This window comes from Zeus faber (genome assembly GCF_960531495.2).
Source record: "Zeus faber genome assembly, chromosome: 11".
NCBI lineage: Eukaryota > Metazoa > Chordata > Actinopteri > Zeiformes > Zeidae > Zeus > Zeus faber.
Window position 1 is genome coordinate 17890404 of NC_137205.1, and position 144179 is coordinate 18034582.

General features: G+C 45.5%; 4 protein-coding genes across 4 annotated transcripts; 1 reads left to right on the forward strand and 3 right to left on the reverse strand.

The window, feature by feature from the left end:
• The first annotated feature begins 4302 nt into the window (after window positions 1-4302).
• On the forward strand, window positions 4303-13808 carry aatka (apoptosis-associated tyrosine kinase a). Its single transcript, XM_080010174.1, has 11 exons — window positions 4303-4538; window positions 5005-5123; window positions 5438-5525; window positions 5693-5826; window positions 6664-6748; window positions 6860-6981; window positions 7118-7267; window positions 7929-11355; window positions 11460-11643; window positions 11754-11960; window positions 12110-13808. The coding sequence occupies exons 1-11, from the start codon at window positions 4434-4436 to the stop codon at window positions 12136-12138; spliced, it is 4650 nt and encodes a 1549-aa protein (XP_079866300.1). The 5' UTR covers window positions 4303-4433; the 3' UTR covers window positions 12139-13808.
• Window positions 13809-15361: 1553 nt separating this feature from the next.
• LOC307237508 (BAR/IMD domain-containing adapter protein 2-like) lies at window positions 15362-66004 on the reverse strand. Its single transcript, XM_080010230.1, has 15 exons — window positions 65799-66004; window positions 51378-51453; window positions 48611-48697; window positions 35134-35195; window positions 34696-34767; window positions 31600-31737; window positions 23958-24110; window positions 22370-22606; window positions 21236-21461; window positions 20940-21141; window positions 20736-20804; window positions 20077-20230; window positions 19831-19868; window positions 16041-16083; window positions 15362-15467 (listed from the first exon to the last, which is right to left on the reverse strand). Exons 1-14 carry the CDS (start codon window positions 65868-65870, stop codon window positions 16056-16058), a joined length of 1614 nt encoding a protein of 537 aa, XP_079866356.1. The 5' UTR covers window positions 65871-66004; the 3' UTR covers window positions 15362-15467; window positions 16041-16055.
• Window positions 66005-67129: 1125 nt separating this feature from the next.
• On the reverse strand, window positions 67130-71462 carry LOC307236621 (charged multivesicular body protein 6-like). The gene is made up of 8 exons (XM_080009093.1): window positions 71283-71462; window positions 70932-71041; window positions 70256-70343; window positions 69798-69884; window positions 69229-69294; window positions 68649-68729; window positions 67956-68031; window positions 67130-67403 (listed from the first exon to the last, which is right to left on the reverse strand). The coding sequence occupies exons 1-8, from the start codon at window positions 71346-71348 to the stop codon at window positions 67354-67356; spliced, it is 624 nt and encodes a 207-aa protein (XP_079865219.1). The 5' UTR covers window positions 71349-71462; the 3' UTR covers window positions 67130-67353.
• A 404-nt stretch (window positions 71463-71866) lies between these two features.
• On the reverse strand, window positions 71867-103383 carry LOC307237153 (protein tweety homolog 2-like; the record flags this gene model as incomplete). Its single annotated transcript, XM_080009804.1, has 14 exons — window positions 71867-72816; window positions 74443-74521; window positions 75176-75361; window positions 75505-75647; window positions 76274-76366; window positions 76468-76560; window positions 77209-77264; window positions 77682-77751; window positions 80127-80199; window positions 82719-82814; window positions 86620-86840; window positions 90839-90950; window positions 98408-98580; window positions 103255-103383. 14 exons carry the CDS (start codon window positions 103381-103383, stop codon window positions 72736-72738), a joined length of 1605 nt encoding a protein of 534 aa, XP_079865930.1. The 3' UTR covers window positions 71867-72735.
• Window positions 103384-144179: the final 40796 nt, after the last annotated feature.

Sequence of the window (144179 nt, forward strand, 5' to 3'; positions counted from 1 at the left end):
AGTGTGCTCTTGTTTATGTGTGCGTGTGTGTGTGTGTGTGTTTTTCCGTGGTGTACATTACACGCTTTACATTTGGGAGACATTTGTTTTCTGAATGTGCGCAGCATGTGCACGTGGGCGCGCCTCCTACGCGTCGTCGGGAAAGCCCGTTTTTTGGTTTTTTTTTTTCGGGCGCAAGGCACCACCTGCTTCCCGACATGTACAGTACTGTGTGCGCGGCTGTGTGGGCTCGCAGCCGCGCATTTGAATGTCCCAACAGTCGAGCTTTTGTCTCGGCCCCGACGCTCTCCCGGGCAGCGGGATGGCGGGGCTCGCGGACGGGATGACTGACCCCACTGTGTGTCTGTGTGGAACCCACCAGGAGTTTGAAAACACGGAGGGAGAGGAGTACCAGGCGGATCTATCCACCCTGGCTTCGCCCTCCTCCCAGAACGGCCCCGAGGTCTACATCCTCCCCCTCACCGAGGTCTCCCTGCCCGTCTCCAAGCAGCCCGGCAGATCCAGTAAGACACCACCTCGCACCTCTTCCGCTCCCCCACCTCTCTTTTTGAATTTCTTCTTCTTTTTTTTTTTTTTCCCCAAATCTGTCTGCTTTCATCTCGTCCCCCATGCTTTCGTATCTCACCCCCCCTTTCTCTTACCTCCTCTTCTCCTCTCCTTTCCTCTCTTCAGTGTTGGAATGTTAATCGCATTAATCACCAATAATAACCCTATCTATGGACGGGGTTAATCTGTCTTTACTATCAATTCGGCTACCAAATGGATGTTAAGTTTCCTGGAGAAATTAGCAGGCAAAAAGGGGGTGCGGCCCCGAATATTGGGCAAACGTTCATCTCAATTTGGACACGTTTTCCATCCATTTCTATTTTCTCTTGTTTGACACTCAGTAAATGCATTTCTTTTCGTGTGAAAGACAGAAAAGGCATGTCTGCTGTGTTACATTTTAAGAAATCAACCGACTGCGAGGCTGCTGCTGCTGCTGCATGTGTGTGTGTGTGTGTGTGTGTGTGTGTGATCTGTAGTCCTACATAAGACAGTCTCCCAGTTTGGGCTTTCTCTCATTTTCACATTGCGTTCTATTTGTATACTATATTTGCAACGCATCTATGGGCTGCGGCTCTCAAATCCGGCCTGTTAAAATGTATATAATCATACATGTCAGCGTGAGTCAGATGGTGAATGGTCTCACGATGCCTCCCTGAGTCACTGGGATTCTATGCCGTGCGTCGCTGGCCTCGACATCCCAGGATGCAAGCGCCGCCTCCGACTGGGCCATGCAGCCCGGGGCTCGCAGCCAATCGCGGGCCTTCCTCTGGTCCAGTCATGGCTGCTGCTGTGCGATTGGTCCAGGTGTTGCAAGGCGAGGAATAGAGGAACGAGAGAGATGGAGGAAGTGTTAAAGGAGAGAGAGAGAGACGGAGAGAATGAGCGACGATGCAACGCGGGACTGTGCCCTGCACCAGAGCCATGCCAACCTGCACATAATATCAACGCCAAGAGATTTATTTATTGTTCCTGGGATGTAAATACATTTATTCTGTGCACATACTGTAATTTCATTTTGTATGTAGACTATAATTATATAATATAAATAAAATTATATATTGAATATAATACTTGCATTGAAGTTGAACCAATACCTTTCCTGATATGAATTTTACATTTTTATGTCCCAATGTAGCAAGTGAAATTGTTTTTTTGTCAAATTTTGTTTTCTTATTCTATATGTATAAAAATCTATTTAACACACCTACTGTTGCGTTGTTGAACTGTACGGCGAAGAATGCAAAATGGTCATTTTTTTACATGTACAGTATAGAACCCCTTTTAACTACGTGCATATAGATGCAGCCGCCTAGAATGGCCGGCTGGTACGTGACAGGCTAGTGACAGGTCTGTGCTTATCTGAATGGAATGAATGGATATATCTGGCTGGCAGCTGGCTGGAGGCGGCCATTCTGAGTGGGTGGCACTGTACAATATTTTTGTACAAATTGTCATTTGCCCACGGGAAATGAGAACTCAAAGGTTAATGTATTCCAATCAAGGCAGCACAAGTCTTCTTTCACTGAAGTCAATGGAAGAAAAAAAAAAAAGGCATTTATCTTATTTGATGTTTATGTTAATGTGTATTAAGTTGCGTCAATGATACCTCCTCCATCCATTCATACGATGCGGTCCAATTTGATTATTTAAATTCCCACACGGACAAACGCGTACGTACAGAAGCATATACTGTACTGTATAATCCATGGACAATGCCTCAAGTTAGTGTTCCCCTCACTGAAATCTTTAATTCCAAAGGTCACATAAAGATATGGAAACTCATCCCGGGCGCTTGTTTGACTTGTTGTGAGAGTATGTATGTACGTATTATTCTTCCACCACCGCCATCATCTCCCTGCTCGGCCGCCTCACCAGGTTCTGGTCGGAATGCCGCGAGTGGGACGGGAATGCACACTCACACATTGAGACGCAGAATAATAGAGTCTCTTTTTCCAGTCTCTCTCTCGCTCTCTCTCTCTCTCTCTCTCTCTCTCGCACTCTTTCGTTATCTCTACGCCAGCATAAAATGGTGGAGGACGCAGGGTGTACAAAAGTGTGGGTTTATTATCCCCAACCTCTGCCTGCCGTTCTAGTTGTGCGGCGAACTGGCCGTGTGTGTGTGTGTGTGTGTGTGTTAGTGGATTTGTGTCAATGTGTTTGTATTTGTAAATGGGCATCCACAAGGTACGAGGAGACAAAGTGTGTGTGTGTGTGTATGCGAGTATGTGTGTGTGTGCATGTACAGCATGTGTGGAAATGTATGTAAAGATATGGGCATCCACAAGTGATGAGAAGACAAAATGTGTGTGTTTGAGTGTGCGTGCTTGTGTGCGTGCATGTCCTGTGCGTGTGTGTGAGCGACAAACAATGGCCCTGATTTAGCCAGGCCGGGCAGTGGGTGAACATAAGGACGGGGTTTTTAAAACGTCCAAGGAACGCAACAGCAGAGGATTGTCATCATGGAATGGGTGGAATACAGTGAGGGGTCTGTGTCCGAACGGCACGGAGACGGGGCCGGGTGGTGGCATGCATGACCCAAGAGCAGGGATGGGTGGAGGGAGATGGAGAGGGGTGGAGGGGGGGTGGACGGGGGGAGGGTGGTGGTGGTGGTGGTGAAAGAAGCTGTGACAGAGGGCTTTTCTGCATCTTGACAGAGCGAGGTTTGTGTCGTTGAAAGGCCGAGGAATGCTGCTGTTCTGGGTGACGGAGCGGGGGGAGGCGGGGGGGGGGGGGGGGTGAGGTGGGGTGGGGTGGGGTGAGGGGCTTTATGTTGGGATCCAGGCGGCGTGTCACGGCCGCTTGTCTTGAAGCAGCGCAGAGGGAGCGAGGATCGCGTCAGGCGGCGCACTGGCGACATGCGTGACGGACGCGGCGAGAGGCAGTTGGAGGTGGGGAGGTGTGACCAGGGGTATAAAAGCCCGGGACACCAGGCCAAAGTCTTCTTCCAACTTCGGCTGAGTTTACATCAAGTCGGCGTGAGAAAGCGACCGTCCCGTGTCCACGTGTGTGTGTTTGCAACAGCTGGAGTGCTTTCAACAGAGACAGTGTGTGTGTGTGTGTGTGTGTTTACGCTCGTCCCAGATGGAGGACTTACCTCGTCCGGACGGGCTTGTTCAGCTGCGCGAGGGCTCCCGGGGTTAAATCCCGCCGCAGTTCTCTCACACACACACTGCGACCGGACGCTTTCTCCTGCACTCACAATGCGACGGAGCCGGCGGGGGTTGGGGCTGGGGCTGGGGCTGGGGATGGGGTTGGGGATGGGGTTGGGGATGGGGGCCGCGGGCGCTCGGTTCTCACATTCTGGAGTGGCCCCGTCTCCGTGGGACGGGGGCCTCAGTCTCGGTGCTGCAGAGTGGCCGGCCGCTCCATCGTCACCCTCACCATCATCATCATCACAAGCACTGCTGGGACATGAGGATCTGTGGAGGTATTTGATTTAGGGGGACATTTTTTTTTTTTTTTTCGCGGCTGTACGAGAGGGCTCTGCTGTGGTTTATGTTGAACGTTGAAACCGTTGCCGTGCACCTCCTTGTCATGTGTGCTAAGTGTTACTGGATCCAGCTGTTTTGTACTTTCCCTTGTGTGTGTGTCGACTGTGGTCAGTTCATCTGACATTCTTGAGTTTGTATGAACTTTTGCCCACATTTTTATTCTTTATCGGGAACTTTTCGACCCCCCAAGAAAAGTTTCTCCTTTTGTCTCTCGAATTACTTTTTTGTTTTGTGTTCTAACCGCAATTCAAATTTGTATTTATTTATTTAAATATCCTCATATTGACCTGCTAACTTTGAGCGTCTAATGAACAATGCAACCCCAGTTTTTTTTTTCAGATATCTTCTGTTCTTACTCTGTTTCGCTGTAAAATATTTATAAAGACACTTAATGTGATGTCTCTTTCGGCTTCTTCTCCAGTCCAACTGCTGAAATCATCAGACCTCGGCCGTCATAGTCTCCTGTATTTGAAGGAGATTGGCCATGGCTGGTTTGGCAAGGTAAGGTCAATTCCCTGCATTCTTCTGTAAACACAAACAAACGTACATGCCGTTGAATTGCAGTGCAATTCTTTCGGCAGAATATATATAACTGAACGCCTTAACTGATTCATTGGACAGTAAATACAGCATGTGAACTGCCCGATACCCTATACTGCCCTAATCGGCGTTTCACTCTGTGGAATGCGTGGGTAATGTAATGATGATCTCATTTTAGCCACTACGATCTTTGGCCCAAAGTGTGAAGGGGGGTTTATTCGCTGCTATAAGTGATGGAATTAATGGTCACGGTGAATTCCTTAACATTTTTCGTGCACGGACAACATTCCATGAGTTTTGCAGCTTCCCGCCCAACATTCGTTCCAGTCCTTTCTCAGCCGGGCTTTGCATGCTTGAATGCGGTTTTTTTTCTTCCCGCAAATTTAAAATAATGGTCTGCAACCTAGTGTACTTTTATTCTTCCCAGGTTCTGCTGGGGGAGGTGAATGCGGGTCTCAGCACCACCCAGGTGGTGGTGAAAGAGCTGAAGGCCAGCGCCAGTGTGCAGGACCAGATGCAGTTCCTGGAGGAGGTCCAGCCATACCGGTCCGAACATATACTGTGATTATAGCATATTTTAAAGGGAAATATTTAGCCTGCCTGAGTGAATCGATGGAAAATCCGGGTTCAGAAAGTAAAATTCCACTTTGGGATTTTGAGTCAACCATGTGGATTTGCTGAGCAACATCCAAACAGAGCTCCAACTGATGAGTGCAATCAGCTTGATCAGTGCGTGGGTGGAGGAAAAAAAAACCCCCAAAAAAACATGGCATGACTTTTTCCTTTCCGAACCTGGAATTCGACACCTCTGGTCTGAGTCGGTGTATTCATACATCTTCTTAATCTGTCACTCCTGCCAGGACTCTCCAGCACCCCGCCCTGCTGCAATGCCTGGCACAGTGCTCAGAGGTGACACCGTATCTGCTGGTCATGGAACACTGCCCTCTGGTGAGACACCTTGTTGTAGTGCTTTTCAAGATTCACTCTATTGTTTGGATGTTCGACAATCAAGTTCTGCTCATGTGGTTCTCGAAAACATGTGACTGGTCAGAGCGGCTGAACATCTTCATGGTTTTGAAGGCGGTTGTTTTCTTTTTTCTTTTGTTTTTATCCAGGGTGATTTGAAGAGCTACCTCCGCAGTTGCCATGCAGCCGATTCGGAGACGCCTGACCCCTTCATCCTCCAGCGGATGGTGTGTGAGATTGCTTCGGGTCTGCTGCACCTCCACAAATACAACTTCATACACAGGTTGGTCGGGTTCTGTTTGCAGTAGGCAATGCGACTGTTGTTCTCCTTGAAAGGAAGCGTCCATCCAAATGACACGTGGGCCCCCTGCTGGTCCCTCCCTGCAACAACATCCTGGTGCTGACTGAGTAGTGTTGATAGACTCCAGCATCAGTGATTTTGTTGCCGGGGGTGAGCCCCTCTCTCTCGCTCCTTCTCTGCCTCCAGCTGTTTGCCCTGTTTGCCCTGTTTGACTCCATGTAGGGAGTCATTAGCGGTTTCCGGGCTGAGGAGTTCACTGTGGGTGGCGGAGTTGAGATCCAACAATTAGGTTTATGGACCGCTCTTTGTCTTTGTGCGATTGGGTCAAGAAAACCAATACCAATTTTTGCAAGGCAGTCAAGAGAGTAAAGCTATTAGGAAGTATGCTGTCACTTGTGTGCCATTTAAATGAAATGGTAACTCCTAAGACTATTTTGTTAAAAAAAAAAAGTCATATTTATGCCGTATTTATTTAGCTGACACTTGTATGAAACAGTTATTTAATATATTTACATTATGCATGTGATGCTCTATATCCTGTTTCCATTGTACATGGCAGGGTCTGCCTTTCCTACCAAAAATGCACTGAATGTTTGAAAATGTATGGAGTTCTGGGACTTTTAGTCTGGTAGTTTATTCCACCCAACACAGAGGATCTTATGAATTTCTACTTTAAAGTTTCTCTCATACATTTCATTCTGATTAAGTGAAGGAATTGTATAAAAAACATTAGCCACTGAAAGCACAAGAAGGGTCTGAGGGATACATTAATTTCTACACAATGAGCTTGTGTTCACACTGTTTCTGTATCACTGACAGTGACCTGGCCCTCCGAAACTGCCTCCTAACTTCAGAAATGTCCGTTAAAATAGGAGACTACGGCCTTTCCCACAGCAGATACAAGGTACCTGAGCAAACCCTGTCTGGAAAATATTGTATGAATTTTTTTTAATTTTACTTTGTCACCCTCTATATGCATTTGTCCTGAGTATTGTATCTCTTCTCTTTTCGGTAGGAGGACTACTTTGTGACACCAGACCAGATTTGGGTGCCCTTGCGCTGGATTGCCCCAGAGCTTATAGATGAAGTCCATGGAAACCTGCTAATAGTTGACCATACCAAGACCAGCAATGTCTGGTAAGATTCCCACCCACCTGTCAAGACGGATGGATACAGGAATACCTGATAGAACGAAATGAAAATGTTCACAAACAGCTTGACCAGAACGTGCCTGTAGAGGTGTATAAGCATGTGCGCATATTTATCGTTCCAGGTCCTTGGGGGTAACTATGTGGGAGCTGTTTGAGCTGGGAAACCAGCCGTACCACCACTACTCTGACAGACAGGTGTTGACTTATGCCGTGAAGGAACAGCAGCTCAAGCTGCCCAAACCACAACACCATGTTCCCTTGGGAGAACGCTGGTGAGACACGCCACAAAGGAGACACACATGAAGTACAACCGCAACATACGTGCATAAACGTGAACACATTTATGATCTCACACCCACACACACACACACACACACACACACACACACACCTTTAAATGCTTACGACACACATTGGGAATTTAGACATGACAATTGATGACTAAATCCTGTCGTCTTACCGATTAAAGTAATTTATGCCAGTATAGGTTGTCTGGATAGTTTTTCCAAATCGCCGTATTTTTTGTGGGTTCACCAGTCTACTGTTGCAATGTTTCTATTTCCTGACAAGAACAAATGATCAATTCTCATTTAACTTATCTTTTAAGTCATCATCCCATAGCGCACTGAATAGTGCTCTTGTTTAAATATAATTTGTCTCTTAATGAGATATGTGTATTGTGCATATAAAAGTGAATTACTCACACACACACACACACACACACACACACACACACACACACACACACACACACACACACACACACACACACACACACACACACACACACACACACACACACACACACACACCAGCAGGTAAAAACATATGCCCACTATGAATCAGTACACAGCCTAAATAATTTAACAGCCTGTGGTTTCTACAGTCCTCCCCGCCTCTCTTTTTACTTCTCTCTTCCAAATCTCTCACTAGGTATGAGGTGATGCAGTTCTGCTGGCTACAGCCAGAGCTTCGACCTAATACTGAAGAGGTGCACCTCCTGGTGACATACCTGTGTGCCAAAGGCTCATGTGAGGCTGAAGAGGACTTTGAGCAGAGATGGAACGCCTTGAAACCCAACCTACTTAGCAGCAATTCCCACACAGATGAATCTGCAGCCCTCGCCCTGACCCCGACCTCTGGCGGAACCACAGACCCAGGAGCAGCACAAACTCAGGAGGTGGAGCTGGCCTCCTCTGCTTCATCCTCCTTCCCCCTCCTCGAGCAGTTCTCTGATAGCTACCACTCTGACACTGGTGACGACCTGCTGACTGTTACAGAGACCAGCCACGGCCTCAACTTTGAGTACAAGTGGGAACAGCCCCGAGCTGAACAGCCATACTGCTCCTCGTCCACCAGTGGGCCGCTGGGCCAGGGCAACCCTCACTATCAGGACATCTACTATCCCATCACAGGAGGTACCTCAGGAGGCTGCAAAGCCAACAGCCTCGCCTCAGACACCTCCCCATCCTATTACGAGCCTGATCACCCCGGGGTGGTCCCAGTGCTGAGCGCCAACAGTCCTTCAGTAAGCAGCGAGTACTACATTCGGATCGAAGAGCCGCTGGAGTGTAACGTCAATCTGGATGACAGTGTTGTGGACTTCAGCCCAGGACTGGAGGCAAGCAACAGTAGGTTGTCCTCTCAAAGTCGGACCGGTTCATCCGTAGCGCGGCCCAGTGCTTACTGGTCAGCTGCTGAAAACAGCAAGTCAACCTATGACTCAGATGTAAGCCCCACTGTCTCTCTAACAATGGAGCCACTGTTGAGAGAGGCCACCAGTCCTGTGCAGTTAGGCCCCTCCCAAAGCTGTGACTGTTCAAGTAAGAAAGGCAGTATCCACGGTGAACATCTGCCCACTAAAAGGACAGGCCACAAGACCTGCACATCTGAAGACGATATGCCATCAGACTCCAGACAGACGCTTATTCCTCCAATGGGGAGATCAGATAACATTGGAGGTGTGTGTCAAGTGATCAGCAGCCCTAGTCTTGGAATCTGTGATCCCTACTTAGAAGATAGCACTGGAAACAGTATGGTCACGGATGGCTACTGTGACACGATGGGCCTCCTCAGAAAGACCATCCCAATTGCTGATCAAATAGCCATCGATGTAGAGACAGAGGATGGCCTGCTGGTGGGTCGGAGAAGGGGTGATGACTCTGATGATGCTGGAGACCTTTACTCTGATGCAGATATTACCAACTGGACCTCCAACCATTCGGCCAATAATAACAGCCTGAGCTTTGACTGTAGGCAGGGAGACAGTGAGCAGGAAAGTTGTCTTGACCTTCTGTACACCACATCCTATACAAACACATCATATGTTCGGCCTGAAACTAAGACCAGCTCCAGCATGTTCCACAACTCAAGGTCTTTTGGCTATTTAGAGCCTGCAGGCAGAGAAAACACTTTTGCAGTTGGTAGCAAAACTCTCGAATTAGGCTTTAACATTAACTTAGGTCATAAAGAAAGACCAGAGAGTATCTCTCAAGTGGAATCCATCTCAAGTACAGATAATCTAACTAGTATTGATTCTCTCTCTCCCAATGTGAATATCAGGGAAACACAAGATAAAATGGAGAAAAACCTTAAAAGGCTACCAGTTCACAGTGGAGATAGATTGTACTCTGAGATTATGCCTGAGGCAAGCTATATTAAATCTCCCTCCACTTATATTCAGCCTCACACAGGCCAAATGGGAGTCTTGTCTGACAAGAAAACAGTGAATATCTGGGATATGTCACCCTCTATGAAAGACATGCAGGTATCAGTAGGGATCACAAGTGGTCTGGTTGATAAAATATTGAGTCACCCAGATGTGTCAGAGTCTAGCGGCATCATGGACAGTGGACTGGGGGTCAGGGACTCAAGCATGAGCCTGGTTGAGCTTGGTGACTGCAGTGAGGATGATGATGACATAACAGATATAACATCAGGGATCTTTGCTGACTTCAACTTGGACTATGCTGATGTTGAGGAGGAAGACTTAAGTCCCTCAAAGAACCTCGTTGGAACTCCAGACACAGTGGATGCTCTTCACCTCTCATCGGCAGCAAGCCCTTGCGACCAGGCCTTCAGCCCTGATGCCTTCAACACTCCAATTTTGCCTAAATCCCTTGACAGTGGATATGACACAGAGAATAATCAGTCACCAGAGTTCATCTTCAAAGAGCTTGCAGATTCACTGGTTGGGGAGTCGAGTATTGGACTGAGAGAGGAAACAGAATTAGTCATCCAAGTGGATTTGGGCCAGAGAGTCTGCACCTCGTCTGGCAGCACAGACATGCATCTAAAGAGACTCAATAACAAAAACCCTTACAGGGACTCTGCCTACTTTTCTGACTACGATGCTGAGAATGACAGGAGTCCTCGAGAAGAGAGCAGCAACTTCTTTGCTGGTCCAGGCGACCATGACTTGAATGCCGGGATATCGTCTTCAGCTGTAGATGACGATCCTATTCAACCCCAGATTAATACAGAGAAGCATCCAGCATATGTGAAACAAAACAAAAGCAGCACTTTGGTATGCCTCTCACAACCTTACCCGAGCTCACAATGTCCCTCTCCCAGCCCTGGGCTCTCCATGCTGTCGCCATTCCCTCCTGAGCTGGGCGGTTGCTTGACTAAGGAATCTGCGCCCGCTGAAGACAACCTGGGGTTGGACACTCAGCACTCAGAGGAGGATCCTTCCTCAGAGTATAGCTCCTCCAACATCTCTGAGCCCTCCTCCACAGTCCAGGAAGCCTCAGAAAATCACGATCACGGGAACAGGGGATCCGGGAATTATTCCCCCATAAGATTATTGAGTTGCGACTCCATCATAACTGACTGCAGAGACGAGGACTCCAAGGAGAAAGACAACGCCGAGGCCTCCACGGAAGAAGAGGAGATCCCCGACTTTAACGACGCGAAAGAGGACAAAGGACAACCACAAGAGGCGGCGAGAATCGACGAGGAAGACTTTGAAGATATCGATGCGGGGGAGTGCGACTCACAGGAAAGCTTGAGCGAGGAGTCCAACGGTCCGACTGACCTCTCCTCGTCCTCGTCATTTTTTGAGCTCTGCGGCGAGGACATCAGAGCTCCACTAGAGGAGGCGGAGGACGAAGACGACTCGGACGACAGCGAGTCCGACGAGGAGCTGAGGACCTACAACATCCAGGAGGAAGAGAGCGACGACAGCGAGGAGGACTTCACTCCAGTGCCGGTGGTAGTGAGCGACTGCAGCAACGCGAGTCACCTCCGCAGCCTCCTGAAGATGCCCACGCTCCTCACCCAGTCCTTCTGCGACGAGCTGGAGAGGAAGAAAAAAGCGGTGTCCTTCTTCGACGATGTCACGGTGTTCCTCTTCGACCAGGTCAGCGTACGCACATGTCAAACGGAACAAATGTATGTTCACAACAGCATGATGAATGCATTATTTTGCTTTTTATATTTAAGGAGTGTGTTTCTTACCACCAGGAAAGCCCTACGGGGGAGCTGTCTGACTACACCTTCTCCACGGGAGAAGCGTCAAGTGTGCAAGAGTCTCTGCAGGGGGAAACCTCTAACCACCAGCTCACACAAGACCCCGATCTTGAGGCTCACAGCCCGAGTGAACCATGCTGCGCTCCTGGCGACATAGACTGCAACAGCTCTGAAGAGGGTACGATTAAAAGGAAGCCGTTGTATGAGTCATGCCAGCGGATGCGCTCTCGCAGCTTGACGTCAGTAATGACAACTGTGTTTATGTGTTTCGCTTTGCTGTGTGGCCAGGCGGAGGCTACCAATGGGAAGAAGACCTCCCCTTTAAACACAACCCCTCCTTACCGGAAACCATCTCCGCGGACCAGCTCGCCTCCACATCAACCCCCAGCAACAGTCTGGACGCACCGAAACCTGTAGCCGCACCGTTTAACCGTTTCAGCATATCCCGATTCTCCATCACTCAAGTTTCCGACCATCAAGTTGGCTCAACGACGGGTCTGTACTGAAGTATATAAAAGAGAAATGTAAATTGTTTCATACCAAACATGCAATCGTTTAGGGTAAATACTTCCTAAACTGTTAAAACAACAGCAGTACCCTTCTCGTTGGCTCTCGTTGATTCCTTGATCTATTTATTTCGACAGGGAACAGCGACGATGGAGAGAGGGAGTGAAAGCGTCACATGAAGCGGAGCGGAGAAGATTGAATTCCAGTACTTTTCTTCACGGAGCAACTGGTTCTCCACAGCATAGTATCTAGATGTTCTATAGAGTTTTATTTTGAACCAACGCTGGGGTCATGTGACCCACAGTGACCCTCATGAGACAGTGCCTCATATCGTAGTGAAATGTTTGCACACTATAGTCTTATTTCTCCCCAAAGAGACGAGAACGAGAGAGAGAGAGAGAGCTGTAGAATAAAAGTTTAATTATGATGACTGGGGCATTTGGCAAAAGTATATTATATAGTGTGATCAAAAAAAAACCACATCAATATATTATAGTTTCAACACAATGTATTCAAATTATAACTTATTTGCTCATTGGTGACAATGCAGCGTCCACACCCGCTAGTAACTCAAAAGGCCATAGTTTTGTGCAATAGAAACCATAAAGGGAAAAAAGAAAGTGAAGTTGCTGCTTTTCTCATCGGCTGCCTTGACCCATCTGCGTACTCATCAGATGGACCGTTGAAGCTCTTCCCGCTGGAGCGAAACAAAGCATGATGATAGATACCAAGGATCCTTTTGCTGCTACCCAAAAACAACACTCGCTTCCCCTTTGAGAAATAGCGGGCGGGGGTGCTGTTTTTGAGAGATTTTGGTAGATTGCTGAAATGAACAGTGCCCGTCAAACCATGTGTTAGACCGGGCCAAAGCTACATTACATTAATAAAGTGGAAAAAAAAAACAAAAAACAAAAAATGTTAAACGATGAGCGGTGGGGGGGGGCCTTTCAGAGGACAGCATTCAGGGGTTCAGTGTGTTTTAATTCATCTACGTCACAAGGTTTTTCCTCACTTCCTTGCTTGCCCAGGTTCATAAATTGAAACCCAGGAATATGTTTGTGATATGTCGGTGATTTGCTGCTGTGGACCCCATCCCCCACATGTGAACACTAGTGGATGGAAATTTGCGCCCACAATGTCATTCACTTCACAAAGTGGCACATGGTCTTTACTCGTATCACATTTGACTCAATATAACATCATTAACGAGAAGGAGGGGCGGAGCAAAAAAGCCCAAAAATGTTTTTTTTTTTTTTGCAACTTTTAAACTCATCCTTCGATATTTCAGCGCCAAATCATCAGAATGTCTGTGACCTACTGTACCTGTATTCATGACTCCTCACTGAATCTGCCTATTGTCCATGGTCTGACCCATAATGTATTGAAATACACCGTATTATAATAAATGCCTGGTGCTTGAGGTAGGAAAAAAAAAACAAAAAAAAAACAAAAACTTGTTCTAAATTACAATCATATCACTCACATATTTTATGGATGTTATCAAAATGTAGCAGGTAGCTCGACTCAAATTTACTACTGTTGTATCGACGGCTTCCTCCCCTTCTCCGTCTCCGCTTGCTTAAGAGTGCCAATTCCGTTCCCTCGCAGTCCGCCTTTTGAGTTCTGCAAGACGAGAACTGATATTTTTGTACGAACACTTCATCCAAACGCAATCCAGAGAAGACGGTTAAGTCTGGAGTTTGCCAGAGAGAATATGACAAAGCCCATTCGCTTCCACGGAAGACGTGTTGAGAGGGTGAGGGTCGGCTGTTCCATGCACCAATAGTAACACCATCGCCATGTCTCCATCTCTCCCTCACTCATGGCTCTTGTGCTATCCCAAACCAATAAATGAAAATACATTTTTTTTTTTTTTTAATCTTGTTTGTCAGTTTTTTTTAGGTGGGATTTGGGGTATTATATTAAGGGGGGCGGGGGGAATAACATACACAGACAATCACAAGACACATAGAAATATGAATGTTGTCCACGCTTACATTTAATTTGCAGTGATAACTCGAACACACTTGCTGTACAGCACGCATATATATTACAAACAAGGACTAAAAGTGAGAATGGGGGAAAAAAAGCGAGAACATTTATAAAACTGTAAAAAAAAGAAGCATACAGTATATTGCAATTTCATTATTATTATTTCAACTATTTGCTTTTGTAAATAAATTGCGCTTCCGATTATAATGTTAGTGGTGATCCGCTGAAGGGACAGTAAAATAGTGAAATACTGAGATTGAAGGATTGGAAAAATTATAAATACATCCTATCTGATGATTGCTCAGTTAAAGAGACACCTCACTGACCCATTATTTACATGCATTTCATTTTGTGGATGCTTAGATTTCACTGGAAACACAGTAACCTATGGTGGTTTATTTGTATTCCTACTTAAAAAAAAAAGAAAAAGAAAAATACTGTAAGTTACTAAGATCACAAGGAGACAAAACAATTAGTAAAATAAACATTTTAAGAGATTAAAACACAGTAAAATATAAGTGAGAGTGGCGATGCATATTCCTGTTGTTTATGACTGTGTATAGGATATTGATAATCTCGTGGCTGCAGACCCCGGTTTAAAGAATAGTAGAAGGCACAGTTCCCAAATTTAACATTTTGGTGTACTGTCTCATAACTTGAACATATTAAGTGGTCTATTCCGAGCTATAGACTACCAATAATAAAAATCCATTCCAACAAAATACAGCAGTATCAATGGCACCTCTTGAGGCGCATATTCCAAAAAAAATTAAGAATAAAAAAAAATAATAATAAAAAAAATAAATCAGGGTACCGGAGGTTTTGCACCAAAAAATATAATGAGTCTATGTCGACCGTCTATTCACTTTAAATAAACTGATGAAATAGAATGGTGAGCACCATCACTGCTTACTCTACTTTAGATTTATACAATCTCCAAGTGAAATTTATAGTTAGCAAAAGGAACAGTAACAGAACTGCAGAGAAATATATTAAATATCTAGATGACGCCACATGCTAATAATCCACGTTGTCATGGCGACTGACAACATCGGCATATCGTATCCACAGTGAGCGCAATCTAAACTAAATGTAAATCTAAAGCCTGGCTTTTTGCAATTTAATGTTCAGGCGCGAGACGCTACGTCTACCTTGTCTTTATGTGCAATGTCATGAGGATTAAACACAAAATCGGAGCAAAAGAAAACAAAAAAGAACAAAAAACGCTAGATACCAAGCAGTGTAAAATATTTTCAGATTTGGAGGGGGACCCCCACCCCCCCTCCAACCTTGACACCATAGTTGCGTCCATAAAGAGACCGGTGTCATTTCCACAACATCAACTAGGCAACGGGAGGAGGGGCGGGGCATTTCTCTTTCTCAACGTGCAGAAGAAAGGCCCAAAAGCCGACAGTGTAAGGCGGCACATGCTGCTAGTAGAAGATCGGGGCCGATCTGTCGTCCATAAAGGTCGGCCGGAGGTAGACCTCCACAGAGCGGTCACTGTGGGGGAGGGGGGAAGGAACAGCCACCGTTAGGACACATGCCATACACAACAATGCACAACAAGGTCATCAACACCCCCCCCGAAAATCGATATCTAGTCGGTACCAATATCCGCAGCATCTAGTGATTTTTAGCACAGTATCTAGTGGTTTGTAGCAAGCATGCAGTGACGTGACCCTCAAAGTTACTCATCTGGACAGGAGCAATGTGTAAATAGACATTCCATGCAAGGTTAGTTCAGGTCCTCCCTGGGCGATGATGCCATGTCACAAGAAAATAAAATAAGGGATACACCGTCTTTTACAGCCCGGGGGCCTCCTGGACGGGCAGGGCTTTCAACGCTGCGTCCTCCACGGAGGCCAAAGGACAGAAAAGAGGACAGAAGTGTTTTTTTTTTTTGTTTTGTTTTTTCCTTTCTGTCTTGCCTCCCCCCAACTGCAGCCAGACAGCCAATGAGAGCAGAGAGAATAAGATGTATTAGAGAGAAGAGAGGGAGAAGGGGAGAAAAGAGAGAGAGAGAGAGAGAGAGAGAGCGGTTTGGCCGAGCGGCGATGGAAGCTGGTGACTTACGGAGGTCCTGTTCCCTCAGAACCGGGACAATTCTGGACCCAAACTGGAAGGTAAAGAGAACCCTTGGGTTTGAATTGTTCTTCAATCGTTGTCATTGAGATCATGCATGAGATCACAGTTCTTAAAACTGGTTAGTCCGGTGGCAGGACGACAAACACACGGCTGGGGGTGTCGATCGTACGAACCGACCGTCATTGGAATGAGGGATGATGGGGTTATTTTTTTGTTTTGTTGTTTTTACGAGTACACTTCATGCTCATCATGCCTTTGCTACAGGAACCTGAGGAACCCCCAGGTTTAAGGTTTCATCAAAGGAACCGATAGGTTGTCCGGACGCGTCCGTGACTCCAACAGAGGAATATCATTTGCTCTCAACGTTTTCATAAAACACAGATCCAACACACAAACGACGCCACGATCGTTCCGCAAAGTGCAAAGTGGGAAAGCAGGCGAAAATAAAGGAAAAGAGGAAACACAGCGCACGGAGGATGGAAGCGACACGGGGCCACGTGGGAAGGGAATGGACGGGTGGTGACGATGCGAAGGCCAAGCAGGGGTATGGACGGTCATACGGAGACCCCCAAAAAATACTGTGGGGCTCACAAAGCCCCAAAAAGAAGAAAAAAAATTTTTTTTTAAATTTATTATAACTTATAGAAAAAGGGATCAAAAAAATTTGAATAAAATAAAAAGTCATATCACCGACAGAACAGATTTCTCGTCAGACCAAACTGTTTATTAATATATAGATATATGTTTTATTTAGAATACCTTTGTAAAAAGTCACCATACATTCAAGGTCAATTCTTTTTTTTTCTTTTCCCTTCCTTTTTTAAAATTACATTTCTGATATTCCCTCCATAGCATGCATAAGATTAACACTTTCAACCGATCAGGTTTATTTATCCCCCCGCTCTTCGTTTCCGGAAATATTTAGCTTTTGTTTTACAAGGACAATTAACAACTCGTTCAAATAAAAGACTAAAAACTACAGAGCCACTTGGGGTTATACAATTGTAAACGCTGCCGCCTCCAAACTGACTCCATTCTCACACCTCGACCCGTAAAAAAACAAAAAAAAAAAAAAAAAAAAACATGCTCATCACCGGCAGGATCATGAAACCAACCAATTCAAACTCCGTTTTCACAGTCAATGCTTCAAATCAAAAATCACTCCCCCATGTTTTAATCCAGTAGCAGCAATAACAAATAAATAAATACATAAATAAAAGAGAGCTCAAAACCCGGTAGTTTTATTTTAAAAGCAACTCTTAATTCACATCCGTTATGCAGAATACTCAAGGCTGATAGGAACGACTCCCCCCAATGAATAAAGGACAAAATTTAGATACAGGAGAGAGAGAAAAAAAAAAAAAAAAAAAAAAAAAAAAGCCGTTTGTTGTTTTTTTAAAATCATTGATTTACTGTTTCTAACCAGCGCTCACATGGTTGAAGAGAGAAAGGGAAATGGGGGGATTATCCGTTTAAAGATTTTTTTTTTTGTCCTCGCCTATGAAAGATGATCCTATTGGAGGGGGTGGCAATATTGAAGATCAACGTAAAAAGGACGTAAATTTTGTTTTAGATTGCACATGATGCGTTTTTATCGTTTTGTAAAAACGTGAAGTAAGGCAGATATGACACACACACACACACACACACACACACACACACACACACACACAAACATGCAACCCGCTCCCTCCGCCCGGATAGTTAAATCAGTATCAGCGTCAACACAAGGGAAGCACAGCACGACCATGGGGACCCTCTCGGAACGAGAGCAACGGAATCTGCCGAGGCGGCTGAGAGACGAGGCTCCTGGCGCGCCGTGGGCGGGGAGAGCGTTCGCCCCCGACATGTGCTTTAAAAAAAAAAAAAAAAAAAAAGGCCATTCAGCCATTCGGGCGGTGGCTTTAGTACGACGACATTTAAGTCTTCTGGCACTTGTACAGTACGTGAAAATGTCCTTTTCAGTGTTTGACAAAAAAAATGACGCGACCATGTACATGCATGAAGGACAAGCAGGTAGCGAAGGCAAAAGTCTCTCCTCGGGAGGGGGGGGTGGGGGGGGGGTGGGGGGTTTCGAGAGGTTTCAGAGTCCGTATCGCTGCATGCCGAGCAGGTAGGCCCCGCTCTGGCTCTCCCTCTCAGCGCAATCCTCCACCCACCAACCGCTACCGTCCACACCGACGCCACCGTCACGCCAGCCGCCACCCGGGGATGGACGGAGAAGGGAGGAGGCCAGAAGGGACCCGGGGAGGAAGAAGAGGACAGAAAGGAGGGATGAAACTTGGCCTCTTCCACTGGAGGAGTGTGTGTGCGCGTGGAGGTCAGAGCAGGTGAGGAGGAGGAGGAGGACAGGAGGATAAGCAAGGGGGTGAAAATTAGGGTTTTTTGTTTTTTTTTTGTTTTGGGTTTTTTTTGGGGGGGGTGGGGGGGTGGAAGAGGCCCCTGTGCTATCCGGAGCTGTCTGTGTCTGTCTGTATGCGTGTTCTCACACAGTCGAAATCAATTTGCCATCAGGACTGTCGCTGTGGGACAAAGAGAGAAGGAAGCTTGCCAGGTCGGACACATTCAGAGAGAAATGGAAGAAAGACAAAGACAGGTACACAGGTAGGAAACGGGCTGAGGAGACAACGCGTACGCGTACACCCCACCCCCCGCCCCCCGCCCCCTCCGGCTTCAAACACAAAAACAATAAAACAAAACACCCCTTCATTCCCAACATCAACGCAACCCTTTTCGGGCATCAACGGCAAGAAACGCCCCCCCCCCCCCCCCCATTTCTGGCCGTTGATCGTTAATGTTCTCCTGCGGACCGGAGCGATAGGCAAGCGTTGATGAGGTAATGACGGCCATCTTCCCGGCGGGGGGGCGGGGATCTCGCGTTTGATTAACTCCCGAGGGGGATTGACTACACCCCGGAGAACGGCGCCGATTGAAACACCCTGACAAAAATACACATTGATAGCAGAGACGGTGCATGTAAACGGCTTGCGAACGGAGCTCAAAATTAAATTAGTACATTTAACAAAAGCTCCGGGATCACAAGCGTCGGTGATTGGGATGAAACGGACCCAGCGTCTACTGGTCACATGTTCGTTCACCAAGACGTGTGTGTGTGTGTGTGTGTCTGTGTGCGGAGAAGGACACACACACACACACACACACACACACACACACACACACACACACACACACACACACACACACACACACAGAGTAGTAGTCCATAAGCCTAACCCTCGAATACACTCTTCAAAACTTGGCACAGACTTTAAAGGCCTTTTCACTTGGGAGATGTCCTGGCAAAGAACACAGAATGTAAAGTGAGATACTTAAACTGCTGCACGGAGTTCCATCAGAGGGCTAAAGCTACTTAAAAAAAAAAAAAAAAAAAAAGCAAAGCAAAGCAAGCAAAGAGCAAAGAAGACTGGACAGAGACGGCAGGAGAAATAAAACCTATTGAAGATAATCACTGCGGGACTATGATGCATTGAAAAAGCACAAAGGCTTGATAAAAAACAAAAAAACAAAACAAAAAAAAAACAACAACAAAAAAAAAAAAGATGAGATCTGAAGTTAGTCTTAATGATAAACGACGCAAAATTGATTTTCTCAGAGGCCCAGTTGGACTCTCCTGGGTTCACCTCAGAGATTCAAGACTCTGTCGAGGTAGCTTTACCCCTAATCTCTCCTTGAATTAATCCAACCACTTTATTCAGACACCAGCACCATTCACACCACCAGTCACTTCTCATCGTGTTGGTTACAAAAAGGGACTTACCTCGTGGCAAAGCGGCTGTCATAATCGTCAATGGCAGGCTGCAAAAAAATAAAATAAAATAAATAAAAACACAGGTTCAATTCCAGTGTGAGGCACTTGAAGCCTTGCGATAAACTGCCGCGCCAGGTTCAACCAGCAGGTGGCAGCAGTTCCATGTCAAGACTCTCCCGCCCAAGTCCCATTTTGTGCTGCACACTGAACCGGTCGGGCGAGCGAATAGAGTTGTCCAGGCGGCGCGGCCTTTACCTGCGTGGCGAAGCCCGCCATGCTGTAGGGCCGGGGCCGGGTCTGCGCCAGGCTCTGCGCCAGCAGCCGGGCGGTCAGGCCATAGTCCGGCATGGGCAGTGACATGTCGCTCTCCAGAAGGTTGCCCGTGCTGCTGCTCTTCCCGTGGTGCAGGCTGGAAAAATAAAGATCAACGGGCAACTCTGATATAATGAACAGGGCGTCTGCAGGTGTCAGAGTTGAATATTCCACAAAAAAAAAAAAGAGAAATTGTCTTTTTAAGACTAACACTGCACGGCAGATAAGTTCTATATATTCGGTACAAGGCACAGTATTGGGTAGGTACAGGAATAAATCAAATCAGAATTTTTTTTTTTCCCCCCCACAGACAGATTTCCGTCTTCAGCATGAAGGAAGGTAGGTTTAAAATAAGGCTTACCCCTAACCGAAGAATTAGGTTCATCGGTAGATTTAAAGTCCTATAACATCAGAGATGGAGAGTCTGATGCAGAAAATATTATGGATCAATTAGACCAAATTCTGGAAATGAAGACATCACAGCTTCAAACTTAAGACTATTTAATGACTTTTAAAAGCCCATTATTTGTAAAAAGAATAGTTTTTTTTTTTTGTTTTTTTTTTAAAGGACCTGAATGAAGCACACCCCAAAACAAACATACTTGACTTTGAGCTTGTCGCTGTCACTCTCCGGAAGCACACGCGTGTAGGAGAACGGGAACCAGCCGCGCCTGCAGAGATTGGAATAATCATTGTTTGGAAAAAAAACCAACCGGTATCAGGATGTGGTGACACCCCCGGTGCATGCAAATCAAATACGCCGTTTTTTATTTTCTGGACGGCGATCATAGCCCACGGTCGCTCACATCTTATTCTTCTCGTTCTCCCCGTAGTGCCAGCCGTCGCGGGCCTCGGGGACCAGCAGGGTGATGACGTCGCCCTCGGAGAAGCTCAGCAGGGTGCCGTTGTCGCCGGCAGCGTGGGAGAAGATGGCCTGGACGCGCAAGCGCCCGTTTCTCTCCAGTCCTGCGGCCATGGAGCTGGACCGCGGCAGGGTCCGCGTCTCTCCTGGAGGCGGGTGGGGGTTTTCAATCCTCCCATCAAATTCATCTGTAGTGTATCACCCCCACTCTCCCATTATCTCACCCCTCATCCGACTCACCCACAGGGTTCTTGTTCTTGGCGGGGGCGGGCCTGCGCACGGGCAGGGTGTTGGAGTAGACCTCGCTGACCTGTCTCTGGGGCTGGGCCTGGGTCTGGCCCTGGGTCTGGGGTGAGGGGGGCTGGCCCTGGGACACTGGCACGCCTCCCGCCTCCGTCCAATACTCCTCACCGTGGACTCCCGTCGTACCGTTCACCATGGACATGCCGTCTGGCCCCATCAGCCTCTGGAAGACACAGACAAGATGGCGGTAAGAGCCAGCGGATTAAAAGTGGGAATCCATCAGGTTTTCGGTCAAGGCCCAGAATTCCATTTGAAACGGCACATTCTCCCCCCCCCCCCCTACTTCCTGGTTTACCCTCGTCTTTGCTCCCAGACGGTCCATTTCTATTTTTAAAAGTATGCCTTCTTCTGTTGGATTACTCTGTTTGTTTAATTCGATCTTTGCTTTGGTGAAAGGAAAGGCGGATTCCGCCACCAACATTATCTATGCGATAAACAGAATGGGTGCATGTATAATTTCAATACATTAAATGGCTGTTTCTTAAAAAGTGCCAGCTACAAACTAGATATGGAGATCAAATGTGATATATATATATATTTTTTTTATAACAAAAACAATCATATGGATCACTTCATAACAAGAGGTCTACATAATGTGTGCAACGATTTCATGAGGGACTTTGGAGTAAAAGATAAGAAAGAGTAAAAAAGATAATTATTCGCTGAGCGTGTAAGCAGCCCCTTCCAGGGAGTTTACCTCTTAGGTTTCCTCCTTCAAGCTGTAACCCAGCTTGAAGTGTGGGCTGTAAACAGCTCATTAATAAGAGTGCCATCTTTAAAGCATGGCTGGAGAGAGGTTTGTTTGCGTTGCTTCCTCGCAGAGGGCTAACGGTCTGTCGGCTTGCAGTGAAATATATTTCACTCAACCCATACAGAATAGCACAGCAGAAAAATCGGAAAAATAAAAGCAGAATAATATTCCCAGACACGATAAGTCCTCCTCAGATTCTCGCTCTCTCTTTTTTCAGGAAAACACAAGCGGGAGTTATGTTGACCTTGGAGGCTTTTCTGCAACTTTTCAGCCCCGCCACATGTCCTAAATGATGGCTCTATTGTACCACGGACACTCACCGCCTGGTGTCCCAAGCCGCTGCCCATGAAGACGGCCAGCTCCGGGGGCACGGGGAGCGGCTGGGCTCCAGGAATGGGGTCAGAGATGACCAGGTTGGATTTGGAGGTGTGGAGGGGGCTGGCGCCGCCGACGGATCCCATCTGCTGGGCCAGGAGCATGGCTCTCTCGGGCAGCTTGTTGGGGTCCGAACAGGCCTGCTGCCACACAGGGATCTTCTGGGTCAACAGATCTTTACCCTGGAGGGCGGGCAGGAAGAATCGGGACAGATCACATGAAGAAGCAGCGATGAGGAGGGGAAGAGGAGGGGAAGGATAGAGGCAGAGGTATTAGATCTCAGGCAGTAGGTATATCATGGTATGGTATGACATCACAGCAGGGCGTCTGCAGGTACCAGAGAGAAATGTAGTCATTTCCAAGCCTTTTTAAGACAAATTTTAACAGGATTTAAGTCTGATTTTCAGACACAACAACACTCTTATTCAATAATGTATTGCAGGTAAGGTAAGTGCTATATACTTCGTACAGGGCAGAGGTAATTATTAGGGAGTCGTAGGGTTATACTAAGACATAATAATAAGACAGCATACTGTAACAGATACAATATGTATGAAAGAACATAGTAGGTCTAGCAGTAGACTTAGTGTTTTGGGTTAGTGTTAATGCATATACAATTTAATCAATATAACCAGATACAAGGTTGATGCTGAAATTCAAATGAAAGACTTTTTAATGACTCAGGTGTGTTATTTGTAAACCTCAAATTTTAAAAAGGACCCAATGACACCCTCGTATAATCAATACACAGTATAAACTGACAGTGGTCGGTGTCTCAGTGAAAGATTATGTGTGAAACATTTGACAAAGAGATATTCTGATTCATCCATCGTCAACATCCCTGTGACACCTGTGCTCTCCTAAGCTCCCTGTGATCCAAAGAGGCTTTCTGTCACCCTGACCCTGAGATACTGTACGTGTTATCTGGGGAGCGGGCGACGCAGACTAAACACTGTCGCCCCACCTGCTGCCACCTCTTCTTCCTTCAGACAGACAATAGTACTAAAATGGACAGGCCTGAGCGCGCGCACACGCACACACACACACACACACACACACACACACACACACACACACACACACACACACACACACACACACACCCTGACTAATGACTGGATTTCATACTGAACCAGCCTGTGACACCTCAGCACAACACACACACACACGGGGCTGGAAAGGTACATCCACCGAGCCTCCAGAGACACAAACCATACATACACTTTCATCGCCTCAGGATATACTGTACTGTCAAATAAGCAAAGACACACACACTGACACACACACACACACACACACCCGTGAGCCATCTATTTATAATTAAATCATCCTCAACAACAATCTGCTGAAACATCTTTTTCCAGAAATAAAGGCAAATAATGCTTGCACAGCAATTGATCCTCGAGCAAACATAATGTAGTGGTAGTAATAATCCTCCACCTCTGAAGTTCATCATCACATCCATAGATTGTGAATGTTCTGCTTAAGGCCATTCGAGCTCCTCCTGGCTGTCAGAGGACACGTTGTTCTCACCTTTCCGTGGTAGGCACTGCTATTCTTGGCCACGGCACACTGGCGGTCCACGAGGAAGCAGTACCGGCGCCGTTCCTCGGACAGGGCCGTCTTGTATCCCTCGGCGATGAAGGTGTCCAGCTCACTCTGCTTGCTGCTGATGGTCTCCACGAACTGCGACGGAAAACACAGAGGCAGGTGAACATTTGGACAAGGATGGAAATAGATGTATTCTTCTGTTTTTAAGGCTGAGGCAATAAATACCCAAAAAAGAAAGAAATAAAAAACATGCCTTTTACTTTGCATGCATGCACAATTCAATCCAAGGCCACAAAGTTTGGTTTTAAATTGATATATTATTTGCCTTTTGGACCGATGTCCTTTGCAAACATATGTGTCATATGTATCATATGGTGTGTCAGCATGGATAGAAAGAGATATTTATTCATCACGATATACAATAAACCAATAAACCAAAAAGTAAGCAATAAAAAGAGACCTAAATATATATATACTTTTAATGCTTTTACAGATTCAAGCTTCATGAACACCATTCAGAGAGGCTATCACTGATCTGCAGCTACTCAGAAATATATATATATACAAGGCTGATTTGTGTATGTTTGAAAGTCCTCGAGTTTAAGGATTGCAGTCTCGTGCTGAGGAGGTCTTTGTTGAGTCTCTTCTTGAAGACATGAACGCTAAAGGAAGGCTGTTCCATGTTGTTAGCCCTGGTGAGCGGCAAGGCATGGTTGAGTCGACCCGGGACATGAGCGGAGGGTAGCAGTGCTTTCAGGTCTGTGCATCTTGAAAAGAACAGTTGTTGCAGCAAAAGTTCTGCGATGGCTCAGCTTGATGATGGCATAATCCTTGAGGGCACAGCCCTCGTCCACGGCAATGATCTTTACTGCCCTTTTTCTGGACGACATCTAGCTGCTTAAGGGTGGTTTGTGAAGCCTTCATCCAGGCAGGGCAGGAGGACTCCATGATGCTCCCGAACTGGGTTTTGTAAGACGTGGGCTCTGCCTCTAGGATTAAGGTCGTGGGCCAACTTGTGCAACGCTCCGAGGCGTTGGCCAGTGCGTTTTAGAGTCCTCGAACTTCCATCTACTCGCTGAGCTTGTATTAGTGCTCCCAAAGAAGAGATGAGGAACAAATGGAATTCCTCTTTCTCGACAGGATCATTGCCTTACACTTGCTGGGCTCAAAGGTGACCTTCGGGACATCTGCCCACTTTGATGTTTTCCAGGTCTTTGTTGAGGCTAAAATATAAACAATTTATAATAATATAACAAATGTACATAAACAGTAGAAATTTAGCAATATACAACAAAGCAAATGTTTTTTTTCCTACAAGAAACTCTGCATCAACAATTCTGACTGAAATGGAAAAAATGTGCATTTGTTGTTCAATTGCAAATTTTCCTATTTGGTAAGCGCAATTGATATGTTACATAGATGACCGGTCACACTCCGAGAGGGGATCAGCTTTCACTCTGCTGTAAAGCTGTACGATTTAGTTCCGTAATAATCCAAGAAAGGCTTCTGCATGGCTTTCAGGACCATTTTCAGTAACATCCTCTAAATTCATAGAGTCAAGATAAGATAACACTTTATTGATACCCTCCGGGAAAGATTCAGGGGGGGGGGCGGGGGGGCGGGCGTACATTTTGATGCTTTTCTCATCGCCGACATATTTATTTACCCAAACACATTTTATTGCAAGCAGGAAGGAGAGCGAAGGTTTATCCTGGCCCGCTTGTATACAGCCGTATACTGTGATTTAATCTCACCATGAGCTCACTTCCAACCCCCCCCCCCCCCCACACACACACACACACACACACACACACACACACACACACACACACACACACACACACACACACACACACACACACACACACACACACACACACACACACACACACTATTAGTGTGTGATAAAGCATATCTGATGAGACAGTGAGGCTCACAGGAAGCTGAGGTAATTTTCTATTTGTGTGGATATTTGGCGTAACACTCCTTTCCCACCTCAGAAAAGGTCAATCTTTGCATCAATTATTTACCATCTGCTCTTAACCTCAACTTGGAGAAAGGAGCCGTCGCGCTCCCCTGAAATGAGCGTTGCTACGGGTTACGGCTCCCCTTGCAATCACAATTCAACATTGTCGGTGGAAATCAACAGTCCTAGACGTTTCGAGAACGGGAAGATTTCACGTGGCGAACAGAGGCCCGACGTGCGCCACGAGCGATCAGAACAAGCAGAAGCTTGAACCTTTCTCCAAATTTCTGGACTTTATAACAGTCTATGGACACGCGCTACGGCAGGGCTGATGTATTTCATTTAGCCACCACCAGAGCACACTACGTCCCCACCGCTGACGACCAGGAGGCCTTGCTAATTGGGATTCCAACCGCAGAAGCGCCTCGTTACTGTACAAGTGGCTAAATGTAATCGAACACAAAACGTTTCGCAGGAAAGGGCCTCGTGCAGCAGCGCGCCGAATGTTGGAACAAATCCACCGCCGCCGTTAACGCCAATCCCCCGAGCGGAAGTTTTCACAAGTGAGTGAGAGACGTGCTTCTCTCCCGAGAACTGCGGGACCTTGTTTGGTTGTATGGGCGCGGTGCATTGGAACCGAAGGTGTTTCCAGGCACTGACACAAACAAATGACAGGTTGATAGATCCACGACAGGTGATTGTAGGTTTATGGGTCGCGGTAGGTCCGTAGGCCATGGCAGGCAGACAGGTCGATAGGCCATAACAGGTTGGTACAGGTTGTTGCAGCCGTGATAGGGTGTGCGAGAGAGAGAGAGAGAGAGAGGGAGCGAGAGAGAGAGACGCATTAGAAAATCCAATGCAATTGTAGACGTGACACTGAGCTGCGAGTGGAGGAGTTGTTTTTTTTGTTCCTGTTCTTTTACTTCATTCTCTATCCCATGAAAAAAAAAAAAAAAAAAAAGGTTAAAGAGATATTTTGTTTTGTATGAGTCATACTCAATTCTGGTGAGAGGAAGGGAAAAAAAAAAAAAAAAAGGGGAAAAGGAGATAAGGAGAGAATTAGGTTATGGAACACACACACACACACACACACACACACACACACACACACACACACACACACACACACACACACACACACACACACACACACACACACACACACACACACACACACACACACACACACACACACACGGGAAAAAAATAAACACGACGTCCGAAACAGCACGCGTCCCTAATCTGGCACTGCTGTGTCACTTTTCGATGTGCACCTAACGTTTCCACCAGCGTGACTCACTGTCTCACTGCCTCTCAACGACCTCAGAGCACGGCTTACGAGAGCCGCTCAACCAGTCTGTCCTCTCTTGGTAAACCGGGCCGGGCCCGAGTCTCACGCTGTTAAAAAGGTCTGCGAGGTAAGAAGACAACGGAGGGTCTGGGGGGGGCATGAAAAACAAACAAACAACAAAAACAAAAACGCTATTTCCATTCCGCCATAACCCCGTCACATATGAGCCGAAAGGGTACTAAAAAAGGGGAGTGTGCTCGGCAGGTTTATGAATAATGAAACGGGCGCATTTTATTTATACCGTTTCCAGTGTTTACTTCCACGTCGGGCCGCGGCGCGCTCCGAGCGACAGCACAAAGGCGGGCGTTGAATGGTTGGACGCCGTCATCGAGGCGTCCTGACTATTCAGCGAGAACAGCGCGGTGGATCTGCATCACCGCCGCGCGTCCCCCCCCCACCAACACATGAAAAGCTCAGGCATTTGGGACAACATCCCATTACCGCAATACAGTAGATATAACCGGCATTTAGTGTACAACTCAACTCAACATCTGGAGACATTAGAAGCGCCGGGCGGCAGAGGACGCACCATAACGACGCCGTCTATATTCCATTGAATTCCGACAGGGATTTAACAACGCGTCCCCTTGCCCTTGCTCAGAGAAGCAAGCGACCCCTCCCCCATCGACAGCGCTCTTTGAATTCGAGGAGGTTCGGTCCATCGCAAAGCCGTGGGGGGTCCGCCCTCACCCGCCGCCTTGCCCCTCGGCACAGACCTCATACCCAAACATTTGCGTTCAGGCCCGCGCTCAAACAGGAGATGCAAATACGACCAAACCTGACGATGTTACGTCCACGGCATCAGCGACGTCCCATTTCCTGGGGGCTTGCATGGTTTCGATTTTCCACATTTCAACGGAATAAGACTATTGATGATGAAGAATCGCATTACTCTCATCACTTAACTCGCGGTTTCTCTCGCCCTTTCCATTTTTTTTTATTATTATTATTATACATTTTTTTAAATTATGATTATTTATACATTGTTATTATTATTAATTTGTATTCTTTTTCTACCTGTGCTGTCAGCATCCTGGGCATACAACACAGAGTATTTAGTGTGCTATTCCATCTAGGACGAGATAGTCTGCAAGTGGAGTTCAACTTCTCAACCCGCAACGCAACTCTTTATTCATTCTTAAATCATCCAGAACTGCCGCAGTAACTCAGTCCTGTGGACGACCCGTGGGACGACAAGAGCGCAGCTTTTTTGTTGCGCAGGACCGGTTATTCCCTCGCTCTTTCCACCTCTCGGCCCATCATTTGCATCCCGCGCCTCGGCTCGGGAGACGAGCCCCCGCCACAACGCCACCTCGGTCCACTCGGCCCAGCTACATAATGAGCTGATTAGCATTTTGGCACGAACTTTCCCCATTGAAGAGATCGCACGCCGAGCGGCTGAAAGCGGGAGGGGGGGGGGGGGGGGGGGGTAAGAATGGGAAGGATAAGAAAGGGAGAGAGGAGAAGACGGCCCAGAGAGTGAAAGACGGCAGCGGAATAAAAGGAAACGGAGCCACCATCTGCGTCCCCCTGCCAGGCGGCGCGCAGACGTCCTTTACTTTTTATATTGGGGGGAAAAAAAATAAAGCGAATGGCACGAGATCTCGGTGCCTCTGTTCGTTTCACATTTAAAAAACATGGGGTGGGTGTGTGTGTGTGTGTGTGTGTGTGTGTGGGCGGGGGCAAGATGAAAAACCTCAAGGATAGTTTTACATATATTTTCTTAAAGGAGTTTTAGCCCATTCACTAGTCAGAGCACAAATTGCACATCACCCCCCGACCGTTTTCCTGATGACAGCTCACACTTTTTATTTTCGGCTTTTGAAAAGCGCTGTGGTGAGGAGCCCACCTCGAAATGATCCGCTGGTCCTGCTGACAACTACAATAACACATGATTTTGTCAAACGTAGTTTATTTTGCCACATTTACTGCTGGTTAACTCCGTTTGAAAAGGCGGAAACGCTATTGCTTTAACGTGGGAATTAACAGAGTTGTCGGCAAGAGCAGGGGTTCATTTGAAAAAGGTGGGCTTCTCATCGAACAGATCGGATTTCCCAAAACCCGAAAGAAAAATATGAGTAATCTATATCATCAGGAAAAAGATCAGGGGTAATAAGAGAAAATGAGTGAGCCGACTAGCTGGTCCTAGAAATAATCTGCCACGGTAAGTCAAACATTCCTGTTTCACCTGCTATGTTGTTGATAATCATCTTTTCGGTAAATATTAACTCACTGACTTTCTACTGTCAACATGGTCGTACTGTATACACACACACACACACACACACACACACACACACACACACACACACACACACACACACACACACACACACACACACACACACACACACACACACACACACACACACACACACACCTCCTGCCCCCGGGTTCCAGTGTGGAACACAGGTATGTGGGAATGTACGGCTCCATGTTGCCGTGCGCCGTTCTCTCCAGGGAAACTCCGGCACAAAATGAGTTGACTTTCCTCTGGCTCGCCCACTCGCCACAAATGTGATCAGTAAAAGTGTGCGACTGGAAATTAGAAAAGGGAGATTGCTGCTGCTGCTGCTGCTGCTGCTGCCGCTGCTGGCCCCAGCCCCCTCCCCACACCCCTCCCCACAGCCTCTTTCTAAAAGAGAAATATGCAAAACGCTATCAGGCGGTGGCCTGGAGTCGACCCGCAGAAAGACGGATATTACGACGCCGATATGAAATCTCCCCACAAAGACCTTCTGTGTGAGTAGGATTATACGAAAGTACGGAATGCAATGAGATTTGTAAAATTTTCGATTGAATGTAGTGATTTTTCTTTTTTTGACATAACCATTTATGATTTGAAACTGAAGATTCCTGGAGCCCGCCTCCCCCCCGCCCCCGTTTGAAGTCCCACGTTTGAAACCCTGAGAAGCTTCTCATTACCCGTTACATACAGTAAAAGTGTTTTTGGTTAGTCAGGTACCTGTAACAACATGCCAACTCTGCTCCGCTCCTCCTTTTTCCTCAGCGACAAGAAAGACTTCGGCTATTCACTCAACTCCCACGCTGACAAGCTCCCAACTTTGAAACTTGAGTATTACATGTATATCCCCCTTAACCACACACACACACACACACACACACACACACACACACACACACACACACACACACACACACACACACACACACACACACACACACACACACACACACACACACACACACAGTAAGTAGTGGGGCAGGGAGCCCGGGTGGACCCTCCGCCCTCCACACTCCGGCCCCACGTCACAGTAGGCGGTAGCCGGACGCCGCTCCGTCTGGGGAGGCTTTCACGCACTGCGACCCCCAAGCCAGACACGGCGATCCTCCCGAGCGGCCGCCGGTGCGAGGCGGACTCGATCTCCTACAATGACCCCGCCACGGCCGACCACGTCTCAAAGCGAGCCGAAACGCCGACGCGGTAATTACCCAGCAAGCCCTGGCCTGTTTCGTTTTTTTACTGCCTCTCCTTTTCGCACGCTGCCCTCTGGCCCCCCCCGCCCCCCGCACATTCCACACGAGCGGGGAGCAGCCAAACCCAGAAAACTTTGTCCATCACCTCCCGTCCGCTCATTTCTATGACAGTGACACATTCTCCAATGTTTAACCGAATAAAAGCCAGTGAACAATATCACAGTGGAGATGGAACTCATACAGCTCAGCCTCCCACTCAGGGCATGTCGCCGCCACTGCCTCCACTGCCTCCACTGCCTCCACCTCCATTCTCACCGGGTTTCTTTTTTGGTGTGTGTGTGATCAAGGCTCATTATACTCTCCACGTCAAACTTCCACCAGTAGGAGTAAATTGAATATTAAAAAAATTGGAAGATGTTGTTTCCTTGGGCTTATTCGGCCAATTTTTATATGGGGGGGGGGGAGCCTTTTGGGACTTTATTTGATGCCGTACGCATTGCTTTAGTGATTGTGTGATTATGTTGCTCATTTTCTGTTGTTTTGGGGAAATGGTGAAGGAAGATTGAGCCAATTTTTCCCAAAACTGGCGAGAACTGGCTGTGACTTGCATATTTAAAGTTGCAGAAAACATCAGTGATACATGGCCACACACACACACACACACACACACACACACACACACACACACACACACACACACACACACACACACACACACACACACACACACACACACACACACACACACACACACACACACACACACACACACATTTATTTTTCCGAGATTTCAATCACAGGGAACGTTGTGTAGCCGGGGAGCAGTTTGGCCGTGAGAGCCGACCTCCTTTGTGGTCGTGGTGACTCACCTGCATCTCCTTCTCGCCGTACTTTGAAGGATTCTTGCTTCCCTGGCTCTTCCTGCGCAGTTTCTTCAGCTCCGCCTGGCATTTCTCCAGACTCTCCCCTTTGCTTTTGTGCTCCATCTGATACTTTTTCAGCGCCGCCTGTGTGGGGCAACATTCGCGCACCAAATTAGGACTTCTTAAAAAGCTGAAATCACCGTATCACTGTTGCCAACTTGGCAACACACCGTTGACTTGCTGAGAAGATAGAAATCTCCAAAAGCAACGAGCCGCGCATGCATCAACTTCATTCTTTCCCCCCCTATCGGCGCGGATGAGCTCGTTTCCCAGCGAAACCATAGCAACAAGACGCTACGTCAGTCCATTAATCAGGTTCTATACACAACACTCTCACAATCTGCGGACGCACAGTAGCTTCACTCAAAATGATGAAGCTGCTTCTGATACGCCACTTTGTTCACAGAAGAGTTTTAATAGGGTTAAAATGAACATTTGTGTATGACAGCTAATGTGTTTTTGATAAGTAACAACATATAATTGATGGACCCTGTGAAAAAAATTCATTGCAGTGAGTAATCCCCTCCTCCTCAATGAATCTTTACCTCCCTTATCCCTGGCATACACCGAATACAACAAGGTTTTCCAGTCTCAGACACGTTTTCAAGATCTTAAAAGAACCGAAAGGAAATCTGCCATTGTATGGGTCAGCTGCGGCCTTTCGGTTCGGGGCGGTCAGAAACTCTCGCCGTCGGGGCTCAGACTTGTCTGGGACTCCCGTGAGAACGTTGGGTCGGATTGATATTATCTCAGGACTTAAGTCTCGGCTCCTACGGTGTGCGCCACAATGCCGTGATGCGTGATGCTCCTCACTAAATCCTATAGTGTGTGCACCGCCCAGATGGAAAAAAGGAACGGCGTTTGGTCTTTCGCCGTGGATGTGCCATTACTCACAAACTGTATCTAATTTCTTCCATCCGTTAGAAAACATCGGACACATTTAGCGTCGTCACACAAGTTTACTGCATTTCACACTCTAAGAGCTCGTGGCCAAATGCCGTGGCAGACTGTGCATCATCCGCTGCAGTGTAAAATGCCTTGGCGAAGGCACTACACAAAATTTCTGAATTTCTGGCTTAGAAGAAACGAAACGATTGTCCACTCGTGAAAAGGAAAGCATCTAGCGTAATTAGACCCACGAGTTTGGTTGATGAGGGAATCACTTGAGAATTGAAACTTTTTTTTTTTTTTTTTTTTTTAATTCGAGTCAGTGGGAAGAATGAAATCCTTCACCGCCGTTTCATTGGACTGGTACCATCATAATAATTAGCACGCTAAAAGCATGTCATGCGTTTTGCCAGCATCCATATCCACAGCCTTCAATCACGGGCTGCTTTTGAAAACAGATCATTAAACGGTGGTTAATTATAATTATGAACAGTCTGGAACCCAAATGAACTTTGGTACACTGGGGGGGGGGGTGGCGGGGGGGGTGGCCTTTGGTTCTGAATGATGATCTATGATACTTGTTGTCGTCATTGGGAATCCATGCTCGGTTTGATTCTCCTAGCCAATTTGCATTTCGGCAATGCTCCTGGGCCGCCTTGTTTGTTCAAGATTGAGGAGAGTTTCAAAACGGTGGCTAAAACATCATTTGTCAGACTGACAAGAGATGGGGTGAAACAGGGAGAAATAGAAATGGAATAGAGGTGGAGAGAGAGAGAAATGGCACTGATGAACACTTTGTTTAAAAAAAAAAAAAAAAAAAAAAAAAAAAAAGCAAAGCTTTTCTTTGTGCCTTTTTGAACCGTGTCCCAATTCATTATGAATTCACAAAAATACACGAAAAAAAACAACAAAAAAAAAACAAACATTTGCCATTAGCATTGATGCATTTCTTCAGAAAATTAATTAGAATTAATGGATGTTAAATCCTCAGGGATCCTTCTGACAAACGTGCTCAGAATTTAAATGCATGCAGTTGAAAAGAACACTGCCGTGAAGAGGCTCGTTTTGCTAAATAATATGTCGATATAGGACAAGGATCAACCATTTTCCTTATCTTTGGCTGTTGCGGAAAAAAACCCCAAGATTCAGGTTCTTCTTCTAAAAGGAGCCTAAAGGAATTCCTATAGAAGTCCAATTTATCCACCAATAATTGACCAAACAAACCTTGTGATGGCAGCGCAGAGGCTGATTTCCTAGGACCTTCTATAGGAAATCCTATTGGAAATCCCATATGATATAGGCAATGTCCCACAAATAGCATAAAAATCCTGTAGGATCCTAAAGCATTGTTAAAGATTGATATTTTCTATAACAATATTTCTATGGGAATCCTAAAGTGTAGGATTTCAAAAGATTTTTTTTCCCATAAAAAAGGTGGAAGAAAATGGTAAACAGTGCGCAGCTCTGGGGCTTCTACAACTCTTACATCATAGCGGTTACTGGATCACATAACGGAATAGGGAAGCAGCAGAAAACTCCGGACCCGCTATCTCTGGAGAGTTGAAGTATGATCATGAAAGAGGTACAAATGATACGTGCAATGATGGGTAAACTACAGCCATAATTTAACGACGCAGGGTTGAAGTTTCTATGGATCAAAAGGTTTTTTTATTTTGGTCCATTTCACCCTCAAAACAGCACGGGTGGGTGTGTGTGTGTGCATTATGTAGAAGTACACATCTAAACGGCTTCCCGTGTTATCTCTCCATCCATACAATATGATAATGGTGCCAACCAATGCACAGCAGAGCCTCTCTATACCGAGGCTACATCCCACTCATTCTAAAGATATCACACACAGACTAGCTCTGCAGCCACACACACACACACACACACACACACACACACACACACACACACACACACACACACACACACACACACACACACACACACACACACACACACACACACACACACACACACACACACACAGAGAACATGAAGTATTTAGGACGAAGTTCAGATTCATACGCATCACCGTGTCAGTCAAATCCTGCACCATCATGTTCAACTGTGAAACAATCAGCGGCGTTCTGTCAGGAGCTCGCCGGCTGTGGGCCGTCCCCCGAGTCGACCAATCAAGATACTCACAGTCAGGTAACGCGCGTCCAGGTCCACCTTCTTCTCCAGCTCAGACAGCAGCTCATTGTGGAAAGACTTGAGCTAGAAGAGAGAGAGGGAGAGAGAGAGAGATGACAAAATGGTGAACATGACATGGGTTTGGGAAATTGCCAAGCAAGGCACGCTGGTACCTCCCAAAAAATGCAGGAATGATTACAGCATGGAAAAACGGCAGTTGGCCATAAAAACCAAAACAAAAACAGATAAACAGACTTATTAATCACTCGTATTCACACAACATTTGAGCTTTGATAGTGATCATCTGATCTAGCTGCAACATCAAAAGATTTTGCACGACATTTCATCATTTTCAACAACCCCCATCGCGCGTCGAATGTTCTATTATTTGGTCGGTAACATGGTACTGTGCAGGCAGTGAGGGGACACCATCAACTCTGAAATACCAACCATCTCTTCTAGCTGCACCTGGATCTGTCTGTGGACCTCAGCCATCTGGAACAGCACGTCCCCTGCATAGAGAGACACAAAGAGAGAGAGAGAGAGAGAGAGAGAGAGAGAGAGAGAGAGAGAGAGAGAGAGAGAGAGAGAGATAAACAATTATAACAAAAATATCAGAATCCTAGGGGAGAGATGAAGACAGACAGATAGAATGAGGAAGAAAACTCCAGCGTGCAGAATTCATGCAGCAGCACAAGGATCACATTCAAATAGGATGAGTGACGTTGTTATTGTCACATAAAAAAAAAACAAAAAAAACAGACAAGTTAGGGAGTTATAGAATGGCGACAAATAATGACACATGAAAATAAAAAAAAATAAGAAACGCTATTAGGGAAAGCCCCTGACTTAAGATGGTGTTAGACACTAGATGATCCCTGGAGAAAATTTATATCCAAGGCATTTGGAAGGGTGAATTCTGTGTGGAGGTCAGATGTCCTGTCAAGGATTAATTCGTCTTAATAACAAGCAATAGTCCTAAAACAAAAATGAAAATAATCAGATGCCGTAATCTGCCTCACACATCGTAATCAGATATCATCAAAATGAGGAAGATAGGGGGAAGTCATGCAGCTAGTGAAAGCGTATTTATTTTTTTATATACCTACATGCTGCCTCTTCTGAAAATGCAGTGCATTGCAAAGAAAAGGAACACAAGGAACTAGATTGAGCAAAGGACACACACAAGGACACCAGGTGAAAAGACAGAGCGAGAGCTACAGAAAACATGAGACGGATTGAAGTTTTCCCTGAACCGTCGGCGAGAAAAATCCAAAGCCCCCTGGTATAAAAGTCCGTACTGCTATTAAAACAGTCTAAATATAATAATACGGACCGCAACCTTTTCATGATCTATTTGTAACCAGAGCAAATTGTTAGCGTAGTAGCCACGTAAGCCGTCATTTGCTCTCGCTGAACGCCAGAGACCTCGGCGCCTGGATATCCGCTGCGCGCGCCCACGCGGAGTGCGTACCTACCGGAGCGGGCCAGCGGAGCCGAGCTTGGCCGATCGCGACTTCAACGTGGCGCGGGGAGCGTTCATTTGAGAAGGTTAACAAAGCGTGACGGCTCCAAAACGCTCCGGCGCCCCCTCGGAATCCGCCCCAACGTCGCCCAGAGTGCGGTTGAACTACAACTAGTTTGACCACGTCTTCAGAATAGCCGAGCAGTTCGACGTGGGATTTGTTAAATATTACTGACAAATTCCCGACCGCACATTTCAAAATGAGATGCAGAAATTGTGGTGTCGAAAGAATGAGGGGAGACAGTTGTGACCAGGCGGCAGACATTATCATGTTCAGACTGTCAAAGCCAATCGTAAAGTGCTTTAATTGCAGTTTGGCTAATGGCTGCTAGATGCTGGCTTCAGAAAACTTCCGACCGGATGGAAGTCAACGGAAAAAGAAGCAATTTCTCACGAGAAATACAAAGTCAATCATTTTTTCACAAGAACCAGCATGATGAGAGGGTTCTGTCCATGAGAGCTCCAGTCAACCCTTTTGGACAGGGAGGTGGAGGTGGAAGAAGGGGCTTCTGGTTCCGACCCTTCAGCCCAGAGCCTCATACATTTGATAATTGCCAAAGAAATTGCTCATTTGACCGCCTCTAGCAGAGACTCGTGCGGGGACTCTTCGCGCTCTCGCTGTGAGTCCTGGGCAGACGTTACGTCCTGTCGCCCAGCAATCCCTTGAGTGCAGTGTCTGGGCAAATCAGGCTGGACAGCAGTTTGCTGACTCCCCGACAATGCAAAGACTTCCACCGGTCGAGAACTTTTTCCCCCCCTCAACTACATACTCACAATGGCGCCCAAAACAAGGCTACAGCGTCCCCTCGGGAAAGGGCTCCCAGCACGTCGCCTTGCAAGACGCTCTCGGGGGGGGGGGGGGGGGGGGGATCCTGAAAGGCCCTCGACCGGAGGAACGACAGCGAGTTTCGGTCCAGGCGCTCGGCAGACACACCCACTGCAGGGACAGAGCACATGGAGTTCCTCACCCATGTCCGCACCGAATGAATAGTTGAGTGAATACGTGCTCGGTGCATTTCAGGTGATGAAGGCCACCCCTTCGCCCCGTACAGTGTTAACATTGCCATCTTGTTAACATCATTCTTGAAGGGGTTAGTATTGGTTCCCCGTGATCTTGTTGGGGTTAAACATCCCGTACTGTTTCTCCGGCAGTCAAAAAGAACGAACGAGAAGGATGGGTCCTAATTTAACAATGGTTCTATGAATTCTGGATGGCCAGAGTTGCGCCGCCACTCTGACTCTTTGATTCCCAAAGAACATTATTTTTTACCACTGGTATTCTCTAACCACTTGTTCGTTTGGAAGTCCTTATTAATTCCAAAAAAAAAAAAAAAAATCAATCGAAATTTAAACTGAGCAAGTGGAACCTGCTTCACAAGATTTTGGATGTTTTGCCGGGGGGGGGGGGGCTTTGGAGTTTGTCTCACTGCGTATAATGCATGGGCGGCGCACACACAGATGACACTGAAGTGAGTGTGACAGGTGACATTTGTTGGGATTTTCTCTGCACAAAAGAAGATGAAAACATAAATAAGAGCAGCAAAGGTTTTTCCTGGTTCATGAGACTCGGATAGAAAAACAAACAAAAAAAACCCCAAACTACTGCACTGGTCAAAGAAGTATTCCTGGTCTACTATATGTGAATCGGACAGATAACATTCTGTCAGTTTTGGCACTTGCTGTACGAGTAAAGTCGTAACATCAATGCCTTAGGCAAAGCAAAAGCACAGGCCATCACCCAAACGGTCAATTCTACTGACCATGCAAACAGCATCACTCCGACTGATCATCAGATTCTGTCGTTGCTATGGATGGAACCATACACTTGGCCAGGTATTATGAAAGACAATACATTGTAATTTATTCTATCCCTTATTTCCCCGATCCCCAAGACGGCTCCGACTTCAGGTTTCCTTGCATAACTTCCAGCAGCAAGGTGCACGGCGAGGAAAAAGAAAATTGCTTTCTCCAATGTGTCAGCACGTAGAACTTTCACCGCGTAGTCCACTGATGTGGGGGGCATGACTATCGGTTCGCCAAACTCCGTCTAGCGTCGCTCTACGGCGTCGATCCCATTTCTTTCTCCCGCCGTTCTGAATACGGAACAATTAACAACAGCGCGTCGCCTGATGATTCCATTCATGCGCGTTCACAAAAGGGGTCTTTTCTTGACTGTGTGCAACCTGCTGATCTTATGTCACATCCAGGAACACAGAAGCAGGCCAAAGCCTCCGGTTAGCTCCCAGCAGGCCTGCTAAGCCGATTACAGATACTCATCCCTGCTCAGTGCTTCTCAGGCTTAGAGACCCGAGCATTCTGTCAGTAGCTTCAAGTGGCTGAATCAATTAATAATTGAAGACCCATATCGGTGCAAACACACTTCTGCATCCCCCACCCGCACGCCCGCCCGCCCCCCAATTCTGTCACTCATACGATCTGTATCTTCTCTCATTGGATTGCCCCGAGGAAAGGTTTGCATAAGCCAGACAGGTATAGAATTAAATTCATATCCTGTCATCTGTAGTTTTATTTCTGAACCACAAAGAGATGGCGGGGGGGGGGGATAAAAAAAATAAAATAAATAAAAACGTCGGCCAAGTGTGGTGGCCGACGTGCCAACAATTACAAAATACATAGTGTTGCCATGGCAACTCACATATCAAATCACACGGCAACAACAACAGAAAATTGGATTGCAACCTTGAGGGGACTGTAACAGAAAAATACTTCCATCAGAAATCAATAAGAAGCGTAATGCGGAACATTTGACTTGGTTGCGCGATTTATTTCAGGCGGAAAAACTTTGTCAGGCAAGCAGGAACCTGAGAGGCTTAGCTTAGGAGCTGCCAGTTTGACAAGGATGTCTGCATACCAGATTAAAGCCACACAGATACATGGCAGACAAGTTAATAGGTGGAGCCCTCGCTCCAAAAGACAGAGAGAGCACACGCACACACACACACGCACAGACACAGTGAATGATAGGATTATGGATCGATAATGAAAAATTTGCTTTGGACCTACATCATATGTGACTCAAAAAAACCCCCAAAAAAAACAAAACTAAAAAGAACAGATTGAATCGATAAAAGGGTCATCCAGCCTCCTGTAAATCTAATTCTAGTTTTATCAAGTTTATGGTTAATTGTCGCCTCCATTTCCTATCCTGTGTCTGCAGCTGAGCGAAAACAATGGCCGCCTTTGTGGGGAAGGTAAGCTCGGGTTCGTCCGCACCTGCAGCTCTCTTGCAGGCACATGCCTGCTCGCCGGGGAAAAAAAAAACCAAACAAAAAAAAAAAAAAAACACTGAGTCAGAGAAGGGAGACGTGGACGCCCAACGCTCCCCGATTCAATTGAGCGGGCTGTCCCTCGAATTGCATCAGAGGCTTCTCGACGAAACTGCGCTTGTGTAACAATAGCGGTGAAACGCCCACACAGGCAGAGAAAGAGACAAAACAGACCCCGGGCTGGAGAAGTTTTTACAGTAGTTGAAGAGAAGAGAGGGAGAGAATGGAGGTGGATGCAGAAACACTGAATCACTGGTGAAGGTCAAGCTGGATTCAGTGTGGGTTGCCATGGAAGCAGGATAATGCCAGGGTCGTTGCTATGGAAGTTGTTGCAAGGCAAACGGGGCACATGTTGGAAAGTGCCGGCGCGGAGTTACAAAATGCTGTTTGAAGACCCCCCCCAGAGATGCCTGGAGATGACAGAGGAGTGAGTCTCGCCGAGCGGCCACGCGCACGTGCACACTGTTGTGCACGTAACACTCACTTATCTTGTGGCCCATTGCTCTACACACTGGGGGAAAGCCCAAAAAAATGGGAAAGTGAAAAACGTTTCTCATAGACCCATAATAGCTGAGACCCCGTTTGGCTGTGTTTCCCTGTGTGTGTATTTGGATAAAAAGGACAAAATACGTGAACACACACACACACACACACACACACACACACACACACACACACACACACACACACACACACACACACACACACACACACACACACACACACACACACACACACACACACACACACACACACACACACCAAATTTGTACTTTAAATCTACGATAGTGATGTAGCCGTGTTTACCTCATCTCTGCAATTTGCATCTGTTAATATTCGTTTCAGCTCGGAAGTATTTTAACATGGCTGGAGCTGGAAACTAATTTCCTCATCGTGGACAGTAATGTTCACAAAAACATATCTACTATTCTCCTCGAAGCAGAAATTTGCAAGGGATAAGACAGAAAGAGGCAAATGCAAGACAAGAGGGAAAAGCAGGAAGCATTACGCATTTTTCCATCAGATTTCCACGAGTGCTGTATGGAACTTTTTACAGACATGATGGAATTCTGATGAACATTTACTGAGCGCCGGTCAGTAAAAGGCCTGTGTGTTATGCTGTTCTTTTTTTGGAAATACAACCTACTTCAACATTGTCCTTTTTTCTTGTGTTTTGGTTTTAGGAAGGAGGTGGACAAGGGGTGTGTGTAATGTGTGAGTAATCATAAATGGCGACCTTACTTTGGTATTTTGATGTTACAATACAGTTTGTGTTTTGCAATAAAATAATAAATAAATTGTCGAACAATTGGAATGATAATGTTCTTTTGTTGGTTTTGCCCATTGTCCTTAACACCATTAACACACACTGCATGCAATTATCTGACACACACACCATCAATCACTGGGTAAACCCAAACTCCCCTTTAACATCTTTTGAGCCTGGAAAACAAATGAAGGGCAGTGTGTGTGTGTGTGTGTGTGTGCGCGCGAGTCTGGTTGAGTGTGTGGGCCACCGGACTCCCATCATGCACTGCGCCTCACAGAAATAGAGCAGTGGAAGGCAGAGACCCCTGGGAGGGCGGCACAGAGCTAAGAAAAGAGATCCACTGCTCCCATTTAAACAGGGCCAGGTGTTAGAAGAGGAGAGAGGTAGGCCGCAGAGAGAGGGAGGGAGAGAGCCAGAATGACACAGAGATGGGGTAGGGTGTGTGTCTGTGTGTGTGTGTGTGTGTGGTGTGTCTGTTGCATGGGCGCTCATGCAAATATGGCACATCAGAATTTCTGCCTCATTTGTGCCTCTGAATTTGTGCCTCCATTAACGACGACTTCTCCTCTTGAACAAAAGACGCATTATTTGCCTTCAAAGACGGTGACCATTTGCCGGCAGCAATTTACCGCTCTCGTCCCAGATCCATTAACCTAGGAAAGACAATTATGCCACATCATTTTCCAGCCTTATTTTCCCTGTGTGATTCTCTTTTAGGTAATTACTGGGAGTAATATTCGATATTGGATGTTTCACGGGCCCTCTCTCGCCCCCACCCAGGACTAAGCAACACGCCTATCGGCCGTTGTTTTATTCGGCCTCTCCTTTCTTTATTACAGTACACGCGGTTTACCCCGAGGGAGCATCTTTGAGCTGAATCATTCATGAACATTATAACAAAACCGCAATTACCGTAACAGCGTCAGTGGCGTTGATAATAATACATTTTTTATTTTAAAGATGTAACAGTAGGTATCCTCAGGTTACGGAGCTGGAATTTGAGTGCCAGGGTAGGTACACCACGCTGGAGTTCCTGTAAAACACAATTTTCGATAAACTAGTTTAATATTTGCCATGGCTTTTAGCATACTAATATTATTATAATTATTTTTTTAAATAAAAAAAATAAAAGAAAAAAATGCTTATAATATAGCACAAACCCAAAGCAAGCACAGTACAGACCTCAATTTGCAAAGGGTGAGGTTAAAAAAACCAACCTGATACAGCATAGTATTGTGATATTTTCCCCCCACCACACGATATTGTATTGAAACACTGACACCAAGAAGCTTTTTTTTTTTTTTTTTTTTCTCCTTTCTTTTAACGTTTAGGGCCCTGACAGATTAAGGCCATGTCAAGGCAGTTTTCGTGTGAAATGTTTTTCGGTCCACACCGGTGTCTTAGCAGCGCTTTCAGTCGGCTGTCCACACCGAAACGGGCAAAAACGCCGCTCGTTTACAAATCACGAGACCAAACAAACGTGACACTTACTTAACCCCCCCGGAGGCAGACTCAGGCATTGCAGTCAGCGATCACAACACTCAATACCGTACGGCCGCGATTCCCTAAAGACAGAGAGACTTTAACTTTTAATGGAGACACAGCGAACCGATTAAACTACTTGCAAACATCTAATAACCCAACAGTACTGACGAATGAGAAAGAGGTAATATATCGCAATACATAAAGAATCGCGATATTAACGTACCGTGCGAACCCTGGCGATTGCCGCCTCGCCAACTTCCCTTGAAATATTCGATGATGTGTTTTGAAAGGATGGGCTTTGTCTGACATGAGGAAGCCATAAGTCTAACTTTCCGGCTTTAGCGTTCAGGCAACTACAAGTAACCGTGTCTCCAGCTCGCCCGGTCCTCCCGCACCGTGATCCTTTTGGACCCAAAAGGTGCCGGGGTCACCGGGGCAACATGGCCTCATCCCTTCCACGCCAAGAAAAGTGGCAGGGAGGGATGCGGGAGAGTTGGAGTGTGAATGGAGAAGGGAGGGAGAGCAGGTGTGTGTGTGTGTGTGTGTGTGCGCGTGTGTGTGTGTAGGTGGCAGAGTGACAGACAATGATAAGCCCAAGCAGAGGAGGCTGCGTGGGAGTAGCGGGGCTGCTGGAGGGATGGAAGTCTCTTCAGGCAGAGATACACAAGTGGATTAACAGAGAGCAAACACATCCACACGCATAGAAGAGGAAGAAAAAGAAAAAAGGACGGCACATCTTGCATAGAAAAACAAAACAGCACATAGCCTTAGTACGTTTATATTAACGCACGCACACACACGCGGGTGATGCGTGAGGGTCTGTGCAGTATGTACGGTAATGCAGCCAGAGAGCCGTGTTGATTTATGGAGGGAAGGAACTGAATCAGGGGGCATTACTTCACAAGGGCATTCCAGTTCCCGGTTTAAGCACAATATTTACGTGTTTGTAAAGATGGGAGAGGTGGAAGGAGGAGGAGGAGGAGGAGAGAAGGGATGGAGAGCAGCTGCCGACTCTCAGATGTGTAGGTGGGACCGTTTGCAGCCCCTCTCAAAAGGAGCCCCTATGGCAACAGCTCTCTCTCGCTCCCTCTCTATTATCTCTTTCACTTCCTCACCATCGCTCAATTTCTGTCTCATATCAGTATCTATCCATCCATAGATAAATACATATTATAATCAGGAGAGTAGCATTGAAAACGCTCAACAGTCTCTCTCTCTCTCTCTCTCTCTCTCTCTCTCTCTCTCTCTCTCTCTCTCTCTCTCTCTCTCTCTCTCTCTCTCTCTCTCTCTCTCTCTCTCTCTCTCTCTCTCTCTCTCTCTCTCTCTCTCTCTCTCTCTCTCTCTCTCTCTCTCTCTCTCTCTCTCTCTCTCTCTCTCTCTCTCTCTCTCTCTCTCACACACACACAAAACAGGAAACAGACAGCATTCTGCTTCCACATGGCGACCTCAGGATATGAACTCCAAACTGCGATTTGGTGGTGGATGATTTCGAGGACGGAGAGTGAAAGCCACACCATAATGTTGTTTTGTTTTTTTGGCTCCACCCATCATCGCATCGGTTTCATGCGCGGCCGACTCCAAATACCGGTAGCATGTGGCATATCCTTAACTCTGGCATGTATAAACACTTTCCAAATGCTATTTATACTCACACCCAAATGAAAGGGCATGTGCAGTAACTTAACAATCATTTTCGGTACAGTAAGGGAAGAAAATGCAAAACATTAAATTGTTTGCCGTTTTCTTATGAACTTTTGTATTCATCAGTTAAATTTTTTTTCAATACAATTTAAAATGAAACAAGAAAAAAATACATATAAAAATTAAATAAAATAAAAAATAGAATACTGCTGCAAACTACTACTAATAAGTTTTCCACTAAATAAAAGATTCTGAAAAAAAAAAAAAAAAAAAAAAAAAAAAAAAATATATATATATATATATATATATATATATATATATATATATATATAAAAAATATAACAGAAAGAACTATCAACTACAGCGCAAATGAGCTTGTTCACGCCACACTGTCCGCAGTAAGGGCCGATCTGCTGCTGTAGAAAATATCCTCCCGCTAGGGACAGAGGCACTTAGGCAGGTACAGCAAAGTAGTGGTTCACTGGGTAATATGAGGACACAGTATGTGGGCTCATTGGTCCTCCGCCGTATAAGCGGGTTGGAATCCAGTGAAACGCCGTCCACTGCCTTGTATGAGGTCACCTCTTCCTTCACCAGCTGCAAGGTAGGCTTGTTTCCCACCTGAGCCTTGAAGAGCTCACCAAACAGTTCAGCCATGGCTGACCCCTTGACAGAAGGAGGCTCTGGCTGTCACTCTCCCTGGGGATGGACGGACTGCTGTTGTCCCTGTGGCCTCTTCGCTCTGCAAAATCAAATGACAAAACCTCAATATATGAGTACTACCGACGCTGCAGCAGCAAGTGCTTCAAATTAAGCAATGAAGACATTTTATGCACAAGAAAATGAATGCAATACCTGTTCCTCCCACGGTTACAATCCCTGCGATGAGGCCGTTGTAGATTCTGTCACGGCAGGCATCATCCACATGAGGAAGGGCCTTGAAACCTTGGCTAAGGGCAGTGCATTTGTGGAGGAAGTCCTGACAGGCAGTGTATCTGTCCTCCGGGTTCTCTCCGATGGCAGCCTCCACTTCTCTCTCAGCTGGACTCTCTTCCTCAATGGGTTCCATCGAATTAAGCACTGTGGTTTTGAAGGGCAGGGTCATTGATGCAGAGGGTGTGGCTTCGGTGCTCGGCGTTGCGACGGTTTTTAAACCTGTTTAAGGAACTCAATTACCTCCTCTGCCATTCTCACATCCAGGACGCGGTTATGCATTTAGTCTTCTTGAGGGGATTTTCTGTCAGTGCTGAGTACACAGCTGCTTGCCGTTCAAGGCACCTCTCAAGCACAGGATAATTGGAGTCCCAGCAGGTTGTGACATTGTGAATAAGGGTGTGTTTGGTTATATTAAGCGTCTCCTGTTTGCTCTCCGATAGGTGTGCTGCTGTTGCGCTACGGTTAAAAAAAGACAAAAAAAAAAAAAAAAAAAAAAAAAAGACTCCCGCTCTGACTTTACGTTGCACACCGGAGCCCTGGTTGAGTCCTGTCGCTTTCTGTGACGCTAAATTAATTGTGTGTGCAAAACACCCAATTAGGGGGTCCCAGTCCAGCGTCACGTGACTGCATTGACAATGTCTATAGCGTTGTCTGCCGTGACGGGAATTGCAGTTCCCGGCCTCTCCAACTTCCACTCCAGCACTACCTCCTTAAGTCCCTCTGCCAGATTTGTGCTTGTGTGTTCTTCATTTAAATGGGGTGAGTTTGCGGAACATGGCTTACCATGTTCCACTCAGGGGTGATGGGATGGGCAGTCACTGTTCAGTCGCTCTCGCTAGCTCTGGATGTCCATCCATCAGTCGTGGGTGCTACAGCAGAAGCCTTGGACAGGTCGTGGACAACAGCCGCTTTTGCTTGTTCGTAGAGGGCTGGCATGACTTTCTTGCCGAAATGCGGACAAGGAAGGAATTTCATACCTCAATCACCTTCGACAGGCGTTTAAAACCCCAGTTCTCAACAACTGGGTATGGTTGTCAGCGAAAGGCTGTTTAAATGACAAAGGGAGCAGCTTTTGCACTACGCTCATTTTGTTTTTACCCCTTGCAGCGGGGATCTTCACATTCGCGGTGGTGCCGTTTCAAATGAGGCATCACGCTTGATGTGTTGCCAGAAACGTACCCCAACACTACTGAACAACGTTGGCCCACTGCTTTCATCTCATCCACTTGCCTTTGTCCGTTGCGGTGTTTCACAGGGAAACCAAAGTGTTGCCAATAGGCTCAGTTATAGTCATCGCAAGCGAGTTGTGCTGCTCATGGCAGAGAGATCGAGCATATAGTTGTGCGTTGCTGTGGCGATATTCCCCTGAAAGACAGGGGGCGCTGTGCACAAACCACCAGGGGAAATTGAAAGAACTGCCGAAAGAGCAATCGAATTAAAATAGAATGTGTTAAATGTATGTATATTTATTCTCGTCAGAGCAGGGTTTACCAAGAAGTCCTGAGGTGTTAAAATATTCCAAATCTTTGGACAGAGACGGTGATGCGACCTCCTTCCATGAATTCAGCGCCATCTGGTTATTTTTGTGGTCACTGTGTGGATGGATGGTACAGATTGTACTTGCCGACCTCCATGCGCAACCTTCCTTCGGACGCAGCCATCTTGAATCACCTGTAGCGCACGGCGCGGAGTTCCCAGAAATTGGGAGGCGCGCGCCGCCGCGACCATAAAGCAGCCGCAGCGCAGCGGCGCACACCTTTCAATTTTTGCGACTCCGCACCGGGCTGGTCTTTTTCGGGCTGACCAAACCTCACCAGAACAAAGTCCTAGTGTATGCCTATTAATGTACCCTGCAAATAAAACTGGTTCTGAATATCGGGTGAGTGAATAATGTAAACTAAGCTGGTTGAAGGGATGGAAATAATGAAACACATGTAAAGAACTTACTGAAGAAGTCCTTTTTATTCTGATGAAAGCGTGCATGTAAACGTACTGTGTGGTTGAGAGATTTGGACACGGGAAACCTAGATGCCATCCATCTCTCTGCGGACAGTCGTAGCGGTGGCACAGTGTCTAATGTGCTGTGACAGAAAATGGAAATTTGCAGCCACCGCTAATGTCACAGCTTCGGTAACGTGCAGTTTTTAAAACTACCGACGATCTTCTCCGTCATTAGGAATAGGCTTGATGACTATAATGGAGACAGGAACAGCCAGGTCTTTTGGCTTCTGCAGCGGAGTCTTTTAAAATATTAAATTACAAGCTCTCCCCCCTCAGGCTGAGCTTTTAAAAAGATTGAATCGGTTTTCGGTTCCATAATCCATATAAGTGACAAAAAAAAAAAAAAAAATTAAGGGTGGAAAAGGAGTGACTGGAATTACACCGCGCTGCTTTACCGAGGTGTAAAAAACACACACCAACACACCGTTAGTTCGGCATTATAGAAAGCTAAAAAAGGAGAGCACACACACACACACACACACACACACACACACACACACACACACACACACACACACACACACACACACACACACACACACACACACACACACACACACACACACACACACACACACACCCCCCTATTTGCGTTGTGGTTGCATGGCGGTTTAATAGGGAGACGGGATACAATAATACTGAAATAGAGTCGTCTGCCGCCGTTGAGCGGACACATACAGATCAGCTGCTCATATCACTCCGGAATCAGTGCGAAGGCTTGACGGGGCTGCGAGAGCGGGGAAGGCTGTATGTTGAATAAAACATCGGAACAGCACTTTCATGTCGGTCCCTGTTGGCTGGGCAGAGGGAAGCCCAAACTGGATCACGCCACCGCAAACAGAGCCCCACTCCAAACCAGCAGCTCAATTCAAGCGGGCCCCGGCACAATCGGCACCGGAGAAAAAACCTCTTCAAACAGCAGGCTAATTTCCCACGGGGCGAACAACGGCAAACACAGCTCCGTAACAGCGCAGCGGTCACCACAGCAACTATCTGAGCGTGGCCAGGTCTCTGCTCCCCGAGTGACCTTTCGATCTTTATGAATTGAATTGGCACGCATGCAAAAAAGAAAAGAAAACAAAAACATTATGTAGAACCGCAAGTGCACGGTGCAAGGGGTTGGCATTCCCATGCAGACACAAGCGCGACATAAAAAAATAAATAAAAAAAAGAGCCAGCGCAGCAACACTTCAAATGTGATTAAACATGAACGGAATCAAATTGGAGGGAGGAAAAAAAAAAAAAGCCGGAAGTCACGTGAGACGGCTCTACTGAAATCAAATCTTTAGCTCGGCTGAAAGCCATCTTTTACCGCGAATCACATCCCTGCCGTCGTTAATAAATAACGTTTCGCCTCATTCTTGTGCCGAAGAGCGGGCGGCGCTGCACCTATCGCACAGCCGCCTTCGAAACGTCACTTTGGCGGCATTTCTGGGCAGGCGGAGGCGGCGTGCGTGCGCATAAGTAAAAGTCATCTTCTAAAACCAACAGCCCAAACCTAGGACTTCAATTAATCATCGGAATGCACAATAGGATAAACATGCCTCCAATTTAAATGCATCCAAATCCACCCACTGCAGCTTTTATCACCTCCTTATTAAACATGCCGCAGAATGCCGATATCGGTCGGTCCGTCGCGTGAGCGAGCGCCGTAGCCGAAAAAAAAAGAAAACGAGGCCATGTCTCTCTCACGTGACGGCGGAATGGGAAGAACGCTGAGTGAAGACGGTGAGAGGGACAGAGAGGAGCGCCGGCAGAACGGCCGCTCGATCGGTGGCTTACCCAGGTCCTTGGATCCTTGGCTCTCGCTGGCCAATTCGCCCATTCTGACGAGAGCATCAAAGTAGCCTTTGGCTGCAAATGTCACATCTGAAAGAGAACGGAGAGCAATGACAAAGGGCGCGGGGGAGTGCAAGTCATCCTTTCGGGTTGGGTTACAGGTTGTGTAGGCAACCACATAATAGCAAGTCACCGCATCCTCGCGAAGGGGCAAACTTTTAATTGTACTTCTCGATTTTCCCCGAATACACATTAATCAAACGACAACCATCGATGGCCAGATATTGAAGCCGGTGTAGAAGTCCTTTAAACGGGGTGACCTGCTGAATATCAGTGCTCTGATGAAGACTTTTATGAAGCAGCGGGATACAAGTTCCTTACTTGCCCACGGGCATTGTTCTGCTCGCTGACACACTATATTTTGAGGGCGGGGTGTACTATGTAACCAAATATGGAGGACATTTGTATAACTTCAAACAATCTGAAATGCGAACGCGCTCGTTGCACTGACATGCTTAACGCAACCCAAAGGGGCCACGGGCTCAGAAACACACACACACACACACACACACACACACACACACACACACACACACACACACACACACACACACACACACACACACACACACACACACACACACACACACACACACACACACACACACACACACACCTTCCAGGACTGACCACTCTTTAAGATCAATTCAATCAATAACGTCACCTCTTCTCAAGTTCTACCTTTCAACAGGATCAACAGGATTCCAGCATTCCCACTTGCCCAAAATCAGTACTTATTGGCCACGATGAGTCCATTCACAGCTGTTCGGGCGAGCAAAAGGTCACACCGGGCAGAGGCTACTTCCACTGTTTGCTGCCAATCAGGCGGGCCTGTCTCCAGTGGATGGTGTCAGCGTCTTTTGGAGACGACATTCACCCCAATCCTGGTGACAGACGCGCCCTGCGCCTGAAGACAGCTGCCAGGTGAGATGCTCATTTACAACAATAGCCTGGCGGGAACAAGCTAATTGTAGTAGGCAGACACACGCCTGGCAGTACAGCGAGTCTCCCAGGCGGCTCGTCTCCGAGCTCGCTCCGAGACGGAGGGACATATGCTAATGGTAACCCCAATTACAGCTGACTCAACAGCAGAAAAATGCTTTCTACATCCACCCTCCCTCCTGCTGGGAAACACCTGAGAGTTGAGTCTTTGTAGCACCACAGCTTATTTCTGTTCATTATGCTAAACAAGCCTCCCGTCCACCTTGGTGGGAGACTGTCAGCGTGTGTGTGTGTGTGTGTGTGTGTGTGTGTGTGTGTTGGATCTAAACAGTTCAAAAAAGTTAATTTGCATACTACAGGCACTCTCTTACTCTCTCTTATGCATGTGGGGTCTGCACATTCCCACCATGCATCTCTCTTACTCTTCACACTCACTCACACACACACACACACACACACACACACAAACACACACAAAACGGCGATGTGTGCGGTTAAGTGTGCGCGCGCATTTATGCACAGTTGGAAGGGGCGGCTGAGCAGATAAGCTGGATCTATATGGTTATCTACTAACTGCTAATGAAACGTGTGGCAAGGGGCTGACAGAGACCGACTGAGAGGATTATCAGAGCTGTGATTGCAGAGCAGACAGACAATCTGTAGAGGGCTCATCTCAGTGCTACGGACTCATCGCTCGCCCCCGTGCCGTCGGACAAAAGGAAGTGTGCATCTTTTAAATTTGGGCGGGGGGGGGGGGGGGGGGGGGGGTCATTTCCTTTGCCATTGTTCTCCTCTCGCCGACCTGAACGACAAGGTCTGAGCTGCACTTTGCGCGCGGCGGAAACCACTCGTGCGCCTACTTTTTGGAAATGGAAATCAATGCAAATCGTCCGCCTCCGGTGCGCCCACCCATCAGGCCTCACATTGGTAATCGTTTCAGCGACCCAGTGCGTTCCTTCATCCCGCCCCCCCCCGCCCCCGAACAGAGCTTATTAGTCTGTTTTGGGTGGAGCCTATCTTGCAGAGTGGGTGTTTAGTAACTAAGTAAGTCCTGACCAGACAGTCTTACTATTCTCAATGTCCAGGATTAGTTACTGTTCAGGTGGGGGGAGGGGGGATACAGTAGAGGCAAAGGCTTAGCGGGTAGAACCTCTGATATTTGCTGGACAAATTAAGTGCATAATAGGACAAAATCCCATTGCGTAGGGCGACTATAATTGTTGTAAGGATGTATAATCTGAAAAAAAAAACAAAAAAACCTGATGAAGAGAGAGCTGAGCCTTCAGCATGGCGAAACCCTTACTTTCTTGTAGTTTGTTTCCTTTATCCTAAACATGAACCCAAATTGGGTCGCACGCGCACACGTTCCCCCTCTGACAAAAACCACACGTGCACACGCGCCTCCAATGGTCTATTCGACATATTGCCTGAGTTATCTATCACCCCATCAAAGCATACTGCATTCGTTTCTGCGTCCGATTTATTGTTCTTTTGGCTTCTCGCTGCCTCCCCGACATATCTCTTCTATACAGGCCATGCCAGAGGCTGCGTACCAGATGATAAGACCGGGCATGGTCGGCGAGTAGATAAATATTATCCTTTGCTTTCAATAGGCAAGAAAGAGAAAGAATCGCACATCCTGAGAGAACAGGAGAGAGAAACAGCACGGTGGATTGGCCATCTGCCTGAACCTGCAGTGAAACAAGGACAAATAAAAAACAAAACAAAAAAAAAAAAAAACATAGATGATAGTGAAAAGAGAACTTACTGGCAAGTGCCTTCTCGTAGCTCTTCCCCATGGCAACAAAATTCCGTAAGCAGGGGTTGAATTGCTCCATGATGGTCTAAAAAAAAAAAAAAAAAAAAAAAAAAAAAAGAAAGTGAGAGAGTTAGAGACGGACATGTAATTTGTCTTTAGCGGGGCTCAAGGACACAGCAGAAAATGTAATTCTCATACCAAGTCATCACACGGGCAGAAAAAGATCACACATACACTACAGCTCCGTCCACGCTCCTTCCTGGGGAAATACACATATCCATCCCTCCCTAGTCATACGTAACCATTCCATTTTTCCACAGAAAACCTTTAAGGGACATAGCCGCGGGAAGCTAAGATAACAGCGCTCCACTGAGGTCTTGTACTGTACGCTTCAGGGGATCAATAGCGTAACCATTCCTCTACCCACGGCCAGTTGGGAGAGCATCGATGGGAGCCAGGTGTCTGAGGTGGGAGGCAGGAGGAGAGGCCTGCTGAGGCCTGCAGCAGTAGAGAGATAACTTACAGTAGGCAGCGATTAGACGCATAACTGAGGCATTCTCAGAGACAGGGCTGTGTATAAAGGGGAGAGAAAAAAAAACCAAAACCAAAAAAAACAAAAAACAAAAAAAACAGTTGAGACGACACGATACCACATTCGGGACACGTTTACTGAAATCCAACACCAATACAATCAGATATCGTTTCTCCCCATTCTCGAATCTCAACTATTTTCCTTTTTCTTCTTAGCAGCCGTGGCCTGGATGGATCAGTCACATTACTGCCTCTGCCCCTTGACACACTTACTTCACAGATAATTGCACTCTGTTGTTTTGATTTTTCTCCATCCTTGGTGTGAAGTGTTGCACACAGCTGACATTGTGGCAACTCCCACACACACACGTGCGATGCCGAATGGCCAGCTTATGGTTGTTGTCATGGTAACGCTACGGCTGCGACCGTTAGTAGCCAAGTCCTGCGTTACTTCTCTTTACGTTATGCAGCCACAGTTGTTCGGTGATATTTCCGCCTAGATTTGGTTATATTGCTTCCCCCTCCCCCAGAATTTGTAGCTGTATCATCCCAATACAGATACTAGGTATCAGATCCATGCCATCTCTAGAAAACAGCATTGGGCGTAACTTGTATAGAGAGACGTGTAATCGTAATTAAATCATGAAATTAAATCATGAATTCTGCGCCCCGGTCAACTTCGCTTCCTACGGCTCACTGGGGGACCAGTAACCGGACCGCCTCGCGGAGAGAGCCGTGGAGATCCCAGGTCGCCAGCAAAAGGGTTTAATTGCGGGCAAGACGAATGACGCCCCGTCACGCCCCTCATCGTGGTATTCTTCCTTCACACTCCCCGCCTCCCCATCACCTCGGTCCTCCTCGAGGGCTTCCTCCAATTAGCGGGTCCCCAGTCGGCAGTCAGGAAGAGCCAGCGGAGAGGGAGACAACCACAACACTGCTGCAGCAGCAAACCCAACACCCGCCGTCAATACTGCAGGAGAACACTTAATAATAGCCCCCGAGCCTGTAGCCGGTGTGGGAGAATAACACACCGCGGTGCCACCAGCGTCAACACACCGTCTCAGAAGCATTTCTTTTTCCTTTTTTTTTTTTAATAAACCGCATATTATCCACCCCATCATCCTTCCTCTTGTCACTCGCCGCTTTTCTTCCATCCCGTCCTCGTTTAAATGACAGTCGAGATATGTGGCGTGAGGAAAGACTGACCGCTTGGGGCGTGCGCACCCACCATGTTTCGGGGGTCGCCCCCTAAAACGATGCATCCAGTCAAGAGGACTTGATTGAGTGTTTTGCTCTCGAGGCTTTGAGTGCAGCCCTGCCCACCTACTGGTATGGACGGCAATGAGTCATCCACACGGATCCTACACTCACACTTTGACTAGGACTACAATGGGTGCAGCGGGCTCCCTCGCCACCGGGCCTCCTTTATAGTGTACATGACCGTACACGCAGCTTCACAGGTAAAAGTTCATACACACACACACACACACTGGGCTGGGACGTGGGAATATGTATTGTCTAGTACAAAGCTGGACTAGCCTGCTGCGTGACGAAGCTGAAATTGTGCCATGGCTGGAAACTATGGCGATGACAACACAGAAGAGTTTTGAAAGAATAGTCTCCTCCTCCTGTAGCGCCATAGGATTTAATCCTTTTGCTATTCGTCAAGAAAAAAAAAAAGGCTTCCCGAACGCAGGAGGGTCGATATCACTGTTGGCTTTAACAACGGAGGTGTACGAAGAAGTGAGTAAAAGCTCACAGGTCGTGTTTCACCGAGCTCAGATCTGCTCCACACCCATAGCTGGCGAAGAGGTGGATGAAAAGTCGCTTTATTCCGCCCACGCCACAGTTAGCCTTTCTTAGCCTTAAAATGGGCTCACACAAGCGCAGTGCTCCGGCGGATTAACAGCTCATCTGAGACAGACAATTAGAGGGCAACGCATGCCAGATTTTCGGGTCCGGTGTCGATCCCGATTTTGGGAGGGTCCTTGCCCAAACCGATGTTTTGACTGATAATTTTTTCAAAAAGTGCAGAATTTTCAAATCAATTTGAAAACCCTATATCTTATCAAATGTTCTATATTAGAGAACGTTTAACTTATAATCAAAAAAATAAACTAATGGTTTTTTTTTATAGATAAAAAATTATATATAAAAGTTGATACTAAATTAAATAAAAAAAATAAAAAAATTCAGAGTTCCAGTGAAACCAATCGTCGGGTTTCTCCATGAACGCAGCATCGCTTCCTGCTTGGAAAGCCGTGTGCGCGAGTCTGAACACGGATGGATTTATAATGCCTAGTCGGACTTCTGTGCTTATTTTGGTGAGTAACTTAAAAGTAGTATAAAACAGACAAGAACAGGATAAATAAATTTTTTGTTTTGTTTATTATACTATAAAATCTGGACACATCGGCTGCATAACTGCTGATCCTGATGTGTTGTTAAAAAAAAAAAAAAAAAAAAAAAAAAGAAAGTTGAATAAGGACGGATATCAGTCGGGCTCTATAAACAATGACATAAAACAACGCAATAAACTGTTTGGATTTCACAGGTGCATCATCAAGCTAGTTAATTTGAAAGCTCCTCCCGGAACCGTAACGCTGTGTCGAGTTATAGCTCGGTTCCACTGTTTATATTCACTCACTTCACCAGCCAATTGTGCAGAATTTGTTACGTAATTAAATAAGTGAAATTTCAGCAGGGATGTCTTTAGACACACACACACACACACACACACACACACACACACACACACACACACACACACACACACACACACACACACACACACACACACACACACACACACACACACACACACACACACACACACACACACACACACACACACACACACAAAAGGTAACCCTGTCTCTGTGTCTCAGGAAAGATTAAGACCTGCAGATTCCCCAGAGACCCGCTAAGGAAACATTGATTCCCACATCTCTTTTGTCTTCGTCCGCTTCTAATACACAAGGTTCAGGTCACTGAAAGGAACCGGGACTAATTATACAATACATTAAAAAAAAATTATACTGGACTAATTATACTAATTACACATATAATGAACACACGCCTGTAAAACTCACGCTCAGCATACACAAACACACATCAATTCAAATTCATAAAGGCCTACGTACGACCACGAGCGGATAGTGGGGTTGGGAAGCGGTGGGAGGATTACATAAGAAATTCCAGCCGTGGACGGCATCATTACGGCATCGTCACGGCACAAAGGCAAACACACAGTCACCTACTGCCACTTCATAGAGAAAGGCGGTAGAACACAATCTGTGATCGATGGAAAATATACTGTTATAAATGTAATATATAACATTACTGTATAGTGTGATATACTGTATACGCCACACTGCTACTGTAGGAAAGTAAAGCACCTAAGCACTGTGGTGATCAGCAACTATTACATAACACAGATTACAACGCTTTCTATGTGGCATGTAACAAAAAAAAATAAAAAATAAAAATCGTTTCTCCCCCATGTCTCTCCTTATGGTTGCTAAATTTGCCATCCAAGTTCATTTGTTCTGCCGTTTTTTTTGTTTGTTTTGTTTTGTTTTTTACCCTGGCTGTGGCAGCTAATTGGAAAAACGGGGCCAAGAGGCACTTGAAGCCGTGTCAGAAGAGGGGGAGGAGGAGGAGGGGAAAAAGACGAAAAGAGAGAAAGAGCAAATGAAAGAGGAATAACTAATTATCAAGTTCTCCTCCTTCAGCAGGGAGCGGGACAGGAGACAGGGAAGTGGTCGTGGGAATCCCCATTCTCTACTAAATGACTCCCCGCCCCCCCACATCATCTTTCAATTACACGGACACCCCCCCCAAAAAAAAAAGTCTATCATGGAAGTCGGGGCTGGAGTGGAGCGAGTCTTTTTTCCCCTCCGGAGAGTAGGTTATCCGTCTCGGCGGCCGCCTAGAGCCGAGCTGAAATAAATTAATTACCCCCCCCCTCCCTCCCCAACCCCTGTCCAAAATGGAGGAGACAATCGGCGGGTCAGAGGAAATGACTCCCGCCAAACAAATTGAATAAGTCGATCGATTTAATTTTTTTTCCCTCTCCATCCCAGGCAGCCGAGGGAGGAGCAAGGCGGAGAACCACGGGGGGGGGGAGAGGAAGAACGGAAAAGATAAAGAACAAAACCGTGCGCCCAGGTGAAATGAATTTCACCTGGGCGCTTCCAGGTGAATACAAATAAATTAATTTTATTAAAATAAAAATAAAAAATTAATTAAAAAAAAAAAAAAAAACAGAACAGGGGTCCGCAAATTGGAGACCAACGATGGGGTTTTGTCTTTTGGGGGGGGGCGTTCACTCGTCTTTCCGCCGGTTCTTCCTCGCCTCCCGGAACTAGAACGAGACGCCGCGACTCCTCCTCCCTCTCTCAGGGATTAGGTTCAGCTGAGTAACACCGAGTGATTAGGGCCAGAGGGAATTACAAATGATCAGAAATTAGCATGTCACCATCACCCGTCCCCCCCTCCCCCCACTTCTCCGCCGCCGCCTCCTCCTCCTTTAAGTCGCCCTTCCTCTGAGTAACACGCAGGATTCACACCAGCGCCGCGGCCCAAGGAACCGATGCCATGCCCGGGTTTCGGCCGCTCCGTGCGTCGGCCGGAGCCGAGACCCCGTTGATTTAATCAAGGAAGGAATGTAAAGACAGAGGACGGAGCACGAGCCGGGCGAGAGCACAGGCGCCCTTTGTTCCCAATTCTATCAGCCAATGCCGAGGGCTTTCCGGGGGGAGTCGCGGCCGCCTGCCGTCCGGCCCCGACCTTAAATGCGAAATGTTGTATCTCTGATGATTATTGACGCCGCTAGAAAAAAAAAAAACACAACAAAAAAAAAAAAACACAGGACAAAACAAGTCCACATCTTTCCGTCGCGTCAATATTTAGGAATAGAGCTGTGGGGGTTGTGGGAAGAATGTGAATCGTGATTTCTGCGGCTGAGGAATCACAGGCCACCTTCAGGCTGGGGTTAAAGTTTCACGTGGCCAGAATCGGATCAGATTTTATTTATTTATTTATTTTTAGAGCTGTATAGACAGCAACAAATACATGGAATTTGTCCCAGACTAACCGTCCGCGGGACACCGATCGTCACTTTGCATCGGTGACGGACGAGTGGGAAATTGAGGACTGTGAAAGACGATCAAGGTCTTGGATATTCCCAAAAACGGTGGCTATTCGAGCAAAATGGAAGCGCCACAGCAATGGCTGCTCCATCGCTCGCCTCGATGCTCATCGGTTGAAAAATGCCTAACCGCCCGACCTCTGACCTCCATTGTAGCTTTCAGCATGTGTCACGTCTCAGTTGTAGTGATTCCTCCCACAAATGTTGATCGCCTCAACGATTTGAAAAAGGTCACAGGGAGAGGTTGCGTAGGGTTAATCAAGGATGTGATTCATTCTCTCCACATGTTGAAAGTTTTGTCGTCGTCGTCACCACACACACACACACACACACACACACACACACACACACACACACACACACACACACACACACACACACACACACACACACACACACACACACACACACACACACACACACACACACACTTCGCCCCGGGCGTCCAGCTCCATCACACTGTTCCGCAGAGCAACCTTACAATAAGCGAGCAGGAAGGGATTTGGTGTCCTGCGTCAGAGCAATTTGAAGAGACGCCGATGAGGACGGACGCGACCGCAGCCGCGGCAAGGGCGGAGTCACGGCAACCGGACAGCCACGCGACAAGAGGACCCGAGTCGGCAGATTCTCATCTCATCTCATCAACGACTCAGCTAAATTCACCAATGATAATAATTCAGCAATCTAATATACCCAGCGGGGGGGTAGTCATTCGCTTGAATTAAAACCCTCCATGGTGCATGATCGTCCATGACAATAGTGCTGTAAGACACATCCCAAATTCTGATCCCTGTGATTCACTGTGTCTGAGCAAAGCAGGAGAGGAGAAAGTCGTGAGCTGCCAGAGTCCATGCAGAGGTACGATGTCAGGGAACACGTTCAGACTGCAACACAGCGAAGGGCACCAGAGGGCTCGGCCTGTGCGAGACCATTTTTAAACACACAAGGACGCAATTGCTAGACTTGGGCCAATATTCGATAATATCTAATATTGCGATATTGCCACCATATGCAATATTTTTATATACATATATATATACACACAGTGTGTGGAAGTATGCGGGCAGCGGTGGGATTTGACAGCGAGGAAGCAGGTGGAGGATTCGGACGTGGTGGCGTGGACGGTGACTAAGTTGCAGCTCCAACAGCGCAACGACGGGGAGCCCGCCGCCGAAACAGTGCGTTTTTATTTTTGATGTAGGTTATTTTATTTTACGTCTCCTTATGGAATGCGTTATATGCGCAGAAAATAAGTCTACGAGTCGTGCCCTGTTCCTCCGTGCCCCGTCCCCACACTGTTGTTATTTGTTTTATTTAGAGACGGGGCCACGGCGATCTGGGCGCACGGAGGGCCGTGTTCCATTCACACATAAAAATATATTTATTTATGATATATTTATGACAATATAACATTTTGGATATCACCCAAACCTAGGAAGCATGGATCTGAAATGACTGCGAAAATCCACTGATGTGTGGTGAAATACATTGATGACATAACAATCACAACTGACTTAAATGGGTAAACAAGTAAATCAATCACCCAGGGCCGCTCCCTGTTCATACTAGTTGTCAATTAAAAATTCTATTGAAAACATGACATGGGGCACGCAAATGAAATTGTCCGCGGCGTCTGAAACATGTCGCAGGTGTTTTTGTTCATGGAGGCGAGTGAACACCACCAAGGGATATCATTCGTCAACCATGTGTAACGGAAATTGGCTTTGTTGTGTTGGGCCTCTAATGGTCCTGTCGACCGGTCCCGGAAAACAGCCTGAACTCTTAGCCTGACCCCCGCAGAGGCACGGGGTCCAATTAAAAGGCCTGCGACTCAACAGATTCCTCAAGAGAAGTAAACCGGCAACATTAGGGCACATATGCGCACACACACACACACACACACACACACACACACACACACACACACACACACACACACACACACACACACACACACACACACACACACACACACACACACACACTTTTGCCAATGAGATGCCAAAGGGCAGGGCTGCAATCACATGCTTGGCAGATTCCATCACAAACACTCGGCTCGGCAACAGATTCGGTAACTTAGTTTGGTCTCACAATCCTCCATCAGTGATTAGTGGCTCAGGAGGGGGGGGGGGGGCGGAAAAGCAGATCATCATTTTATCCCGGACAGCAAATTAGTTTCCCCTCGCGTTCGTCAGAATGTTTATCGCCGGCGCAGCAAACGAGCAAATAATTATTTGCCCGGCACATGACCAATGGAAACGATGGGTTTGTTTGTTTACGTCGCCGTCATCCGGAGGCCCTGCGACTACCGCCCCCAAGGCCAGGCTCCCTCGGCGTAGTACAGGCTGCAGTTACCATGGCGACCAACACCCCCCCCCTCCCCCCGCCGATCAGTTTGGAGTGGTGCGTTGGTGATTAATTTTCCGACCGTGTAGCGGCTTGACCAATCCACGGGAACATCCTCGCGGTTCATTTACGATTTGCGAGATCCCGGAAAGGTGAATTTCAAATATATAAACTCTGCCCCCTCTGCAGACCGCTGCCGCTTGATTTAATCCCAGAGATTGAACCGAGAAGGGATTAACACGTGTAATGTCATCTAATTCATGTAACAGTATTATTTACCTCAATGGAGCGGGCAAAATGAGCAGCATTGTGCTGCCGTTCAGTCGGAGGTATTTTAGTGTCAATTTAGAATAAACAACCAATTTATTAGCCACGTATATTTGATGCTTCAATTTGAGTATATGAATAATAATAATAATAATAATAATACACATTGCACAACCTTCAGATCTAATGGCAATCAAAAACAACTCCTTCCTCATTTGTTCTCATTCTTAACATCCAATTCAATATTTAAAGATGACATCATGCGATCGGTGCATTTGGTCCACCATCATTCCCGGGCGCAGCAAACAGGTTTTACTTCATTGGAACATTCACTCATTGGAGACTGAAGACGGACGCTTGAAGGAGCCCCGGTCGTAAAGGGCAGCGGTGAGGTGTCGGTAAAGTCGGTACCACTCTCACCTCGGTCTACACCAAGTTCAACCGACCCGGGGGACGCCACGTCGCCAGAAGCGTTACGGTCCGCGTAGGTGTGCGTGTCCGATTTCCCCCATCTGAGCTACAACCCCCATGACCGATCCGGGCCCTGGGAGGATGGCAGGGACTCCGTGTGGCAGCGTGGCTCATGCTCGCAGTTCGCCGCGGCTGCCGCGAGGACGGAACCCGCGACCGATCGCTACGTTAACTCGTCTCTGCCCACTGACCCCGAGGACGTGAGGTCGGCATCTGCTGCCGCGGCCGGTCGCTCTCCGCTCCCTTCTTGCCATCACTTAGCATTTCTCCATCTCTCTGTGTAATTACAGCCTGAGCTTCGCCACTGTAATTAGGGACAATTTCAACAAGGATGTGGAAAGCCTTCCTCTTTCTTTTGCTCCGCAGTTCCTTCTCTCGCTGCCACCCCCACAAACATGCATGTTAACGCTCCCAATAACGCAAAGAAGAGCGTCACCGCGACAGTTTTAATTTTTATTTTTTGTATTTGATCGAAAATTGTTAAAAGCCCCACTACAGTATGTCGACTCCATCAGTGGCCCAGGTCAGCGATGGCCGTACGGCTGCCTCCTGTATACAAGCGATGGAGCTGAGATTTCACCATTACTTCATGCCCATGCCGCATCTCCAATCTTACGCTTGGAAATAAAAAAAATAAAACAGGTCCAGAGTAGAAGAAAAGAGAATGTCTGTGCACCATCCGCCCACGGACGCCGAGGGAAGGTGGGTGTGTGGAGCTCAGTCTTCTCTCTGCATCGCAGTCAAAAGGCGCCGTGAAAGAATCTGCGGCTCCAGAGGGGATGCATGTGATGAGGTCTCCCGCAGCGCACAACACCCTCTTTTCGAGACCCCCGGCCTCCGTGAAGTTGCTGTGTATGAGTATTTTATAAGCAGGTTCTTCTGGACGTGATAAATTACCGGAGAAGAGTTAATGCGATGATCGATGGAGGTCGCCGTTCGGCTCTCGGCACTATCTGCAGGATAGTTCCCAACGCTCGACCGCGAGCATAAAATGTGGCTTTATATACACACTCTGCCGGTAAGTAGGAGTGCCGGTTTACAAGAGAGCGGTTAAAGAGCTTTTACGGAGCCTTTCACATCAATTACCATGAGATTGTTTCCATTTGCCCAATTGTCTTACTTAAACTAACATAAACAAACTGTCAGGGAGAGGCTGCACGCTCCATTCCGATCCCCAAACCGGGCCTCATTTCTACAGCACGTCTCTCTCAGCACAATGATGGGAAAAAAGGAAAACACAAAAAGGGGTTTATACGGCGTCGTTGCTAAGAGACCACCTGTTCAGATCTCCTGCGCGAGCTGCTTGAAGCGAAAGCGTAGTCCTCTTAACGTGAATCACCGAGCGTGCCGACCGCCAGCGAAATGTCACTACAAACACGGGATCGGGGGAAACGGTCCGCATGTCGCACCGCCGTTTTCAAACCCGGGCTGGTTCGTGCGGGACTTGGGACACGATAAGGCTCTTCAAACCGCCGCCGGCGCGTCAGTCTGGTCGGGAGGAAACCCCCGACTCAAGCCACTCATTTTATTTTCTCCATAAACAGCCATTTGAAGATAATAGCAGCTGCTTTTTTAGGTTTCTCCCCCCCCCCCCCCCAAAGCCATGTTGACTATCTGGGAGCGGCGCGGCATGGTAACCGGGTTGTTGTTCCGAGGCCCGGAACAGATAGGGCAACACCCTTCTCCGCTTTTACCTGCCAGGGTGCGTTCGAAATGCAGAGAGAGAGAGCGAGAGAGAGTAGGGCGAGAACACCCAACCCTCGCGCTAACACACCTGAGTCACTGGAACACGTAAGACGACTGACAACGTGCGTTCCCCGCAAGGTTCCAGGCCTCTGGGAAGGTAGCGCTCTGACGTTCCACCGGAGGTGTTTGCGGAGCATTGTGTTGTGTGTGTGCGTGGGCCGATCGCTTGATCTTCGACGTCGAGCATCTCAGCCCCGGCACCTATACAATTGGAAGTCTGTCGACGCGCCTGTCGGATCGCGGGGAAGGAGAAATCTGAGGCGCCTCGGCAAAAAATAAAAATAAACCCCGCCTCCACCCCTTCCCTCCCATTGATAAATTCCCCCCTCGCCTCCCCCTCCCCCGGGGTTGTGCGGAGGCTTCCCCCGTCTGAATGTAAGAGGCTTGACTGTATGGACTCCCTCGCCCAGACGCCCTGCAGCGGCCAGGCTGCCGAGGTCGCCGCCCGGTGACACGGACAGCTGGTGGGGGAATGACTGGGGCACTTTCCACTGACACGCAAACACGACCGCCGCGGGCGAGCCTGGAGAGAGGTCCGCCGGCATTCGATCCGAGTTAGGTCGTCACTTGCGTATGGTCTGAAGGGTGTCAACAGAGGAAAGAACGCAAAATCTGCCTCCCGAGAAATGTCGGATTCCGCCCCAGGTCTGATGGAAGTTCTGGATTTGAGCCAGCCATCATCTGCGTAAACTTGACCTGGGGACTGTCGAGCTCCAGTGCCATCTCGTTCAGTCAGAAACCAGGCGGGTAGGGGCCAAACGGCAAACTTTAAGGCCTAGTGTTGAAGACAATGCGTAGTGCGGCCAACGGCCGCTCGATGGTGGATCCAGAAAACCTCTGACCGAATGGAAGTCAACGGAAAAAGAAGAAACTTATCGCAAGAAATACGAAGCCAAGACACTAAATGATCACTCTCCAACGAAGAATCTGAAGCTTAAAGGGAGTTATATTTTGGAGCGTAGTCGCCTTCACTTTTAAGTCTCTTGTTTGCGCACAAACAAGGCGGGCGCGTTCCTTCCCTCCGCCGACTGTCTGGCGGTTACACTCGCCCCGCCTCAGAACACCAACACCGTCGCCCCTGCGGCCCAAATTTAGAAAGCTCCGGTTCTCCCGCTCTCTCCCGCCAAGACGGTGGCAAGCATAAACCCAAACTCGAGGCTTCAAATAGTCTCGTCAGAAGCCAAAGGGCGAGGTCGCAAACACGACGTCCACTTTTTCCTACAGTCTGTGGTTAGGGCTCCGCTCTCGGTATCTTCACAGTCATTTTCGAAAACAGATGACGACATTTACCGTCTTTCAGAAAGAAAACGCGAGCGTGAGAAGGGTCTAGGACCTATAACACACGCGGCTAAGCCATGAGGGTGCAGCACGCCCGGCCTCCGCGTCTGGGACGGCGCTTCGATGCGATGAGCGCTGGAGTGAGTCACTGGACGGTGTGGAGTGGCGGCTTGGATGGCGGGGGCTTCACCCTTGCTGTTCACCTCAACGCTCAGGAGCGCCGTTGGCGTTTGACGAACAATCAACGAACACGAATCAACAGTGCTCACAAAAGGGATTGTCAAGTCACGCCCTCACTGTGTCAACAACCTGTGCCCTGTTTAACACACATAGCATGCACACACTCACACTGTCATGAGTCACTGGAGAACAGCTGCCCTGCCCGCCCCCCTTTTGCCCTGCGTTAACTCAGCATCCTTCCAATCATCTTACCGATCAGCTGTGAGGACACAATATGCGACTACATGGCCTCCTCTTCCTCCCAGAAGTCACACACACACACACACACACACACACACACGCTAAAGTATAATTGATCTAGCTACACAAGGTACTATAAAAAAAAAATTTTTTTTAAAAGGCTGCAAGGACTGTATTGTAGTTAATTTGCTGAAAATACCCTGAAATTAAAGCCGACAGTCACCAACTCTAATTGTACCCATTTTGTTATTTCGCCCCCATAGTACAAACTTTTACGACCCTAAAATACAACACAGTAAGTCACTGTTTTAATTATAAAGGATTTAACTTTTTGCCTTTCAATTCAAATGTAACTGATCCCCCCCCGCCAAACAAAGTAGCCGGCGATACGTAGAATAGCTGGACCTTTTTCCTCCGTGCGTTTTTTTTTTTTTGGAGAGACGTTCGCCAATATCCATTTCTGTTCATGGAAGAAACCACTGATTTAAAAGATTCTAAATAAAGATCTATGCTGGCTTGACGACAGCAGCTTGGGGAGTTCCAAAACGCCACAACCCTATTTACTATTGCCAGTGCGTCAGTTCCCTGGTGTTGGGCCGGGCGTCTCTTTACTCCACTGCCCACGGCTGGGTGGATGTGTCAGGGGTCTGACGGAGCCGTTTAACCCCCCCCCCCCCCGAGACAGAAGCCCACCGCCGGGCTTGCGCTCGGCTGAGAAGAACCGTTCCCGTCCGGGGGGGTTTTCGCGATCCAGATCCAGTGGCTAGCACTGGCAGGTATGATATAAACAATAACACCAATGAGGCTTGAAGGGGGATTTCGACCGATGCACGGCAGGCTACGTGAAGAATTTAGTAGAAAAAAAAAAACGTCAGAGCTAATGAAAAGTTCACTTCCCATGTTGGCTCTAAAAGAAGCACCAGTCAGTCAGCCCCTCTGACAGGTCTTTCTTTATCTGACCTGCTTTCGGGAAAAAAATGTCTATTCCCCCGGCGAAAACTGAGCAACTCCCCTTGCCCTATTCTTGGGCTTTCTGGCCTTGTTTTGGGGGGCTTGGGCAGGACCTTAGGGTACAGGATCAGTGATTGTACAATGATGTAACGAGAGAAGACGCTTCATCGTTTTGTATATTAAATACCTATGGAAAGAAAGGGGAGAAACCAATGGAGGACATAGGTGTGGCAACCTCTACTGTGCGAGTATTGTTTGCATCAGTATCAGTGGGCGTTGGTTGGTGTCCTGTCCGCACACGTGAACATGTCAAAAAGCAATTTAAAGCAAAGGCATTCAGCAGAATTCAGTAACTGAAAGTGACTCATTCCAATGCAATGCAAGGACAGGATGATGCCCTTTGTCGCTCTTCCTAGATTATCTGATATCTCTTTATCCCACCCCGCATATAAAAACCAATGTCAACAAACTACACGCCGATTTGACATCATTTTCAATTCTGAGTTTGACTTGAGCAATCATCAAACACTTCCTGGGGATAGAATTAGAATCCGGACTCAGCAGGGGGGGGGGGGGGAGGAATACAAATCAAGGAAGCCCTGTGGTTACTTTTCGAAGAACAGGTCTGGATGTTGAAATCCCTAAAAGGCAAATGTTTGCAGTCGGCCAACCTGTTGCAACACAAAGCCATCCCTCCCTGAGTCCCCAAGCCTGCAAACACAAACTCCACTGCAGTGAGTTCATTTTAAAGTGTTCACACTAGAGGGGGGGGGGGTTATTTGGCTGTAGAATGGTTCATGGGCAGGTTACGCCCTGCTTTTTCTTTAAAAACAAATAAAATAAAAAATAAACAGATTAAAAAGCATTTGATACATTCATTCAGAGGTGAATGGTTAATCAGTAATCGGTGGCGACTGGGAGGAGGGTGTCGCATACCATAATGTTCAAGCCATAGTTTAGTTGTACAGGTTCGACTTTCAGCCACCAAACCCAGTGGTTTAGACGTTGCATAAGTAAAATAAGGAGTAAATAACCACCAGCGCGTCTCTCCCAGTTAATTATAACCCCTATAATAAACCCTCCTCCCTTGGTTCTTTTCTTTTTTTTTTTTTTTGAACGAGGAAATGCGGGGGGGGGGGGTCTTAAAACCACGACCTCCCTCCATTGTGTGATATCGGTTTGATTATCCCAAACAACTATTACGAAACATATCCCTAATTCAAACTTTTTTTTTTTTTTTTTTTTAATCGGCGAGGCGAGCACCCTACCTTGTAGACATTCTCCGTGATGCGGTTCACCTCGTCGGTGCGAGACATGTTGAGACCTTCGGCCAGGACCATAAACTGTTGCTCCGGGAGAAGAAAACCCCCCAAAAAAGGTGGGTATCCAAAAGGGTGGGTGGGTTTTTTTGTTTTTTTTTTTCCTTTTCGACAGCAAACGAGAGCGACGCGAGCGGAGGAATGTGCGCGTTCGAAACACACGCACCGGAGGACTGGAGGCGTCTGGGCTGCAGCGCGCTGAGGAATGAGCGCTCCGTCCGCTCCCGTGTGCAGGCTTCCAGTCAGATGGAGGCTTGGCGCTTTAGTAGGTGCCTCCTCCACCCCCGAATCACCGCCTCTCCACCTCCATCCGAGCGAATGGAGCTAGAACGTTTCAACACAGAGGCCGCCGTCCCCCCCCCAAAAAAAAACAACGACTTGGAGACTGATGAATAATATAAACTGACAAATGGATAAATATTAGTTTCAGGGTGGAGTCGCTTAAAAGAAAAAAAAGGTGAGGTTCAACTTAATACGGGTTTCACAGCAATAATGTGTATTTCTACCGATATGTCGTAGTTGTGAAGAAATAGAGTGATTGAATTATCAATAATCGTTATTTCTTGTTCATTTCATCGAATGTGAAAGAGGTGGCGCAGCCCAAGGCTTTAGTAGTCGCACAATCTCCCTTGTTCTGCCACTGGAAAAAACTAAAGTCATTTTTATTGGCCATGATCTTATTGGTGATCTTTATTCCATACACTGTATATATATTTTTTGTATTACTTTGGTGTGGTTGCCAATTTGTTCTGGTGTGAGCTGCGACTAATCCAATCGAATAAAATGAAGGCATTGCATTTCCAACTGCGTATAGCTGATATTTATGAGCAGAGGAAGGTTCTCGTCTGGATATCCGCGACACATTAAAAATTTTTTTTTTTAATAATATTCGCTCCATCACTACACTTGCCGGATTGAGGGAAAACCGGGGCAAACGTCTGACAATAAAGTTAAACTGTCGTGTAGCGCCCCCGTCTGGTCATTGTGTAACGGAACACAAGGAATTAAAATATCCGTGGAAAAGATACAAAGATCTTTGCTCATTTAACAAAATAAAAAAAAAATATATAAAGATAATTTTATAACTGCAAACACAGTGAGAGAACGTAATTGTTTTTACGTATTGTCACATGGGGCCATGTTTTTAAACAACATGGAAACGCTTTATTAGCAACACCTGACTTTAATCTGTGTAAACAGCAAATTATCATTATTTGTCCTAATAAGGACATTTGTTATGAGACCATGATTTCCCAGAAGAAGTCACACAGAGAAACAGACCTATTTACTTGGTTCATTTTAAAAAGTATACAGTGAAGAGGCGCAGCATACCAAAAACACACCAACAGAGAAGGTACTTTTCTCAATTATATTGTCTATTTTGATATAGTCTACCAACAACTCTTCCTGTAAGATAAAATACCGTGGGAGTACGCACAACATTGTGAGTGTGTCTACCACTTAATTAACACTGGGAACAGGGATATAAATCAAATTCAGTCTGTTAGGCTGCCAGCATCTCTCTGTCCGGATGGTCCTTTGCCCTTTTCCTGTCTGGAAAAAACAACAAAAAAGAAATAAGGAAAACAAGCAGTTTCAGTTATACATCATTACAATTAGGACAGAAACAGCTCTAAAACAATATATATATTTTTTAATATTGGAAACAATAATCAAAAACAGCCTGCCTTAAATAAAAAATAACAAAACTTTAGTCCCTGGTGTATGGAAAATAATACATACAATTCACATACTTTTGAAAAAGAAAATTTGTTTACAAATGAACAACTACTGTACAAATAGTTGTATTTTTGTCCCGCTGACGCTGAAAGAAACAATTTCCTGGGAAATTAATTAGATATTGAAAGCCACAGAAATTATTTTTTAACTCAATCGTTTATTGGTTTATGAAGATCCCCATTAGCCTTTAATCTCGCAGCAGCTACTCCCCCTGGGGCCCACAAACGTAGAGTTCGGCAATAGTCAGACAACAGTGACAAAATAAAACAATGATTATAAGAAATGAAGAAAGAAAACAAAAACTAGGAAAAAGAAAATGGGCTCAGGTCCATGAAAGCATCAAATTCCAGCCTGCTAATCGCGTACCTGGCTCAACTGGAGCTGCCTGTGGGACGTCTGGCAGGGGCTCGCTGGGAACCTCTGGGAGCTCTGGGACCTGGTCCTGGTGTCGAGAGGAGGCAGAGGTCAGAGGCAGCTTACACTGACTTTAAACCAGGGATCTGGCTGGGCAACAAATCTAAGCCATTTCCCCACCAATCCCTTTAAACACACTGAAATGAATTAAAAATAATCAGCTTGTCCTTAAGCGGAGGCTAAAATAGTGATTGGTTGAAATTAGTTGAGAGTGTAAAATTAGTTTAACCAGACTCTCCAGAAGAAATTACCATCAACCATATGTACTGTATATGAGGCTCTTATGCCCCAATTAACAATTGGCTGCCTTTAATACCACCGTGTTAATACCACCTGCTATGCATATTTTATATAGTAATTCCAATAGTGATGAAAGGCCAAAATGTTGTTACCTGAGTATTTTAAATATTCTGATAATATTTTTGTCCTGTGAGTCCTATTGTAACATCCCTGCTAACCATAGGCAGCATAGTCCAATCGGGACCAAAGCCTGAATATTTCTATTTTATTATCGAGAAAAAAATATTGTTTACGGATCGATATTGACCTGAAAGCAATTTTTGTCGTCATATATTATTATGGATTTGATTCTACATGTATGTCCCCCCCCCCCCCAAAAAAAATCCAAAAGCCCCCCCCCCCCACCTGAGTGATGGCTTCCAGCTCAGCAAGAACAGCCTCCTCATCTTCCTGTGTCAGCGACCCTGCCAGAATCTCATCTATTTGCTGCAGGACGACACAATTATCACTGTTCATTAATTGTAATTATTGAGTGCACAGTGGACGAAAAAAAAAGAAAAAATGGCTGAGAGGCTGATAGGCTGATAAAATGTACATACAGAATATTAACCTATAACGATTTGGTGTACATGTTAAGACGACGATAAAACATTTTTTTTTGATAAGTTACATTTCTCAATGCATTTTATTGTAATGACAAATGTGGCCACTCAGACCTGGCCCTAATTAACATAGAGGAACCTCAGGCTCCATCCACAGGAAACGGATCATTTGTGAGAGGAGGCATAGGCCAAAACAAGCATGCGGACATTTTTTTTTTTTTTTTCAAGATGTACAACCTTTAGAATATTTACGAAGAAAGCGAGGAGTCAAACCAAAACATAAAATATGTAGAAGATGTGGCATTTAACGGCAGAAAGGACTTTCCCCTGATATAACTTTGGCAATGTTTACTATTCACAACATACAATAAAAGGATGATTACCCTCTGATATTCAATGGATTCCTGCGTCTCATCCATAATTCTCTCCACATCCTCTATGGACATGACCTGAAAGAAAAAGTGAGGATGAGAGTGTTCAGAATAAAGATGTGCAGTATTTTATTCAATTAAAGGGTCCCCACCCCCAACCCCCCCACCCCGCATATGTGTTGTCCCGGCTGGTTTGAGAAATGAACATTTTGCGAGCCAGATCTCGGCACCGCCTTCCCGGACACGCTGCCGTCACGCCACTGTAGTCGAGGATTTTCTTCGTAATCCTTTAATCTTCAAACAATGTACACAGGCTGTGCTAGCTTAGAAAAAAACAAAAACAAAAAAAACAAACCAAGAAAAAAAAAAAAAAAAAGACACGTCCTCCGTGTCGCTCAAGGCTCACACAAGGATCACGTTAAGGAAGTTGCGCTTTTCACCAGAAAGTTGAACGGTCCACAGTGTTTGTAAATGTTGTTCGTGGAGAAAAGTAATACTGTTGTACATTGGCGGCTTAAGCGATTAGCGTCTCGCGTTTCCAAACGGAAAGCGACGGAAAGTGGAAAGTTGTTCCATCTCACCTCGTGCATACTCTTCAGACACTCGTTGCCGACCTTGAGACCCTCAATGACCCTCATCTCAATTTGGATGAACTCGATGTCTTGAACCTGGTGGTACATATGCACGTGTATTTTAAAGATGAGTGAGTTCAGGAATAGAGCTAAACAAAGCGTGCTACTCTTAATCTCTATCTACTTATTCAACTACACCACAGTTAAACAATTAACAACTATTAATAGCTAAGAAAAAAAACCACAAATAAATACATGTGGGGCGGAATTTTATCCACCTATACCGAAATCAAAACATCAATGGCGTCTTACATTATGTCTTTTAATTTGAACTCGATTACTTAGAATTATTGAGTTATTTTTGCATTATTTCATTATAAGCAGATATGGTAATAAAACTAAGTACATATATTAAGGGTGCGATGTACAACCAAAAAAAATGTTATTTAACTCAGCAGGAACCTTACCATGTGCTCCAGATTTGAAATCTGCTTTTCGGTTTTATCTAACAGCTGATCCTGGTAGCGTTTCTTCTTGAGCAGCAGCATTGCTTTACTGCGGAAACATAGATGTCAACAGAAAAACATGTAAAGAGGAGAAATACTTCCCTGTGTCTTTCTTAATTTTGCCTTAATACGGCTTAAGAAATGGTTTCCAACAAACAACAACAACAACAACAAAGGTTTCTTGAAAGTTTCTTGGGGTTTTTTTGCTTTTCATATATTAACAGTATTAAATAACTGGAAATAACAGTTCTGCACCAGTTTAAATGATGAATAGTAGTTTTCATGATTCAAGAGGTTTATTCGTCACATACATATACATACTTCCATACATACTGTATATGCCGTGAAATGTCAATGCAACGCAACTGGTGATCATGCACAATATGGTCGAGACTGAACACAACAGCTACCTAATTTCTACTTGACTAAACTAACTGAAACCAACTGATTCCTAAAACGTAATGCAGTAAGTGAATAGAATAATATAGAATAGAATAAAATGAAATAACTCAAAAGTAATACAGAGTGATGGTACGAAGTAGAAATAAAGGGAACAGACGTATGCATATGGGATAGGCTATTATGTATACACAGATAGTAGATAATATACAGATAGTATTTGCTGCACAGCACTCACTCTTTCCTCCCATCTTCCAGCAGCTGCTTGGCCAGGAGCCTCTCCTTCTCCAGCTGCAGAGTGATCCTCTTCTGGTACTGCCTCAGCTTATCTCTCTGCTGCTTCAGTTGCTAAAGACACGGCGAAAAGGCGTCAAAACAACACGGTTTTTGCAGCATTAGGAATGCCAACGGTCCCAACACGACCCTACCTAGGTTCAGACCGAGAAATTAAAACGCATGTTGGGAGCTAAATGCATTTTGATTTAAATATATTCACTGTTCCACGCAGCGTGGTGCACTAGTCATCCTGTTAGCTTACCCGCTACTCAGTACAGTACTAGCTACTGTACACATCAAAATAAGAATTTACCAGGATGGCTTTGTCTTGCTCCGTTACTCGGGAAGGGCGACTCTTTCTCCCAAAAACGTTTCCCATTACTCAGCCACATCCCCCTTCCTCAACAAACGGCACCATACTTGTCGCTGTACATTTATTTCAAAAACAATATTTCACAGCCTGGGATGCGTTTGCGTGCGCAAAGGTAAACATGGCCGCGCCCCTTCCCTCCGTTCAGTACGGCGTCTGGAAGAGGACAATTCTATTCCGCCGTTACGCATCACCATGGCAACGGTGTCTGAGGTTCTGAGGTCATCGCCCCAATCCAAATTCTCTGGAATAAAGCCAAGTTATTATGGTTGTTATGATTATTATTTATATCATACACTGTATCTTTTCCTAGTTGTTTGTTACTTATTTTTATGTTGTATGTATGTTTAGTAAACGTAGTGTATACAGTATACTCAATTAACACATATTAATAATTCATATAATAATAGATGTAAAACAAAAGCAATAAACATAATACATAAGAACTTTTAATAAAGTACTTCTTTCCTCTTATAATTATACATTTTTATACATACATTATATGGTTCAATTAAATCCCACTGAGATTAGTCAAAAACTGTGATTATTGTAAAAATGTAATCCACATTCCATCCATCCAGTCATTTGAATTAATAAGGGTGGAAATCTCCTCGAGGAAAGCAGAGACACAATAAAACACTGGCTTTAACAAGTTTAATAACATGTAAACTGCGCACACTGTATAAATTCAGGGCGACGCTTCCTTCACCAAAACAAACTAGTGGAGGATGTAAAACAACCGTAGAGAAACAAGACACACGTCACCCGTCCAGCACGTAAGAGAAATACTTGTGATTTCAGAGCTGCTCTAACACCTACATTTCCCCACGGGGATCAATCAAAAGATCAAATCAAATCAAATACCTGGAAAAGGTGAAGTTTGGTAAAGTTTGGGATGATTAAAAAGGCCTCCGTGGTTTTTTTTTTCCGATTAATAAATATTTCCCGCAGGGCTCAGGATTTTATTGGTCACAGTTCACCGCTTCACAACATCGGACCGACCGTGTACATGGTCCCTTTACAGTTCATCCATGCAGGCCATGGCCAGGCCAGGCCACATCTTTTTGGTCTCGAATCAGTCCAGTTTCTTGATCCGTCTCAAAAACCAACACTTACATTTATCAGAGCAACACCTCTGTATATAAAGACCGGAACAAAAAAAAAAAAAAAAAGAACAAAAAAAATCCTCATCATCATCATCAGCCTGCAAAGACCTTAATTTGGGATGGTAGGCAGGGCTTTGACCGTCGTCATACAGATCCCGCTCTTATCTCCCAGACCTTGGACTTCTACTGAGGCTTTGGCATCTGTAAACAACATTCCATCGGGGGCCGTCCTCTTTGTTGAGCATCCGGTCAAGTCCCCCACAATGCATCCCTGCGAGAGAACCAGCGGACTACACCTGGAAGTCTGTTCCAAAATGTCTGATCTGGGCATCAGTCATAGATAGGTAGGTAGTCCTCATGCTGGGGGAATACTGTGTGGGGGGAGAAACACATATCGGAAAACAGTTTAGTTCATTTACTGTATATATGTAGGATACCATTAACACACACACACACACACACACACACACACACACACACACACACACACACACACACACACACACACACACACACACACACACACACACACAGTACATGTATATGTGTGTATACATATTGCTTGCATACTATTGCTCTTCGATAAGGTACTAAATATATATCATTTATTAGAAGGTCTACGGTTAGAAATTGGGGGGGGCGGGGGGCGACACTTAGGGGAGGTCAAAGATGACATGGCGGAGATAACAGGGTGTGATGAGCATTGGTTTTTAGGACATTCTGGTTAGTGAGCTTTATTGCAGAGGACGAAAAATCAAGGAGCGGAAAGACAATGAAGTGAACACAACCAAGAAAAAGGAATCAAAACAAAATAAAATTTCAGCTGTGCAGGGGAAAAAACAAAAAAACAAAAAAAAAAAAACTTACGGTTTTTAAATGACTGTCAGTAAAAGCGAAAAGCAAAAACAAAAGAAAATGAAATGACATTAGAGAAAATTAATTGTCAGGAGAATGACAGAACAGAAATAAGCCACTTTGCAGCCTGAATTTAGGGGCTGTACTGTACATGAATGCTGTATCCGTCTGTTAACCATAATAATTTAATTACCATGAAAAACTGAAGGAGAGAAACCCACATAACTTGCTCAAGTAGCTAAGATGAGGTAGTTATTAGTTACAGCATCTTCATTAATATTATGATTATTCACAATGTGTTTATAGGACCAAACTGTTCCGGCAGCGCGCTCTCGCTCTCTCTCCCCCTCTCCCTCTCTCTCTCTCTCTCTCTCTCTTCCCCTCCATGTTCAAGATCAACCGTATTGTATCTGCAAAACGACAGCTTTGCATCGCTCCCTCCCTCTCAGTCACACGCGCAAATTTTTCTCTCCAGGGAATCGGGGAGAAAAAAGACAAAACGAGCCACGTAGCCGGCGCCCGTCTTCCTGCGGGGGACACGTTAAGACTCTGGTGCAGCCTTGTCTGTATTGGTAAAAATCAGTGCAGGTCGCGACACCGAGTGGGAGCCGATTTAACTGTGGATTAACCTGGATTAAGTTGAATTTAGCTCCAGGTTTGGAGCTAACCACATGATTATTGACCATTTGCTCCCATCACTACAACCGAAGATCAGAGGAGGTCAAGCTGGCGGTGCAGTGTTTCATCCCGGGCTGGACCTCGTTCTCCTCGTACAGGTTTCAGTACATGCACTGGGACTTCCTTTGTGCCAATCCACGACCATTAAAAAAGCGAGTAAAAAAGAGATAATAAATAAAGTAAGATAATAACAAGACTTCTAGTTTCTGCATCGTAGTAAATGTGGCTGCATGCGGAGGAGCTGTGGTCTGACCGGACAAACAACAACTGCACCCCGGTCAGTGACCAGCAGGGGGCAGCCTTCCATTGTTTGCTAAAGCAGGGCGACTGGTGACTCCTCTTAACTTGTTATCAATTTTGTGAGGTAGAGCACAGCGTGATCCCAATAATAATGTTCCCGACATGTGCGTTGGCCACCGGGGCCGTCACACGAGAGACACGAGGGCCCCACGGGGCCGACGCACCGAGGGAGGCGGCGATCCTCTTCCTATCAACGGCACATTCTCGTAGCGAGGGTTCCCTCCGAACAGCATGGACTGGTTCCTGAGAAAGAAAGAATGAGAAAGTTACCGCACTTCATCAAATACTGTAAATACCCACACATTGATCGATAGCATCAATAGCATTCACAGGATTTCTTCCCGAACTCAAATTAACCCAACCCTATTCGCAGCATATAGTCTATCTTTGACAATATGCTGACATGGTCATATTTCCTGCTTGGCCATTTATATCTTATATTATACATTGTAATGGTACTATACAGTATTTATCCATGTAGCCTCATTGTCTGGACCAGGGGAAAGACCACAACAATATGGCATTAGGCCATCTAACTAACTATAAAGGAAGGAATCTGTCTCTCTGCCTGTCTGTCCTTCGATTACCTCGACAACCGTTCATCCACTGTACTTCACACTTGGGGAGTGTATTGCTGGGGACCCGGGACGTGCAGTGTCCAATCTGGGCACGCGACACGTATAATATTAATGAACAGTGGGGCGGGGGCTTCAGTGCTCTGTGACTGAGTCACTTACTTCCCCAGTGCAGCCCCTTCCGAACAGGAATGTCTTGAATGTGCACTGTAATAGTATGAACAAAACTCCAAACCAGTGTCCAGCTATTTGGTGGACACTGGTTTGGAGTTTTGTTAATACTAGCACAGTGCACATCATCAACCTCGAGGGGGGTTCTTACATGTACTCGGCGGACGGCGCGGCGTTGGCGGCGGACGGCGGCGGTGGGTGCGTGCTGCTCTCGCTGCACAGGCTGCTGTTGTAGCTGCAGAAGCTGTGGATGTTGGCGCGCCCCGTGTTGTAGGACACGCGTCGCGCCCGGGGGTTGAAGGGGTCCTCCTCGTCGATGTCGTCGTATTCCCGGTCCCTGGAGGACGCGCACGCACGCATGCACGTGCCCCCGCACACACGCACACACGCACACACACACACACACACAGAGTCAGCACCGGAAGGATTTACGCCGCGGGGCCGTAATTAACTTGATTAGCCGCGTTCCGTGGCACTCGCCTGCTGCCGAGCAGCGTCCAGGCCCGCAGGATGGCACACAGCAAGGCAGAGAGAGCGCTGGCGGCCAGCAGGGAGAAGAGACTGAGGTAGAGCAGCCCCTCCACCCCGTCGTAGCACACCCCCAGCAGAGCGTCCACATAGTCCTGAAGGGGAAACACGAAACACAGGTATACTGGAATCATGCGCATTTGTGCACAGGCATGCATACGGTGGAATGCAAAAGTTTGGACACCCTAACCCAAACACGAACTCCAGATCAGAACGCAGGTGACAGTGAACATTCTAAGTGAACGGAAGATGACGCGACCTCTAAACTCTGTTAACCGACACCCAAACATGACGCCTTCCTTCAAAATTTAAAGCAGAGATTTATTTCTATTTCTCGTTTTCTACGCAAGCTTAAAAAGAAAAAAAAAAAAAAAAAAAAAGGTAAAATGAGAGCCTAGCACGTCAAAACTCCTCCTTTGGCAACTTCGACAGCTTACAAACGCGGCTTTCCCGAGGCCAGCGAGCCAGAGTCTTTTATTCTTTCTTTTGTGATCCCCCCCCCCCACCCCAGAACACTTATTATGGCAGGTTTGAGATCTTACCACAGACTGTCTGTTATGGCCATTTGAAAACCTTCACCTGTCTACCCGGGAGGTATTTCAAGGTGGAGACCACGCACGCACGCACGCAGGCACAGATGCAATGTGCTTGGACGGCTCTGTGCTCCGCTGCAACGCTGTCCGTTCCACAACAAGCTATCCCGCTCTTATTCGGTCTTTACCTTGTGTAGCCCTCGGCAGTCCAGCAGAGCCGTGAGCTGGTGGAGGTTCAGCTCCGTGGAGTTCAAAAGGCGCTGGATCCCCAGGAGATCTCGCTGCGGGAGGAGGAGCGAGACGATTGATTGAGTGACGCGTCTCGCGTGTTCACAGTTTACAGTTTATCGGATTGGGGGCAGCCTGGGGCCGCTCAGCTCACCTCGGCGGTGGGGAAGAGAGGCACTGAGAAGCGGAGCAGGCCCTGGATCTGGATCTGCATGGTGGTGAGGGAGCGCTGGTAGATGGTCAGAGACTGTGACACACACACGCACACACACACATTGAGAACAGCCTTTTCAGTATTGCATGTCAGCAAGTTCTATTGTATTGGGTGAGCCATTGCACTGCATGTAAGAGAGGACACATTTATTTTCAGACAGATTATCCAGCACACGAGCCAGTCTAGCCCACCACTCAAGACACGCAAGCACACACACGCGCACGCGCGCACGCGCACACACGCACACACACACACGCGCGCGCCAGGCGTAAACAAGCGTAGACAAAGAAAAAAAAAAATGCTCATGCCGTCAGAAAAGATTATCCGAATCGACTTAACAGATATCAAATGAAGCGCCCCAAATGGATACTGTGAGGATAAGACGAGCGCGTGGGCTGTCATAATTACTGGTCGCGCATTTTGGATGCCATAAATTCTCTCACTCAAAGGAGACATTTGGAATCATCGCCTCTCTCAAGTCTAAACCCTGCATAAAATACTATTTAACGAACAAATACTGTACAAAGTGTAGAAGTGCAGGGTACACACACATCTCATTATGGCAGACCCAGATATTGAGTGAGGGGAGTATTCTTTGATCACAGTGTTTTTGGGGGGTTGTTTCAAAGTCATTTAATAAGTGTGAACCCCACTTTTAAAATATAAATTGTTTGTCAATACCTGCTGGAAGGGGCTGGGTAGATTGGGACTGCAGAACAGATAGTAGTGCCCTACATCTGGATGGATGAAAGAAAGAGGGAGAATGAGAGATCGATAGATATTTTATTCATCTCTGGCGGGAAATGGGCAACAAAGAAAATGGCAATTTTCGAAAAACCTAAGAATGAGCAAAAACAATAAAAGAAAATATACAATAAACAATAACAATACACCTAAAGATAAAGAATGAGAAATACAAATCTGGAAATATACAATAACCTAATGATAAAAAAAAATTAACATTAAAAATAAACCTAAAAATCAACAAAACCCATTAAAATAAAGCGAAAACAAATAATCAAGAAACCAAAAAAAACCCCACAAACAAACAAAGGCAAAAATACCTAACAATGAACAATAAACCTAACAATGAATAATACAAATTTGGACAGACAGACAGAAAGACAGAAAGACAGGGACAGAACTCACTGTACCTGCACTGAGGAAATCCTTAGTTTGGTTGGCGATGAACTTGTCCGGAGCGACGCAGAAGTCGCTGGTGCCCTGAGGGAAAAGCGAAGGAAGAAGAAGAAGAAGAAGAAGAAGAAGAAGAAGAAGAAGAAGTGGAGGCATGAAACATTTCAAGGGAAACGCTGCTGCCCATTCCAATGTGCAGGCTCGTTGCGGCGTGAACGCTCATTTTTCACAAGCGGCGCGGTGTCGCGAGAGCTCCGCGTCGCCCCTCGAGCTCTTCTTCTCCGTATGTAAACGGCGTAAACGTAAACAAACGATCCGTCGTCAGCGAACAGTGGCACCTCATGTACGTTTCGTTCGTAATCGCGAAAGGCCTTTTTTTTTTAATTATTATCCCCCCCCCCCCCCCCCCCCCCCCCCACGCTCGCTCAGCTCCGACAACAGGGTCGGCAATGCACATGATGTAATATCTTATATCACGACCCGGAATCGTATACGTTCACGGAATACTTACCGAAGGTCCTCACTCGCCTTATTGTAATTATCCTTAAAGAGCGGTGCGGGGTGTAATTTCATTACATTTTGATGGGTTTTTAACCCTCTGCAGCATAAAATACCATCCGAGTCTGAAACCATTAATTTGTGACACCAGATGTCCAGTGCTCTCCATATTAGCTTTGACCATTCACCGTAAATTGATTTTCAAATGTAGTTCCTAAAATGCATCCCCCCCCCCCCCTTCTCGCCGCCACAAGACGCACGCCGAGAACCTCGGACCTCCCCGCCGTGATGTTCCACGACCACCCCCACGTCAAGGCACGCCGTTTTTCATCACTTTTCATCGTTTTGGTCCCCCCCCCCCCCCCCCGGTTCACGACATTTATTCGGGCCTCTCCCGTGAGTTTTGGGCTCCGACGCCGAGCGCTGTTAACCAAGCTCACATGCTCGCTTCTGGCCCCGTCCCCGCGTTCACATGCTATCACTGAAGCGAGGCAGCCCACGTCCCCCTGCTAATCCACTTCCACGTGGAGGACTGGCCCCACTGGCCCCCAGCATCATGTTGGCAAACGTCGGGTTTGGGCAATAAGTGCGCGAACGCCGAGAACCACTGACTAGGCGTCTTCACAGGACTGTTACATTGACAGACAGTACGTGGTATTGATGATACAACAGTAATCCATAGCAAGTTTAATCTAATACAGAGATGGACACTAGAATCTATGAGAAATGCTTAGTCAGTGATGACCTAAATATGTCAGGGGCCCCATTCTATTATGATAATTGCCTTTACAGCGCAGGCAGTCCGGCGGTCGGAGATGTAGGCCGGTCATCCGAGTTCAAGTTCAAGTCCGTGCCTCTTTAAAAACTCACGGGACAAGGTTTGGGCCCGAATGACTTCCCCTTCGTTCCGTTCCAGAACCACAGAGCGTCCCTGCATCCCGCACAGAAACTTTAAAGTGGCAGCCCATGAGATTGGCTATGTCCGGTGGATTACATTAGAAGTCCCAGGATGCCATTGGAAAGTGCCGTCGCTCAAAGGTCGCGGGGAAAGGCGGACCCCGCCTGCGAAAACGCCTGCAAGATTAAGTATGAGGTCGGAGATTTTTCAACAAAATAACCTTACGGATTACCACTTTAACAGCAGACGTTTCACCCCCTCGGCCTCGAGAATTTCAACCTTCAAGTCCGACGACTCCCCCCTTCCGAGTCCTCTGTTTTTGTTTGCGTTCGACTGGCGTTAGAATCAGCCAACCAGATCCCAAATCCTGCCATGATCCAAACACAGACGCCAGCCAGTGTCCCTCAGCAGGGGGGGCGACGGCGGAGACAATGACGGGACGACGACGATGGATGGGGGGTTCTTTAAACCCCAAAACCCCAAAACCTCGTCCTCAATACGGTCTGCCCCCCTTTTTAAATCCGCTAAGCCTCCGTGTAGCGCGTGTGCTGCACAGCCGGGAAGAGTGAACAATCTGTCAAATACATGGAGGATAAGAGGAAGAGGTGAGGGGGATTCGGGGAAAAGAGGGCAGAAGGGAGATTGGCCGGCTCGGCCACAGTAATTAAAGCTGGAAGCATCTTTGTTTACAACAGGAGGCGCAAGGTTGCGTCGCCAAAAGGGCCGGGGGCTTTTAATCTGCTTTGCCGCGCGACCGGCACAAAGTTCTGCCCTGGCGGACAAACTGGAACGGTGCGATTTAGGGTGTCGGCGGAGGAGGGAACGAAGTGGCCATCATCCCCACCGCACAGAGCAAACATCTGCCCCCCGACACCTCGGGGGCCTCCCGGGGGACACGCTTCGCACGAGACGGGCGTTCATTCAGTTTGACACGGATCTTGAGTAGATCCCCCCTGATTTAAAAAAAAAAAAAAAAAAAAAAAAAAAAAAAAAAAAGGAAAAGCACCAGACCCCGACGAGAGGGTTTTTTTTTTTTGTTTTTTTTATAAAGGCATGTTTTTCTCACCACGGACATAGTGGTGTCCAATCCAAGCGAAGCCCAACTCAGGATCAGAGACAGCGCCACCAGAGCCACGATGCTGCAGCGGACGGGAATCGGGGAGAAATTGGGGGTCGGCGAAGAGGAAGGAAAAATACATTTAAAAAAAAAAACGTGGACGGAAAGAGAGAGGACGGGCGGAGAAGGAGATTAAAAGGAGTTGGTCATCTGTTATATGACCCACGACCACATTAACTTGAGCCCGACAATAGCCTCTTTTTTTATATTGAATTTTGTTAATAACATAGTAAGATTTATTATACACATTATTTCTCATCCTGTGCAGTATATCCTTCAATATGTATATTTATAGCCACAACAATACCAGAAGCCACACTGCCATAACCGTTTAACTTAATGTAACCTGTGGATAGAATCGCATTTTATACGTTATTGTATATATTGTCTGTATATTTGGCTGTTTTTGTTCATTGTTTGGTTATTTGTGTATATTTGGCACTGGTGGGAAGGTGTGGGGTGGTGCGGTTTGGGTCCTGGCAGCTTGCGCCTGGTGGTTCCTGGGTGCTTTCCGGGGCCCCTGCGGCTCGCTGTCGTGGGTGTGGGTCGTGGTGCAGGAGGCTGCTGTCGGCCTTGCTCCCGCCGCGTGTGGCCCACATATATGCTGCAGGTGTAGGGTGTCTGTACGGCTGCGGAACTCAGCGGTGGCGCTAAGATACAATTCTGACCTCATACACCAGAACTGATTGGGACAAGTCTCGTACACTCACCGGTGGACAGACGCGGGCACGCGCGCGCACACACACACAGAAAAATGCATATGATCAACTATTTGAATGATGTCTTACCTGTTTTATATAGGACAATTGCCTTTTGTGTACGTTACCTAGCTTTTAAAACACATTCTTACAATTTCTATTGTAGTATAAAGACGAGGTCGCATTTCATCCTCACTCAACCTTGAGTGGAGATAAGGGTAATTTGACAGAGCATTGTGTGTTTGTTTGATGGTATGATGTCAGATTGTACCTGTGACCTGATTTTGACTGTTAAACCATTGTATGAGCGCTCATGATTGATTTGATCAATTGATGATTGAGGGGGCATTGTCTTATAAATGACCCCTGACCAAAGGTGCACAACCTCTCATCAGTATAAAGCCTTCCTCGTCAGAAGCAGGAGCAGACTGGTCAGAACACTGCGCTGGAGAAGTACTGACTCTTTCTCTTTATTCTGCAGAATAAATATCTTCAATATTCTCAGTTTTGTTTTCTTGTAGCGGGCAGATTAACCTCACCGAGCATGCAGGAGAATTTCTCCGACAACACACACACACACACACACACACACACACACACACACACACACACACACACACACACACACACACACACACACACACACACACACACACACACACACACACACACACACACACATTCAACAAACATCAGATTGCAGCATCCAGACACGAGTCCTCACACCCTTTTATTGACGTGAAGAGAGAGAAAGTGCTGGGAGTTAGAGAGGGAGAGAGAGAACGCTGTGTAATGAGAAATGATCACTCCCTGATAGACGTAAAAAGGCTGTAAATGGCTTTTGGTTTCCGACCCACTGAGGCTTTTGCCTTCGTAAAGTACAGCAGGCTGAATGCTCATCCTGCCGGGGGCGATCGATAGGCATTAGCGAGGAAGGATCCTCGGTTTCGTTTTAAGACCTCACTGGTGGTTTCAACGCTGGTTTCCACAAGTAAACTGAAATGGAGGGCGACTACATGTGTTGATTAAAATATCGTCTCCATTGAAACGTTCGTTCTCATAAAAATAAATTCAAATGTTTATTTTTTAGGTTTATTTTTATTTTGTTTGTCCCATTTTTTTGCCTTATATTTCATGCCTTTCATTAGGTTTATTGTACATTAACATTCTTTTCTAATCTTTAGGGTTATCTCTCTGCTCATTGGAAGGTTTATTAAATTGTTGTAAATGACTGTAAATTTGTGAATGTAAATGTTTCCAGTATATGTTTTTGGGACCTTTTTTATGTTTATTTATATTTATGTTATTTTGGAATATGTATTTGTTGTTTATCATTATGTATTTAGTGCATATTGCCATATTAATATTGTGTACAGTTAACTGTTTTATTATACAGTATTTCCACATTTTCATTGTTACATTTTTTATTCCATTGCTTTATTATTATTGTCTAGTCGATGTGAGCTGCTCTGATACTGTAATTTTCCTACGTGGACGAATAAAGTGTCTATCTATCTATCTATCTATCTATCTATCTATCTATCTATCTAAAATTAAAATCACAGACAAAAAAATAATAAGCTACACTCAGCCACCATCTGAGAGTAGAATAGACCCAATGAGAAGTTCATGTGAGTTGAATAAATAGCGCGTGTGTGTCCGATGGGGAATCCAGTATCTCAGCGTGGGGACAAATAGGTTGACCAGGACCAAAAGTATCTAATTTCGCATGCAGGGAAGGTGGGCGCACTCACGCACACGCACACACACACACACACACACACACACACACACACACACACCTGAACAATCACACACGCACGCACACATGCACAACACCTACGTGAGGAGCAGCCATTTGGACTGCTTGGCCAGCCCCAGGCAGGTGAGCAGACAGATGACCAGATCCAGGTTCAGCAGCAGCAGATAGGTCAGCCATCTAGAAGTCAGAAAGCAAGGTTCATTCTGGCATTACAAAATGAAATTCAAGGACTTTCAAGTACTTTTTTTTTAGCAATGCTGTATAAACATATATTATTCATCTCATTATCATCTACTTTTATTAGTGTCTGTTTCCAACCACGCCGGAAAAATGTTTTCACGTTAAGATTTGACATAACAAAACCAGGGGGAATACCGAAGGTTTTTAATGATAGCGTTTTTTTTCCCAAAGACTTTCCAAGCACTTCAGCAACAAAATGAGGCTATTTTCAAGGTATTCCAGTACTTAAATTTCGGAGGATGAAATTTAAGCACTTCAAGCACCTGAAGGACCTGGTAAGAACCCAGAGGAAGTGCAAATAAATAAATAAATAAATAAAGCCGAATTATGAGGAAATGAAGATTAACTGGACATTTTCATATGAGAACAGAAACCACGTCGAGCTGGTCTTGGGGGATTGTCTGGCTTTAAATGTGAGAGATATCCAGTGGGACGGGTTGTTTTGCAAACATAAATCAAATCAGAACTCTGGTCTCGTAGTCAGAGTCCATCTGTTTCAGGGTCGTTTTAAATCCTGTTTGGGGTAAATAATTTAGCTGAATTAACACTGCAGACATGAATATTTCATGTCCTAAGTGTCCTCCGTGAGGAGTGACCCACGCTGACGCACACACACACTCCCGTGGGTGTGTGAGTGCGTTCATTTTTCACTGATTTCCCCACACAGACACAAGGACAGACTCACTCTGAAATTCACCCGTCCCCAACGTCACATTCCTGTTTACAAAATAATTTTTAATGACTTGAGGATAACAGTGAATTTGCATATAGTCTATTTTGCAGCATATTAATCATTTTATCAGTGCAAAAAATGGCGCCAATAACCAGGGATGTGATATCATCTGAGCTGCGCTGGGATCTAATGACCGGCCATTAAAGTATGTAATGGCTATGTGGTTTATGGTGGAAGCAGAACTAAGGGGGGTAATTAGAGATTTTAAATCAATCTGCCGCTATAAACAGGATTCAGATTTAGGGACATAATGCAGTGGGGGAGGAGAGAAAAAAAAAAAAAAATTATTATTATATATATATATATATATATATATATATATATATATATATATATATATATATATATATATATATACACACACACACACACATATATATACATATACACATACAGTATATATATATACACATACAGTATATATATATACACATACAGTATATATATATATATATGTGTATATATATATATATATATATATATATATACACTGTATGTGTGTATACACACACACACACACACATTTTTTCTTCTTCTCTCCTCCCCACTGCATTATATTCAGTAATGCTGGGTTTGCTGTAACCCAAGCTCTTAGTCAATAGTGTCTCTGCACAGGCGGTACTACTACTGTAGCCACTAACTGGCTGCATAGAAATTGATTTAATTTCGGAGGAGATTGGTGTCAGGTGGCCCACATGTGCCCGTCGGTAAGACTACACAAGCCTTGGAATGTCTGAAATATGTAATTCCATAAGGATTTGAAGAGACAACGACAGGAGAGCGGCTATGATAAAGAACATTTTGTAAAACAAGAAGAATTTCTCGTAATATAAGATGGTGGCGCCTCAATGGTCCACCAGGGGGGACGTTCCGGAAAGTGAATTCGGAAAACTGGATTTCACATGGTTGTGAACTGTCATTCCATCATTCTCTGCATCCCTCATTTTACCGCGATGAAGACGGATCACGTTAACAAGAGCAGAGGATGAAAAACATTCCAGAGAAATCACGCTCCGTCTTAGGAACGCTTCCATGGTAAGGTTTCTGATAGTTCCTCAATAAGCTGGACAAACGGATGATGTCAAGGACAGAGAGAAACAGGAGCGTGACTCACTGTGTTTCATAGAAGTAGTGTGGGTATTACTGGAAAAAAATATGATGTTCATAGGTCATGCACGACTTGCGAACGAATTGTTCACAGCGAGCAAATCTTTTAAATGACTCAGGAGTCGAGGGTCACTTCGGCAAATCTGTGATTGTTTGTTGGAAAGGAGGAACATGCGCAGACAAGCTCCTTCAGTTTTGATTCGGCAAGCGAGGAAGCAAGAAAGTCTTTGATTCTCAACTTTCAGCATTCCTCCCTCCTCAATCAATCATTTTCCGGGAAATCGAATTGCGAGATTTCCCCGTCGAGCAGAGCCCCACCCGCTGACTCGTTCATCCTTCACGGGACGTCCTCCCTCGCTCGCATCAAACCGGCCGAATCAAATCAAAAAGAAGAGTCGGAGAAATAAAACGACTCCATTTACTGAGTCGGTCGTCGGGAAACAAATCTTAAAAAAAGGGTTAGGGTTAGAGTCAAACTTTTCACGACATGTTTATACCACGTTCTGGGTGAATCCTGTTTTCAGATTGGCCTGGAGAGCATTGAATCTGGTCGCACGGACACGTACGGCCGGCTGCGTGTATTTGATGAAAGTGAGCCCAATAATCACTCATGTAGATGAGACGGTGTGTTTGGCATCCGTCTCCCAGGGTGGGGCCGGAGACGGGCCACCCCTCATCACCTCCCCCCACCCCACTTCCATAACCAAGAAAACTCAGCTGAAGTCAATCTGCAAACAAACCTCCGCTGCCATAGAAAGGCAGCATTGGAAAAATAGGGTGAAATTGGGTAAAATTGCGGCGTGAGGAGCATTAATGTCCTGTGTCCTCCAGTCGGAAACCGGCATAAGAGACCTGGAGTGGAGCCTACAGGGCCTAAGAAAGAAAAAGCATTTTGCCGACAGCTGACCATAAAATATTTTCTTCACTTTGAGTTGTATTTGCACATAATACAACATGCAAGAAACTCATTGAAACACCGAGTGGCTTATTATGCTTATCGGGCAGCCTGCAGAGGCCGGTCTCTAAAAATGTATGACAACTTTAAATTGAGTGCTTTTCTATCAGGGAATATGGACAGATACAATATTCTGCAAATGAAAAAAAAAATCTATTATATAGGGAGTAGGTGAATATCTTGTACACAAACAGATTAACTTCTCACTTTATTCTAAAATAAATAGTCTTGGGAGGCCTAGACTACCGAGGACAAAACACATGCGTCAACTGTTTTTATTTTTCCCAAACCCCCTGATGCAGCACCCCCAGCTTTAAAGACAGAGGTTGTTCTTTGCTTAATAACTGCACATTTTGTCAAGTAAATAGTACTGTCTGTTACTTCAATGCTGCAAAAACACAAGACACCAATCCCATTTACACTCTCTCATATGACCGAACGCCAAAAAAACAAAATTACTTACAGTTTAATATGATTTGTCATAGTTAATATGGAAAACTCAATCTCACCATGACGCAAAAAGAAAAAAAAAAATGTTTTGGGCCTTTTTTCTCTGACAATGAAATAATAATAAATTACAGGAAAACATCAAATTACATTTGTTTGTCGAACTTTCAAACAACAGAGCAGCGTAAAATGGGAAAGGAAATTCTCAGCGGGAGAACTCAGTCGATATAATGTTGGCAATCAATCCCATGCAGTGCAGTGGGTTTCCTTTGTGAAAAGGTCTTTTATGGCTTAATAATGACCGCGCTATGCACAACACACTGCAGAGGAGTAGCTACTGCAGCGCAAACTGCACGGTGGGGACTAATCTCTACATCGCATGGAGTTTCTATAACGCAGTAAAAACGGAATTTTCGCCCCATTTTCCACAGGAAGATCGATGACAACCCGCTTTACTCTATTAACCGCACCGAGGGAGCGAGGTTTGCGGCCAGTCCTACCTGTAATACTCCACGAAGGCGATCTGTTTGATGATGGCCGTCAGGTCGACCTTTTCCTGGCTGATGTCCGGCAGAGCGGTCAGCTGGCGGATGATGTTGGTGGCCATCTGCTGCATGAAGCGCAGTGCCTGCACGTATTCCAGCTTCGCCGCAAAGATCTCGTCCAAGCGCTCCAGGTGCTGCTTGAGCCCGGTCTCCATGTTTCCCAGGGAGCCCGAAACCTGAGGAGCGGGTGTACAGCGTGAAGGTGGAGAATGAAAAACTAAACACAATTGAAGAAAAAGGTGAAAAAAATAAAATTCTAGACCAGGCCTAATGTGGATTGGCCTTTTCAATAAAATAGATTGGCAATAAACTTAAAAATAATAATTAAAAAAAACATTATTATATAATGCGTAAAATTGTAGAATTAATAAGCCTTAAAATTGAATGAAAAAGACTTAAGAATGAAGTATATGTATTTTAGGAGTAGGTAGATGCTTCTGACGGAGTTAAAGGACAGATTATTAAGAACTCTGATTTTCCACAAAAAGAAAATAAAATACTGGTCATGAAAAATGAAAAAAAATGATGTGACACTTAATATATATGTGATATATATTTAGATTTTTTTGCAATTACACCATACTTAGATGGTATAGTAGATAGTGGATAGATACAGTAGTTACAAACAATGTAAACATGTACTGTATGTTTCCACATGTTTTACTATGCAAATCCTTTTGTTAACATATCTATATATAATATACAGTATATGTAGGTATAGATATGTAAAAATTAAGAGGGATTTTTCTCCATTGCATTTCCCATAGACTCCCAAAAGTGATCTACTCAGTTTGAGAAACATGCAAAAAAATGTAAAAAAAAACAAAAAAGAAAACAAAACACAGACACCGCCCTCTCTCCTCCTCCTCCTCCTCCTCCTGTGACATACAGAGTTGTCTTTATCATCGGAGCCAAGGATTCTGCACAGGCCGAGGTCACGGGAGCGAGTGAAAACCCAGCTGAAACGTCGCATTCAGTCTCATTTTGACCCCCAACAACCCTCTTAGGTTCGAGAACCGTCCGCTCGGTTTGAGCCCCCACAGTGATCCGTCTTCAGTCAGATACCGGAGAGCGAGATAGTCCAGCAGCCCCCGGGGAGGAGGGGTGGATTGCTCGTAAAACTACTCCTCCTTCCAGGGCCGTGGCCGCGGCGCCTTGACTCTTATCTACTCTGCTCACTCCGTCTGGCGGAAATGGAATCCATCAGCTACACCCAGTTCTTCACCTCCTCCACCATCATCCCCCATCACTCCACACCCACTACCACCTCCTTTAATTAGACCGTCCTGTCTTTCTGTAAGAAGAGAGGGATTGAAGCACAGTTTCACTTCAGCCAGGCAGGAGCAAACTAGTTCTGTTTGGCTTTGAAAATAGCGTTGTGTATCACGAAAAACCACTGCGGAATTATATACACAGCCTTTAGGCGCACACACACACCCACACACACACACACACGCACACGCACACGCACACACACACCCACACACACCCACACACACTGCAAATTCATTGGAAACATACCTTTGTCGTCGTTATTGGTTTCTACAGATGATGACCGTAAAATTGAAAAAAAGCAGTCTATAAATAAGAATAAAAAATAAAATAAGAATAATAGAATAGAAAGAAAATAAATAAAAAGTCAAGTATTAAACATTTTTATTTGCCAAAATTTGCCAATCATACCTAAATAACAATACCTTTTAAAAAAGCACAACAAGGAGGGTCAAATACTGTATTTTGAAAATGAATGGAATTTTGACACATTTTCACCTGGAATACACAAGTTTAAATAGTGATTTTTATTTCTGTGATTCTTATAAGACAAAAAAAAAAAATCCATTTCAATTTCCATGAAGAGCATACCATTACCAAGGTATTTTCTCTATTTCATGAGCAATGACATATATTGCATAAAAATAATAATAACTGAAATAATAGAGTAGAGGTAAAACTTTTTTTTTTGATTAAAAAAAGTGGAAAATAAGTTTACAGATGAAGTTCTGTGAGTTCTGGATTCTGCACTTAACCATCTCAAACTAGCCTTTCACTGAACAAGGATCAGCCTGGATCAACATCTGCTCGTGGGGCCGTAGGAATGATGCAGAAGGACCACACAACTGTTTGTTCTGCCACACAAATCGTCCTCCTCCCCGCCGGTCAAAAAGCGCCCGAGTGATGACACACCAGGGATTACGTTCAATATAAATGGACAAAAAATAAAAGATGAAAAGTTGAGAAAGGATTAAACCGGAGAAAATAAATAAATAAATAAATAAATAAATAAAATGCCCCGTGGAAGAATTACTAATGAACATGTATTTCCCATCTCAAGACGGAGCGTAATCTAAATCAGCTTTTGATTGGAAAAAAAAACACAAAAAAAAACAAGAAACAGGAAGGACAGCGTGCAGACTCATCAGCGCTGATAAGCACATTTACCTCAAGCTGTTTTTTGGCCAATTAAAAAAAAAAAAAAAAGCTTTTGTTTCTGCAGAGAGCAGCTGTGCTTTTCCATGAGCTGTCGGAGAATGCAACACGTACGGCGGGATCGAAGACTCGACTCAAAGCCCTTTCGCTCGTCTGCGTATGAAGGTGATGTTACCGTTGCCGGATACGTCAAAATACTGAAATGTTTCCGATCGCGTGCAAAATAAAAAGGTTGCGGCTAAAAGCGGCAGTTAAATCATGAGGCATTTCAAACCAGATACTACTCCGGGAACGTGTGTTTTATTTTCTTTTGGTTGTGTTGGTTAAACTCCTCTCGCTCTCTCTCGAGGGGAGGGCGGGGGGGGAGAGAGAGCGAGAGAGAGAGAGAGCGAGAGAGAGAGGGGGTAGAGAGAGAGAGAGAGGGGAGAGAAAGAGAGAGAGGGGGAGGGAGAGAGAGGGGGAGGGAGAGAGAGAGAGGGGGAGGAGAGAGAGAAAGAGAGAGAGAGAGAGCGACAAGGAGGAGAGGACTTTGTTTCGGGAAGAAAAGAGTGTTAAGACAAGGCGGGAAACAGCCAAGAGTCAGAACAAGGGGGAGGGAGAGAGAGAGAGAGAGAGAGAGAGAGAGAGGGGGAGGGGAGGGAGAGAGAGAGAGAGAGAGGGGCACTAAAGACGAGAGTTAATCACTTGCTCCCTCGCTGTAATTACTCCCCCCCGTGCCTGTCTTGGTACCATCGCCCGCCTCGTTTCCTGCCTTCAGCGCCACCGCCAGCGAAAGCTCCCGAAATGTTGGGCTGCGCTGAACGGAGCTCCAACTGACAGAGGATGAGGAGGAGGAGGAGGAGGAGGAGGATGAGGAGGAGGAGGAGGAGGAGGAGGAGGAGGAGGAGGAGGATAAGGAAAAGAATCCCAGGGGCCTCTTCGCTCGGGGCGTAAAAGCGGATCGACCCCCTGCCGGGTGCCGGCTGCTTTTTGGGACAGAGGAACACGCCCTGTTTCTGAAAAGGAGGGGGGTCTCTGCTGCTCACCAGCTGTTCGTCCAAGTGCCAGATGTGTTAAAGAGCTTTCTAGGCACAGCCAAACAACGGGGCAGGGAGAGATAATGCTCCTGTTTGGATGATTTGGGTCCAATATGGGTCTAAAATGCAATTTTGGTCGATTTAACACAAATGCGCAAGTCGTGAAGTCATCGACGTTGACACACAAGCTGGGGAAGTTGGCAACGATTTACTGAGGCGAGTTGTTTGAACTTTATGAAATCTATGAAACGGATATTACACTGTACATAGTGAAATAATCAAGTTATTTCACAGTAATAATTCATATTTATCATTCATACCCATCATTTATATTGTGCATCGTACCACATTGTGTATATTTTTATACATCTGACTACTTCTGTTGTGTACTTCCTTTCGTGTTCTTTGGTTTGTGTTGTTTGTATACAGTATATCAGACTTTTATTTTTTTTGGGGGGGGTCCGACGGTTCAGGCCACAAATATGAAGTTCTGTTTTTGTTTTGCCCAGTGAAGAAACTGAAACGCCAGTCAACCGTTACCCGCTAATGCACTGCACAAAGGCCCCCTTTACAACTTTCGCCGTTCAAAGGCACAAAAGAATATTTGTTTGGCTCTTTTTTTATTTTTCATTTTCCTTTTTTTATCCCCCATGCAGCCCTAATGAAACGTTCAGTATTTTGGTTATTCTGAGGTCAAATGTGCCGCATGGCCCGTGTGCGTGCTTCCTTACCAGATTGCTGACACTGCCCAGCGTGTGATTGGCATTGAGGAGCGAGTAGGTCAGCTGGTACACCCCGTCGTTGGTCTCGCTGTTGCCATAGAAACCCACTCCCACGGCAGAACTGTGAGCGAAAAAATTAATTAATTAGAAGTTGTTACTAAAATGAAATAATAGAATTTCTTATGACAACCTCATCATCATCATCATCATCTCACTCAGATCACCGGTTATGTGCAGTTTTATAGAACAAAGCAGTAGTAGTAGCAGCTGACTGAGGAGCCTGCTCTGCCCCGGTTTGACGACACGTTTCCAGCCGAGGCCCCTGACACCTGCGCGAGTTGGCGCAAAGTTCTGACGCTGCAGCGGAGGACGCACAAACAGAGCCTGCTTTCCTGTCCCGACCTCCTCGAGGTTGGCCGGTCGGCTCGCACGATCCCCCAGAAGAGTCGTTCTTTATGAAGAGATTGCGGAGAGGCTGCTCACCCACTTTTCACTGCGTTTTCCATTCCTTCCTTCTTCAAGCTCCATCACTCTGAATCTCACCCGTTCATATTCAATTATGACTTAAAGTCGGCGGTGTAAGATCCAGGCGCCTACGCACACGCGCACACGCACACGCACGAATTCCATGCGCGGAAACCCACCGAACTGAAATCCTGAAGCCCTCCCAGTAAATTATCGAGCATCACCTTCCCCTCCGTCCACCTCCACCCGCCTATTATCCACACTCCTTCAGGGGTGTTGAAGGAAAAGCCCGCACCGACATGAATAACGATACCATTTTATTAGATCTGATAGTGATGAGGTCATGCCGCAACAAAGGTCACACGCCCACAACCTCTGTGGACAACTGTAGGAGGGGGAGGTTCCGAGGCCCGCGGCAAGGAGCTCATTAATCCCAATTTGGCCGGAAGTGAACGGCGAGCGGGTCGGTTGCCGTGGAGATGCCACTGACACGCTGACCACAAAATAATCATTCGCACCAGCACAAAAACAAGATGTGGCTCGTAGCCCTGATGAAATTCTTCTCTATTCCCGCTGTGAGTCACACATTTGCTGTACACCTCTCCCAACGTGTCTCGAAGCGCCGGTTAAATATACCCCCGTGTTTCGCCGGGCACGGGTGGCCAGACGGGCACCAGCAGCCCCTGATATCCCCGTCTGCAGCGAGAAGGATAAGAAAGCAGGCGGCATCGGAGTGGATGTGGTGAAGAAGTGAGGGCGGCGAGAGGCTCAAGCTGGTCTTTTGTTCTTTTCTGGTAGACACAGATAAACATCCTCCCAAGGCGTACAGGATGTGTGTGTGTGTGTGTATGCATCTGTGTGTGTGTGGGGTTTTTTTTGTTGCGCATGCATCTTTGGTTTAATGTATATATCTCAGCCATTACCAAGAATGAAGAATGGAAGAGGCAGGACCTCTCTCCATTAGAGTCGTTTCCCCAGGCCAAGTCAGGTGGCTCTGGTAGCCATATCCAAACCTCCTCCTACTGGCACTAGTGCATGTATGTTTAAATGTGCAGATTTATTTATCTAAATGGATGAAGGCATGGACGAACAAATGCGCAGACTGTTTACCGAGTTTCTGCTTTTGCTGGTTTTAAGTGTACCATCAGATGGAACATAAGCGCCAATGTTACCCCATCGCCCCACCCATGAAATCTTTACTTTCACACTCTGACAGACCTATTTTTTCAGATTTATCCCTTGATATAGAAAAAAAAATAAAAATAGAAATACATAAGATATCATGGGCTCTCCAGTGTATAACGTTACTATTGAGTAATATCTTACGAACATTTTTAATATGGATAAGTATTTTTGAAAACTGTTTTCAGCAAAGTTAGTTTTGTCCTCTGTTCGCTGTTATTTATTTACACACAGTCGACTGAATGCTTTGACTCGTGATGCATTGACTCGTTGGAGTAAATACAAGTTCAGAGCAATCGATACCAGGTGTGACCAAAGGGAGACTGTATTACGCTGCCTCCTGAAAAACACAACTTGTGGAATTAATGCCAAAAGGAGCAGGGAAGAAGAGGAGCCGGGGCGACTGCCAGAGGGTAGTAACACCGCGAAAAAGACAATTCTTGGCCAAGGCGGAATTTCAGGAAACACTGGGCCAAATGCCAAACATGGAATACTGAACACCAAGCCCCAGTATTTTTAATTTATTTGCCAAATCTTTGCACTTTTGGGAGGCAAGATGTATCAGGTTCAAGATAGAGGTAACGAGTCATTTCTGCTCCACGCATTCTGCTCTGTACAAATAAATCACTGCTATTGGTGTAAATGTATTATGACACATAGCAGATATACACTCACAGAGCACTTTATTAGTAACACCTGTAAATCTACTTATTCATGCAATTTTCTAATCAGCAAATCGTGTGGCAGCAGTGCAATGCATAAAAATCATGCAGATGCGGGTCAGCAGCTTCAGTTAATGTTCACATCAACATGGGGGAAAAAAATGATTGTTGGTGGCAGACGGGCTGGTTTGGAGTGTTACTACAACTGCTGATCTCCTGGGCACAGTCTCTCCAGTTTACACAGAATGGTGCGAAAACATACAAAAAAACATCCAGTTCCGCGAACGAAAACACCAAGTTGATGAGAGGTCAACGGAGAATGGCCAGACTGGTTCGAGCTGAGAGACGGGCTACGGTAACTCAGATAACCGCTCTGTACAATTGTGGTGAGCAGAAAAACATCTCACAATGCCCAACACGTCGAACAGCATAAGACCACGTCGGGTTTCACTTCTGTCAGCCGAGAACAGAAAGCAGCTAAAGACTGAGGATGAACAGGGACTGCTGAAGACTGGAAAAACGTAGCCTGGTCTGATAAATCTCAGTTTTTGCTGAGGCACACAGACGGCAGGGTCAGAATATGTCGGCAAAAGCATGAATCCATGGACCCAACCTGCCTTGTGTCAACAGTCCAGGCCGGTGGTGTAATCGTGTGGGGAATTGACGTCCGAGTGTCCTGTGCTGAGCCCACTCAGCTACCTGGATGGGCTCTCAGGGCTTGTGGGTGAGTGGGGAGTTTGGCCGATTGCGACGGGGCAGGCCTCGCGTCGTTAGTGGGCGTGGGGGGCCTCGCCAGCTCGCCTGCAGGATGGGCGGTTTGGGCGGAGTGTCTGTCCGTCGGCGGGGGACATGGCTTCGGGCCTGTGGTCTTGTGCCTGCACGTGGTTGTGGGTTGTATGTGTGCGGCTCAGGGGTGCAGGGTCTCCTCGCGCTCTATGGGACTGGTTTATGCTTCTTGGGGTCGGGCATGGGTGTTGCTCCGCGGGCTTCCGGCTTCTCTGGGGCTGGGGTAGGTCTTCTGTGGCTACGGGGCGGGGTGCCCGGGGCTTTCCTGCGGTTGTGGGGTGACTATACGCCTGCGGGACTCAGGGGCGGCTTCGGGGCCCGCTGCTTGGAGGAGCTACAATATAATTCTGACCTCATACACCAGAACCAATTGGGGACCAAGTCCCGTACACTCACCAGTGGACACATCACACACACACACTGTGTAACAAAAAACTGTGCTCTTATCATCCCACAGGACAGACACAGGAATGAGTTATTGCAGCAGTTCTTGATGATTAAAGAATGAATAAAGAGTTGAAGAGTTGTATCGAAGGTTAAGAAGTTGAACTCCACTTGCAGACTAACTCTGTCCTAGATGCAATAGCACAAATACTCCGTGTTGTATGCCCAGTAAGCTGACAGCACAAGGTAAAAATAAAAAAACACAGGTAAAAATAAAAAATTACAAAAAATAAAAAATAAATGTAACGGGTGAATATAATTATTTTTATACCGGAGGGAGCATACCATTTTAGTGTTTTCTCAACATTTTAGAAGTCTGGGCAGCATTTTCCGTGCTGCCCCAAATCGGTTGTTTGCAGCCGATATCACAATCGCTGTGCGGGCGGTGAAGCCAACGCCGAATCAATAGCTGGGTAGTGGGAGTGCACCTAAGAATGTTGCACGCTCACATTGTCTTGCAATAAATCGATCCACCTCGAGAAAGAAGCAAAGTTTTTTTTTTTATTAAGTTCCAAAAAGGTGTACGAAATAACTTCAGGGGAATAATGGAAGCGAGCCTCCAGAAAGCACAGAGAAATGACTGGCCAACATACAGGTATGTCTTTTATCTGGCGGAGCACAATCCAAACACTGTTTGTGCAGCAAAGGATTTGTGAGAGGTTTTGAACTTTAATCCAGTAATCCTTCATTCTGTCACGTTAGTAGTAAGGTGATAAATGTACACGGGTTTTTATGTCCTATCGCAGTTGCTAGAGGTGGATATGCGCATTAACGCTGACAGAACAAATTTCCCAAATCTTGTTAAGAATCCCCATCCCCCTTCATAGATTTTCTATTCATGTTTCTATGCAGTTTTTAATTCCATGTAATCTGTATTTATAGTACGCAAACGGGAATTGTGCTTGGCAACGCAAATCAAAGTAAAAGTAACAACTCAGGACTGCTTCCCAATTTAGGCACGGAGCCACACAGAAATAAATGTACTCCATCACATCTGTATATACAGTGAGTTATACAGTATAGTAGTATAGTATAGAACTAGCAGTATACTTTTTTCACTGAGTTTTGCTGATTGTGTCATTCCATCGCAACAGTTATGACCACCACCAAGACCGTCATAAATTCACATAACGGCAAACAATCTACTCTATAGTACGTGAGAAAAGCCGCTTAAACCAGTCACCAAAGCAGCTCCAGGCATATACTGTAGGAGAACAGGAAGTGTTTGAGTGGGGGTTTTTTGGGGGAAGTTTCTGGCCTTCCACGTAAAAACAGTAATTCCAAGAGTTTCCACCCAACGATGGTTCCTCATTTCCAAACCACCTCCTGAAAGCATCCCCACCGCCATTCTTCTTGCAACTGAACACAAAGGGAGAAAGGTGAACTTATCGGGGTCTAACTCCTCTCGTTAAAAACAGGCCTCTGTGGCGGTGTGGCGCTGCCCCTGGCCTAAGCAGCATCATGCCGAGGCACTTAGCCACTACAACAGACCGTGCACTGTGGCCGGGTTTGGGAATGCTGATGGCCGGTTAACTTATTTAGGGCCCGGCACTTTGATGACTGTCACAAGACGAGGCGGATCTGTGCTCAAATTCAATAAAGCCTATCAAGAGGACTTGTTTGTTCTGCTTTACTTTTTTTCGCAGAGCGAAAAAAGGTGGCAAAAAGCCAGGTGAAACATCTTGACATCACGATCTCGTTTGATTTGTTTTCTAGATTCCTGGCATCTTCATAAATGTATAAAGAAAGCCTCCCATCAATTCAGCTCCAGTACTTATTAATGGCCATGTGTTTTGAATGAAAATGCAATGAAGTGTGCTTTGATTCTCTTTGTGTATAATATTTTTTCAATAACCTTTTCCATGCAAGCCTCGAACCTATTTACATAGTTGTGTGGTTCTGCATTTACAGATTGATGGTAGATGCATCACGGAATAATTACCAAACTAATAGAATGCATTTCTATGATCAAAAATATCATCAAAATGATTATATGTGTCTCAGCTGGCCAAAGCCAGTGAAAGTTTGAGTCCTGCCATATTTCACCCTCTGAGGTCCCTGCTGAATTCAGAGAGGCGTTATAAAAATTATGTGGTCTGATATTTATCTAAATATAATCATTTAATTTAACACACTCTTACTCCAAATTGGTTGATATATCTATATGGGCCCTCTCTCTGTCAGACTCTCAGACAAAGGAATGAGGCGGTAGGCTAGTGGGAGTGGGGAGAGTGAGCAATGCAAGAAATGTGAGAAATGTTTTCAGCTTTGAAAGATTTATTTGAAAAAGTCACACAAACTACATACAAAAACTCCAAAAAAATGGTTTTATGTGATAGGGGAGAGGAGCAACTCTAGAAGCAACCATCAGTGCGAAGTAGGAGCATGTGGTCTTGGCCTGCTAGCTGGTGTAGGTGCAAGATGATTTTCTGTGGCAGCTTGTAGCGCTCTCATACTGTACAAACAAATTAAAAAAAAAAAAAAAACTGTGATATTTACATCAGACATATCTCTACAGACTACATACATCACACCAGGCAGGGGAATGCCACAAATTACGTACATCACCAGCTTATAGACTGCACGCGCACACACACACACACACACACACACGCACACACACACACACACACACACACACACACACACACACACACACACACACAGCAAATTCAGTGGAAATATACCTTCGTCTGGGAAGACTGTTTGGCTATTGTGTGGCAACTCAGAGCGGGGGTGTGTTTATCACTGTAACCATAAGTAAAACAAAAAGGTTGTAAGACGCAGGCTAGGGCTAAGTGAAGAGGAGAGCAGAACTGCATAAAGACTGCGTGCTATTGTTTTCAGATATCGCCGGGACGTGCTGTACTAACTTTGCCTGCCTTTGCTTGGCAAAAGAAAAATTCCATCTCTTTACCCTGTAGCCACCGGTAACGTTAGCTAACTTGACAGCATTATCGTCCCGGCAAACAGGATTCCATGAATGGTCTCTAGCTAGCTTCTCATCCACCTAGTACTCTGGCTAGCTAACCTTAGCATTAGTGAACGGGTGTACAGGATGCCGAAATCATTTCAACGTTAGCTTGTGCCAGTAAAAAAAATGTTACTTACTCATCGTCAGGTATCGGATCTTCAGCTGGGTCAATTCCCGATTCAAAATGATGTCTTTCTTCCTCAGTATCAGGACATGATGATTTATCGAATCCGTACACAGGTCACACTGGCGCGACCCCATCGGGGGCGCGGCCATGTCCCAGCACGGCGCGCGTCATTATGCAAAGCAGCATCAGGACTGAATTGGAAGGATGTGGATTCGAGAGCCGCGGAGCCATTGACATGATATATAGGTGTTGGTTTGGAAAGACAGATAGAGAGAACAAATGCAAAGTCTAACTTAATGCCAAATCGAACCCAATCTACTAATTATCATATTACTCTCAAATGGAACGTTGCGATTCTAAGCTTTCCGGCAATTTTCTTCCCGATTAAAATCACGCGGCGGTAGAGAGAATTTTTTTTTTACCTGTGGGTGCGATTAGCGATCTCAGGGGGTTTTAAGTGCGCACGGCTGTTTAAATTTGCACTGTTAACTGTTATCTCTGTGATTGGATTATGTCTTTTAGATGTTTTTATCCCTTTTATTTCCGTGCTTTTGTTCGTCTTTGCTTTCTGCGACGTCGCTTATACCTTCTGCAAAGCACTTTGAAAGGGCCGTTGTGTATGAAATGAACTGCACACTTAAACCTGCCTCGCCCTGCTTATCATCCATCAGGTAACTTGATTGTTGTATCCAGCCGAAATATGGCTGAGGTCAAATCACGTAGACTTCTTTTAGAAACATGTTCTCTCTGGCCTGTAACGAAATTGGGGGGAGAACGGCTTAAAGCCAAACCAAAAACTGCAAAGAACCGATGCAGGGCCACCGCACGTAGACTGGATACATAGGGCGGAGAAGGGTGCATTGTGCCTAGTCATGGAGGGGTGGGGGCTGACTAAAAGCAACAGCGGCTGAATTGTTGTTCCGCCTCCAGGGACTCACCATATGATGAGGCCGGCGACGACGGCGGCCCACGTGACGCAACAGGAGCCAGGCCTCTTGACCTCTTCGTCCGCCTCCCTCCGGCAGCAGCACACGCAGCTCAGGTAGACGGCGAGGACCAGGAGGCTGAGGCCCAGACCCACCGCCCCCACGCAGCCCAGGAGGATGAGAGACTGGGGGGGGCAAAAGGCAGACAGGTAACAGGAAGGTTAGAAAGCACCACCTTATAGAAGCGGTCGCCACATCGGTCTCCACGTTTCAATCTTTTATAATGGAGTGATAACGGTCCTTTATGAATAAAGCACGTTCTTTCGAAATTCTCGCTTGTTTCACCATTTTTGACGGCATCAACCAATCGGATAACTCATTTCCCGACGTTTCCCACGGTTGACAAAGGGGCGTCCGTTCCACACAACGGCCTAAATCGTGTTGCCCGGGGCAACTGGGAAACTGTTTTTGTCGTTTGATAAAATAACAATGTACAGTACAGTATATACTGTAGGAATTGGGCAGCACCCTAAAGTATTGATAGTCCCAAAGCCTGTGTGTTTGATCACGAAAAACTGAAAAATCTATTGATGTATTTTTACTATTGGGTTTCTATTAGATGGATAAAATGAGGTCTTTGTGGTTATTTTTTTTAACATTTTTTATTTTATTTTTTTTTTTACTTTTCATACCTCGGTGATAGACACTACCGGAGCCCCGAACGGCACAAAAATGAGTTGCCAACGAGCAGCGCAGTCATGCTGAGGGCTTATTGCCGGGACGTATAATTCCTTCTGAGCACAGTCCTCCTGGGATTTTAAACATAAGTCACATTCATGTTTCTGCATTCATGGAAGTGGCCGTCCCCAGTGCAACTTATCTTTGCTGAACAAAGCATAACATTGAGCAGTCGCCGTTCCTAATGAAAAGTCTTTGGCGGCTCGTAGGAACAACCCACCCGCATCAGGCAACACTCGAATGTAGGCGATAGGGAGGGGTCAAAGTTTAGCCTTTGCGTCACTAATCCATCAACTACAACAACCGTTATCTTCTTGGACCGCTTGATTGAGAAGGGGGAAGTGAAAGATGGAGTGAAAGTGAAAGATAAGGACAGTGACAGAGAAAGAGAGAGAGAGAGAGGCTTGGCTGTACACTGTTGGTGGTCTTACACCAACTTACAGGGCTCCCGTGTTTTCCTGCCCGTCGCCATGGTAATGTTCGCGTTAGAAGGAAAAAAAAACAAAAAAAAACTAAAAGCAGCGATCAGAGCGTGTGGGAGGGAAGCGTCATGTGACCCGGCCGCTTTGATAGGGTCTTGTGATTTCTGAGCCGACGAGAGAGAGAAGGAGAGAGAGAAAAAAACAAAACAAAAAAACCCTGCAGGACGGGAAGGAACAGAAAAGGAAAACGTAGCGTGAGGGATTTCTACGTTTGTAAATCGCTGTGTCTAACCCTGTTTTATCCCAACCTGCCAGGGCGTGGATTTATGTTGGGGGAGCGCGGGTCACAAGTTGAGAGAAGGGGTCTGGCTGACAGATAAAAGAAAAAAAAAAAATACAAAAAATAAAAACACTCCCAGTGGTTATGAAGCAACTTTCAAGTGTAGAATATGGAGGCATTAGTCACGCCACTTTGGTCATAATCTCAGCCAAAGCCTCAAAAGTTACAACTTTATTTGCGTATAATTTGCATTTATCTTTGACGTGACACAAGTTCGGCCTGCGTCTGCGAGACTACGCAGAGCACAGTTTTTGCCTCGACTGTGACGACTGTGCCTCATTATGTTGTTTTGTTTTTTCGTTTTTTTTTTTCCTTCTCAGATAGAGCCGAGACTGCAACTGGATGCAAAAAAAAATATGCTTTGGCGCGCCGCTGCAAACAAGAGCTGCGGTTGTTTGAGAACACGCGCATGCGGGCGCCGTTCCGTATTCGGCTTTCCGAGACTATTATTGCAGTTTTCAAACGGCATAAGTGTTTACATGGAGTGGCCGGCGAGATTGAGCGAAAGAGTCCAGTTATGCAACTTTGCATAATGGCAAAGTGGTTTTCGGTGGAGCCGCGACGAAAGAAGAATAAGTCGGTAATGTAAGCTTTTCGCCTGCCCTTAGATACCAATTGGCTGTGTCAACCTGCCAGCCCAGTCATACGTGCAGCACCAGCCAAAGCCTTAATCCAATGATGGAATAATCGTTTGTTTATTTTTAGCCGGCTATTGATGAGCCAAGAGGAGCACTTTTGAAGAGCCCTCGGAGGGTTCAACCCTGGCACGACTTTCTGTCCCTACAGCTCCGGTTCATGCTCGCCGGGCCGGACCGCCATGTTCAATTTCACCTACTCCTTCAATTTTCCACTTCATTATCTGCGTAACGAGCAGTGGTGTCAAGTAACAAAGTAAAAATACTTTGTGACAATACTTTTATGTATCGTTTCGGAGTATCTGTACTTTACTTGTGTTGTTATATTTCTGTTGACTTTTACTTGGCTACATTTAGACGCCCAAAAAAGTGCTTTTTTTGCTTTTTTTTTGCGGCATTGCTGCTGAACTAGCACAGGCATGTCCCGGACAGCCACAACTAGGGCAGCGTGTTGGCGAGCGACGACCACAGCGACGGCCTCCTCCAGCGGCGATGCTGCACCAACCGCACCCGCACCCACACCCACACCTGCTACGTCTGACGGAGACAAATACCCCTGACCATATTTACGCGACACAAGTGCAAACGTTTTCTCATGTTTTCTCAGAATTAAAGCTGCGTCTTACCGAATGAAGCCTCCTACGCTCACTGAAAAAGAATCTTCCTCCCAGGAGGATGTTTAGGTGAGGAAGAACGGTCTTTCGGGAAACTAGGTCCGAGTGTGGGGGGCTTCCTCAAGCAGGTCTAGGGCTAGACATGGATTAAAAATGACTACACGTGACCATATCTGCTACAGATGTTTCAGTGGCTTCCAGAGCAAGAACAGGCTTAACGGTGTTGTCAGAGTGGAAATCCACGGACATACTGGAAATCTGAGGAAGGTATTCTCACTCTGCCTGCGGTCAAAACTAAGAGCCTCACAGTATCCTTTGTCCCTGCGGCTATAAGCAGGTTGAACTCCACCTCGCCGTAAATTGAAAAGGGATGTCCTTTGTAAAGACTGGTTTCACTGCATAACGGAAAAGATCCTTCCCCTAATCTGCTTCTTCTTTGTTTTTTTTTTGTTCATGTCCCGTTGTCGTGCGCTTTATGGGAAGATGACACCGCTTGTGTTACACTGACTGCTAACCCGATTTCCCCCGGGGGCCAATAAAGATTTGAATTGAATTCAACTGAAAAATGATTGATACCAGTAGCAACCTTATCCAGCAACCCTGACTGTGATGCAGTTTTAGGATTTTTTTTCCCAGGGCAATTTTCTTTTTTTCATACTCTCAATACCGAGTAAAACGCCATTTACTGTGGCACATAAATGCTTCAAAAGGTTAGGTCAGCACAGCATGGCCTCCTTTATGCTTCTGCTGAACAATAACTGGCATCGCTGATGAGACTTCAGGTCAGAAGTCACGTTATTAATCCTATTGTGGAAAATGCATTCGACTGCAACCCGAAAAGCTAACAGTTAACCAATATATATCACAAGGAAACCAAAGACCTCAGACTAAGTAGCTAACCAGCTCCGTACAGCACCGCTGTATCTTGCTTCTTCTTCTGTTTAACTACAATGAGTGGGGTGTTGCCACTTTGCTGAGGGGTTGTGAAATGGAATATATTTCCTCTGTTTATACTTCTCGGACAACAGCAGCTTGAGGTCACCATTCCGATTGTAGTGTGGTGCCGTGAGTTTTTTTCCCTCAATCACACTTTACAGAAGAGTGCTATTAAATATTAAATTACAGAAAATAAGAAACATTTATTATCTATTCATTCATTTATTTCTAGACAGTTCAATTAGAATTATTTTATCAATCTATACTAAAGCTAGGCCGATAGAAGTGAAACTATGACCAAACGGTGATTATAGCACATTCTCTAACGGCGCTAACACCCTGTAAAAGAAACAACATTGAACTATTTAATAATTATTCTATCTGGGGATCGACCCCCTGGAACCTCTTGAAGGACGGGTCCCCGGACCCCACATTGGGTACCACTTCATTCTGGAGGGAGAAAGAAAGGGAGAGACAGTAGCATGGGTGGTGTCGGCAGTTACTACCGAGCGTCCTGCAGCAGCCAGGGACCTGCTTCCCACCGTAAGGGGTTCAGGTTGATGCGACTCACGTGACGTCATGGGGACACATGACGCCTTTGGTCACGGAGGGCGTGAAAAACACAAACTTGATGGGATCAACAGCATACCCTCGCATCATGTGGTGCTTGGATGATTTAAATGTGTACAATGCAGATATTGATGGGGGAGGCACCCATCACCAATCCATTAGTGATGCAAAACGATTCGTTCGGAGCGAACATATCCTTTGAATGAATAGAGTGAGTGATTATGAATCTCAAATCGTGGATGCAAAAAAAAAGACCGACGTGCACTTTCACATGTTTCACCAGCACACATTTTTACATAAAGAGAGTTTTGTTGTTGTTTTTTTTAATGTAGTTCACACTTTGCATTTCTCTATCACAACGATTTTGACGGAATGAGACGACTCTCGACTCACGATCCTCCCTCGTCCACGCAGCTGTGCGTCTCGCCGACTGAACCAAACGGACGGAGAGTCGGTTTATTCGATGGATTGATGTATTTACTTATTTATCGTGACCAAGTGACTCGTCAAAAACCGAATCTGAAAAAAAAAAAAAAAAAAAAAGCGTCCCCCGCCCCCCACCGCTCAAATTCAAGTCGTGCGATTTGGGGAGCGTCGCACCCACCTGCAGGTAGGGTTCCTCCCCCGGGCTGAAGGCGCTGTCGGTGGGCTGCAGGCTGAAGTTGAGGTGGGGGAAGTTGTGCAGCCAGTAGGTCCACCACGGGGCGATGTACTCGACTCTCGAAGTTGCCATCGCTGCTCAGGCGGCGCATCCGCTCCCTCCGCTCCTTGAAACGTTTCCCGGCGCAAAAAGAAAACAGAGAACCGTGCGATGATCGCGGGTCATTATTAGCGGCGGAGTGCGTGTTTCCTGGGTGCCGTGCGCCTGGAACACCGCGGAGTGCGTCTAGGTTTGCCGTCTGTGTTCGCCGTGCCCATGGTGTGTTTTGGGTGCACTGTAGGGGTCGGCGCGCAGGATGTGCAACTGTCCAACAAAGTGCAGTAGTTTGACCGCAACGGGGCCAAGCTGCGCGATCTGGAGCTCATGACGTCACCGACCTGCCTCCCTCAAGGCAATGTGCGCGACAGCCCACTTCCACTCACTGGCAATGATGGACCAGTATGATCACCAGTACACTATACTGTACATCCTCAATATATGAATACATCAGGGGTAAATGTTCATTCATGAAACCACAGTTAATATAATAATAATAATAATAATAATAATAATAATAATAATAAATACAGCTGCAGGCAGCAATACAGCAATACAGGGGGTCCAAGTTAGTCGCGTTAGGTACGTATTACAGTTTTCCGAGGTTCCATAAAACACATTGTTTTATATCGACACCAATTCCAAATTTCCCAATTCTTCAATATCAAATGTTGGACCAGTTGTACATCTTTGAATCAAACGTGGTTTTTTTTTGTTTGTTTGTTTGTGGGGGTTTTTTTTTAAACGGAAATATAACAGAGTGGTAAAATAAAATGTTGGCCAAAACTTTTGGACCAAACAACAAACAAAAGTATTGCGGTATTTATAAAGATTACATGAAAGGTATTATCTTTCTAGTGCAAAAAAAGGCAATCTTCCGAAATTCAAACCAACAGTTTACAACTTCAACAAAGGTGTCAGATAAAACAATGTTTATAAAGATCGAGATATAAAGATATAAAGATATTTAATTGCTTTAGTCCAAAAACAGGCCATTTTCAGAAAGGTAAGTAAATCAGTTATTCACTTTCATCATTTGTTTTGGCAGCTTTTTCAACTTTTGTAATATTAGTCACCATCCTCCAAAGGTTCTTAGAACTTCCTGTGGTACGAAAATGCCCTCTGTGAGCGATAATAGTTTTCTGGGTTTTGTGAAACGCAGCACAACTTACAGTTTTCCGAGATTCCTTTAAACACAGCATCTGCTGGGGTTGTCTGTGAAGGCTGTGCAGTCCACAGGTAGCAAATCGCCGGACGCGAATGACTCCCGAGAGATGAAGTTTGGACTCCTATAACTTTGGATAAAGATGTCACGAAGCGCTCCGCTCATGAAACTAATCAAAATCGTGCCAACCTTCTTCTACCGCCGGTACATTTAGAACGGGTTTTCAATCATTTCTGCTCCAAATGTACATGGGTATTGATCAAACTCGAAGGACAAGATGTCTGAAACGTCCCGGTTCTAACAAACCTCACCAGATGAGCTGCAGTACACTATCAGAGTAACAGACCTCAACCATGTCTGTGCGTACGGTTGTCGCCGTGTTTCAGATACTTTTAGCCCGAAAAACACCAAGAAGATGAACAATAATAGGGATCAGAGCAAAAACAATAGGAATCCAGGACGGGATCCTACGGGCTGGACCTCTAATTATACTCAATTTCAGTTTTTGGTTATACATTTTTAGACCTGGAATGATTAGGATAATTCCTCAGTGAATCGATTTTTATTTGTTATTTCTTATCGGTTATTGGTCCTAATGGGGAGAAAATACCAACCCACTCAAAATTCAGTACACCAAATCAGATGTCTTTGTGCTGATGGTGATACTGTGCAGGATTCGGAGCAATGGTCAGGAAGCGTCAATTGTATACAACATATTCAGAGACTCACTATACTCACTGTAATTTAGTTGAAAGGTCAGCCTCAGGAAGGATTCAAGGACAATTTTCTCGTCTAACTTGGGGTGATACTGTAAAATATCCTAAATCTCCGTATGTACGCATACTCAAATTCATAACAATCCGATTTTTTTTTAAATTATTATTATTATTAACAATCCAATTAGATAAATACGGCAACAAGGAGGATACTGTACTACAGCTCATCTTGTTTCCTAGTCGCACTGTTTATGTCTGACCTCTTGTGGACAGTGAATGGCACTAAGGCTGAACTGCACCGTGACAAGTGAATGGAGGGTGATGGAGGATTTCCATGGGAAAGGTAAAGTGAAGATAAAAGAATTTCATGATACTTTCAAATATTGCTACATTGATATTGAAAAATAAATAAATTCCAGGCACATACATAATTGGAAAAGGGAAGCTCACTACGTAGTGGATATGCTAGATGGATGGCTAGATAGATAGATAGATGGATGATAGATGGATAGATGGATAGATAGATAGATAGATGGATGGATGATAGATGGATAGATGGATAGATAGATTGCTCCATCATGAGCTGCAGCAGTCCTTGTTAACAGTCTGTGCTGCTCCGCTCCTCTGTTCTGAATATGCAAAAGCTGAGGTTTGCAGCGTGAACTGCAAGTTGATTCTGTCACCTTCACTGTGTCGACGCAAGCTCCTTCGCAGGGAGAACGTCTTAAATTCAATTTCATTTGTAGTTTGGAATGTGTCGGACAGAAGTGGAGCTGGATTAGACCCGAACATTTTGGAAAAATGGATTGCTTAATTTTGGAGGAAAGTTGCGTGAATTTGAGAGGGACACTGAATTTGTTTTACTTGAAAGTGTGAGGCATATATGTGCTGCTTACTTTATCCCTTATCCTCTTTGATACACACTTATGATACAGACCTACTTCTTCTAGATTCCCAACCTGACTATTTGCAGTTTGCATACCAGATAGAAATGTGGTAATGGTTATTTCCCTGCTCATGCCACTGAAGCCTCAAACTAACTCTGTGAGCCCATAAAACGCACCCACCTCCTGCCAGGTCTAGCTTTTATGTAGAGCAGCGTAAAAAATAAAAAAAATAAATCAATAAATGAATTAATTAAACGGATTCAGATGGGAGATAACGAGGCGGAAAGTAAATGGTATTTATGATTGGAATTCACTTTCATACAGCAATACTCCAAGGCAAAACTTGCTGGCCAGCTGAGTCAGTTTTTAATTGAATCTTCATCTTTTATGCGTTTGTCTGTTTTATATATTTATTTTATATTGCCAAGCTGTTATCGCTTGTGATTATATTGTTTATTTATCTATTTGTAGCTTTTTGTTCTGTTCTATGCTTTTTTTTTTTAAATTCTTCTTTATCATTTTTATGGCTTATGCAAAGCACCTTTGATTGTGAATGAAACGTGCGTGTGTGGGTGCGTGTTTGCCTGCGTGCACAACTACGTTTTACACCTTCTGGTTGAATTGGATGAGACATTCAAATGCATGAATCGTAATTGTTAATGCGCTCTGGAATTTTGAAACGCTGGTTACACTCTGACAAAAATATCACTTGTCATTTTTTTTTTGATTTATTTATTTTTTTAATCATTTAAACCAAGGTAGGCTTGTGATAATGAAAACAGCTCCATCTCCCTCGCTCCTGCAACCTCGTCTCCCCACCGCGAGGGTCGTTGGGCGTGCACCCGTTTTGCTTTGAGACGCTCAGAAACTCTTGCGATCAGTCCCATTCTGGTGTGGGGGCTCTTGTGAGGGGAATCAGGTTGGTTTGATGTTACCTTTGAGTCTCGAGTCTCAGCTCCAACAGTGTGAGCTCCAATCCCACGATCTATGATAATCTTCTTTAGATCCTGTAGCGTGTGTGTGTGTGTGTGTGTGTGTGTGTGTGTGTGAGCTCCTGGGATGGGGGGTGGGGGTCTTTAGATTGATTATGGCTGGCACACACCAAACACATCACACGCTTTTGGTGTGCGCCAGTCGTGATCAATCGAGTATCAGGTTAGTTAATGAAGCCGCTTCAATTTTGATGCTCTCTCTCTCTCTCTCTCTCTCTCGCGCAAACTTCCTCCACTGGGTGGCAGCCCCGTGCCGTCGCTCCAGGCCGGACACCTTTTATTGCCTCTCCCATGTTTCACCGTGATGTCTGGGCGATAATGTCTCTGTCACAGTGTTGCTGAGCATCCATCTATGGGAGGAAATATTATCTCACCCCGTCATCGCCAGAGGGAGCAGTGTTACTGTCCAAAAAACAAGGGAGATCTAATCTTAATTAATTGAAAACACCTGTGTGTGTGTGTGTGTGTGTGTGTGTGTGCGTGCGCGTGCGTGCGTGTTCTCCAGGGACTCCAGGGGCCCAGTCAGTTTCAGGGGCTCCTGACAGTTACCACAAACAAAAATATCAAAGAGCGCCTTGAACGCGAGTGACCTGGACCGTTCCGGAAAAGACGAAACGCAGAGTATCGAGCGGATACATTTCACTGCATACAGTATATGTATGAAAGTGTGTCTATGTATGTGACGAATAAACCTCTTGAATCTTGAGATAGAGACGTATTTTGCGTGACAAATCTCAAGGTCAGCGGTTTTCTGTTATAATGTTCTGAATTCCAGATCATGGCCGGCGCTTCCCGTCAGGAGTGAGTGGCACTCAGACCTGGAGTGAGAAGCAGCTCAGGGTTTTTATTTTTAGTTTATCGAGCTGCAGACTCTGGCATTGGCTTGAGAATCAAGTCGCCATGACTTTGGCTTGGATGACCAAGAAGTCCTGTGTGAGTTTCTGACAAACTCCCGTTTTATTATTGCACCAAATTCCTATGATTAATAATACATAATGGAAGTCACCTTTCTCGTAGGTCTGGACGATACTGACAAAATCGAATATCGATAATTGGCAATTTTTCGGGGAAGGCTATTGGTGCTTTCGTAAGATATCTGCACATAACTATTTGAGGAACAGTTATCAGTTATTTATATATTTTAACCAAGCATGTAGAGGCATTGATTAGAACAGTCTTAGGAGTCCAGAATGTTGCATTACTTTTCTGTAAAGCAGCCTTAAATACAACATTTCACTATATCACAATATTATGATCGCAGATGATATCTAGTCTCATATCGCGATATTGATATGAAACTGATATATTGCTATATATATATGGATTTTGATATGTAATTAAATATGTTATGAAATATATGATATCAATATTGATATGTTGCAATATCTGTATCATATTGATTTATTGCAACATTGATATCATTGATACATATTGTGTTCTCAATATCATCGACATATTGCATATTATCATGTTGATATATCACAATATCGATATTATACCGATATATCGGCCAACTCTGCCTACCTTCACAATCCTTTCCCCAAAATATAGCTGTGTGCCAGTTTGCGACCTCTATTTCTCCTCAAAGCTCTTTGGTCGCCGCATAGTCATTTCAGCGTTAATGAACCTTCCTCATCGTGTGCTCAAGTGTCCTTTTGGCGCGCACAGAATTTTCTGCTGATTGACTGTCTCCATGACAATCACAGGGATGATTGGTTAATTTAAAAAGTGTTTTGAAGAGCCGCATCGTCCCGTCTCCCAGTCATTTTACAACTGGATTTCTTCCAAGCCGCGGCGGCAACTGTTCAGTGGAATGTGAAAATATGTTGTATTGGACTTTTCCCTCCTTCATGGTTATTGCATTTTTTGGATGTGACTCAAATCCCCTTGCTCTATTTTGAGTGATTTATCCATATGAATGGAGATTTATGCCTCAGAGCTCAATGTGTCTGCATTATCCAATCAAACTGGCCTTCTCAGTGGCTCCTGAGATTGCATTAAAGTGTAATATCAATGCGGCAATCCCTGGGATATTGCCACTTTGAAATACTCTGTGTCCCTCCAGTCCTATAACCAGCTCTATACCCCCGTGGAATGATCACTTTTTTCTGTTTTGGTTATGTTTCATTGAACCGCTCATGGGGGGATTGCTTTGGTAAATAAATGGAAAAGCTGCCTATCATGTTTGATATTATTTCACCAGTGATTGGGAAGAGGGGAAAAAACACATCTTCAGGCGCAGCTGATCCGACAAAAATGAAAGATTCTGACTATATCGAATTAAGGTGAGATAAGATAAAAAAGTAAATAGATAAACTCGACTATAAACGAATGCCGCCTTGTACGGGGGGGGGGGGGGGGAGGTCTATCAGTCTCTACTGTATAACCCATTTCTAGAAGGGATGTACGGCATTGATTTATTTTAATATGATGGGGTTTTATTTATCCTCTTAAAACTTCAAAGAAACTCCACCCTAAGAGAGAATTTACATAATGTTCCAATGGTTTTGGGCACTTGCAGTGTCTCATATATATATATAAACAAAAACACATCCAAATGCTGCAACCCGCAAACAGAGGACAAAACTCTTATCAGCAGCATCACTTGAAAAGACATCACAAGCTTCTCTAATTATGTGTGTGAACGCTTCTGAAACAACACTTTCCACAAATACATTTACTTTACAAAGTGGCTTGCACACATTCATATTTACTGGAGAAAATGCAGAGTGTTGCCAAAGTTATTGATACCCAAAAATACCTGTTTGTGAATTATTCTTTCGGCGTTCAGTCACTCGGAGCCTGAATCAATAATTTACAGGGCAAAGAGTTGTGCTTGGATCTTTCCAGATCTATTTACCCATTGGCTTCTCCATGCTACCTTGTCTGATCTGTTTAGGTGGTTTCTCAACACTCCGCTGGGTGAAGCATTTAAAATGAGAAATTCAGATGCAGGAGCGAAAGAAAGAAGCTACCCGAGTCTTCTTTTTTTCACCATCCCCAGCAACATGCACCCGCACAGGGTATTTCATATTGTAATGAATTTTTTGGCAAGAATTAAATAAAAAACTGACATTGGCAAATTAGTTTTGTTTTACTTACTTTCACGTTTTATTCCCCCTGCCGAGGCAAATGAAAAGAGGAAAATAATATGTTTTAGTCCTGCAATTTATTAAATTACAGAGTCCTCCACGATACGACAAGTTTATTTTTCCAGCTTCTGGAACAAATCCCGCTCGCTCCAAATGGTCGTTGAAGGTAATAATAACTACAGCACGAGAGAGCGACCGAGAGATCATGCGTGTAGTAATTCTTGCTTTGCTTAGTACGGCATTGAGATGAAGTCCGTCCTTTTGGTTTTATTGCCTGAGACAAAGAAACAGTCCCCCCCGACTGATACAAAGAACGCTCTTTGATTTCAGAAATATTCTGAATCTAAAACTCACCGACTGGGTGTTTTTTTAAATTTATATATATATATATATATATATATATATATATTTTTTTTTTACGCTGTACCCAGAGTGAAAAGAGATTCACGCTACCTCATGTGTAATTTTGTTCCATTGTGCTCCACACCACGCTGTCTATTCTAAGACTAACTAAGAGTAAGAATATGGGGTTTTTTTTAGGCACTGAGAACAATGAGCGTCATGTGATGCCGCCATGAAACCGAAGTGCATATTTTGAGGATGCAGTAAACAGAACGTCCATTGTGACTGATGAGTATTGTGGAGCGGGAGGAGAGTGTAGAGAATCAAGTGAAGGCCATCGTGGAGAATTATGTCGTTTTATTGATCAATGGTGTTTATCCGTTCTCAGAGAAAAGTATATGAATAAAGAATGGGCACGCAAACAATGGCATAATTCGGGTTCAAATGATGATGACATGAATTGGGTTGTCAACATTCCCGGTATCCACTTCTAAACCAGGCGTGCTCATGCATAAAGTTGAATACAAAATTAGACGGGGGAAAACAAAATAAAGGAAATATCAGAGTCAAAGCGTCAGCTGACAGCTATTGCATATAGTATAATGGCTGCGTGGCAAAAAAAAAATCAAATTTATTCTGGTGTTACGTACCTCGTCCGAGTGAGAGATAAGGACACTATAACAAGTGTTGGTTGCGGGGTAGGAGATGGACCAGGAGGCAGATGGGACAAAAAGCAGCCTTAGCCGGGCATTTATTCAAACAGAAATAAAGTTCTTTGTCTTTTCAGACGAATGTATAATTCATCACCGTTGTGTGCAGTCAGAAATGGGAGCCCAGGCTCGCTGTCGGGGGAGAGAGGGCGAGGTGAAAACGCAGCAGCTTTTCATTCGTCTGCTAATTACCTCAATCTTCTGCAGCTGCGTCCCCTTCGGGTTGCCAGTGCTGGCTCTCCCCACCGGCAGATGGCGCCCAAACCAGGCCCCACTGCCACATACCCCCACCGCCCAACTGAGACCGGGGAACCGCCCGGCTGATACTCCATGTATGATGCAGAAGCATGTGCCGCATTCAGGCGCAGTACCCGGTCCATGAGGCGCTGGAAAGTGGCTGGGGGTCCAAACAACCCAAACAGAAGTGTGGTACAAACCTTTGGAGTGGAGAAGGCTGTTTTTTTTCCCCTTGTCTTGGGAGACAAGTGAATCTGCCATTAGCCCTTGGGTCAAATCCAGTGTCGTGAAAAAGCAGGCCGTGCCAAGCCAATCCAGGAGGTCGACCCGGGGCACTGGATAGGCATCAGACTTTTACACCTGCGATAGTCCACACAGAACCGTACAGAGCCATCAGGCTTCCATACCAGCACAATGGGACTACACCGGTCGCGGTTGGACTTCTCAATCACTCCCATGTCTAACATGGCCTCGATCTCTGCCTGCACCGCCTTTCTTTTGTCCTCAGGCAAGCAATAGAGCTGTAAACATACCGTCACCCCTGGGGATGTTTCGACGTTGTGGTCTAGGAGGGTGGTGTGTCCTGGCAAGGGGGAGAAAACATCGCCAAACGGCCATCGCAATCCGCATCCTCCTTTCTCTGGTGAGAGATGGTCATTACAAGGGACCGGGGGTGGCTTGAGTCGACTTTAAGACCTCCGGTCCGAACTCGTCTCTCTCCACTACGGTTGTTGTCAGAGAAACAGAGCCTCCCTCCAGGCTTTTAGGAGGTTGAGGTGGTAAATTTGGGTAACCCCCCCCGGGTCTGCGCATACAGCCTCATAATCCATAATCTCCCATTCGCCGTGTGACCACAAAGGGCCCTTGCCACTTGGGGAGTACTGTAATTTGGAAGTGGGAAGTAAAACAAGGACCTTATCTCCCGGTGAGAATTGTACAAGCTGAGCCTCTCTGTCATTGTTCCTCCCCTCCCAATCGGCATTGTGACATCGCATGGTGATGAGTGTGACAGCGTAACATGGCCATACAAAAGCAGCCAGTCAGAGACACACATAGACAGTCAGATCACGCCACAGACTCTGACTAACTTCTCCTTCCATCTGCCTTTTCATTGCCCTTGAGAAAGCACAATTTGTGGATTTATTTGTGTTATTTTTGTATGCATACAGTGTAAGAGCTTTGTCAAAGTATTAAACAGGCTATTTGCATCTGCATAGAGACTGATCGTTGGTCTGCATACTTCTGTACTGTTCCACAGCTTGACACTCCTATTAAAGACGCCTAAAGTGAGCGCCTGTCTCCGGGGACTTTTTGGGAGAGTGTTTTACTCGCTGCATAGCCACGTTACATCTTCAAGTGGTGAGGGCAGAAAAGTCACAGGTGCCATTGCTGTTCCTGCACCTGGAGCAAATTTTCCGGTGACAACTATCCAAATGTGTGGCAATTTGGTCTAGGACATATTGAATCTCATTTTTACTTGTGCTTGGACGCTCCCTCCCAGCTTTCTTTAGCAGGTCCAACACACCCCTGGACTTTCTACTGAAGAGAAGCTCAGATGGAGAAAAATACGTGGAAGCCTGGGAACCTCTCGCACTGCAAATGACAGAGTCCAACCACCTATCCCAATTTTGGCCATCTTTGTGAACAAACTTACGAACCATGTTATTGAGCATTTTATTGAAACGTTCCACCGGCAAACGCTGCTCCGAATGGAGCGAACACCCACCAATTCATACAGTTCCCTGAGTATGCGTGATAAAAATAAAGTGCCTTGATCAGTCAGAATCTTTTTCAGGGTCCCGACTCAGGAGATAACATGAGACAGAGCCTGTGCAACACTTTTTGCAGGGATTCTACGAAGGGGAACTGCTTCGGGATACCGTACTGGTTAATCCACCAGGGCTAACACAAAGCTGTCCACTTCGGTCTAATGGCCCTTTTGGGGTGACCGGTGGATTGACCAAATGGCATTCGCGGCAGTGAATGCACACCACCATCACAAGTTTGCATAAATCCCCGGCCAATAGAAATGGCCCGTTATATCGTTAGGTGTTTTGTCATAACCTAGGTGACCATCATAGGATTATGATGAGTCGCCTGAAACACCATTTCCCGATGGCTTTTCAGTACGAGAAATTGTGTAACCTCCTTCTCTGAGTGTCAGGACTCACTCTGTGAAGTTTATCCTGGATTATGAAGAAGTACTGGTGCGGGGGGAGCTACACCAGTGGACACCAATTGACAGGCAGCGCCAACAGCTGCTGGTGGAGCTCCTGGTTTTGGAGCTGCAGGCCGTGGATCTCCTGCTGCAGGACCTGAGCGGCCTGTTCCTACTGCTGCTTCTTCTTCTTGGCCACACGGATCTCCTGTACATCCACTAGGCGGCAAAGGGCCTGCCCTAGTGGAGATACACCCATCCATCGGATCCTGCTGACTATGCCACTGTAACAAGTCTCTGTCGGTTGCGGGGTAGGAGATGGACTAGGAGGCAGGTGGAACAAAAAGCAGCCTAAGCTGGGCATTAATTCAAACAGAAATACAGTTCTTTGTCTTTTCAGATAACTGATAATAAACGTATAATGGGAGCCCAGCCTCACTGTCAGGAGAGAGAGGGCGAGACGAAAACACAGCAGATTTTCAATCCTCTGCTAATTACCTCGATCTTCTGCAGCCGTATCCCCTTCCGGTGGCCAGTGCTGGCTCTCTCCACCTACAGGTGGCAACAAAAACACCCACTGCCACAGACACATGGGACATTACATTACATTACATTACATTACATTTAGCAGACGCTTTTATCCAAAGCGACTTACAATTGTTCAAACACCGACGGACGCAGCCATCAGGAGCAATTAGGGGTTAAGTGTCTTGCTCAAGGACACTACAGCATGCTAGCAGGAGGAGCCCGGGATCGAACCAGCAACCTTTAGATCACTAGACCACCAGCTCTACCGCCTGAGCTACCATCCCCATATAAATGACAAATGACAGCAGGCACCCATCCTGAAGAAAACATTGAGGCGTGTGAGTGGGAAGGGTCCCAAACAGAAAAATAAGTTGCAGGGTTGGTTGTTATGCACTCAAACCCAAACTGCTGATATCCCCAATGGGTTTAATTACTGAATCGCAACTAGTTTTGTTCCTCTTTGAAATGCATTTCATTGTATAATTTGAAGAGCTGGAAATGCAAGTCAAAGGCTTGGAAAGACAGTGAATAATTAGACAGAAAGAAAGATTTCCTGCTGGAATAATCCTTAATTGTCCAGAGGACACGGAGAGTATATGCATTTGCAGAGGGGCAAAAAATATACTGCTTTCAATGGGACAGCTTAAAGTTTATTTGGGAATATAATGATAGTGTAACCTCAGTCCCCCCCTCATGGATATTGGTATATATTCAGCATTAGATTTTTGTGTGACTCATGGTAGCCATAGTTTTTTAAACATTATTATTATTAGTAGTAATATTTATTATTATTATTAGTATTAGTAGTAGTGGTAGTGGTGGTGGTAGTAGTAATAATTAATGTATTTTTATTTTTATGTTTTCAAATTATATTCAAATACTATTATGTATACTTATTGATTTTCAAATTAAATGATCAAAAATCTATAAGTCATATAAAAAAGATGTCAGTGATTTATATGGTGATACTTCACTCTTTTCTTCTAGCGTTGGAGAAGCTGATTTAGTGTGTTTCAGCATCATGGGCTGCTTTGCTGTTTGGAGCTGCAATTTGGATTTTGCACACAGGGGCTGCAATCAGGGAGAGGTGGTAATCAGTTTCAATAGTCTTGGGGTGTGTGTGTGTGTGTGTGTGTGTGCGTGTGCGTGCGCAGACATGCACGCGTATATGTGTGTGCGTGTGTACATGTGCGCGTGTGTGTGTGGGTTAGCCCATGTCCATGCGGATCGGGTCCAGTGGTGAAGCAGAAGAGCTGGAAATGATAACGCTGATGCATAGATTCCGCCTCGTGCCGCGCACCCTCCTCATCACGTGGCTACACGTGGTACAATTTGAGGTATTTTTTCTTTTTTTTTAACCTAGAACACATAATTCACCAACAATTAAAACTTCTTAAATCCTTTATGGCCATTTTGCTTTCGTTATAGGCAAACAAGTTGAATCAAGTGCATTTTTTATAGTACAACAGGAAGAAATGTAGAATTTCTGGATCAACAAACACGATCTGTTGTCGGTGCTATGGGGTTTATAGGCTTATTCAGTATTTTCTGTTGTTTAATACTCTCCGTTGTTCAATGCTCTCTCTTTGCCATTGAATTATGGGGAGCTCAGCTCGTCGCTCTGATCAGTTGCCCTTGTATGAAGCAGAGGGGGTATATCAGCGCATTTCGCTGTGTAATTTATTGCCGCTTGGGCCAGCTGAGTCTTCATTAGTTTTAAACAACACAACTGCTTTTTTTGGCCAGCACCGCAGTGCAGAACATGTTTTTATTGAGTGCAGTGATCCCCCGAATGAGACAAAGAAGATAGATGAGCGTTCGTTCAAGAGTTGGTTTTCACCTTGAATAGCTCATCATTCTTCTTGACTAATCCCGGGGTTCGTGCCATGTGTACGAGATGCCAGAGGTACGCCCGACGCACCATGGAGGCATGTGGCACGCGTTGAGCGAAAAAAATCAATCAAATGAAACACAAATCCCTCCAGTCCATATCAATGCTCTGCTTTTTCCACTGCAACACGCAGAGAGGGTTTCTGCTGTGACTCTGCAGAGTCCTAGAGGAGGCTCACATCCTTTTGTTTTCTTCAGGACAGAATTACGAATAAAACGTTGAAAACATATTGATATAATAATAATAATAATAATAATAATAATAAATATAGCTGCAGGCAACAATACACAGGTCCAGTTAAGTCATGTTAGGTGAGTATTACAGTTTCTGAGTTCTATGAAACGCAGCACGAGTTATAATTTTCCGAGTTTACATTGAACGCTGCATAGTTTTTTCCACTCAAGTTTCATTACTTTTGTTCAAGGTTCTCTAAAATTTGTTTGGTGTTTTCTTTAACACGAGGTTGACCAACCTCAAAGGAAGGACGTTCTGTTCACTACTTCATAGCTGTCTGGCGATGTGACTTGGTCAGGTCGCACTGAGGAGAACCTGTCGTGATCGCAGTTCACTCAGAGTTCGCAGTGTCCACTGCGAGGTCAGGAGCGGAGGGCGCTGAATACAAATGACAAGAGTCATGCTTGGGCTTAGCGGGCTTGCGGGCTTGGGCCCGCTCCTGAAACTAATGCGCACCAACATTCTTCTACTTCCGGTAAACAGTTTTTCACTCATTTTTTTCTCCAAATGAAAAACACCAAGGAGATTAGAAATAAAAATCAGAGCAGAGCAATCGGGTTCCAGCCCTGCGGACTGAATCCCTAATGATAATAAAAATAATAATACTAATAATACTTATAATCATAATAATAAAAATAATAATAAATATAGTTGAGTTCCCATGGAATGTATCATCATTTCGTGCTGTCACTCTTTACATCAGCATTACGTCTAAAACAAGTTAAATTTTCTGAATTTCCAATGAACGCATCATCAGCTCGCGTAATGACGTGGTGATGCAAGACACGCATAATTATGAATACAAGGGTACACTTGTTGCGTGTTGTGACTTTATCCTAAAAATTAGGTTTCTGTCTACTACCTGTAGTCCAGAGTCCTGCCTCACGGTGTCTCTGTGGAAGGAAATCACTCCGTGTGGAAGTTCCCAACTACACGGTTCCATTCAAACGGATTAAACATTGGATGTCCTTCAGAGACATTCATCAATGTTTCAAACCTTTGGGACTAAAATAAAATGGGCACGATTCAGACCTGTTGCTCTTGAACTGCAAGCAAACTCCATGTGTGATGAAATGTTTTGGACTGTTTTGGACTTCTACAGTTTGCATGTTAGGACCGGTTTGAATGCCGCAGAAGGTACATAGCACCGGGTCAGATGCGAACAATGTGTTAATATTTAATAAAAGGGCAAAAGAATAAAATATCAAATTAACTATGCCGCTGGTGTCAAGCAGCTAAGATGATATACACACACACACGTGCAGTTTGTAACCACTACGGAGCGATGGAGTCCACACCATGCGGTGTGAATGGACGTTTGTAGCCACATACTCCACATACAGTATATAGCAAATTAGATGATGATGTCACAATGCGTCTTACTCCACACAGTCATCCCACTCCACCAACCGACCGGAGGTTGTCGAACGTTCGTGTGTCGGTGATGCACGAAAGTTCGGCTACTTCCGGTCAAATTTTGGTGTTTTTACACCGATTCCTGCTCCGTATGTGGATCGATATAGATGAAACGTTCCCTGTTCTAACGCCACCTCAACCATGTTCGTGTGTCCAGTAGTTGTCCTGTTCCAGACACTTAACGCCTGAAAAGTGCTAAGAATGATAATAAAAATCTAAACAATAACAATACAGGGGGGATCCCTAATAATAATAATTTCAAGCTGTCTTTCAAAAAGACATTGAGTGAAATTGCTTGATGTATGTAATGATTTTAAAATACTTTCGGAGGAAATGAAGGTCTTCGGGAGGCACCCTGCGGGGTGGACAGCTGAGCCTCTTTGTGATGACAGCCCTGCTGTACCTGTCTGGGCGCTGAGCACTCCATGCAGTGGGCTATTATTGCATAGAACTGTCTGCCAGATGAGCTGTTTTTTCAGTTTTTTTCTTTTCCATCTTCCCAACTGTATTGAAAACATATGGCGCGGATGCACAGATGGGTAATAAATGTCCGCTGTTGCTTTCCAGGGAAGTGGGTGTACAATATACATGGCTGCAGTGGGGGATCGGAATCGGAGAGAAGATCATTTTTCCCTGCGTCTCCACGGCCTGCATCTTAGAGCAGTGCCGTGCATTTCTATCAGCTTAACTCGCTTCCCATAAGAAGAACTTATTTACGGGGTTGTGCCTGAGCTGACCTTTCGGAGTGAGACACCGATTCACATAGTAATGAGGCAAGTTAATATGCAGATTGGCTGCTAAATGCCCGAGACTGTAAAATGCAATGATCATAAAACGTCCAGTTTGAGGCTCTCTCTCCCTCTCTCTGGTCTCTCGTTACAACCAATGTTTATGGGCAGGGGGCGCTCATGGGAACTATGGGGCATGAAGTTTCAGGGTCCAGGATTAAGACGCGGAGACGGCAAAGTTAAGCTGGTTGAGTGTCGGGATGAGATGGGAGGTGTGGCGAGGGTTTTTGTTTAATGGCCGTCAGTGTCGCGCAGAGCTCGAAAAAGCTTTCGAAAGAAACATTGACTCCCACGGCGGGGGACGGACAGACGAGAAAAAGCTGGGAAACAAAAAAAAAAGATCCAGAATGCCCACCATCGGCTGCGCGGCCTAATAAGATCGGGCTCCCACCGACATCAAAGGTAATATTCGGCTTAGGAGCGGGGGGTTGGGGTGGGGTTGGTGGGGAGGTCTCTTTGAGGTGGAAACAGAGAGCGGCGCTCCAAGAACTGTCAGGTGGAAAGAGCCTGAGTTTCTGCGTTTGGGCCTCCATCCTGGCCTCGTGATAAGGGGCCACCACCGGAACCACCAGAACCACGGAGAGGCCGCGACGTCAACAGGATCGGCCCATCTCGTGCGTGTATCATCTAAATGCTCATTCAAATATATTGTTCGCACAAACAACCATTGGAAGGCTTTGCTCACAGCTCAAAGGAAACACCCCCCCCCCCCCCCCCCAAAAAAAAATGATGGAACAAACGGCTTTCGGCATGATTTCCCACACGGTGAATCAATCTCAGCGAGGATTATGGTCCTTTAACAAGATTACCCTCTGTCAATGTAATGGATGTGACACGGGAGACAAAGTAATCTGGCTCAGTCAATTCTCTTGTTTACTGGAAACACAAACACTCCACCGCTGACCTCCCAACACTTGACCCAGCCGATACATTATTGTGGAAATCAATCGGACCCTTTGCCTACTCTTACTGTGGCCAACGCTTTCTTCCCCGCAATCTGTCATAGGGGCACTTGGAACGCACCACCCCCCTCCCTCTCTGTTTACTCCATACCACCAAACCCCCGTGTAGTCAAGGCTCTCTCTCTCTCTCTCTCTCTCTCTCTCTCTCTCTCTCTGCGACGCTCCCCCGTAAGTGGAAAAACTGCAGATTGCTGAAGAGTTGGGAGTTGAAAGACTCATCCGTTCGACGGTGCCCCCGAGGGAATCCTATCCATCTGTGTTTACGTGACACGCTTGCCTGCAGAACGCCATGTCCAGGCAGCTCCTGTCACAACAGAATGATGGCCTTCTCACACCTACCAGGTTCAAAAAAAGCCAATGCCCCTGGATCACGCCCCCCCCCCCCCGTCCCAGGGGTTGGTTGGAGCAGGTCGCAGACTGTCATAGGTGGATGAGTCCCATACCACCTCTGCTAGTTTTGATTAATGGACCTCTCTCTGCCCCTGAGTGAGCAATTATCAGAGGGTTGACACAGTCGTTCATCACTGTTAGCGAGAAGCGAGTCTTTCCCACGGCAGAACTTCATACAGTACCTGGCCGGGGTTCGGGAGCCGGCGTACGCCGCCACCGCAAACCTCCTTCATTTCCATCAAGTCATAGTCAAAGGTTTTGACTACGAAGCCGAAAGTGGCAACCGCAGTTCAGCTGGCTGGAGGCGTGTGGAGGGCAAAAAAGAAAAAAGAAGGGGAAGTAGATCCAAATTTCTCCAGGGTCATTGAGGAACGAGTGCCCCGGCTTTCCCGGCTCTGATCCCATTGATCAAATTCAGGCTTGTACCATTGTGAGATGACGTTTCAAATTGGGTCTAGTTGAGTTGAGTTCAAAATCCATTTCGGGTAGTTGCTACGGCGGGACTATTGCGTTGCAGGAAGCCGGTGATTTTGGCTACAGTAGGTGCAAGTGGCTAACATGCCGAAATCTGCGAGAAGAAATCTGAAGCCATTCAAATCTCATGGTTCATGTTATTGACCCTGCAGTGCACAGATGTATTTTATCATTGATCCTGAGTTGATAGGTACTTTAAACGCTTGTGCACCCCATATTCAGTTATTGACCTGTTTTTGAGTCGGATTGATTGTTTTCCTGGCTTCACTGGCTCTCCAAAGGTGGTAGCTGAGGACTTGTGATTGAGATACATATGATTAAGTCCATCACTAGAGCTGGCGAGAGGACTTTTTTCAAGTGTCTCACGAGAAATCCATAGTCCATATTATCATTAAAAAAACATGATTAGACCGCGGCCACAATCACAACTCCTGATCAATAAGCAATTTGCAAGAGTAACACAACACACTCCAGCTTGTTTAAAAAAGGGGAAAACATGATTCATGTACATGTGTATTTTGTACAGTTTGTTATCACAGGACAATTTGGGCGTGTGAAAGACACGTCATGCACAAAAGCAAATTATTGCAAATAGAAGACCCCCCCCCCCCCCCCCCCCCGACTTAAACGCAGATGAAAAACATGATTGACCTCAGCAGAGTCCGTTTTCCAGGCTGCTCCTCGGAGGGTGTATGCAGTCCATCTTAGTTCATGTCTGACTGAACAGAACCAGACCAACACATTTTATTAATTCATGCCGTACCATTGGGGAAAAAAACCAACAAAAAAAAAACCAACAAAAAAAACCCCCTCTGTTCCACTCCCACACATTGTATGCATGCTCATGCTCTCTGGGCTTGCGTGCTCCCCAGGCATGCTATCTGGGTATGGTAATTTGCTCTTACTGTTTGCAGTGCAGTTCCTGCAATGAGCCCTGTTTACCCAAATCAAATAGGCGCCGTCTTATAGCCTCGCCCGCCGCAGCGATGGGTCATGGCCAGTTTACACCTGTAACCCAAAAAGAATACTTCACCTACAGTTATAAATATGCAGTTAACAACACTGTGCTTCCTCCCGGGGACCAACAGTTTACCTGCAATCCACCTGAATCTATTAGTCAATTACTAGTTTGTCTTCGGGCTGACCCCAGCGGCTAATGGCCCTGAATCAGTGCCAGGGTTTGATTTCCCTTTAGTGCCGTCTAATGGGCTGTCAGCCTTTACATTATGAATGCAAAACCCCCTACATGCCCCCATCCCACCTGCTATTAGGATTTTTTTTTGTCCATTGATTTCTCTCTTTACTTCTATCTAATAAGTTTCCCCCTGTTTGTTAATGCAAGCTGCCAAGCCTCCCGGATACTTCTTTGCCTTGTATGCTGCAGGGATGGAGGATTTTAGGATGCGTTTGATGTACAAAGATTTTGTTTGACTGGTCTGTTATCATTTAATACTGCGTAATGCATGAAAGATGAGCAATGTCTCTCTCTCTCACTCTCTCTCTCTGTTTATATACTATATGAGTGCGCATCTGCCCATCCACCTGAGAGGAAGAGTGGGAACGAGCGTTCCCTTCCTTTATGCTCGCCTCTTTTTTCCCATGCTTTGAATACTGAGCAGCCACTGTAAGATTAGATAGATGCTGTTTATATTAGCATTTAATTGTTTTCTTGGAAAACCTACACAGCATTTTGAATTCCTGGCTTCCCATGAAGAACACACCACATGTAGGGCACATGTTGGCCGAATATACTGGATAGCATATTGAGGGGCGAATTAATTAACAAAGAATGGATTCCGGCCGCTAATTGCACCATGAATTGCGTATCAATTGCAGCCACTATCTGCCTCGTCAAAACGTCCGATTCACAACAAATATCATGGAAATGATACAACAGCGCTCTTGTTGGTTGGTGGACAGTGCTGTTGGTTGTCTAAATAAAAGCCCCCATGGCCCCCATGGGCAGTGCCAGTTGGGCTCTCTAATGCGTTCCCTGTGATCACTTTGTGGTTTACCTGGATGACCTGCTTGTACATGCCAACAGCTTTGAGCCGTCCTTGGCTAACCTGCAGTAGGTCTTTGCCACCATTCCACAAGCCGGGTTGAGGCTCAACCCGAAAAACTGCCACCTGTTCCGGAGCAAGACAGCATGTGGTCAGCCCACAGGGGGTTGTCTTCGATCTGGCAAGAGTGGCTACAGTCTGAGATTGCCTGCCGACGACCACTGTCAGAGAGCTGCAGAGCTTCCTGGGCCTTACCTCCTACTACTGCCGGTTCGTGTGGGACCTTTACCCTACTCTGGGGTGTCTTGATCAAGGCCGCTGTGCTGGCCTACCCTGATGCCCAGCAGCCCTTCATTGTCATCACTGACGCCAGCAACATGGGGGTGGGGGCTGTCTTGTCCCACAGCTGCTGGTGCCTCGTGTGCTCCATCCCCAGGTCCTCCAGCTGTTCCACGGTGCAGCGGGATGGGCCACTACTGACTGGGGTGCCGACAGGACGTTGAGTTACACGTGCACTGCTGCAACCTCTGTACAGCAGAGAAAGGATCCTCCCAGCATTTTCATGCCCCTTTGCAGCAGTACTTGGTGGGGGCCCCGATTGAGCGTGTTGGGGTTGGGGGGGTTGTCCTCAGCTCCTACCCAATCACTGACTCCAGCAACTACTACGTCCTCATCACCTTGGATTATTTCACGAAGTGCCCGAAATGTATCCGGTGCCGTGTATCAGGTGTGCATGCAGCCAACCTCACCAGCCCACACTAGTGGCACTGGGACTGCCACCTGCCTCTGGTCCTGTGGTCTTACTGGACTGCTGCGCAGGGTGTACGCCTGCAGCACTCACTTTCGGGGGAGAACTCCGAATGCTTGTGAACCTGATCCCCCCCGAGCCTGGGGTGGCTGGGGGCACAGAAATGGACTACTATCGACGGCTGATGGACCCCCTGCAGGTAGTCCACGAGTATACCCAGCAGGCCCAGGCCAGTTCAGGGATACGGCAGAAGAGGGCCTATGACACCTGCTGTTGGGGGCAAGCCTTTGTGCCTGGGGACAAGGTGTGGGTGTTCTGCCCTACCCACACCAAAAGGGTGTCCCCCCCAAGCTGCTCTGTCACTGGCAGGGACCTGCCAAATACTGGGGCAGATCACTGAGGTGGTGTACAGGGTGCGCATACCAAGTCAGTGGCGTGTGGTGGTGCTGCACAGAGACAGACTCGCTCATATCAGCCCCTCGCCACTCCTGCTGCTGAGGACGAGGGTGAGCACAGTACTGCACATCAAAATAAAAGCCACTCCTGTTGGTCACTTGTTGGCATTAAAAGAACACTCTGTCTTGAGTAATCAATTTGTCTCACTGCATAGCTTGCCACATTATGCATATCACCTCATTTAAATAATATTCAAATTAGGTAACTGCCAAGCAAATAGCGTCTTGGAGCACCAAGACGCTATTTGCTTGGCAGTGCTGTTAGGGGTGCATTTCACCCTTTGAGGGTTCTTTGAGAATTACACAGTTGCTTTTTGTCTTATTTGCGCAGGTTTAGCAGCCACAAAGGCCAGGCAATCCTTCTGTGAATTCGCACCCGAGTATTTAACCAATGAGTAAAAATTTATGAATGCCGATTTACTGACTGTTGGATTGTATACTGAATGAGAGCATGTTTGCAACCGTTTCAGGACAAACACCTCGGACGACACATTGTTTGTCTTCGAATGAACTTCAACAAAGGTCACGGGTGGTATCTGTTGAACTGTAAAGTGAAAAGGCAGTGCAGTTATTTCGCAGCTACGGTCGAGCTAAAAGATGTGGGTTTAAGATACTAATCGAATGCCTGGAGGGATATAAAAATAAAAAAAGTAGAAATTGGAAAAAGACTTGTGAATACAAAATCTGGTCTGTACAAGCGAGCACACCGCTACATTTGTATACCACGCATTTCTTCCTCATTTGGGAATCCTACATTGATTCGAGCAGCCACTTCCAATGCAAGCCAAATCGACCGCGCTGTGCTCTCCGCTTTGTGCATTTCTTTTGGGGCTGCAGGACGCTAAATAGCTGCAACTGCTCGCGTCACGCTGGCTAATCAGGCTAATAACGACAGAACGGAACACATGGAACTGGCCTTGCCGCTGCTAATTGGAACCAAACACAGCTTTGCTCCCAAAAAAATTGGTATGTGCCAGTTTGACAAATAAATAAAAAAATACCAGGTTTTTTAGTGTCTGGTATTCGGTAGGTCTTTCCTATAATTCTGCTTTGGTGTATTAGTAAGTCCTGTGTATCATTGGCTTTCAATAGGGTTTTAGTGTGACTTTAAGGTTAGTCATCTCCTAAAGAGTGCGATAGCAACGCAGTCTGGCTCGGAATACGAAAACGCCCGAGTGTTTCCCCGAGCACAGGAGATACTCAAATCTGTGCCCCGGCTCCTTGTCTGCCCTCCATCTCCTTCCTTCTCCCTTGATCACTCTCTCCACAACGCCTTTCTCTTCTGCTTTTGCCTTCTTGACTGCCTTATCAAGCTGGAGCTCACACCTTTATATCACTCCAATTTTCACACAGCGAGATGGAAATTGAGTAGGAGGGCTGGGACGCGGGATAAGATGGAGGTCTCGGAAAGTGGACAAAAATAAAACCCAATTTCAACAGAACTCATTGGGCCCCAACCTCTTCCGACCCCAGCTGTCTTGGCGGCCCCGCCCCCCCCCCGGTCAGCGAGGCCCCATTTCGCATCTCCAGAATCTCCTAAACCATCACACCAGCACACAGCAGGGGGGAAAATAGAGCTCGTTCTCGCAGCCAGCCCACCTTCACTCAGATTTGACACATCTGTGCCCTCTTTTTTTTTTTTTTTTTTTTTTTCCCCACCCCGTTACAAAGTTAGTAAAGGCTTCGTAGCTCGCGTCCCATTTATTTATTTATTTAAATCACGCCTGGCTGTTAAAAGCGATGGAGGCAGGTGCGACCAGAAGCCATCTTTGAAGTCCAGGGGTTGAGAGACCCGAGACTGTTGGACAGATGACGCTCGAGGTTCTCATCGGCCGAGGTCACCGCCCATATCCCCCGCTTTAACAAGTCTTTTTTTTGTGGCCACAAAAGCCCCCTTTCTGCGGTCGTCAGGACTTATTCTGCCGCTATTCTCTCAGGGAAGGAAAACCTCACACCTCACAAGGCCAGTGGGAACCGAGTTGACAGCTCGGCGGGAGCGTTGACAGGTGAGGTGAAAAATGATTCCCGTTGAAAATATGTGAACATCGATCTCGACACACCAAAGAGCAAAAGGGTGAAGTAGGACATTTCCTTCAGTTTAAGTCTATTGTTTCTTTAAGATAAGAAACAAACATATATAGGCGATATGAATGAATCGGACACGTTACATGAAAATTCAACTCAAACCCCTAACTCATGAACATTCATAAACCCGATTAAACACCGCGCATCTCCTCGCGTCAAGGTTTGTATTTCTTCCTCTAAGTCCGTGGAATCCCTCGAATATAATATGCAAGATAAATCCTCAGACATCCTCTGGCCAGCGGCTACGAGGAGCTACAGGGTTAATTTCAGAGAGGGAGCAATAAGAATCCTCTGGAGCACTAATCTAGTTGACTGACAGCTGCACACAATGCCTTTCTCCCTCCACCACCAACCAGCAGACTCTCAGTCAAAGCAGCACAATGCCGCAGTGGAGAATGAACTCTAAGCCACAGAGATAACAGAGCGAGAGTGTGTGGACAGCGGATCGTCCATCCATCGTTTTTTGGGTTCCTCCTCGGCCATGTTTTTTTTTATTTTATTTTTTATTTTTTCCCCATTAGTCTTGCACAGGGTGGTGGTGTGCGTGCCAACTCTGTCTCTCTCTCTTCTTCTTCCTTCCTTCTTTCTTTCCTCCTCTTCATCGAGACCAGGTTTTCGGAAAGAGAGGTGTGAAGGGATCCGCACTGTACCAGAAAGAAAAACAATGCATCGTCTCCTCCTCCGCCTCGCCCTCCATCGGGCGGCGTTTGCGGAGTTTTGAGGGAAGGAGATTTTTTTCCCAATGTTTTCTGAAGATTATGTGTCAAAACGGTGGAATATTGCGGTCTTTATTGATTTTGATGTGTTGTTTTTGAACGGCACCCAAACTCGCTGTCTGCTCCGGCTGAATTTTATAATTGGAAAGTGCATTCTCAATTCTCCCCTCGCCACTTTATTGATAATCCAAAACGCAATAAACATGTTATGTAACAACAGAGAAAGACCCCCCCCCAATAATAATAATAATAATAATAATAATAATAATAATAGGAGCATTCGTTTTGGACAGTTGCAGCACGTAACCAGGCCACAAGACACAGCAAATTTGGAAAAGGGGAAAAAATGTAAGATTGTATAATTGAAAGCAGAGTTTGCGGGAGGGTGGGCTGAACTGAGAGCAGCCCGGGAGATGGATACTGCTGGGAACTAAATACAGCCTTGTGGAAACCCTCAAATAATGCATGGTTTTATCGTGTATTCACACACACATTATAAAAGCTAGTTATTATTGATGGCATTCCATAGATGTGTCTATCATTTATCCTATCATTTAGATGAGGCATCATTTTGCATCCTATGGCCTCAGATGTAGTCAGATTGCATAAATACTTCAAATACAGTACGTGGCAGTGATACAAAATGGTTTAACTGAAAAAGAAACCCGATGATTGTCTATCGTGAAGCAACGACTTTGCATCTGCTTTGTCATTTTTAGCGCTGCAGGCTTTCGCACTCCAACCGACGTGTCCGCGGTCGCTCCCTCAGGTGCTGTTTTCTCATGCATCTTGTTTCTTGGCCTCGAGGGTAAACCTCCAGATGTGGAAAAACCCAAAAATAAATAAACAAAGCATTTTGTCTTTAGTTTCTGTGTAGGATTCCTCCTGCTTCAGAGGGTTGGAGGATGCACCACCCTCCACCCAAGCTGGTCAAATGTGGACGTGGTGTCTAGACTGCAGCAGACCGGTCGATCAGCTGGACGTGCCTCCAGAGCAGGGAATGTGTTTCATTGGGTGGCGGCCACGACAAATTGAGCGAGTCCAAATTCTGTGAATAAAAGAAGTTATTTTTAGGGCTGGACAATAGATCCATATAATATTGACTTGGATTTTTGGTTTTCGTGAAATTTTGTTATAGCTAAATTTAGACTTTAAGGCTTTATGACAGCAGAGTAATGCATCTTTCTGAGCTTCGTAGACTGTTCGTGCTCTTATGATCAATGCTTCTATCTGCTTAGTTATAATATCCACATAAATATAACGTAAATCTCTTCTAAATGGAGCAATAGCTGTCCAAAAAATACGATGAAATTATCTATATCAAGGTATCTTTCAAAATTTTGTTATTTGATTTTGTCAACCCTGAGGAAATGACCATTGACAGTCCATTGAAACACTAATTCATTGTATAGCCGGCAGGCATCCACTCTAGGGGGAAGTAGAGAGCATGTAGACAGTAACGATATATAAACCATACACACGGTTAACACTAAGATTAATCAAAAATGCGCCATTTCAACACCCCACTGAGAAGAAGATTGACGATGCAGCCTTTATTTGAACTCTACTCTCAAACTGTGGAACCAGTTGCCAAAGAATATGAGAGAGAGGCAGACTCTGTAGGCGCTTTCAACCAAATGCTAAAAACGTTGGCATACATAGTTACAATAAGTCCTTCAAGTCGTCTTCTCCGTTGTTTTTGAATCTATTATCATTATTTGAATGTTTAAAATAGTTTAGAGTCTCAAAAAGAAGAAGGAGTTTAAAAAGGTTTAGAAGTAAGATAGGGGTAAGAGATGGGGTGTAGGGGAAAAAACAGGATGTGATTTATGGCCAACGGTGTAAGAAAGCATGGTGAATATTTATTCCTTTCTTTACAAAGTCCTCTGTGTGACGGCTGGCTCTTGGATGAAGATCGTTGGATAAGATCTGGAAATAGTATTTTATATCCTTTTTTTATTTTAAAATATATATTTTTCTTTTTTAAATGGAGAGATATGTGGCTAAGTGTAAGAAAGCCATGGTGAATGTTTATGTGTGTGTTTGTCCCGGCGGATGAGAAGGAAACCGTATTTAGTCAGAAAAGTTTGCGCACAGGTTTATTGTATTTTGTGCATTTTCGGTGTCATAGTAAAATCCAAAAACTCCGTTGAAATAAGAAAATGATGAGCTGAGGAACGCTCACTGTATTCTTACCCCGTTTTTAAATGTTTCATTATTCTACTTTGTAGGATAGAAATAGTAGAAATTTAATACATTTAATTATAGAAATTTAAATCAATTCATTTGAATGGGGAGATTTTATTGGGGGGGGGGGGCATGGGGAATGAGGGGACCTGACAACCTGACAAAAGTACACCACCATGGGGAGGGGGGGGACCATGGATGTATTAAAATTTAAAATGCATGATTTTAAAATTTCATTCTGACGAGCATGAAATAAATGCATAATACTGGTTTCACTTTTTCCCTCTGAATGGTCTATTAAATTCAAGGCTGGGCGAGAGTAGTGATGTAGGGTCACAGGATCAGCATGAATTTCATTCATAGTTACAATTTGACTGGAGATAAATGTCAGCGTTTGAGCACCTGGCAGAAAATTTGAATGTACCCATCAGCCAGTGTGGTAAACATTTCCATGGTAACAGCAAGCTCCACGAATCAGATGTCATTGTGACACTTAGGATTATGGGTAGTGTAGTACTTCTCTATGACATCGCAAATAAAACATGTTTTTCTGAAAACAAGGTTGATATCATACAGACTTGTAGTTTCTACAGAAGCAAAAATTAATTATTATATAGATCGTGGGATATTTACACACTTATTTATCAATCTTTGAAACCCTAACCCTAAAAACAACAATACTGCCCCATTTTATTATGCATCTTGACGCAATTGCCTCAAGGGCAATGAAGTTATATTATTAGAAACCTAAAAAGGAAAAGAAGGTGTGGGTGAAAAACAAATGCATGTGTTACTAGGTGTTTTTTTTTGGTATATTCCCTGACCAAATGGCTTTTTTTATCCGCAAATGTTGGTGTAAAAAAAGGTATTCGAGTATGTATCTGCCTATGCCTATCTGACTATGAGCACAAAAAAGCGTGAGAGCGGCTTGATCACTGCTAACCCCCACCCTGCTACAAATGTTGAACTTACACATCCACACGCGTGTGCACAGGCCGCACATGACGCAGGCCTCGCTCCCCGCTCAGCAGACAGTCCCCGGGCTGTAGCCCCTCTTGCAGCCGCCGGTAGAGCCCTCCACGTCTCCTCCCACTCCGAGGCAGCAGCCCCGTCGCTCTGTCAAACCGTGGCCTCGGAAGATAGCGGTTCATTTCCACATCAATCTCGATCCATCAGTGTTCTATTTACAGTGATGACAATGATTAAGGGACCTCTCTGCGCTCCCAAGCTTGTAGACTATCTCAGTCACAAAATACATGCAATCTGAATTGAAATTACAATGTCCAGATGAAAGGTTATTATTAATATTTAATACACGGCTCTGTGGAATTCTCCATTCTGATTGGTCAATGCCGGCAGCTGTTGTTTCAGAATAATGTCCGCTGTCTGTTCATAATTACCGTTGTCAAGGCAACCACTTCTCCACCGGTATTCACATCCCTTGTATCACTTCGCCTACGTACTGATGCCAGAACATCGAGTAACACGCTGACAGCGCTACGTAGAAACTACAATGGAAGACTTGAAGAGATGAAGGTGGATATGTCCAATTTCACATTTTTTACCGACAGTAAATATGTATATGTCGTACGGGCAAAGTTTTTGTTGCAGGGTGAATAGTTTGCTCTGCTGCTGCAGTGTTGGTGTGGACCATTCCTCTTAATGGAAGCACTAAGCACTCGATACGAGGCATACTAGTTATAAAATAATTTCCAGTCAATATTCCATCTCCATGTGCACCTTTTCTTTTTATCTTTGGAGTAAGTAGCTGTGTAATAATAACCCCCTTCAGAGTGACATCCCTTAGTACACTGCCACATAAACTATTGAGCTGAAAGATAGCACTTTATTAATCATTTGGGTTGAAATCTATGTGTAAGAGCAGCAGAAGTTGATAGTACAGTGCAAGAAAAAAAATATATATAATATACTGTATATATACACTCACCGGCCACTCTATTAGGTCAGAATGGGGAAGAAAAGGGATTTAAGTGACTTTGAACATGGCATGGTTGTTGGTGCCAGACGCGCTGGTCTGAGTATTTCAGAAACTGCTGACCTACTGGAATTTTCATGCACAACCATCTCTAGGGTCTACAGAGAATGGTCCGAAAACAAGAAAATATCCAGTGAGCGGCAGTTGTGTGGACAAAAATGCCTTGTTGATGTCAGAGGTCAGAGGAGAATGGGCAGACTGGTTCGAGATGATAGAAAGGCAACAGTAACCTAAATAACCGCTCGTTACAACCAAGGTGTGCAGAATACCATCTCTGAACACACAACACGTCGAACCTTGAAGCAGATGGGCTACAGCAGCAGCGGGACCACACCGGGTGCAACTCCTGCCAGCTAAGAACAGGAAACTGGGTGCTACAATTCGCGCAGGCTCACCAAAAATGGCCAATAGAAGATTGGAAAAGCGTTGCCTGGTCTGATGAGTCTCGATTTCAGCTTCGACATTCAGATGGTAGGGTCAAAATTTGGCGTAAACAAGAGGAAAGCATGGATCCATCCTGCCTATCAAGGGTTCAGGCTGGTGGTGGTGGTGTATTGATGCGGGGGATATTTTCTTGGCACACTTTGGGTCCCTTATTACCAATTGAGCATTGTTTAAACACAACAGCATACCTGAGTATTGTTGCTGACCATGTCCATCCCTTTATGAGCACAGTGCACCCATCTTCTGATGGCTACTTCCAGCAGGATAATGCACCATGTCACAAAGCTCAAATCATCTCAAACTGGTTTCTTGAACATGACAATGAGTTCACTGTACTCCAATGGCCTCCACAGTCATCGGATCTCAATCCAATAGAGCACCTTTGGGATGTGGTGGAACGGGAGATTCGCATCATGGATGTGCAGCCGACAAATCTGCAGCAACTGCGTGATGCTGTCATGTCAATATGGAGCAAAATCTCTGAGGAATGTTTCCAACGCCTTGTTGAATCTGTGCCACGAAGAATTAAGGCAGTTCTGAAGGCAAAGGGGGGTCCAACCCAGTACTAGCAAGGTGTACCTAATAAAGTGGCCGGTGACTGTATATATTTATATATAAATAATATTACAAGAAAATTTAATTTATGTTTTAAAAGTATGTTTTTCCCTTACCTGTTGGTCGTTAATGCTAATTCTCCCCTTGGTGCAGTTCTTTCTTTCAGCTCTTCTAAAAATTGAATGCACTATTTTTCTGAAATGCACTTGCTGGTGTATTTGAGGACTCGCATATCGCCTCAAACAGAAATGCACTATTTGAATGCACTATTTTTCTGAAATGCACTTGCTGGTGCATTTGAGGACTCACATATCGCCTCAAACAGAAAGCACCCCCTCGGCCCTACATCATTGGCATAAATACTGCCCTACAAAGTGAACTGGTGCAGCCAGGAATCTGGCTGGGAAGTCTGTTGTTTTTTTTTTTACATGGGACTGGAAGGGAGGCACCAGGGATATTATAACTTATTCCAAATGAGGAAACAATCTTTAATTGGCGAGGTTGACCGAAAAATAATGATGACAACTTGGATGCTGCAGTGCCAGGGCCCCAGCAAAATTATGAAAGAAGTCCAGCATGGTTGTGTCCTTTGTAGGCACCCCTGGGCAGCCAGAGGGGGCTTATTGTTCATTCATAAGATTCTGTCAGTGTCAATATGTCTTGGGATCAAAGAGCTTAAAGATGCCGTTATCACTAAATACACACTTGGTTGTTTGACAATGAGGACTCTTTCCCATGGAAAGCATAGCAAGACTTTATGGCTAAATTTGGATGAAATATCAAAATGTACAACTGTACTTGTTGTTGAGTTACATTGGCTCCCAATAGAGGATAGAAAATGGAATGGAGTCAGAAATTAAATAACGACCCTATGAGTCCAAAATATGGATTATTACCGACTTTGGTGAGAGGGCATAAGTTTAATTCGGTCCACAGGCGCCCCAGCACCCATGAAATTGTGTATGTGGAAAAAAACCCGATCTGAATGGAATTGCACATTACTACTACGATGCTCCTATTCCATGTTAACTCTGGATGTTACTTTTCTTTCTTTTTTAATCTTCAGCTTACTTGTCATACCTTTCTTGACTTGCACTGTTTTTTTGCTGCTTCTGCTGGTGACACCTTATTATTAATAAAGTTAATAGTGTTAAAAGTGTTATCTAAAGTGATGTACCTGCATTCCTTGGGCTTCTGTCCGTGAGACCTACGACCTTCAGACATGCCGCACCGGATTCATCATAGCCTCTAAAACAGCACCGCAAAAACAAAGCAATTTCCATGGTTTTAGTCCAATACTTAAAGAAATTAAAGATGTACAACCAATAGAGAACAATAGCACGCACGCACACACGCACACACGCACGCACACGCACGCACACGCATGCACACGCACGTGCACGCACGTGCACCCCAGCACCCTCCTGGTTGCTTCCCTCTCCTTTCCGCCCTCATTTTCTGCCATAACTATGACAGGAAGAGGCCACGTAGCCAGTTGTAGTTCCAGTTCTCCTGGACCTAATTAACTGTGTTTCAATACATGTTGTCGTCCAATGTTTTTATTTTCATGTAAATGTTGCTTGGTTCTATGTTTATTTGTCTCACCCGTGGTTAATCTCCCCCTCTTGGAGTAGTGATCAGTTGTTTATAGACCCAAACATGATAAATAGTTCTTCAAAGAGGGGGGTTAGTGGTGGTTCTCTGTAACCAAAAACTGTGCTCTTGTCATCCTATAGGTCGTCCACTGGACAGAGTTATTGCGGCAGTTTTTGATGATTTAAGAATTAATAAAGAGTTGCATTGCAGGTTGAGAAGTTGAACTCCACTTGGAGACTAACTCTGTCCTAGATGTCCCTGACGTGTTGTATGCCCAGCCTGCTGACAGCACAGGAATAAAAAAAAAAGAGAACAATAATAATAATGATAATAATCAAACCTTCTACTGCTGAGTTCCGCTGGTCGGCTTGTTGGCTACTGGTGGTGAACAGGGAGATGAAGTCCTGCGCCAAGCCCAGGCACAGTGTACAGAAGGTGTAGCTGCAGTCGCCGGAGCACAGGCCGCAGCACACGTCCACACACAGCTGGCAGCAGATGTCGCAGCAGTGGTCGGAGCAGTGTCGGCAATTCTCACATCCACACGAACAGCAGCCGCCTCCAGCCGGGCGCCAATCTCGCCAAACTTCAAAACAGGAGCTGCACGGCTTACAGGAGAGCAGCCCCATAAATCCTGTCTGTGCGAGAAAAGCCAAACAAGCAATGAAAGAATCAAAAAAAATAAAAATAGGACAGAATGGCGATGACAAAGGGGTCGGGGTCCCGGCGTCCTCTTCTTGTTTCTAGAGCAGGAGCTTCAAAGTCAACAACACGGTCCATGTGTCAGTATTCCTATCTAGGTTGTGTCTGGTTCAAAGTCCTCTTTGAGTCCACACCAGCATTATATAGTGATTATGTGCTGACTTGGAGAAGTCATGTGTGTCCGAACGTCATACTTTGCCCCTGGAGGCCATAACCGTGTCATTCCCTTCATCCACACTGAAGATACAAATAAAGAAGCATGGACGACCTATTATTTTTTTTTTTTATTAGTGGAATTCTGTCCGATTCCAGAGGAATGTACTAATGCCAGAAGTCAGTTAAATCAGATGGTCTGCCTCAAGAGGAAAACGAAACACACAGGCAACCTCTAAATTTCCACACTTCCTGCTTCCTACATGCCATTAAAAACAAAACGCTCTTTCTTAGGCTGGACTATCACGGGGCCTTAAAGTAGTAGGGTTTGGGGATGGTTGAGGGAGATATCGGGCGTTCGGCAAAGCCAATTGCAGAGAAATTGATGGTGATGGACACGGATGACGACAATCTGGTGACAATTCTGGAGAAAACAAAAAAACAAAAAAAAACTTACATATGAAATAGCCAGCTGCTTTTGAAAAGAAGACTGTGTGAAGAAATCACATTCATTTAGAAGGTTATGAATATAGTTATCTAATCCGTTCCCTGCTCCCCCAAGGTTTGAGGATCAATTGGTTACTTTACTTTATGTGGGGTTTTTTTTTTAATCACAGGTAAGGAAGTATATGGGATGCTGAAACCTTTTTGTTTTCCCACAGTTCAATGCAAAAAGGAAAGGATCTCATTACCTGTCGGGAGGTGAGCCTTCTGCATGGGTTTATGTGTTAAAAGACCAAAATCGAACTCTGTGGTGTGGTTTGAGCAGCCACACCTGACCTGGATCTAAGTAATTGGGGACCCAGGATCAGTGGCTGCATACCTGTTGGTTGCTGGTTGGTCTAATGAGCAACAGGTAAAACCCCCATCCCCACACACACTCAGGAGAGGAGGCCTTGTCCTGACACATCTCCATCTGCTCCTGGGCTTATTCCAATGAGCCCTCTCTCTACAATAAACTGGTGTCTACAACCCCCGTCATCTGTGTCTCTGTGCCAGAGGTCCCCGAACACGCCCCAAACAGCAAAAAAAAACAAAAAAAAACGAACAAAATGAAAGCTTAGGAAACAGGTATTGGTATTGGTACAAAAATACTATATGCTATTATGATGAGAGTTGATCTTCACGACTAAAATCAGCCGGGAGCGAATCTCAGTGCTGTCAATTTTAGAAAACAGTGTTTAAGTAGATAAGTGTAGGAGCAGGCAGTCCTCAATACAGCCAAACACCTCCTCAATTCATTGCGATTTTCAAGAGGCTGGTGAAGCATTTCATTCTCCACATGATTCCGACCACAGTGCAGTTTACACTACACTGCGCTGTTTTTATCATAAGCTGAGGGATGGTTTGCAATTTTCTCGCTGCCAGTTTACCATAGCTCAAAGCTATATATGGGTCAAAAAGATATCAAAGCTGCATCGGACTACCTAACATACACCATGACACCGAAAAAAATGAGAAAATCTTTCTTCAACCCAACGCTCTTTTTTTCCCCTCTCCATCTCCCCTTCCATGATGTGGATTTTAAAAGGCTCCCGGCTTTTTTATCATTATTGATGCCCTCTGTGTAATTGGTGCTCCTGATATTTGCTTCAATGTAATTCGTAGCTTAATATCTGTCATTCACGACCTGAAGGCTACAGCGGGGCGCGCACAATATAATGACTCAGGCGGCCGTGCGGCGGCGGCGTAGAGTTGCAAACACTCGGTAATGTGTGACAAGAGTGCCGGGATATGTGCGTGTCCTTCAAAGTCTGCGAGGCTGAATTATGATAATTGGCAACTGCCGCTGATCCGCGGCTCCACCGCCGCTGCAGTAGAACGTTAGAGCTCAAACACCAATTGTTCAGGAAAAATATCTGCCTGGGAAAGATAGGAAGGGAGCGCTAATTCCAGATTGTCGTACGCGAGTTTATACGTTCCTTTGAAGTGCTTGTACGCACACAGCGGCAACCTGCGGACGTAGCCACCGCAACAGAGGCAGACGGGCTATCCCATCAAGTATCATCCCATCTCCAGGACCTCGGTTTGAAAATGGACCTATTTTACTGCGACAAACAAGCAATTTATTAGCCATCCTCTACAGAAAACAAATTGCTGTTATTTTTACAAATTGATGGTGTATACTTTTGGGGGGTGGGGGGGGCGCTCACTGAACGAAAACTATTACAATTTGAACGGACGGCATCTGTTCAAATTGTTTTACCCCGACATTACCATGTCGTCGTCTTCCTCTCCCTCCATCCCTCTTTTTTTCCCCTCAGACATATTACACATACTATTTATGCACACACACAAACGTAAACAGATGAGGAAATCACACATATACAACCCCCCCACACACACACACACACACACACACACACACACACACACACACTCCACTTCCACTACACAAACATCGACGCGGGGCTCTGAATGACGGCCGGAATGACGCCGGAGCGGGTTCGACCTTGGCTGCAGCCAATGGGGAAGTGACGGTCATAAAAGGCTGCAGTGGGCTATTGTCGGCCCCGAAACGGCCATTGATGATTGACACGACACGGCCTTGAGATACGGGGGTCCGGTGGTGGAGGGTCGGGGGGGGGTTGGCGGAGGAGGGGCGGTTGGAGGACGGCTGTCAGCGTGCCGTACACATTCTTTACCTGTGATGAGCTCACAATAGCGACGATTGCATTTGGCGCGCTCGCCGTCGCCCTCGCCCTCGCCGTCGCCCTCGCTGTCTGATGGCACCTGCACTTACCGCGGAATAAATTGAAAATGTTTACAATATTGACATGCTAAGTAGACCAGGCGGTGCCCAAGGGCGACTACGGTCTTCCCCCGTCTCACTCATTCACTCGCTCGCTCTTGGTTGGATATCGCAGTCTCATATTTACATACACTGTATATGCTGTACAGTGTATGTATACAGTTTTTTAAAAGCCCCGATGACACGTCAGGTTAATCTCTCCAAAGGAAATGATTCTTGCACAACATAGTCATGAACGCTAGTCGCTATTTTAGAAACCAAGTGGTCTTGGTTTCTAAAATAGGCCTGACTTTTTCAACTGATCGGGGTAATTATATATAATTAATTGATAGGGGTGATACGTGTCAGCCCGCAAATGGAATGCAGTACTTAACCCCCATAATCCCTCTGTGCCCTTCACTTAGTGTCAGGTTAATTAGATTACCGCTGCCGTCGTCTCCCTCTGTACACACGCACTCAAAACCTACACATGCATGCTCACGCTCACACGCAGAGGAGTGTTTGGTCCGCCAGTAAATGCACGTTTGCACACAGAGATATCCTGAAACGAGCGCGCACGTGGTACACACACATCGGTCTGTAGGTTCACCAGATATGTTCCTTTTTCTGCCTTTAAGATGCATTTGTGTTATTATTGGAATCCAATCAGCGGACGCCGTTGGTTTAATTCATGTTCCATTCGCTTCAAAGCCACCGTCCGGGGGCGAAATCCATCAGCGCGGCCAAACTGCGATCGGCCCCGGATGTTGCTCCTCCGCCCCCACACCCCACCGTACCTCGGGAGGAGGGCTGACGAGACGATAAGCAATGAATAACAGTTTAAACAGTAAAAATGGTGGAGATTTACGGGCGCTGTCAGAGGAGATGTGCCAGCGCGGGGCTGATATACGGCGGCAGAGAGGGCACGCTGCGTCACGGGCGGCTCCGGCTTTTCATTTGGATTGGCAAGACACTCGTATTTTACCCGAGCTGTCCCTCAAGGGCCGTGCTCCGGCACCTCACATCCCTCCATCACTCCCCTCCACCGGGGCAGGAAAGCACAACCTAATTGGCAGGTAGCGAGCCATATTCACTCTCGGAAGACGAGGGAGAGAGAGAGAGAGGAGCGGGAGGTGGGGTGGATAGGGGGATGAGGGGAAGTGGGTGGGTGGTGGTGGTGGTGGTGGGGGTGACGGCTGTTTTAAGGCAATTTCTGACACCCTATTATATGAAAGATTGCAAGTTTGACCAATCTATGCAACACTTTGAAAGCGTTAAATGGAGTGGTAATGGTCTGCAGGTGGTTTGAATGCATGTTGATGCCTGTGTCTAGACGCGCCTTACAATCCAATTAGGGCTTTGGGTGCAGGCTCACAAGTGCCGACAATTAAGGATTCAGAGTCATCGCGGTGTGGATTTTTTTTTTGAGGGAGCTGTTGTTGTCAAGATAGAGTTGTTGATTTAACCGTCAACCACAAAGAATACAGTTTCCCCGGACTCGGAGGAAATAATTAATCTTCCTCGTGGCATTGTATTTATCCTTCTAGATGCGATGCCGGCGCATATTAACTAATGGATAGGAGCAGTCTGACTGGAGTTATTGACCTGTCCTTCAAAAAAGCTTCACGGTTTATTTACAATCAATGAGACCAGCTCTGCCCAGATGACAGCTTTAATTGTCTTTTTGAGGCCTGGAGGGATTCGATGCCGCGCCGAAGAAGAGGGCTTCTCCTGGCGCCCAAATGCCACCGCCCTTTTACATTTCGTGGTCACAATGATGGACAAACGCCCGGAAATGCGTCCGGGGACCCGGGCCGTCAAGATGCTTCTGTTGCTCTGACAAGCCGCCGGCAGGTTTCCGTCCCTCGCCGGGTCGCGCCGCGGGTCAATTGTGATGGGTTTCTAGGCAAGTCGTTCTGCGGGATCGCCTCGGTAATGTGTGTTGACATGGAAATCATCTGAGGCGGCTCAAACAGCTGCTATTAATGAGGCACAAAATAACAACTGTTTGTTAGCTATCGGCTGTGCAAATTTCCATTTCCACTCATTAAGCACCGCACCCACACATGGGAAAGTGACCGTATGGCGCCCCGACGTCTCCTGCAGCAAATGAGGCCCACACATGTGTCGGAGCAGAAATTAGCAGGTTTAATGCTGAAGTCGAAAACCTGTGTCCGTGTCTGTCCATATAGGTCAAATTAGGATTAAATTCAAGGGTTAGGGTTTTCCAGTGTTGCCTGTGTGAGCCGTTAGCTCATATGGGCGTCTCGTTTCTGTGGTTTCCTGTCAATCCACAACAGTACAGTACATATATTGTTATTTTTTTTTGTTTGCCTTCAAGAAAACATAAAAAAAAAAAGATAGAAAACAAATGAGATGTTCACTCATTAATGCCTTGGCACACAAACCTCTTTCCATACATTTCATTAATTTAAAAGATGTACTACTGAAATTCACATGAGAGAGAGGCTCCTAATAATAATAATAATAATAATAATAATAATAATTATTATTATTATTATTATTATTATTATTATTATTATTATTATCATAGCTGCAGGCAGCAATAATATCGACACCAATTACACATTTTTTAATTCCCATTAGAACGTAGCATCAATTCGCCATTGTTGCTCCTCTTTACATGAGCATTATGTCGTAAAATGAGTTAAAACTTTTCATTTCCAGTGAACGCATCATCAGCTCACGTAATGACACAACGCTAGTTTTCCGAGTCCTGGTGACACGCAGAATTACTAATACAGGGATACAATTGTTGCGTGTTATGACTTTATCCTAGAAATTAGAAGGTGTCTGTCTACTACACTCAGTCCACAGAGTCCTTCCTCACGGTGTCTCTGTGGAAGGAAATCACTCCGTGTGGACTAAACTTTTGGGACTAGAATAAAACGAACATGATTCAGACCGGTTGCTCTGGAGCTGCAATCAAACTCCATGTGTGAGTACACAAACACGGGATATGTTTTGGACTGTTTCCAACTCCTACAGTTTGTGTTACGACTGCCTCGAATGCCGCAAAATAAGGAGCTACACGGCACCAGGTTAGATGCGAACAGAATGTGTTGATTTACAAAAAGGGCAAAAGAGATAAAATATCAAACAAAACGCCCTGCCGACTTTAAGCAGGTAAGACGATAAGTACACACACGCTCACAAACGCACACACACACACACACACACACGTGTGTGTGTGTGTGTGTGCATTCGTGGTGTGTGTGTGCATTCGTAGCCACAACTTGCACATTTATAGCAATTGGATGATGATTGGATGAGTCATAAAGCGTCTCACTCCACAAACTCATCCTGCTCCACCACCCAAGGGGAAGTTTTAGAACCTTTGTGTGGGCGATGCATGAACGTTCGGCTATTTCTGGTCAAATTGAATTGTTGTTTCACTAATTTCCGCTCCGAATGGGGATCAAACTTGAACTACGAGATGTCTGTGATGTCCCAGTTCTAGAGAGACCTCAACCGTGTCCGTAGCTCGAGAGATTTTCCTTTTTCCAGACACTTTTAGCCCAAAAAATGCCAAGGAAATAATAATAATAAAAATCTGAACAAAACAATACGGTTCAATCCCTGCGGGATGGACACCTAATGTTATTATTTTTATTATTGTTATTATTATTATACTGCACCATAGCGCCTGTCTAAATGTGTATGTGTGATAGGCACTTGAGTATAATTGCAAATTCACACATCGTGGAGGAGGGTTGGAGACTTTTTATGATTGATTTATGAGCAGCCAGACATCTGTAGCGGTTACTTGACATATGAACAGACCGAGCGTGAAAGAAAATTAAAGTGAGGGGAATAAACAAGGATGTGTAACAACAGAAAGCAAGGAAAAACTCCAAGGAATATACGGCAGGAATATGTCTAAGAAATAGAAGAAAGGGCCATAGGCTAAACTAACAATCCAAAAACATCTGCTCAGCACTGTGGTGGATAAGGCTGTATAATCAGGCTGTATAATATTTTATGCATTATCTTATTCCATGTGCTTTTCATGTATAGCGTCTTTTAGCATTAGGAAAAGTTCAATACAAATGAAATGCATTATTATTATTAGTAGGACTATGTAGCCAGCAGTAGCCTATTTTAGTGAGTATTTTAATATTTTAAACATATATATTTTATAAATAAATTAAAATATGTTTGCAGGTTTATTCTATGTGCAAATTTCTATTTTAATTAAAAATATATATTCAAAGTTACATTTTGATGACTTTTCTTAGATAAACTACATAATACTAAAGCTACATTATTCGGTGCATCAACTTAAGTTATTGTGTTCATTTATGTGCAAGGACATTAATTTATTCATCAAAAGTATGACATTGAAAATGTGCCGTTTTTCTATTTTCCATTACAATCCCTAGAAACCTTGATTCACCAGTCAACTAATGTTTTATCAGTGACGTGACTAATGTTGAGGTTGATTCAAGAGTCAAGACTCATTTGAGGTCTTGAATTTTTGAGATTTAAACCTCTTAAATGGTACATTTTGAAGACTGTGCAAAACATATTAGGAAGAAAAAAATGTAAATCACAAAAAATACATAACAAAAATAAACAATATGCAATGAAAGACAAAAATATAAAAGCAAAAATATCTACAATCAAATTTCAACTTATTCGTTGTACTGCTAAGTTATTCCTGAGTTTTCTGATTCATGAAATAATATAAAATGTATTAAAGCAGCACTACGTAACTTTTGGTATTTGGCGCCTCCACAGTTTGAGTGCACTTGCACTTTTACGCCACTCGTAAAACTAGGTCCAGTGTCTGAAAATAAATTTTACCGGACAAATTTAAACTTTCTTGGTCATGTTTCAATAACCGCCTGTTACAAACGCAGATATAATAATATACACCTAGGTTACAGTGCCCCTTGCCCCTTCCCGGAGCGGCGGGGAGAGCGCTGGCCCCCTGGCACCAGTGTGGATACTAGATGTGCTCGGCCTGTCAGATCGGCTCGCACACGAGGGTGAAACAAACCCCATGGTGCAATGAAAGTGAGGGGGTGGAGGACATTTTGTATCAGCATTATAACCAGACATTTTAACTGGCGAGTTTGTACGTTTTTTTTTTTTTTATAAATTTTACTAAGGGGAATGAAAGACTTGACGTTCTCCATATTACAAGTCAGTGTACCATTAAATGATTTTGAAGCAGTTATCTTGAGGTAAAAAGTTACGTGGTGTTACTTTAAAACAAATAGAACCGTAACTTGATTTCTTAAACAACTCCTGCAAAAGAGATCCAATCGCAAAGTGGTTTTTGATATCACAGAAATCCATAAGCATACATTGTGATACATTGATAAAACCTGTATCAATAAGATATAATTTCAAAAAGATATTGTGGCAGTTCCTACCACTATGCCATCCAAGTGGCGTTTCCAGCAGAGAGACACAGTTGACAATGGGTTGTAGACATCCGTTTATTGTAGAAGGGAGGTTAGGTGGAATTAGCCAGGAGCAGATGGAACTTGTCATGACGGGGGCTCCTATCCTGAGTGTGCGGATGGGGGTTTTAACCTGCTGCTCGTTAGCCCAACCAATGAGCAACTGGCGGCGGCGCGACTGGTGTTCAACCAACAGAAAGAGAGCACATGTCACTCCGCTGCTCATCGAGCTCCACTGGTTACCTGTAGCCGCTCGCATCAAGTTCAAGTCTCTTATGCTGGCCTACAGAGTTTTTGTTGGGAATGCTCCCACCTACTTAGATGCTCTTGTAAAAGCACGTTACCCCCCAGATGCCTGGCTCTGCCGGCCGTACAACCACGGCAATCCAGGTTATTCTCATTTGTAGTTCCACGTTGGTGGAATGAGCTGCCAAAAACGACCAGAGCAGGGACCTCCCTCTCTGTCTTTAAGAAGCACTTGAAGACCCAGCTCTTCAGAGAGAACCTCCTCTCCTAACTTACAATTACTTAGCACTACTTAGCAGTATTTATTGTTACACTAATGTCTCTGTCGCAATGTAGCTTGAATGTTATTCTCCCTTGTAAGTCGCTTTGGATAAAAGCGTCTGCTAAATGACTAAATGTAAATGTTAATGTAACTGGTATGTAGCCACCCTGACCCAATCACCTAGATCCAGGTCCGGTGTGGCTGCTCAAACCATCCCATCCACACACCACATACCCCCAACACCAAACTGAGGCCAGGAAGAATTCAGGACGTCTATTACATTTCGCTGCATATATGTATGAAAGTATGTATATGTATGTGACAAATAAACCTCTTGAATCTTGAATCTTGAATCTTCAAACAGCCCTTCTGTGTCCCTCACCCGTGCCGGAGTCCTTGTTCAGGTGCCACTGTGGCAGTTCTGCCTACCACACGCCACCCAAGTGGCGTTTCCAGGGCCCTCTGGCACAGAGACACAGGTGACCATGGGTTGGAGACATTAGTTTATTGTACAGAGGCGGCTAGGTGGAATTAGCCAGGAGCAGATGAAACTTGTCATGACAGGGCTCCTACCAACAAATACAAATTGGTGGTAGGAGGTACAAACTGGTATGCAGCCACCCTGACCCAGTCACCTATATCCAGGTTCGGGGTGGCTGCTCAAACCATCCCATCCACACACCACACCACAGATATATTCCTGCACCACATCTTCGATATCATATCATATCATCGTCCAAGATATCATTGAAATGCGTGGATAGGGCACAGAAAGCAGTGAACACCGGAGAAGGTAGAGTCCCTGACCCGAGCCTTTTCAAGCAGCCGGACCCTCAGAGTAGTTTGGAGGAGGGAGAGCGTCTGGACGCCTGTCTGGACTCTAGCAAGGAGCTCATCAGGATGCATCACATCCTGATCCAAGACTCTGCATCTCACCAAAAAGCACACGTTCAAATGTCCTTTATAATGAAGATTGTCAAAGGCAACAAAGGCCCACTCAACGGTTAATGTTTAATAGACTGAAGAGGACAAGATCACCCCTCGCCACTGTGTGTAATAATATATTGAACACACATATTCAGTGTCAGTAAAATAATGTTGCTTTTCAGACTCCTAACGATGAAAATGGCCGCTAATCACTAGTCTGGGGCTTCTGAAATCACTGTTACTGGCCAATTTCAGACAAGACAAGATGTCCTGATGTCACCAGGACGCTAATTAGCTCTTGACACAATCAATTCACGGGACGATGAGCTCAAAGATGAGCTCAAGTGGCTCTGCTAATGAGAGTAAAGGAAACGATGATGTGCTTTCCTGACCCTGCAGGACTCTACCGCTCAATTTTAAACACCGGATAAGTGTTTTTATGAAAACAAACCAATATTGAGACTACAGAATATTAAGTCTATATTGTATACATTGATTACATGGCTCTGTGGTATTTGATTCTGACTGCTCAACAGAGGAAATCAGCGGTCAGTTACGTCTGAATAATGACCGCTCTCTGTTAATAATGGCAGTTGTCACCGGCAAACATTCCTC

Coding starts and splice junctions, on each gene's coding strand:
- aatka (XM_080010174.1), top strand. CDS start 4,434: ATGTCTCTTTCGGCTTCTTCTCCAGTCCAACTGCTGAAATCATCAGAC. Junction 5,124..5,437: donor GAGGAGGTCCAGCCATACCG/GTCCGAACATAT, acceptor CACTCCTGCCAG/GACTCTCCAGCACCCCGCCC. Junction 6,982..7,117: donor ACCAAGACCAGCAATGTCTG/GTAAGATTCCCA, acceptor TTATCGTTCCAG/GTCCTTGGGGGTAACTATGT.
- LOC307237508 (XM_080010230.1), bottom strand. CDS start 65,870: ATGGTCCTGGCCGAAGGTCTCAACATGTCTCGCACCGACGAGGTGAAC. Junction 21,142..21,235: donor CAAGAACAAGAACCCTGTGG/GTGAGTCGGATG, acceptor ACCCGCCTCCAG/GAGAGACGCGGACCCTGCCG. Junction 20,231..20,735: donor AGCGACAAGCTCAAAGTCAA/GTATGTTTGTTT, acceptor TTATTTTTCCAG/CCTGCACCACGGGAAGAGCA.
- LOC307236621 (XM_080009093.1), bottom strand. CDS start 71,348: ATGGGAAACGTTTTTGGGAGAAAGAGTCGCCCTTCCCGAGTAACGGAG. Junction 70,344..70,931: donor CTGGAAGATGGGAGGAAAGA/GTGAGTGCTGTG, acceptor ATGTTTCCGCAG/TAAAGCAATGCTGCTGCTCA. Junction 67,404..67,955: donor GGCAGCTCCAGTTGAGCCAG/GTACGCGATTAG, acceptor TGTTTTTTCCAG/ACAGGAAAAGGGCAAAGGAC.